Raw genomic sequence first — 144,179 nt, forward strand, 5'->3', positions numbered from 1 at the left:
ACCGCCATCACCTGAGCTTCTAGAGGCAGCTCAGGGTCAAGGAGCACTCCCAACTGCGAACCCTGTCCCTCAGAGGGAGTGCAACACCATTTAGGACAAGGCCCAAGTCCCCCCATCCCAAGGCCCAAGCCATCCACCAACAGGACCTCCGTCTTGTCTGGATTGAGCTTCAGTTTATTGGCCCTCATCCAGCCCATTACCTCGGCCAGGCACCGGTTCAGCACAGCCACTGCCTCACCTGGATTGGTGGAAAATGAGAGGTAGAGCCGGGTATCATCAGCATACTGATGATTCCGCAGCCCACACCTCCTGATGACCTCTCCCAGCGGTTTCATGTAGATGTTAAACAGCAAAGGGGACAAAATGGACCCCTGCGGAACTCCATGGCATAACTGCCATGGCGCAGAGCCATAGTCCCCCAGCACCACCTTCTGAAATTGGCCATTGAGATAGGAGCGGAACCACTGCCACACAGTGCCTCCAACTCTCAATCCCGCTAGCCTATTCAGAAGGATACCATGGTCGATGGTATTGAAAGCCGCTGAGAGGTCCAGGAGAACTAACAGGGACGCACTCCCCCTGTCTCTCTCCCTGCACAGGTCATTGTGCTGGGCGACCAAGGCAGATTCAGTGCCATACCCGGGTCTGAAGCCGGACTGAAATGGGTCTAGATAATCAGTTTCATCCAAGAGTGCTTGGAATTGTCCCGCCACCACCCGCTCTAGCACCTTGCCCAGGAATGGGATGTTGGCCGCCAGTCTATAATTGGCGACCACCTCTGGATCCAGGGATGCCTTCTTTAGGACTGGCCAGACTACCACCTCCTTTAAAGGGGCAGGTACCCGGCCGTCTCTTAAAGAGGCGTTGACCACCTCCCGTCCTTGGCTTTCTTAAGTAGCCAAGATGGGCATGGGTCTAGTAAGCAAGTGGTAGGACATACTTGTCCAAGCACCTTGTCCACATCATCAGGCCGCAACAACTGAAATTCATCCATTAATTGTGGACTCAATGGCTTCGATGGCGTCTACCCAGTAGAATCTGATTCAATAGCAGAGTCAAGCTCGTGGTGAATCTGAGCGATTTTCTCCCTGAAATGCTTGGCAAAGTTGTCACAGCGGGCCTTCGAGGGTGGCACAAGATCTTTCTTCAGGCCTGGATGTATCAGCCCCTGAACCACCCGAAAAAGCTCCGCTGGACGGCATTGTGAGGAGGCAATGGAAACGGAGAAGAATTTCTTCTTCGCCATCCTCACTGCCACAGCATAGGCCTGATAATGGGCTCTTAAGTGTGTTCAGTCAGAATCACCCCGTGATCTCCTCCACCTACGCTCTAGACGTCTCCCAACCTGCTTCATCACCCGTAATTCAGGTGTATACCAAGGAGATGAATGGGCTCTGCCAGGTGGGAGAGGACGCTTGGGAGCGATCGTGTGAATAGCCCTGGTCATCTCCTCATTCCACAGTTCAACCAGGGCATCGACAGGATCACCAGCCTTGTCAACCGGAAAAGCCCCCTGAGCTTCCAGGAATCCATCAGGATCCATCCGGCTCCGGGGGCAGACCAATACAATTGGGTCCGCACCCTTGCAGAAGGAAAGGCCGCTCTCAAGCTCAAACCTTATGAGGAAGTGATCTGACCATGACAAGGGCTTCAAACTTAAATTACTCACCCTCAGATCACCCTCTTCCTGCCCTGTCGAGAAAACCAGGTCCAGAGTGTGTCCACATTCATGGGTCAGGCCAATGATGTGTTGAGACAGCCCCATGGCCGCCATGGAGGCCATGAAGTCCTGAGCCGCCCTGGTTAGAACCGTCTCAGCATGGAGATTGACGTCCCCCAGGACCAACATCCTGGGAGTCTTCAGCACCAGGTCTGAGACCATCTCTGTCAGCTCAGGCAGGGAGTCTGTTGGGCAGAAGGGTGCACGGTACACCAAGAGAATCCCCGATCTGTCTCGGTCGCCCAACACCAAGTGGAGGCACTCCAGCCCCGGCCTCGAGAGAACAGGAAGCCCCACAAGGGAAATAGAAGCTCGATAAACCAGAGCAACCCCCCCTCCCCTCCAGGCGTGGTCGGTGCTGGACCAGGTACCCAGGCGGGCACAATTGTGAGAGGGAAACATCCCCCCCTCACCCGCCCAGGTCTCTGTGATGCAAGCCAGGTCGGCCCTCTCATCCATTATCAAATCATGGAGGAGTATTGCCTTATTTTGGACCGACCTGGCATTAAGCAGCAGCACCGAAAGGCCCAGAGGGCAGTTGACAAGTCTACCTGGAACCTGCCGGCTGGGGGAATAACCAGAAAGAGGGACAGGTGTTAACCATCTGTCCCTCCTTCTGTGCTGACCCATTAGACCCCCAATGCCATAACGCCCATTACCCATCACCACCCCGATGGCGGCGGCTCCACGTTCCCCAAGCAACATCATAATAAAGCACGAGATGCACCAATTAAAAACAATCTAAAACCAACAATTAAAACCATTAAAACATCCTACCGTCCTCCACCGTAGTCCACCACTAGCCCACAAATAAAACCAAACCTATCTTAAGGACTCAAGCTGCAGAAGACCCTCAAAGGGCCCATATGCTCTGAGCCAGCTCTAGCTACAAGCATTGTTCACAATAAAGGACCTCAAGCAGGCAAGTATATCCAGAACAGCGAGCATGCCATTGACTTCATTTGGTCCACAGGAAAATTGGGATGAAGGTATTAGGATGAGCTGATACACATCAGGTGTGTATGGGGGCCAGCCTTGTCAGATCTGGGTAAGAGTGTCCAGGACATAAGATCCATAAAGAAAACTGGAAGGGACTGGGCATCTATAAGTGGACTGAGGAAGGGAAGGGAAAACCATGGCACTGCCTGGTAACTAAAATGTAGAAGATTGCAGCTTATCAAAATCACTAAGGAAGAACCATTTTTTTTTTTTTTTTGGTATTGTTAAAAAGATGGCAGTGTGGCTGTATCATTTCACAGAGTTTTTCTGGTCAAATATAGATGCGTGCTATGTAACTGAAAAATACTTCACACATGACAGATTTTCTAGGCCGATAATACTTCTGCGCAGAGAACTAGGCGTACCACTACAGGTACACCATGCACCAGCATGTGATGAATGTCTGTCAGATGAATTCTGGTGAACGTGAGGGGTATGTGGGGAGACAAGCAGCTTTCTATTGGACAATGATATCTATGTGAAAAATTAGCCATACACAGTTTCTCTAGTTGATGCAGTTGACATTGCAAAATGATATCACTGCACTTGGTATTTCCAGTAGGTGGAGCTGTAGTTTTAGAAACACACCACTTGCTCTAACTCCTCCAGTTTTGCAAGTCCAGCTTTTATAAAACAATTCAAATAGACATTTTTCTGCATGTTATACAGGCTGAGAAGGGTGCCACACACGCACAAAGCATATGAACTGCCCAAAGAGTTTCAGCTATTGGACAATATAGAAATTAAATAAGCAAATGCAAAACACAAGGGATGCCTGAGTAATTTGCACATTTTTGCTGCACAGTTCACTCAAGATTAGAAACTGTGATGTTTGATGTAACCCTTAGTTTTAGATTTAAACATGCTTTTATTTTTACCATATAGCTGTACTTTCATTAAAGGGTTCTTATTTAAAAGCTCTTGCTTTTTAAATTATTTTATCATATTTATAATGCAAACAATTTATTAAATTATTGCATTAGAGAATTTACATTGTTTAAATCAACAGGCAGCCCTGACTATTTACTTTTTTGATGGAGATGATTGAGCACTGCAAACAGGGTGAACCCTAGTGGCTGGTATTCTGCAGCCAGTGGGCGGTAGATCCACTCTTCTTCTTCTTGTTAGTCACAAAGTCGTGTCCAACCCATCGCGACTCCATGGACAACTTTCCTCCAGGCCTTCCTGTCCTCCACCATCCCCCAGAGTCCACTTAAGCTCACACCAACTGCTTCAGTGACTCCTTCTAGCCACCTCATTCTCTGCCGTCCCCTTCTTCTTTTGCCATCTATTGATCCCAGCATTAGGCTCTTCTCCAGGGAGTCCTTCCTTCTCATTAGGTGGCCAAAGTATTTGAGTTTCATCTTCAGGATCTGGCCTTCTAAAGAGCAGTCAGGGTTGATCTCCTCTAGGTCTGACCGGTTTGATCGCCTTGCGGTCCAAGGGACTTGCAGGAGTCTCTGCCAGCACCACAATTCAAAGGCCTCAATTCTTCAGTGCTCAGCCTTCCTTATGGTCCAACTCTCACAGCCATACATTGCAACTGGGAAAACCATAGCCTTGACTATACGCACTTTTGTTGGCAAGGTGATGTCTCTGCTTTTTAGTATGCTGTCTAGATTTGCCATAGCTTTCCTCCCCAGGAGCAAGCATCTTTTAATTTCTTGGCTGCAGTCCCCATTTGCAGTGATCTTGGAGTCCAGGAAAATAAAATCTGTCACTAACTCCATTTCTTCCCCCATCTATTTGCCAGGAAGTGGAAGGACTGGATGCCATGATCTTAGTTTTCTTAATGTTGCGTTTCAAGCCAACTTTTGCGCTCTCCTCCTTCACCCGCAACAAGAGGCTCTTTAGTTCCTCTTCACTTTCTGTCATGAGAGTGGTATCATCTGCGTACCTGAGGTTGTTGATTTTTCTCCCAGCAATCTTAATTCCAACTGGTGATTCATCTAGCCCCACCTTTCTCATGATGTGCTCTGCATATAAGTTAAAGAGGCAGGGAGACAGTATTCAGCCTTGCCAAACGCCTTTCTCAATTTTGAACCAATCATTGGTTCTGTGCCCAGTTCTAACTGTTGCTTTTTGACCCACATATAGGTTTCTCAAGAGACAAATAAGATGGTCGGGTACTCCCATCTCTTTAAGAAGTTGTGATCCACACAATGAAAGGCTTTAGCATAGTCAATGAAGCAGAAGTAGATGTTTTTCTGGAATTCCTTAGCTTTCTCCATGATCCAGCATATGTTGGCAATTTGATCTCTAGTTCCTCTCACTCTTCGAAATCCTGCCTGTCCTTCTGGTAGTTCTCGGTCCACATACTGCTGGCGCCTAGCTTGTAGGATTTTGAGCATAACTTTGTTATCTTGTGAAATAAGTGCAATGGTACGGTAGTTTGAACATTCTTTGGCATTGCCCTTCCTTGGGATCGGAATGTACACTGACCTTTTCCAATCCTGCGGCCACTGTTGAGTTTCCCAAACTGCAAAGCAGTGATGTGCTTCACTGTACAGCACTGGAGCTCCTGCAGCACAGAGTCTGTCTGTGGGGGTTAAAACTACCATGGAGGCCAGATATATTGCCCCACTGCCCCCAGTCTCCACTGTTTCTGAGCAAGTTCAGACACCTTGTGAAGAGGGGAAAACAGGCCCACCACTTCTCCTCTGCTGTTCTTGCACAGTGTAACACTGTGTGTGCGGGGGGCGGGGGGGGGGACAGGTGGAACTGGATGATTAAAGGAAAGGGTTTGGAAAAGGTATTGATCTGAATGAGAAACCTTTTAGTGAAGAGTTGGTCTGCAAATAAGGTAAGCCGAATCAAGTTAAACCTCAGCTACCAGTGATCTGCCACAAACTCTTTCATTGTTCTTGTTGCGTCAAAAAGTGAATTAGCAAAGGGAAATGGAAAACAGCAGGGAAGTTCTGGTGCTGTGCTTCAGCCTCTCTCACCAAAACACTATGGCTGGAGAGAGACAGCAGCATTCCCTGGTTGAACATTAGAGCCAGAACCTCCTTCAAAACTCCCCAGTTCCTCCTACCAAGCTTTCTACCTTTGTGGGGCACAGGGTGGGTAGGGGAGTGTCCTTATTTTAAAATGGCAGTCTCTTTTGTCTTTCTGAATCTGCAAGCCAAATCTAAACCTCTGGGAGAAGCCCTACTCACCTTGGACTTCTTCAGAGAAGACCCAATTAGTTTCAGGCGAGGGCTGGATCTATCCAAAGCAGGCCAGTGTCTTTTGGATCTTGGTTTATCCAATTTCACCTAATTCTAACTCCCATGAACCACAGCAAAAACTCCAAGGCTCACTACAGACCTCTCACAATGCCCTGGCCCATTTAAAAAAAATTGATATTATAAAATACAGTCACTGTGATTCAAAAATCTTACTAAGGAGTATTCTGAAATTGGGAGTGGGGGCTTAATTGTGATCTAATTGCCCAGGTTTGCATCACATGCCCTGCATTAATACCGGCAAAGATCTGTCCATAAGATTCCATTATTTCTAGCTTGAGAGAGGAAACCCATGTATGTTTAGATAAACCCTGTTTGTTTTCTGGAATATCCATCTTGGACATGAGATTTTTAAGCAATGACTCCTCAGAAAGAGGAAGCCACTCCTCTCCCTCTCTTGTGGTTCATCAGTTCATGCAAGAGTTCCTTTAAATTACTCCAAGAGTGGTGAAATTAAACATTTGCTCTGATGTCAAGCTGGAGTTCTGAAACAATGAGGGTGCTTCCCTGTAGAGTCAGAGAAGCACTGACCTTCCCCATTTTGCCTCACAGTGAGATCACACACACCCACACACCCTGTTCTGGGATTTTACAGTTCTTTCCCCATTTGTGCTGAGACATATCAACAGAAAGGGATAGAGGAAAAACATCAGTGTCTTTGGAACCTTAAAGGAGCAACCAACAGGTTAAAGCAGACCCCTTCATGCACTCAAATCCACTTCATCAGATGCATGAGGTGTTAGTCTTAATGGGCAAGTGTACACACCTGGATGTACAGCAGAAAACTAGACGACTGTTGCCAGATGGAAATGTGATGTAGCTCTCCTACACACAGGGCAATATCCAACGTCGCTGCCCACAGATCAGGACTTCCTCTCCCTCTCCTTTCTCTGGTGCAGCCCTATAATCTGCTTTGGGGGAATCCCAAGCCTTTAGAGCAGGGGGGTGGGCTTAGTGGGACTGGATTTCACCCAGAGCTTATATGCGAGAGCTTAAATGTGCACAAAACAGGTGGAGTAACGCTTTGCCACAGCGAGAATTGGTGATAAGGCCCTCTGGTGATACCTCCATTGCTGGAGTACAGATGTCCTTCATAAGGTTGCCATAGGTCGCACGGGAGGGGAGTGTGGTAGTGCCCCTACCACTGATATGCAGAAACCATCAGATGGAGCTTCAGATTCAGAAGAACAGTAGTCTTGTACTTAAAGCATCCATATATTATACGTTTTTTGCATTAAACTTCCACACACATTCCTTTTTAAACATTAACCATGGGACTTAAGTCCTGTGTGCATTTATACAGGCTTACAGCCAAATATATATATAACATTTTAAAATGGTATAAACTAAGGGCTGCACAGAATATTAAAGTTGTATTTTTCCCCCACATATGCTAAATGTTCAGAATGCCTTTTTAAAGTTACCTTTGACAGAGAATGGTTAGGCGACTTCTTTATGTTAGGTACAACAGCAGACACTGGGGGGAGGGCTTTTATGAATAGTATCGTTCATTTCCTTCAGTACCTCTGTCTTTTTCTGAATATTCAAGTTGGCAACCAAGACGTAATTATCAGAAGATGGGTAGACGTAAATTTTCAAAGAAGTCTTTTCAGACAATGCAATCAACACACGTTCCCTGATGGTTAGTTTGTGGCCAGTTATTTTGTTCCTACAAATACGCAGCAGAGCAGCCACCACAGAGTAGTGCAGGGAGCAACAGGGAGCATCCAGGGTAATCCTGGCAGAGCGTTACACTGAGGACCCATAGCCTGGAGGGGCCCAAGAGCTGCCTGGAGTGCCTCCTCTTCTCCCCCACTGCACTCTGCCTGCTCAGCTGACTCTCGCCCAAGCCCCGCAGGGGGTGCCTCTGCTGAGGTCTCCTGGCATCTCTGCCTGCCAAGCAAACCAGTGGCATCCGTGAGGAGGAGCGGCGCAGGCACCTGGTGCGCATGGCAGCAAGAGGTGTGACTCCCTAAGAAAGGGAAGGGGGCTAAGGAAGGCGCCTGGCCAAGGACATCCCACAGGGCCAGCACTAAGGACAGCTACATGTGGCAGGGTGAGCAGGGATCCTGTGCGCAGAGAATAGCAGCGGCACTGCACTGCAGGCACTGAGACGCTGGCGGACCCCAAATGCCACCTTCTCACAGCATGCTCAAAAGTCCCTCTTCTCCAAGGCACTCACTGCAGGCTGGTGCATTTCTGCCCAGAAGTGAGTCCCAGGGAGGTCTGTGAGACTCTTTCACAGCTCAGTGTGTGCAGGGCTGCAACCCAAGCAGTGTGAAGAGTGCACCTGTCCCAGTAAACGGATGAAAGCATATAATTACTGCAATGGAATCACAATACCTAAGAAAATAGTTATGTAAGTAAATAATCTGAAAGAAACCTACAGATCAATAAAGGTTAAGCAGGGAAGGGCTTTTGATTCAAAAACAAAACAAGCAATGTTTACTGTTAAATTTTAAAAGCTGCAAACCTATTGGCCAGTTGCTGTTGTTGGCCAGTGATGATTATGATGGAAAAGAAGTCTAAGTAGATTAAGAGATACAAAATTGCTTAAATAATGCCTCTGATTCAAGGCTACTTTTAAAAATAGAGTTGGAATAGAGTTGGAATCAATACAATGGAATTTATAGCATTTCTTGTAAGTCAGAATGGTTATATATTTGTGTAGCAGGAAAGTTTGTTTCTAGCAACTATTTTTACCAGGCATATTGTACTGATATAATGCATCAGTTACAAAGAGTATGTGTGGGGGATAGGCAGGTTGCAGAAGGTGTGTGTGTGTGTGTGTGTGTGTGCAGTTTCCCCATTAAAATATTTGCTAGCAATGGCTGGAATTGATTGGGCCACAATTCACATTTGCTTGGAGGAGAAAAGCCACCCTTCATATCTATGTGAGAATATTATTCATAAGTGTCCACATTTTGTACTGAGTCTGAATTTCCCTGAGTTTCCCATCAATCTTCATATAATTTTTAAAGGCAAACTTGGGCAGGGGGTGGGAGGAGAAAAATCTGCCTAAAGTGTAAATATTATTTATGTAAACTTATATTTATTTGAGCTGTGAAATGTGTAAGATTCAGCACTAGAAAACAGGGGCCCCATGTGCAAAGATAGGAAGTACAAATGTTTCTACAACCAATGATGTATGTTTTGATTGTGAATATACAGACATGATTTTTTTATTGGTTCCTCAGTGATTTGAACTCTTACATTAAGTCACAGAAGAGTGCAAAGCTAAAATAATTTCCCTGTTTTCCAAAGCAAGATGGTTCCAGCAGGATGGGGGTGGTAGAGGGAATTTGTTATGGCAGAAGACAACATTCCTTTATTATCCTGCCTGTTCCAGTGTGAGGAATGCTTTCAGCATTGTCTTGTACTTCAATTGGTCCTATTTCACAGAGACAGTTTCCCTTGTTTGGAGACGATGCTTAGTATGAACTTCCTACATTTTGTCTTCTTCTTTCTTTCCTTTTTGAGAATGCCTTGTTTGACTGATGTTAGTGCATATTGCTAGCTTTGTCATTATACAAGATTTAACTACTGCCTCAGCTAGCAATGGGAGGTAAATCTCTTTGTGGCTGAATGGTACCACTATGAGTTGTGTTTTCCAGGTTCAGACATCACAAGCCGTCATGGAACCAGAGACCAGTCCATTGTTTCTCTTCATGGTTTCTAAAACCCAAGTGTACCATGCTGATATATCATGACAGGGTTCAGATGACACAGCAGACCAATGATTTACCTGCCCTTCTATGGATGGTTGTGTCATGTGAACCCGCCCAATCAATGGAAGTGCAGTGATAACATTGGTCACTTGCATTTCCTTCTTTTTTTACTCAGCCTTGCCATAGTTTCTGGTCATTGTTTTGTCTCCTGATAAGAACTGAGGCACTGATCAGCATCTGTTCTATTGCTGGCAATGCAGTAGCAGTTGCTGCTGCCAAGGCCGCAAGGCTGTTGATGTTGGGTTGAAGATATTCGTACGAACAAATGCAAGTGGGAGGGTACCTCAGGTTGATAAAGACAAATAAAGGCATAAATTATAGTAATGGATATGTTTTAGAAATCAGATACATCACTTAACCTTAAAAAAGAGTGGGAAGTGTTGAGGTTCCCCAAGATTTTATGTGAAAGTGAAATATTTGCACATTTCAACTTTCATGCAGTTCCCTCACCTAATCTTTGGTGTAAAGAATTTGCTGGAAGTGTCCAGGCAGTCTAGGGAGTAATTTGCAAATGTTGTACTCAGATGTAAAGTTCACTATTGTGCAAACCTTCATTTCAACAGAATTTAGCCAGTTTCACAGATTCACATTATGTAAATTGAGAGAAGGGGGTTCTGTGAAAGTAAATTACCACTGGCATTTTATTTGCAAATACGCTTTGCTTAAAAACTGTAAGTTGCATTTTTCACACACGCCTTCCCCCACAGTGACATCTGGGTTGTGCAGTACTGGCTGATGAGTCAGCAGAGATATTAAAGGGTCATTTCCCTCTTTTTCTAGGTCACTCTGCACCTTCTGAGATCTAAACCAGATGGCCACAGATGTTAGTCTGCTTCAGTATAGCTTTTATCTTTATGGAGGCTATCTGGTTCTAGTGGGTTGGTAAGGGCCTATGTATGTTGCTCTGCTATTGATAAGCATGCCAAGTCTGAAATATGGGAGAGAATGCTGACTCAGAGATTTAGCACACCAGTTTCCCACAGTGATCCATAGAAACAGAACAAGTCAGAAGGGGTCTCCCAGGCCATCTAGTCTGACCCCCGGCTCCAGCTGGCTCAGCTCACAACATGCCCACCATGTGCATGTCTAGCCTATCCTTGAACACCCTCACCGATGGGGCTTCAACCACCTCCCCTGGAAGCCCATTCCATACCCTCAGTGTCCTAACTGTCAAGAAGTGCTTCCTGGCATCCACCTTGAATCTTGTTTCCCTGACCTTTGCTCCATTGGAACTCATCCTGCCTTCCACTGCAGGGAAAAAACGGCCACAGCCCTCCTCTGCATGACACCCCCTCACATATCTGGATGTTGCTAACAGGTCCCCTCTGAGTTTCCTCTTCTGAAGGCTGAAAAGACCCAGCTCCCCCAGAATCTCCTCCTAGGGCTTACCCTGCAACCCAGGCACTATCCTTGTGGCCTTACACACCAATTCCAACCTTGCTATATCCCTCTTGTAACGAGGGGCACACAGTCCTTACTGATGCACTGCCGTTGAAAACCTCGTTGGTTTTTTACTCTTTCTTCCAATGTAATCAGTTTTAACCACAGAGATAACGTAGAAAGGCATCTTTTGGTCAGTGTTTCTACTTCTATCAGATATTTAGGCTGTGAGCAGTTGGAAGACCAATGGCGGGGGTCATACCAAATAAAGATGAAAGCAATGGATCCATTCATTCTGGGAATTAAAAAAAAACATATTAGGTACAACAGTAAGGGTAGCTCAGGGTGTACCTCGGAATTAAAAGTTCCAAGTGAACTTTGGGTTCTTTCTGAGGTCACAAGCAGGGTAGTGCAGGATGTTGCTGAGCAGCCAGGTGGCACCAAATAACGTTGCCTTTTGCATGGCTCTATCTTCTATAAAAAGATGTAGCATCTTCAGTTGTCTTGTTTTTCATTTTGTGAGAAGTCTGACCTGATTTGTTCAGCTGTTTTATATTGGTGGCTGTTTAGAAGCAGACGAACTATACATTATTTGATAAAGTTTGCCAACCTCTTCAATCCTTGGATTCAGCTATTTCTCCAAAACAACTCTACATTTCCAACAACACTACAATTCAGCTCTACATTTTTTGTCTCAGAGGAGCACTGTCTTCTTTGCCAAGATATATGCCATTCCTCATGTCCTTCTATTACTGAAGAATGCCAGAAATGTTTTTATCTCCTGAGGAATGCTGTGGGTGGATAGGAAGCAATAGGGGTGTATAATCTCTTTTTTGACATATGTACAGAAATATCTTCAATGCGCCTGAGGTTATTCTTGCAAAGCCAAAGTTGTATCTGCTTTACTGTTTGTACCAAATGCTTTCCATATTCTCAATCTATTCCTTTCATGAATATAGTGTGTTCTAGAGATGGCTGGGTCTTTATTACAGTGTTTCTTTTTCTTGCATGAGTTGAGAAACCCCGTATCTCTTGTGCTCTGTTGTGCAAAGATATATGGTAGCCCAAAAGACTTTGTAGCCCATTTGAGGCTCACAATAATATATACACTAGGCACTTCCAGGAAAAAATGCCTTGCATCTGCTGATACATATAATCCAATATTACAAATGGTAAATCAGGCAAGATATCCAGAGCATAGTCTGGTCTCTTGGATGAGTTTGAGTTGGTGCAGCTGGAGGCTGAGGACAGCTTCATACAAGCAGTTCCATAATGGATCCTTTCCTGTCTGGCTTATAAATTCTACCAGGGAGGGAATAGCTGGGCAGGCCAGGGAGGTAATGAATACCTCCTTCCAAGAAGGAGGGTCCCATGTCATCTGAAAGAGGCGGTGGTCAGGTCACTCCTGAAGAAAACTTCCCTGAACTCAGTTCTCAATGACTTTAAAATGCTGGCAAATGTTCCTTTCCTGGGCAAGGTCCTTGAGAGGGTGGTGATCAACCAGATCTAGGTATTCTTGGATGAGACTGATTTTCTAGATACATTTCAGGTGGGGTTCAGGCAGGCTTTTGCATGGAAACAATTTGGTTGTCCTCTTTGCTGTCCCATGTAGGCAAGAGACAAGAGCATTATGACCCAGTTGATATTCCTGAATCTCTTGGTGGATTTGTTACCATCAATCATGGTATCTTTGTGAGGTGACTGTCTGAAATGCAGGGAGGGCATCATACTTCTGTGGTTCCAGTCCTACCTGGATTGAAGACTCCAGAAAGAGGTGCCTGGGCAACACTGCCCAGCCTCATAGATCCTCCAATACAGTTGTACCTTGGCTCCCAAACTTAATCCATTCCAGGACTCCAGTCATGACCCAAATTGGTTGTGAGCCAAGTTAAATTTCCCCATAAGGTTCAATGTAAATAAGGTTAATCCGTTCTGTAACTATTTTTTTTAATCAGAAAAATGTAAAGCAAAGTAAGGAAGAACAACAAAGATTGCGGCCATCCTCCCCCCACCCCCCAGCACGACCGCGATCTTGCCCATCATCCCTGCACATGCCTGTCCTCCCAGTGCACTGGGGGGGGGGGGGGAGATGGGCACAAATGCAGGCATGCTTGGGGGGGCAACACAGGCGCGATTGTGCTGGGGTGTGTGGCCGAGATCGCGCTTGTGCTCGTGCAGGAAAGACGGGTGCAATCACGGGTGCTCTTGTGCAGGAAAGACAGGAGCGATCTCGGCCATCTCCCCCACCCCCTGCCCCCAGCACAATCGCTGCCATCTCCCCGCTCCCCATCCCCAGTGGGGAAATGGCCACAATCGTGGTCGCCACCCGATGTGGAGTTCATGAACTGAGTCAAAATTTTTATGAAATTTTTGTTCACAATCCGATTTGCTTGTGAACTGAGGCATTCGTGAGTCAAGGTACCACTGCATCTGCATTACCAAAACCTGTCTCAGTAACGAAGTCCCATTTGAGTCCAGCTTCAGTTCTGTTCATTTCAGTGAGAAGTCTACCTCACCTCAGGAAGCACCAAAAGGGTCTGAAAAGGACTGGTTTTACTTGAGGCTCTGTCAAGTGCAGTGCACATGCCTAATTTGAATAGATGCATGTGAAATAAAGCCTTCTCTTTCCTGGAAGGCGAACAGAAGGAAGGCAGAGCCCAGGAAGAAGGGCTGGAACGGCCCACTGCACAAGCCCCCCAGGGGTTCCCTCTCACAGTCACTCACTGTCAGACACCAAGTGGAGGAAACCTGCTGACACACACTCTGGCTCTGTTGCCTAGCAACCTTCTGTGCTTCATTGCATCCAGCAGAGACGCAGTTAGTGTACTGGGACTGCAGAACAAAATTACAGGAAATGGATAATTAACTATCAGCAAAGTGGAATTGAATACAGGTACAATTTCTAGATTAATTAAATCCTAAAGACTGCTGATTGTAAGAGATGTGCCTGTAATCATCTAAGCAAGTCTGTACTGTAACCATCCGCCACCAACCACTCTGGAGCGATGAGGATAGGGAGGAAAGCCAGTCCTCGCTGAACACTGCCAGAAAGCAGCCCATCAATGCTGGGCACACGCTTGGCTGTTCGCTCCTGGCTGCAGACACCAGTGGAGGCTGCCAGAAACACAGCCGGAAAGCACATGCTTGCGTGATGCTGACCTGACCTGATGCTGACTGCATCACCCCCTGGTAGGTCCCAGCAAGAGCGGACTTTCGTTCTTGTTTGCCCCACAGTGGCAATCTGTGGCTGCTGCTGCTGCAGAGCACCTGCCTTGCCAGTTGGCAGTCCATGTTGCGGGCACAACCAGGGAAAAACAGCCAGAAGGGCCATGGTCTGTTGAAAGATTTGATGGGAATTGGAGTTCAGGCAGTGAAGACAAAGCAGTTTTGGAATGTCAGCAAATGACAGCAGCAGATCCAGGCCAGGGAATGTCTGCAGCTCAAGTGCTGTTGTCCCAGCTAGGTAGGGGTGGCAGCCAACCATCTTGTGGGAATGGAGAGATAGCCCAAAAAGAGACCTGGGTGTGGAAGATGACGAGAGCTCTGATCTATCAATTGGAGAACAGGAGGCAGGCTCAGGGCCTGCTCAGAGGGGGCACTAAAGTTGAATAGTCTTTTGAATGTGGAGGCCCCTTGCCCAACGAGGTGGTGCTGGTTGCTAGGAGGCAACACAGGCAGGAGATTCAGTTGGTGGAGCTGTGGGAGGGGCGGAAACAGGCAGGGAATGCCAGTGCCCCCCCCCCCCACCGCCAGCAACGGAGATGGAGAAAGTCTCCTAAGTGGGCTGAAGATTAAGGGAGGGTTCAGAAAGGGTTCAACACTTTACTCTGGGTGAACTCAGAGATGTTTGACAAAGAGGACTGTAACAATAAAGCACTGAGGAAAGGAACACTGAAGCAGTGCGTTGCCTCAGGAGAACAGCCACCCATCACAACAGCCTGCAGCATTTGTCCTGAGCACAGTAGCCCAGGCACACCATGTCTTGCCTGATCTTGGAAGCTAAGCAAGGTTGGGCCTGGTTGGTAATTGGATGGGAGGGCAGATAGAAATACTGGATGCTGTAGGCTTTTCCTCCTGGGGTCGAGTTGTGGGCCAGTGGTAGAGCACCTGCTCTGCATGCAGAGCTCCGATGCTGAGCATCTCCAGCTAGGACTGCAGGAAAGAGGCCTGCTTGTCATGCAGGAGAGCCAGTGCCAGCCTGTGTCAACACTACTGGGCTAGACAGGCGAATGTTCTGGCCCAGTATGATGCAGTTTCTTCTCTTGACCCTGCCTGACATTTTTTGGAGACAGTTGCAACTTGTGCTTCAAAAAGGAAAATAATCTCTCAGCAAATGATGCTACATTTCTGTGTGGTTGGTGGGGGTCCTGTTATAGCCCACACCTAGCTACTTTTGTCATACATCGTGGGCATGTTCACGTGTCACAACAAGCAAGCTGCTTTGGCCAGGAGTAACTGGTCATGTTTTTCCTGGCAATCACAAACTCTTGCTGGTTTCATCATTTCTGCCTCCTTCTCTTGCCGTTCTCACCATGCATCCCAGCAACACCCAAGAGCAAGCTCCCACTCATTACTATATTGTTCTCTGTCCACCCCAGCTGCCTTTTCCTGATAGGTCCACCAAGGCTTTGAGACAGGACACCGAGGGAATAAAGACTGGATGCATGTAGTGGCCTTTCTGTAGCTGTTTGACAGAACTCTTTTCACCATGAATGGAAAAATATGACTCCCATGTCCAGAGGTCAAGACAGATAATTGTGATCAGCAAAAACCATATGATACCCCATTGCTTTTTGTTATGGTTTCCAGGCCTGGTGATATAACATGACCCGGTACAGACAATATGACAAGCCAGGAATGGTATAAAACCACAACTGTTTGTTGCAATACGTGAACCAGTCCTCGATTTTCTTTTTATCAATAAACAATAAAATATAGACATTAAATAAGCAAAGATACAGAACATTTTCTTGATAATTTTGTTTTGGTTGAATTTTGGTCCAGGATTGTACTATTTTTTTTCTCCAGAGTAAAAAAATGAATAGTCTATTTTAGTTGTGGTATTTCTATTACTTCTGTTTTTCCCCTCAGTTAACTTTGTCCATCATGAGGTGAACACACTTTTATTGGATGAATCTACGTGTGTGTTTCCTCTCATTCTGATTGGGCTAATTAATATGGTCAGTCGTGTGAAAAGAATAGATGTATTGTTATCAGGCTGTGGAAATTAGGCTGAGGTATGAGCCCAATGTGCTTGAGGTTCTGCAAAAGTTTCAGTGAAATAACTGAGAAAACTCAAGGGGACACACAAGACAAACACAGAGCACCCAGTTCTTGATGAAATCAGTTGCTTAAAACAAGCCATTAGAGACTGTGTACTGTCCATTGCAGGGCCAGTATATCCCATGTTGGGCTTCAGTAAGATGGGCTCAAATCAAGGCAATCCATGCATCTCTTTGATGTCCTTACAGAGCAATTCTGTCCTCAGGTGTATAGCTCTGGAAAGATATAGCCACCACGCAGTCTCATGAGGCAGCAAAGGAAAGCCACATGCTAGCATAGTGGGTCTATCACAGCATAACAGCACCATTGTGCTGGAGGTAACAATTACTGTAAGGGTTATGCTGGTAGCACTTCACCAGCCATGGAAAATAGCAGTAGAACAAGCAGCGCCCGCAGTCAGAGGTTCTGTACTGCTTCCCCATGGAAAGTTGATAGGACAACACAATCAGGGAAGGAAAAGGAGCACGTTGATCCGTTTTCCCCACCCTCAGCTTGTTGGCCATTATTATTTCCGGTGCCAAGTGAAGGCTACCATGCCATCCAAACTTGGAGGAGTGGGCAGTGGGGGTGGCATCTAACCCCCCCCCCCAGCCCATTGCATATAATAGGACTCTGCTGTGCTTTGGAAACCACCTCTATAGCCTACCCTTCCTGGGTTCAAATGACAGGGCAACATTTGCCAGGCACAAATAATTTTGGAAATGAGGCCATGGAAAAGCATCGTGGCTTCTTTTCCTTCCCAGTCATGCAAGCCCAGTTAATGCATTTCATGCACAATACTCCTAGCCAATAACGTGTAAAGACCTGACCTAGGGAAGGTTGCCATGGCAGCAATACAGTAGCAGCCTGATGAAATATAAATTACAACAGGTATGATCCAGCCAGTTACACACTTCACATATCACACTTCCAGATTTCAGTGCAGAGAATTGCCAGGAGCTTCTGCCTTGTTCTCCCATTGAGATCAGTGGGCTCAGCTTGTTGAATTGTACTGAACTTCTCATTCCCAAAATTCATAAATACAGCAAGAATAAAACCGTTGCTGAGAGCCAGTGTGGTGTGGTGGTTAAGAGCATGGGACTGGGACTCAGACGATCTGGGTTCTAGTCCCCGCTCAGCCATGGAGCCGACTGGGTGACTTTGGGCCAGTCACAGACTCTCAGCCCAACCTACCTCACAGGGTTGTTGTTGTGGAGATAAGGAGGAGAATGATGTTAGCTGCCTTGAGCCCTTTGCAGGAAAAAGGCAGGATATAAATCGAAAAATAAATATTTCAATAATAAAATAAATAATAAAATAAATATATTACTCCTGTATACAATGTTCAGCTCCCTGATTTCCCTTCCCTTCCCTCTTTTTTTCTTCAGTGCCAGATTTTCATGGCTAGTATAGGGAAAAGGACTGGCACACCATTACTTCAGAAACTGAACACAGATGTTCACTAAGAAGAGCTTGCTGTAGAAGTAATGCATTTATTGCCATTCAGAAGTGAAAGGAGGTTTACTGAAATTATTTGGGTCAATAGCAAGTCCTTCTGAAAATGCCTGTCATCTAATTAAGTCCACTAGGAAGGCCAGGGAATGTCTCATTAATTACCTGCCATCTGTGCTTTCTGTAATCAGAAATTGACAGTAAGTAAGTAGGCCCAAGATGTATCCACATGTATCAGTGCCAGTGCCAGGGAATTCAAGCAGGGGAGCTGGTGAGGCCGTTCATGCCCTGCCCCTGTGTGGCAGGTAGGGGACAGGGAGAGTGCGCCCTCACCAGAGGCAGCCAAAGGTGGCAGCAGGCAGGGGCAGCTCCCTCAGCGCTGGGCCCACGCAACTCCTCAGCAGGCAGCAGGCCCCGCTGGGCCTCTCCCCCACCCAGCCCCAGCCCCCAGCACTTGAGCTGCACAGAGGACTTCTGCCCCCATTGTGCTGCCTGGGTCAGGTGGTTGTGCCTGGTTGTGCTGGCAGCTGCACGGTCTAGAGAACCAGTCGCTCAGGAACTGGTGGGGCGGCATTCCCACAGCACAAGCAGATGTACCACCCCGCCAGTGGGCTGGGGCCTGCATGTGTCCATCTGCTGGTACTCGGGCATCTCTTTTCCTCACATCTGCTGTTTGGAAGAGCAGGTGCTGAGCATTATGATTGTTTAGATTCACACTTGGGCAACCAACCTTTGCGGGCTGTGGACACATTTGACAATTTGAAAACTGTCCTGGACAGAATCACAACATGGGAGATGAGGCAGAAGACTGGTAATCTGCCCCAAAGCCTGAGGGCAAACCATTAGTGGGGCTTGAGTCCCAACGTGCTAAACAACTCTTTGAACCCACAGTTTTGGCACCAGCAGAAGCCTCTTTCACAGCAATCCCAGCTTCAGGTTAAAGAAAAGTGTTAATTTAAAAGAACAATGAGAGGAGGGGAAGGGGACCCTGGCAGTGCACACTTAACTTTAGCCTTTTCCCCAGGTGCCTTACGTAAGAATGTGAGTATGAACAAATGCATACAGAGAACTCATTCTGATGGTGCAAAATAGGCATTCTGTTTGCTTTTTGGCCAAAACTGGTAGAACACCTACTACCAGTCACTCTTTCCACCAAAATGTTCTAGTGGAGAGAATGCCATATTGGGAATTAGATGACCTGAATTCAGATCCTTGTTTAACTATGAAGCTTACCTGTCCTCTTCACTCAGTCATGATTTCTTAGCCTTAAGTACCATGAAAGAATTGATGTATATTCCTGATAGAGGATCTGTCTCTCCAGCCTGAGCTAGAAAGTATTTTGGCTGTGCTACCAGCACCATGTGCAGCTTCCCTACAGGGAAGGATTTTTGTCCCTATGGAGGAGCTGGAGGGCCTGAACAGACTGAAAGAAGTTCCTGTCATTTTGGAAGTACTAAGAAGTGAAATGAGCAAAGAAGATGAAAGCAGCAATGCCAATGACAAGGAAATTCTGTTGCATCTGAAGTCTGTACTTGTTTTCCAAGCAGACCACAGCATGTTACATCAACAAGCAAAGGCAGCTATCAAATTAGTAAGAAAGTATGATTGGACAAAATGCATAAGAGGGAGAGCTGAAATAAGGCAGGATAAGGAATGTTAGTGGGGATGCTTGCTGTCACTTGGGACAAATGCTACTGAAATATGCTCTAAACAAAACATTGGATGCGGTATGTGAAAGATAGTTGTGGGGCATCACAGGTTATGGGGTGATGGCACAGAAGTAAAATAAATAAAGGTTGCGAAGAGAGAGTTTGGAATCTGTAACTAGTGAGGAAACCTTCAGCACAGCCACATCAACCACATGTTCTTCTTCTAGAATCAATGATCTGCCATGTATTGTGCATAATGAAATTAGCACAACCAAGGGTGGAAGTAGGGTGAGACTAAGTTTGGAATTTGTGAAAAGCAGCCAGGAAATAAAGTGTTAGTTCCTTCCCAGATGACGCATTTAACCTCATTACAAATCTTGATGGCGAACATAGAACTTTTGCTTGCAGATCTGCTTTCCTATAGAAAATGCATGAAGGATTACCATTTGCAATATCGGTGTATTGCAGTCAAGCCTATAGACAGTATCCATAGAAAAACTGCCGATCTCAGAAATTTTCGGTTGTTTCAACAAGTAAATAATGCAACAACCGTCTTCATGTAGCAGTCTATGGTTTCCCACTTACCAAGATGAGACAGCTGATGAACCACATAGAAGAGATCTAATATTTTCTTTTTAATGAAAACATATCAAGCAAAATTTGGCTCTGTTTGCCCAGCAGAACCAATTAATTATTGCTTGTATTTGCAGCTGCTAAGGGGTTTGCTACTTCAGGAGCACTTTAAAATGAGCACTGCAGAAAGATGCAGGATAAATTCTGTGATGTGTCACTCTTATGATGCAAAAAATAATAACCTTCATCTTTCTTCAGTATCAGCAGTTCATGTTGGCTGCAGGTACAGCATAGAGGTGAGCATGGTGAAAAACTGATCCATGTGATGAGACTGGCCATGACACAGGCAGGAGATTGAAATCTCAAGCTGTACAGCTATCATGTCTTTCTCAAATAATACTGCATGAACCAGAAGAAACGTCTGCTGAAAATGATGAATGTTCACAGCATGTGTCACAAATGTAAAAGAAGGCGCTCATAATATCCCTGAATCAGAGCCGTTTATCCATGAGCTAGTAAGAAGTCAGAGCCTGCCAGCTAATTTTATAGTTCACAGGCTGGTCCACAGAGGAATCTGGCTGCTCTGTTGGGCTGTGAACTTGAGAACTTCAGGGTGTGAAGGGATGGGAGGCTGCTTCCTTCCAGACAGCCTGGAAAAGTGCTTCTGCTCCTGTATCAGCAGCCTACCTATCTGACAACATGGTCTGTTTCTTTCAAAGTTGTGAAAACTGGAATGGATAAATATTCAACGCGGGACAAACTTTCTCCCATGTCTTCTCTTTTTTTTTAAGTGTAAGCTGTCACAAGGCCATGTGTTTCAGTGTGGGGGGGGAGGGGGGAAGAACAAAACCCTTAGTCCTCCCCCTTCTGACCATTTGTTTCCTCAAAGTCATCCCAAGATGCTTTTTGCCTGGCAGAGGAATAACCCAGATGCAGACTGGAGAGAGGCTGCACTGCTGGCTTTTGCATGGAGAGGAATGGACATGCTAGTCCCATTGGCTTCACCCCAAGCGAGCTGGGAAGGACAGGAGCAAGCAGCATTCTCTCTCCTCCTGCGCTAAGGTTTTTTGTGAGCGAGCAGGAATTTTCCTTTTAAAAATATGTATTTATTATAGTTATACCTCACCCTTTTTTCCTTTCAAGGAATTCAAGGCAATGCACATCCCCCCCCATCTCACCCCACAACAACGCTGTGAGGACGTTTGTGCTGAGAGTCTCACTGGCCCAAAGCCACCCAGCTGGCTGCATGGCTGAGTGGGGACTAGAGCCCAGATCCCCTGAGTCCCAGCCCCCCACTCTTAGCCGCTACAGCACACTTTGCACGTTGACACCTTTACACTAGATCTTAGCTAACCGAGTTAATACACATAAGCACAAAACCCGAGGAAACGTAAAAAGTCCATTCCTCAGTGCATATCCCCCTTCCAGCCCCTTCCATTTCTCCCGCAATTGCTTTTGTCTGCAGCACAAGATCGCTTTCTCAACATGCACTGTTTTCAGTAGCAAACGCCACAACTGCGATAGATGCATTTCACATAAATGCTGCAACTGCACTCCCTCATAAACGGCTTCAGAGCTTTAGTGTGGCTCTCGACCCAAATGTCTCCAAAGTTTGTGCGTGTTGAACTTTTCTGGTCCTTCCTTGCCTCTTCTGAGTTTCCCAGAATTTGTAATCACACGAGGTGGCATGAAATGCAGGAAGCAACAGGAATGTGCTTGTGGCTGTGAGGTCTTCAGCATAGGCTCTCTTTCAAAATGGAGACTGCGGGCTGAATGAATGAATTAATCATCGATAGATGTTTCAGAGTCCACCTCGCGCCCTTGGATGAAGGGCTTTTCTGCTTGAGATGCATTGTTTGCTTAGGACCCCTCACTCATGGAAGCATGCAGAGTCTTTCATCACATTGATTTTTTTATTTTTTATTTTCTTCTTTTCTATAAATAAAAAAGAACCAGAAAGAAAAACATAGAAAAAGAAAAATAGTTACCAAGGGACCTTATACAAAAATTGCTTATGAAACTAGATGTGGGAAACTTCACAAAGAATGAAATCATCATTACATCATTTAAACTTATAATGACATTTTTCATGATAATACATAATTATAAATAATGCTTGTTAAACTGGTAAATAGCCAAGTACAATGAAGGAAATTAAAAAAGAGAAATCACTACATCCACCATGGCAAGAAGCTCATATAACGATGATATATGAAGAAGACAATGATCCTACTTCGCCAAATCTTATATACCTATTTCACTATTAAAGATGGATTACAGACATTTTACATCGCTAATGTCAGACAGATTAAAGCAATGCATTGCAAAGCAGATTGTACCAAGGGATTTGTGAAAGATCATGTTTGTTTTGTGATTAATGCAATTGAATTTGTTAAGAAGCAGCAGCAACAGTATTTGATCATGTCTCTTGGTCCTTTTTATAAAAAACAAAACTTCACTATTTAAATTGCAGTCCAAGATTCATGAACTGGATTCAGGCAATTTACACAAAACAGCATGCCAAAAATTTAATGAAAAGAGCTTTAATGGTTTTCAAATAAAGGAACACTTTGGGGTTGTCCATTATCACCACTTCTGCTTATTTCATTTTGAATGTCTCAGCCACAAAAGTAAGACAAGATCCAAAAATGAAAGGGTTGAAAGTAGATGGAGAAGGATACAAAATGAAGTCATACAGATGATATAGAATTGATGATCCTAAATCCACATCTATCAATACAATATATAATAGCATATAAAAAATCAAATTGGAAAGTTTGGATCTTTGGTTAGAAAATTAAGGAAAAAATTAAAAAACTTAAAATTTTTAAAGAAACAAGAAGAGGTGAATATTAAAAACTTCTCAGGATATAAAATAACTTCTAATCCAATTAAGTATCTGAGAATACATGTGAATGGATTGAATACAGTGGTGCCTTGTACTTAGAATTTAATTAGTTTCAGGAGGCCATTTGAACTCTGAGTTGTTAGAAGTCTGAATCAACTTTCCCTATATCTGTTCCCAGACCCTAAACAATACCAATTTTAATAAACATAAACAATACATATATATAATTTAAGGTAAAGTAACACAATTGCATGACAAAATTATTAATAAAAACTTGAAAACAATTAATAAAATACATAAACATGTACTCTATAACTAAATGAAAATTGCATTTACTGTACTACACAAGCATTACACAAGAGATGTTTCCCAGAGAGAGACAACTTGGGTGCAGAAGAGATGACTATGCAGCAACTGCAGTTCAAATGTAGAAGCATCATTCAGACTTCTGGACTTTAGCATTCAAACTCAGGGTGTTTCGAAGTTAGAGTCATTTGAAATATGAGGCACCACTGTGCTACATTATTCCAAGACAATTATAAAATAATGTGGATGAAGATCCAAAGAGATCTGCAGAAATGGTCCAAATTAAAATGTCATGACTAGAAAGAATTTCTATTATGAAAATGAATGTCCTACCAAAACTGAGTTTTTTATTTCAGTCAATACCAATTTTAATTTAAGGAAAAATTTTACAAGAATGGCAAAGACAACTGAATCCATTCATTTGGAATGGGAAAAAAACAAGGATTAGATTTAACGTATTACAGGATGAAAAAGAAAGAGGAGGCCTACCATTATCTAATATTAAATTATATTATTGTGCAGCTAGATTGGTTTGGATTAAAGACTGGATTAAAACCTTGATGAAAGACTAATAAAGTTAGAAATAGCAGATCTATTTAAGTATTTGTGGGACAAGGAATCAATTAAAAAAGATGGAACACAAAATAAAAGTCATAACTGGAGGTGGCCTTAAAAAATCTGGAATTCTTTAAGTATTAGCCCTTCAATATCGCCTTCGATGTCTCTGATAGAAGCATAGCATGACAAAAAGTCTAGGAAAAATAATAGTTTTGTAACATATAGAAATATGATGGATCAACAAGGAAAAGCAAGTCTTGGCAAATATTAAAAATGAAGAAAAAAAGATAAAATGGCTTCTTTATTTTCATCTGGTCTCAAGACTGAGAAGAGAAGTTCAAAAGGAAAATGTACCATAAGAGATCTAACAGAAATTGAGAAGCTGATTTCACAGCAAAACCACCATTTACTAAGATGGATTTGCTAGTGTTGCAATATGACACATAGAAAAATAGAAAAATTGAAACAGAGTGAGTCAGAAGGGACCTCCTGGACCATCTAGTCTGACCACCAACTCCAGCTGGCTCTGCTCATGACATGCTTACCATGTGCATGTCCAGCCTGTCCTTGAACACCCTCACTGATTGGGCCTCAACCATCTCCTGTGGAAGCCCATTCCATACCCTGGGTTCCTTGAGCTTGGCTCTGTTGGAGTGTGTCATGCCTTCCTCGGCAGGGGAGAACAGGTCTCTACCCACCTCTGTGTGACACCCCCTCATGTACCTATATGTCACCAGCAGATCCCCTTGGAGTCTCCTCCAGGGTGAAAAGACCCAGTTCCCTCAGGAACCAACAGGGAGGAGCTGATAGATGGAGTACAGATTAGGGGAGCTCTGGATGTGAGTGATCACTCCATCCTTTGCTTTGAGATCAGGGGAATGGGGATGAGCAGCCAGGTGAGCACTAGAAGTGGGGACTTCAAGAGGGCCAACGTTGGCCAATTGAAGGCCAGACTGGGGAAAGTCTCCTGGGATAGGTTACTGGAAGGCAAGAGAGTTGAGGAGGGGTGGATGGTACTCAAAAGGGAGGGTTTGGAAGTGCAAGCCTTGACGATATCTCTAATTAGTAAGGTGGGGAGGCGCAGGAGAGTGCTGCCATGGATGCGAAAGTGGATGGTAGGGAGGATTAGACACGAGAGGAACCTCCGTAGGAAATGGGCACTGGGACAAATAAACAAAAAAGTATACCGGGAGGAGGAGACCTGTTGCGGAAGGATTCTTTGCAAGGCTAAGCCTGATTATGAGCTGACTTACTAGACTTGCAAAGAATATCAAGAGAAACAAAAAGGGCTTCTGTCAGCATATAAATAGCAAAAGGAAGGGGAGACAGGTAGTGGGACCACTTAATTAGGAGAAAGAGGGTCCAGTGAATGATGTGAGGGAACAGGCACAGATGCTGAATGACTATTTTGCCTCTGTGTTCTCCGCAAAGCAGGACAAGGGAGATCTGTATGGGAGATTAGATGAGGCCGGGGACTTAGGGGTACAGATTAGAGTCACCCCCTGGAAGTCGAGGGGCTCCTCAGGGCACTGGACATTACAAAGGCACCGGGCCCTGACATGTTACACTCAAGACTACTTTGAGAATTGGCAGGGGTTCTCTCACGCCCTCTGGCCTCCATTTTTGAGGCCTCGTGGAGAACGGGTGAAGTTCCAGAGGACTGGAGGGTGGCATCAGTGGTCCCAATTTTCAAAAAGGGTAGTAGAAGGGACATGGGGAATTATAGACCTGTTAGCCTTACATGCATTGTAGGAAAAACAATGGAAAGGCTCATAATAGAGAGAGATCCAGTGATGCAAGGGAGGCTGGCAGCCACACAACACGGCTTCCGTGAAAACAGGTCCTGCCAGACAAACCTTGTGGAATTCCATGACAAGGTTTCAAGGTGGCTAGACGGAGGGGACATGGTGGATGTGGCTTCCCTGGATTTGAGCAAGGCCTTTGACACAGTGCCGCATGATATCCTGGATGAGAAATTGAGGAGTTTTGGGATACATTGATGCACTGCCTGATGGACTGAAAGCAGAGGGTAAATATTAGTGAGGAATCATCAGGATAGTGACCAGTGATGAGTGGGGTCCCCCAGGGCTCTGTCCTGGGGCCAATCCTGTTCAATCTTTTAATCAATGACCTGGAAGAAGGGGTGACCAATACGCTGATCAAATTCACAGACAATACTAAAATGGGGGCAGTGGCCACAACTAAGCAGCAGGTACTCCAGATTCAGAAGGATCTGGACAGACTATGAAAGTGGGCAGGGGACAACAGGATGGCGTTCAATGTGGATAAATGCAAAATCTTACACTTGGGACATAGAAATAGGTGTCTTAAGGACAGGTTAGGGGACAAGTGGCTGGAGAGCAGCACTTGTGAAAGGGACCTCGGGGTGCTGGTTGACTGCAGGCTAAAATGAGTCAGCAGTGTGATGTGGCTGTCAAGAGGGCGAACGCCACCCTTGGTTGCATAGCCAGAAGTGTGGCTTCTAGAGTGAGAGAGGTATTACTGACACTCTATATGACTCTGGTGAGCCTGCAATTGGAGTACTGTGTTCAGTTCTGGGCTCCACGTTACAGGAAGGATATAGCCAGGTTAGAGTCAGTGCAGCGTAGGGCCACAAGGTTGGTCGCCGGATTGCAGGGAAAGCTATAAGAGGCAAGACTGAGGGAACTGGGTCTTTTCAGCTTGGATAAGCGGAGACTTTGAGGGGATCTGTTGGCGACATATAGGTATGTGAGGGGGGTGCCACATGGAGGTGGGTAGAGACATGTTTTCCCCTTTGGAAGAGGGCAGGACACATTCCAATGGAGCAAAGCTTAGGGAACCAAGGTTCAGTTTGGTTGCCAGAAAGTACTTCCTGATGGTTAGGACTGCAAGGGTATGGAATGGGCTTCCACAGGAGGTGGTTAAGGCTCCATCGGTGAGGGTGTTCAAGGAAAGGCTAGACATGCACATGGTGAACATGTCATGAGCAGAGCCATCTGGAGCTGGGAGTCAGACTAGATGGTCCAGGAGGCCCCTTCTGACTCGCTCTGTTTCAATTTTTCTATTTTTCTGTGCATCATATTGCAACAATAGTGTATCCATCCTTAGAAGGGACCCATTCCTTCGACAGAGAGGGTGTATCCTCTTGCTCAAGATACCCATTGGGGGGTGAGGGGCTTCTGGTAGTAGGAAATTCAATCGCTACCCTCTACCAGAGATTCAGTCACCGGCAATGGGAGATTTGATCATTAGGAACACAGAAAGCCCAGTTCGCAATGAATGTGTGGACTGCTTGGAGAATTGCCTGCCTGATGTGCGGATTGTGTATTTTCACTTGCCATCTAGATAGCCTCGTTGATAGTGTGGGAGTGCAGCCTGTTGTTGTGGTCCATGTTGGTACAAGTGATGGGGGAAAGGTAGTCATGAGGTCATGGAAGCCAGTTTTAGGTTGCTAGGTAGGAGGTGAAAATCCAGGGCCTTCAAGCTGACTTCCTCCAAAATGCTACTGGTTCCCCTTGCTAGTCAGGTGCAGCTGAGGAGTCTTCATGCATGCAGGAGATGGTGATCTAGAGGGAAGGGTTTTAGATGGGTTAGGCAGTGAGGAACATTTTGGGACAAGCTGGACCTGTATGGGAGGGACAGGATCCACTTGAACCAGAAGGGAACCAGATTGCTGGCACGTAACATAAAAACCGTAGCAGAGCAGCTTTTAAACTGAACCCTGGGGGAAAGCTGACAGGAGCTGGGAGGCATCTCGTTTGGGTCAATAATCCCTAGTGGATGAAGGGGGTGGATGTTTCAGCTTGCCAAATGCAGGAGGGGAGGAATTGGTGAACGAGGGTTTGGCAAGCCACGAAAACCAGATGGAGGGGACACAGTGACAGAGCAGCAGGTGCCTGTGGGTGGGGAGGGACATTGTGCTCAGGTGTCTCTATGCAAATGCCTAAGTGGGGTCCCTGGTGATAAAGGGGAAGCTAGATATAGTGGGCCTTACGGAAACCTGGTGGAGCAGAGATAACCAATGGGATAAGATCATCTCTGGATGAAAACTGTATAGTAAAGCCAAGGAAGGTGGTGCTGCCCTCCATGCTAAAGTGTTGTATCAGAGGAGGTGTTGCCCTCCATGCTATTGTGGGCATGTGGCCCAGCAAAGTTGATAATCTAAAGGATGGAGACTTTTCCACAGAAACAACGTGTGTGCAAGTTCCTGGCTCCAAAACTGGCTTACTCAAGGGAGCATCCCACCGTCCTCCAAACCAGAATGCTCAGGGTGATCTTGAGACGTGGAACAAAATCACAAAGGCGGCACTGTAATGGGGGGCGGGGGTGGGGCTTCAATTACCCACACACTGATGGGATAAGTGCGTGTTCCACTTCTGGCAGAGAGGTTAATTTTTTCGATGGCCTAAATGACTGTGCTCTAGAGCAGGTGGCCATGGAACCAACAAGAAGGAGGGCAATCTTGGACTTCGTCCCAGGCAGGGCTGCCCAGGGCCTAGTACAGAATATAAACGTTATATGATGACAGTGACCACACTGGTATCATATTTAATATACAGTTAGGGGACAAGGACAAGGGCAGGTACATTTGACTTCAACAGCGAGAAGAAGAAGCTGAAGAGAGAGATCAGGAAGTTTAAATTGCTTCAAAGTGCTTGGAGCCTACTCAAAAATCTCCTCCCGCCCAAGCTTCTCGGAACTGATGCTTGCAGGCAGCCCGCCTCTGGTTAAAGGCGGAAGCACACAGCCTGCAAGGATAGTAGCCACTGATGGCCTCCTCCCCCATGAATCTGCCCAATCCTGTTTTAAAGCCATCCAGATTGGCAGCCATCACCACTTAGAAACATCATAGAAACAGAGCGAGTCAGAAGGGGCCTCCTGGGCCATCTAGTCTGACCTCCGGCACCAGCCGGCTCCGCTCGCGACATGCCCACCATGTACATGTGGCAGTGAATTCCCTAGCTTAACTATGCACCCGCACTGCTTGAGGGATCCTGTGGGCAGCTGGTTTGCCACCATGTGCACGGACTGCTGGACTAAATGTACCTTTGGTCTGATCTAGCATGGCTTTTCTTATGTTCTAGGATGTGAGGGGTGTGTTCTGTCACTGAAGTAAAACCCTTTCTGGGAGGAAAGGGATGGTTTATTGGAGAATACAGGCATCAGTCTGTCTATTTCTGCCTTTCCCAACCTGATGCTCTCCAAACCTGTGGACTCCAACTCCCATCTTTCCTAGCCAATGTAAGCCAATGCTGGGAATCTGGAATCTGAAATCCAAGACATCTAGGACTTGACATTGAAAAAGACATCTGTGACATTAAAAAATAAGCATTGCACAATGCTTTTTTGTTTATTGAGGATGTGCACTTAAAATATGGCCATTGCAATCACAGGGCCCCTCAAATTCCATAGCCATTCTTAATACCACGGTGAGGGTTTTTGGGAAGAGAGGAAGGCAGATGTAGGATCTGCCCTGCCCATAGAAATAATCTCCATACTGCCTTGTTTTGACTACTCATAGCAGTTCTCAGTGTCCCCCTTTTAAATAAAGATTGGCATCCCCGAAAGCACACTAGGTTTAAAGCCACCCCTCTGGGGGGTTCTGGTAATTAAGTTCCGGTATCCTAGATCAAAGTTCTGGACTCTAACTACCCATACATTGTGTGGGCTTTGCTCACAAATTCCATGATCTAATCAGGAAGTCAAGAAATGAGGACACTGGAAAGGAATGCAGGCAGAATTGAGAACAGGAGGAGAAGAATCCTTAAGCCTGTTTATCTCCCTTTGAAATCTGTCTCCTTATCAAGCTATCAAACAGCCTTGAAAAGGTTTTAAAGTTGGTATGCAAAAAGAATGACTTCCATTTCCTTCTTTGCCCTGGATTCTTGTTAGCCTCAGAAACTCAGGTCAAATATCTGTTCCCTTTATTGCAAACTCACATTGACCTTAGTCCACTCACTCCTTAAACCTCTTAGAATTTTAGAAGCTTGCTCCAAATATTCATTCCATTTCTAAGCCAAAATCAGGTAGTATTTTTATCAGGATTAACTACCGTGAGCAGATGTCTAAGTATCAGTTGATTCCTTTGTGCCACCAAGCTGCAAGGCAAGAGTTCTAAAGCAGGAACTTTTATGCAAAGCCTAGGCCAGTGGTGGCAAACCTATGGCACACGTGCCACAGAGGCGACGCAGAGCCCTCTCTGTTGGCACGTGAGCCAAGTCGCCCCAGCATCGCCCCAGCAGCCGAGCATCAGATAACAGTGTACATAGGGGCCATGCGCACGCTTGGAGTGGTGGTGCCAGGCAATGACGTCATGAGCCACGACTCATTAGCCACGACTTGTCCAAGCTTTCACATATATTTTCAAATATATTTATTTGCTTGGACTGGCTGTGAGTTGTTTTTTCTAAACTAAAACCTCAGTATTCAGGTTTTATTGCAGTGTTGGCACTTTGTGATAAATAAGTGGGTTTTGGGTTGCAGTTTGGGCACTTGGTCTCTAAAAGGTTCGCCATCACTGGCCTCGTGGATGCTGACCACGAAAAGGAGTAATAGAATGTAGCCCCAATGAGGGATGAGCAAAGCATGGTTGTAATGGTTGCGGGTGAGCTGCTTGGGTGAAGGAGCAGGAGTTCTGGGCAGTCAGTGAGGATGCCGGTTCACCAGCAGGGCTGCACAGAAAAGACAGCTGTCCAAACAGACTGAGCAGAATGCAGCTTATCCCTTGCATTGCTGGCTGCAGTGGCTGCTCAGTGGCGGCCAGAGTGAGCAACAGGGGGCCATTCTCCTGAGCCTGCTCCAGACCTTGAAGCCATGATGGGCTGGGGTGTCATTCTAAGCCAGTCTGTCCTAACTTAAATCAGTATTAGGTCTCTGTGTGATTTTTCCTGCTTTACAAGGTTGGAAGGGCCCAATGGTCTTCCAGGATGAGAGCCTGTACATTTAGAAGGCCATATTAAGGTCGATAATCAAAGTATATTCAGATTGCGTGTGAGTAAAGCATCTTGAGCTTCCTCCCCTGCCCCCGTCACAAGAGTCATGAGTGAATCCATCACAAATACTAGGAAATTCAAAGCAGTGTAGCTGTAAATGGCGCGTGTCTTGGCTCAGTCATCAAAGGGAGACTGAAGCTAAGAAGTCTGAAGAAGGCTGAGATTTGGCAGGGAAGCAATGAAGGAACTGGAGGAGATCGTCAAGCACAAGGGCACTGGGCAAGATCATCCATACTGTTGCATTCCCTATCACAGTGTATGCATGTGGAAACTGCACAGTGAAGAAGGATGAGAGGGAGAAAATGGATGCATTCAAAATGTGGTGCTGGAGGAGAGCCTTGTTAATACTCTGGACTGAGAGAAAGGCAAAGAAGTGGGTCCTGGAGCAAAGCAAGCCAGAGCTCTCCCTAGAAGAAAAAAATGACAGAACTGAGGCTGCCATATTTTGAACATACCACGAGAAGGCAAGATTCCCTGAAGAAAACAGTCATATAAGGGATGGTCGAAGGCAGAAGATGAAAAGGAAGAGCAAATATGATGGACTGAATCCATATAGGAAGCCACAGCCTTGAACTTGGAGGAGCTGAATGGAGCTGTCATGAACAGGACATTTTGGAAGGCCTTTATGCATAGGGTGACCATAAGTTGGAGACCATTTGATGACATGTAAAAACCGCAGGTACTGCACAGTCATGACCAGTCTGTCTAGTGCTGCCTGCAGTTATGCAGTGCAGGAAGGGACCATCTCCAAGCTGCATTGCTCATGGGCCTTCAAACTATAGGTTGAGGAGTGGCCAGATACCACTAGGGATTTCAGAATCAAGAAAATATTAGAAGGGTGGCCTAGGATGTCCCCAATTTCTCCTGAAAAGTAGTGACATATGTTCTTCCTAGTTTGAAGGAGGTTTGTTCAAGGCTGCAATACTACTAGCATTCTCTGCTGTCTTTTTCTCCAGAGGGGATTGCAACCCACAGTCCTATGTCTGCGACTGGTTCGCAGACTATGGCAACTGCATGCCTTGGAAAGTTTTGCCCATGCCCTGTCCTCACATTAGGGTGCTAAAGGGATTTTGCAGGTGCCATAACTGTGTCCGAAGAGCCTTCTTTTTCACCAAGAGCATCTTCCTTTGACCAGTCCCAGTTCTGGGCAGTGATATAGGAGGCACTGGCCTTTCAGTTGCATTCCTTCCACCCTTCCGTGTTGGTGCAGGTTGGGCCCTGGGGGGCAGGTGAGGCTGCGCCACATTTAAGTGCTATGCTAATGCATGATGGGTTGTTGGTTGCAAGAGTTGATCAGTGTTGCCCAGATTCAATTGTCTGAGCTGATTTGCTCTTTGAGTTCATGACTCTCCTTTTTCCTGAGGATGGGACTGTTGACCTGAGCTGGCTAAAGTGCTCATTGTGGCCTAGTTCAGACCATGGGTTTAGCCTTCAGCCATCAGTTGTAGGGTCTTTTAGAAACAAGGGTTCTTGGTTAGATCATTAACTGGTCTGAGGTGCTGGAAACAATTTGGAGGGGGACTCTCTCCTGTAAGACATAGCTAGGCAGAGGACTGACTGGGATCTTAAGAACTGGTGGCTGTCCCTGGGAGCTGTCTATCTTCCACACCCAAGCCTTGGGTTGGATCAGCCACATCTTCATAGAGTTAACAGGCACACTTTTTAAATTGTGGGTTTCAACTTGTTCCTAAGGGATGCGGCCCCCATTTTATGCTAGGCAGTTGGTGGTGGTGAGCCAAGCTGGGAGCGGATGGCAAGGGCACCTAGAGAGAGATGGCAGGTGGCAAGGGCACCTAGAGAAAGCAACCAGGTGAGCACATGGAGGCACTCTGAGAGAGAAAGGATGCTAACTCCACCTGTCTCTCAAGACTGGTCAGCTCAGGAGCCTTGTTGGTAGAGGGGGGACCCTAACAGTTGCAGGATCTCGTTCACTGACTGCTGCCCAGGAATGACAGGCAAGGGCAAACACAGATATGGAGCAACTCTTGTGCTTATCAGTGATAAGAACCGGAGCAATTAATCTGAATTGTGATGTTGACAGTGGCAGCGGCAGAATCTTGTAAAGCCGCCCAAAGCAAAATGAATCTGTTGTAAACCCTTGTATTTTAATATGACTTGCTCCATCTCAAGTCAGTGTACAAAGGGTTGAAGCTTTAGTTTCAGCCTGAGCACAACAACCATTATCTATTTTTCCTGGAGAAATCGCCTCATATTAAGACCTCACAAGAGCCAGGTTCTTATAGTGCAAAGACAATGGAACTGTGATATTACAACAAAGATCTTTTACTTGCCTGCTCAAAAACCAGGAGACAACCGATAATATGTGCTTCCAAGGTGCTTTTAACTACATTTTCCCTTCAGGTATTTTTCTGGACAGAAAGGGATGTAATTAACTGGCTCCATTACCTGTACCTGAAAAACCCATGGTGATTTAGTCTGAATAGAGAACTTTGTTAAGGAGGTCTGTGCTGCCGCAGGGCTGAAATAAATCATCTGCAAGATGGTGTAACACAGAGAAAAGGTTTTCATAGTCCTCCCCATTCCATAAAGAGAGCAGTGGCTTGTCTTGGCACAAAGAGGATTTATTTCACTTTCTCTTGCTAGTTTGTTTCTTTCTCTTGATAAAATCCATGAACAAAGCTTCTATTTTATATCCTCTTCCAGGTTCTTGGTGCATTAGGCTTCAGAGAGATGCACAGCCATGGCTCTGGTGATCGCCACAGGCAAGAGGATGAGTTGCAGGAGAGTAAGGAGAATCCTCCATGATATGCTGAAGAGCCGTATATCAAGTCCTCCAGCATAGTACGGATTAAAATGTGGATGCTCCCATGCACTACAGAACACTGCTACACATGAAAGACTGAACTTCCCTCAGCCTGGTTTTAGACACTGCTGTCAGCTCTTCTCCACTTCTTCCAGGTGTGCTCCTTTTACTTGGTGATTACCTGTGTTGCACTAATTTAAAAGGAAATAGAGCATGTGCTTTTCTGGTAAAAGGTATTCTAAAACATGTACCGTAATAAACTCATGATTTGTTCTCCGCAGGGTTGAACTCCCACTTGTGCAATCCTGCTTGCAGTCAGCTGAAAACAGAGGCCAAGAGGTCCATACCCCCTAGAGAAGGTGACAGCAGCTAGAATGGCAGCTGCAGCAGAATTAGCTAGGTAGGTGTGACATGAGTGCTATAATTGCAGATTATGATAGATTACGTGTCACTGTGATGCCATCCTCTTCTTAGTCCAATCCCTGATTGGTGGGATCATGCAAGGAACAAGTAGTGCAGATGAAGAAACAGAAACTGAACAAGTCAGAAGGGGTCTCCAGGGCCATCTCGTCTGACCCCTGGATCTAGCTGGCTCCATTCATCACGGGTCTACCATGTGCATGTCAAGAACAATCAAGGGTCCTGAGGCCACTGCCAAGGTGAGCCATGGAGAGGCAAAAAATGCAAAAGAGGTGGAATCTTTTGAGGAACACATCAGACCAGATTAGATAGAAATTAGCATGGGGTTGGGGTTGGGGGAGCAGTTAGTTGAAGCCTGAAAAAATGAAATCAGTTTTTTAAATTAAAACTAATGTTTAATTAAGTTCTCTCAAACAACAACTTGGTTAATATTAAATAATCCAAACAGAAGCCTGTTAGCCCTACAATTAATTCTCTAAACTGAATCAGTGCCTTATACTGGATATTTTGAGTTGAGGAAGGTTTTTCTATATAATGGAAGGATCAAGTTGATCAAAAATATTTTACCTACCAGCTAGAGAGACGGATCCAGATACAGTCCTGCTTAGAATAAATTCACTGACATAATTGGGGTAAATTAGTCATGACTAACCAGAGTCGCATGCAGATCCGATCCAACAACATTTCCCTCTGCGGGTAAGGATGCAACAGTGGGGCAGGGAACCCGTTTGAGGTGACCGGAGCTGAGCTGCTCCCCATGGGGCTCCTTGCAAAGCAGCTGGCATCTGTGGGGAAAGCCACTCCCATGGACGCTCTCGCCCCTCCCCATCTCCCTTTGCTGAGAGAGGCCTGTTGTTCTCCCAGCGCCGTTCCCTTAGGGGCAGGCACATTGCAGGGACTTCTCTGCGGTTACCTCCCATCTCCAAATGGAGAGGACAGCAGAGGCAGAAGGCCCCCTGCAGGCCTCCACTAGTCAGACTGGATCCCAGCCCTGAGGGTCCCCACCCAGGGTGCGCGGCACACCAAAGAGAGGCAAGGCCCGATTGGTAGGATGAAACAATGCAAATAATGCACTGCTTTATTCATCAGATTTGCACCGTTGTTTAGGAAATACAAAGAGGAGTAGAAAAGGGAAATTGGATTTGTGTAAAAGGACCCTTTTCTTGCTGATACATATTCACAATGCTTCGATCCCTCTAAAAGGCCCCCATTTCAATTGAAAATGTTTGTCCAGAAAACACAAATGCAGTTCAGACTCCACCACTGAATTCTTGAACGAAGTGAAACTGTTAAAAGACCAGAATCTACACCAGAAAAATGAGACAGGCTAATTACATAATTCCCCAAGAGCATTTTGATTTCTTGTTTAGTCCATCATATTCAGTATTTTAATGGATTAAGGGACGGTACTGCATAACAGCATCATACCATATGATACAAAAGTTGAGAGATTTATAGTTTTTTGTAATCCAGGATTCAGTTCTTAACCTGAATGAATCAATCGACAGGTACAAACTATCCAGATGAAGAAACCAAGCCACCAGACCCTGATAGGATTAACACTTACCTCCAGCACCAACACCCCTATTAGCAAAAAATTCAGAATGATAAAGTCCTACACCTGCACATTATAATGATGAGCACTTGATATTCCCATAACTGAGTCCTCAAGATCTCAAAAAGTAGCCTGGAAGGGAGAGCATTCTTCTAACCATAACATGTGCTGTACTTTTATATGACAAGTAGGGATGCTTGAGGTAGCGGTGGGGAAAATCCTTCCGTTAGTTTCCTTTGCATCTTAAAGTTAGCACAACATGAAATAGAAACATAGTCAGAAGGGACCTCCCAGACCATCTAGTCTGACCCCCCGGCTCCAGCTGGCTGTGCTCATGACATGATTACCATGTGCATGTCCAGCCTGTCCTTGAACACCCTCACCAATGGGGTCTCAACCACCTCCTGAGGAAGCCCATTCCATACCCTCAGGGTCCTAACTATCAAGAAGTACTTCCTGGCATCCAAATTGAACCTTGGTTCCCTGAGCTTGGCTCTTTTGGAGCGTGTCCTGCCCTCCTCTGCAGGGGAGAACAGGTCTCTACCCACCTCCATGTGACACCCCCTCATCTACCTATATGTCACCAACTGATCCCCTCTGAGTCTCCTCTTCTCCAGGCTGAAAAGACCCCGTTCCCTCAAGTCTCTCCTCATATGGCTTTCCTTGCAAACTGGCCACCATCCTTGCTGCACTGACTCTAACCTGGCTATATCCTTTCTGTAATTTATTTATTTATTTATTTATTTAAAACATTTCTATGCTGCCCCCATCACAACAAAGCCTTGGGGCAGCTCACAACAAATGCGGGGCCCAGAACTGAGCACAATACTGCAGTTGCAGGCGCACCAGAGTCTTATAGAGTGGTAGTAATACCTCTCTCGATCTAGAAGCATGCTTCTTGCTATTCAACCAGGGGTGGCGTTCGCCTTTTGACCACCGCATCACACTGCTGACTCATGTTTAGCCTGCAGTCTACCAGCACCCTGAGATCCCTTTCACATGTGCTGCTCTCCAGCCACTTGTCCCCTAACCTGTACTTATGACACCCATTCCTATGCCCCAAGTGCAAGACCTTGCACTTATCCACATTGAATGCCATCCTGTTGTCTCCTGTTCACTTCCATAGTCTGTCCAGATGCTTTTGGGTCTGGAGTACCTGCTGCTCAGTTGTGGCCACTGCTCCAGTTTTAGTATCGTCTGCAAATTCAATCAGCAGACTGTTCACCCTTTCTTCCATGGCTTGAATGAAAAGATTGAACAGGATCAGCCCCAGAACAGAGCCCTGGGGGACCCTGCTTGTCCCTGGCCGCCATCCTGATGATTCCCCACCAACGGTTTCCCTCTGCTTTCAGTCAGTCAACCGTACCCTAATCCATCAGACAGTGCAGTGATCTATTCCAAAACACTCAGTTTCTCAACCAGGATATCATGGGGCACTTTGTCAAAGGGCAAAATCCAGATAAACCACATCCCCTGCATCCCCTCCATCCAGCCACCTTGAAACCTTGTCATGGAATTCCACAAGGTTTGTCTGGCAACACCAGTTGGGGCAACTGGCACATGCTTACCTCCCTCCCTAAAATCAACCATTTTGGCCTGCCTGGGCTTTTTAAAAAACCTTTTTGGAGAGGATGATGAAACCTGCAGAAGCCAGCTTTTGCAATCTACTTGGGCAGTCCCTCAAAATGCTGCGGGGGGGGGGGGGGGGGGAGACGCAAGCGGGCAAAGTCTGGCGGGCAGCAACCATAGCGTTGCCCCTCATAAGCAGCAGGCAAGGTGCTGCCAGTTTGGTTACAACTGACAGCTCTCAAAGTGAGAGTGATTTTTACATGTGAAAGATGTTCTTGGAGATTTCTGCCTCCTTTGCAACAAGTTTCTCATTTCCCTGCCCCTCTAGTTCCTCCCAGGGTGCACACCTTACATTTTATCCCAAATTTCTGGAGCTCACAAATGTGCACACCACTGTTTCTAGGGAAAAAGGAGTTCTGGCAGCTTTAAGAGACAGCTGCCAAAACTCTCGGTCCTTTTAAAAAGCAGCCTTTGAATGGAAAATGGGTTATTTGGGGCTGGGACATAGGTCTGCATTTGCCTCTCTCCGTTTCTTCTTCAAAACAAGCCTGTGCAGTGCACTGGGCTGAAAATTAGCAAAAGACCCAAAATCACCAAACCGCCTTCCCGACGGTGAGGAGAGCAAGTCACTCGGTCATTGCCTGGCACTTCAGCCACCAGAACACACGTGCCTTTGTGGCTTTGGATGTGTCAAATCAGGCAACTCGGTGCCTACATGATCAGCTGGCTGCCCTCGCGGTAACCTCACGGTGCTCCGAACAGAGTGGACACGTTCAGCTAATGCAGCTCTTCAGAAATGAGACAAAGCTTGTAGATTTTACAAAAGAACCAATCATGTTAATCGTGCTTTTGAACTCCTAGGTTTCACCCATAGATAGCTGCCAGTTTACTAAAACGTTAAATGCAATAGTGACATTCATTGATTTAATCCATACTTTAAATGAAGAGGGTTGTTGGTGTGCTTTGGTCAGGACAGTCTGATCTTGTTTGGTCTTGATAGGACCCTGATGCCACCTTGAAATAATTTGCTCACCATAGTCTTCATTTGAGCCTTCATAAGAAAAAATGCCTATGTGACCTGTTTCCACAAAACAAAACAGACTGAAACAATGTGGTCAAATATCTGCTTTAATTGTATAGTTCTGACAAGTCCTTCTTTTTAAAGAGAAGTACAACAAACTACTTGTACACTGCATTAAATTTAAAATCCAAAGCAAGCTTACCTTGTAAGAACATACTGAGTGAAAGGCATATTTGGCTGAACAAACAGTCACTCCAAATATGTGCAAGGAGCTTTTAGTCAAAACAGAGGTGGTGGAATTGATCATGCTGCATTTGCATTGGCTAAGCTAGAAAAGCTGTGGTTGTGATTGAACATTTCTTGGTGGCGGCATAGTAATCACCTAAGGACAACTTTTAGTGCTAAGTTCAAGCATGAAAAGGTGTGCAATATCTGAGGTAGTTTGACAAAAACGGCGGAAGCACGAGGCAATCCAACCCCCTCCCCAAAACTCTTATGGAATTCCTAGACTAATTTCAGAAGATGAAACCTTCTTCAGCATCCCGTTCTAATGCCATGGATTTGGCTCAAGTTCTGGTCCTTCCAATTCAGAACTGCCTAGTGCTGTGGCTGAACCCAGAGCCCATGATCCCTGTAGTGAGTTCTAGAGTTACCTACAGGTGGCACAATGCCAGCACAGATCCAGAAGCACAATAAGGCTACCTTGTAGAAGAGGAGTTGCTGCTGTGGGGTCCATCACATGAGTCTTTGCCCACAACCCAGTGAGAACATTCAGACACATACACATGCCAGAGTTCTCGCTCACAGGTCACTTCTGGCACAAATGACCAGGTTTAATATACTTCTGGTTGCATTTTTGTGCGTGTGCGTGTGTGCAGAGTGAGAGAGGCCAACTTTCAATTCTGAGCAACACCCTAGCAAAAGACATTCCTAACTAAAACTAAAACCTTTCATTATTCCAGGGATGGGCAGCTTGTGGCCCTCCAGAGAGTGCTAGAGGGCCACAAGTCATCCACCCGCTTTTTACTGGGACAGTTCTGGCTATGCAACCCGCTTTATCTTCATCCACTGGGCACAAAACACACAAGGTAGTTTCTCCTCTACTCTCAAACACATTCACTATCTTGTGTAGATTCTTTCTGTGAGAGAAGGAGATAGACACATTTGGGGGTGAGGAGAGAGGAGCATTCCATGAGAATATTGTTAACATAATACACTTCAAATATGTGCTCTGAGAACTTGCATAGGAATCTGTTTCATTCTCTTGTGAGAGCCAAAATGTGAGATGCTTTTCATTGGAAATAGCCAATGAAGTGGGTAGAAAGACCATTTAATTTCTAGTTAAAAAAGGAAATGACCAATAGGCACTCCTCCCATTAATTAAACTTGTATGGAACAATAGGAATGCTCTTCCAACAAACTAGATTTAGCTTTCATGAAACTCTGGAACTGCTGATAGGAAAATTGTGTTGCATAATCCAAGATACTTGAAAGGTCAGCTTGTTCCAAAGAACAAAGCTCTAACATGTTTTTACTGTGAGAAAACAGGTTTAAGAAGTTACTTTTAGTGGCCACAGTACAAGATGATTTTGTCTCTCTCCACAAATCATGACTGAAAAAGAAAACCTTTCATATACAGTATTTGAACAGCACCTAATTATCTGGGAGATTTAAAGCATGTGTCTGAAAATGAAAAAAGCAAAAAGCAGATGTGCTTGCACACTCTCATCAGAAAAAAATGCAAAATAGATTTCTTCCACCCTAAGTATTACTGACCAGAGAGGAAGACTGAAAGCATTTTGTGAAACATTCATGTGAAAGTAGAACAACTTTTTTATAGCTTTCTATGGTATATGAAGCCACACGGGTGATGCCATTTCAACTCTCAGTTGCCCAGGGCAGCATATCTTGGTAAACAACACATACCATGAATACCAGCAGTCTAGAACTAGCTTATGAACAAATATGGTGTACTCTCAGAGCTCCATCAAAGGAAGAATTTTCAACTGGCCAACCAAGTTCCTAACCAGTAGTAGACCAAGTTCATATGGAGGTGGTAAACTGTTCTACACCACAACTACCTTAGACTTCAGCTGGGGCTTCACATGACCAAAGACTTCTCCACAGTCTTCTCCATAGTGCAGCCTGGAGAAGCGTCCCGTCATACTCCTCCTCACAATCTGAAGCAGCCCAGTCCACACGCAGCACGATCACTTGGTAAGGAGCATGCTTGAAATTTCAGCTCAGTGATGGCACAATTAAGAACCTTGATGAAATGTCCACCTTTCATACATTAAGCAAATCCATACAATGTAAACTTCTAAAAAGAGGCACCAATAGATAAGCCAGACACTGGTACAAGTTGAAATGTTCAGTGAAGTGAAATATTATGTTTCACCATAAATAGTATCCATTAAAGTTTATTTCTTTTAATTGTGAAAGGGGATGGGGCTGTCTCATAGCCTGAAAATGTTTCTGGTTCTTTTTGATCATGGATCTGCCACAGACAGAAGTGAAACACACATTTTGCATTGACACTAATATGTAGTGCTAAATTTTGGGTTACAAAAATAAGCTACATTGAAAAAACTGTGCATTTTCTTCCTTACAAAAGGGTGTACATAAAAGCAAATGGCAGGATAACACTGACAGGATCACAGGAAGTGACAGAGTTAACATAATAGTCATGTATTAGAATTCAAATGCTTGCAAGGAGATGTTAAGCTGTGCTTCATTTTAACATGAGTCAGTGGGTCACGGGACAAAAATGCTTTCCATGTTAGATAAAAATGGTAATGCCTTCTCAAAATTATTTGAATGTTCCAGTCTGATATTTGCAAATGCCTAAAAAAGTTCCATTTTACAAATTAAGAAAAACTGTCACCCACAGAGGATAAAAAATAATATTGTCTTAGGTGTCTTCTGCAAAGAGGAGATGAGCATAAGAAAATTGCAGTCAGAGCCCAGAAATCTCTGCTCGAAACTTTGGCTTTTCAGAACTGTTTCCCCTTTCTCTCACCACTAGGTAAAAACAAAAACAAGGAGCAACTGGATTTGCTGAGGCCGCACTTTCCCATCAGATGGCGCAATCATCATGTTCTTGCGGGCTAAAGGCAGCGGCCCGTAGAATATCCAGAGCATTGACTAAAATTAGGGTTCCTGTGAGATGTTTCCAGCGTTTCGTGATTGGGTTCTTCATCTTATCAAGTCCAATATGAAGCTCCTGGGTAACATCACGGTAACTGTCTCCCATCTGGTTGCTCCATGTTAGCATGAAGTCATACGCTGGTTTCCACATTGCCTGTCGAAAGCAAGAAACAGACACAAACACCAAGGAGGAGGGTTAGGGAAGTTAAGGGAGTCCGGTGTCTGGAGTACAGCATACCCACTTGCAGGATAACAGGTACGGCCATACCTGCCTATGAAGAATTATCATTATCAATGAGAGACACGTAGTCTGATTTCTCCTAGTACACAGTTTAACTGGGCCAGGGGACAGTAGCAAACCAACCCCCAACAACGCAAAACACGAGCAGTACAAAATGCCACCCGTGTGATGTCAGTGCTTGGGACAATGGAACATATTTCTGAGCATGTGTTCCCTCACCAGCTTTCCTCCTGGGGGCCTGGAGCTCACTGCATTCCCACAGAGCCCCTAACCCAGGGCTGGGCCACCACATGCAGGCAGGGTCCCCCGCACAGACTGGATGGCAGCAATGGATATGGCCATCTGGGAGCTCGTGCCCTATCCATTCTGCCTTTCTTGGTGCGGAGAGAGGCATGGCGTTTCTCCCCCTGCCGAGCAAGCTGGGTCGCCTTTCCGTGGCTCTTGTCATCCTCCTTGTGGGTGGCATGCACTACGCAATGGACCCCTGGCAAGTCCCTGCTGCAACAGCAAACATCAGAGCATATTACATATGGCCACTCTGTGCGTGATTAGCATATGCTCCCCTATTAAGATTACAGCTGTTAAAATTTCATGTTGCAAATTACACACCTGTAAGACCAGGGGGACAGGATAACCTTAAGGGTGAATGCCTTTCTTTTAGTATCGCTGTCTTTGGACACAGTGGGTGACCACACAATGACGATTGCTATGCACCTCAGATGAGGCTTTGCCATTGTCCGAGATCAAAACGGCAGCCGAACATAACACCGAGCTATTTTTCCAACTTATTATTCAGAGTCAGTCACCCGGCAAACCCGCCATGAACGCTTTCTTACCTCGCTATCTACAGCTCCATTCTTGTCCCGATGTGGGGCTTCGTAGGCATCCATCTGCTGCTTGGACACCTTGGCCAGCTTCTCAGCAAGCTCCCTCCAGCGCTGGGCCACTTCTACAGCCGTAGTCAGAAGCACAAAATCCTGAATAAGTCGAACAACCAAGCCCTGGCAGTCCATTTTCAGTAAGGCCTGAGAGAAGGCAAAGCAAGCCAAGTTAGACATGACCCCCCACGTTCCCTGGAGCATCTGCATTTTTCTGATGCAGAGGATACTTGGAGACGAGATGTATATATAAACAGCACTCCTATTTTCTTTATATTCCTCACCATGCTCTTTTCTAATATTTACAGTCAACAAACATTGTCAACTTTCCATGTAAACACATTGTTATCCATTAGGTTGATAAGCAGTAGACTTCAATGATACAGAAGAGACAGATCTATTGCCACCAAAAAGGAATTCTTCTCTGATGGGATCATTAAGCTGAACAGTCAAATTCTCTCTCAAAGCATGCTTAGTTTTTCAACCAAAGAATATAATGGAATGAATAATTTGGTTGGCTCCATGTGCAGGAAAACAAAAAAATTAATGAAGTTTGGCTCAAGTTTGGACTTTTCCAAATTCCAGAGAAATATGTCTGTCTTGTGCATTCTGAGAGTTTGGGAGCTTTAAATCAGCACAAGGCCTACATTGTGGTGCACAGGATGATGACAATGCCTAAGGTAACTCCTGAACACACATTATTGAGAACTGAATGTTATAATAGAGAAAAAGTACAACTATTAAGATAGCCGAACATGAATCAAAGCAGCACAGGATTGGAAGCCTCACTCTCAACTCGTAATATAACATGAGGACATGCAACAGATGAAGCAATGCAGTCTCCTCAGCCTGAGGGGCCCCCCTTCTTTGCTCCCACACAAACAGGCACAGAGGAAAAAGAACCGATTAACTGCAGTGGAGGATGGCCAGAAGTCTTCCCTTGTGGTCCCATCATGATTTATGCCCTAGTGAACAGATGCAGTGACTACGTGGGTACAGAACAAGCTTCTACCTTGTTGAGTCCAGTGGTGGGGGGGGGGCATATGGCCATTCTTAAGTGTGGCTTTTAAATCTTTGGGGCAATTAAAATACATTCCCTGTTTAAAACTGGCCGCTGATTAGGGAGAGGTTGTTTTTCTGAGAGCAGTCCTTTCTTTTTATTTGGGAGCTCAGTGCAAGATATTCAGTAAAGGTGTTGCGGAAAACATGCTGATTAAATGTGGCACTGCATGTTGGTCATCCTGGTGGCAGGAGCCTGGACTGCCTTGCATACCGTTTAAATGGCAAGGACCATATTCTAATGTGGGCAGGTGGGATTGTTCAAAGCTGGCTTCTACACCTGATCAGGATAGGTGTCATGGAGTGGAGAAGCCTTGAAAAACTCACATTTATGACATTATAGCTCACGTGCACTTAAAGTTATTGTCACACTTCTTGGGATTAGCGAATTCAACAATGCACATTTTAATTCCCTATCATGCTCCAGTAGCTGTACTGCTTGTACTTCTGGGAAAACAGAAACAAAACCAAGAACAGAACATGGTAACATGCAGACAGAACTCTTCAAAGTAGTTCTCCTGTCGCCAGGCGGCCCCAGCCTGCCAATGTGCTATTCTTTTTCCATTCCTCAAAACTCAGCATGACTCATGCCCTTCCCAAGTGTTCATTAACCAAAGTGTTTGCATTACAGAAGACCAGGAGGCAGAGTCTAAAGAAGGCATTCACTCAAATTCGAAAACATGTCGGAAGAATCTAATTTTAATGCATACTTTCTCTTTGGGTGACTTCTTGAAAAGGGCAAAAGTTTCGTTTCTAAATATCTGATTAACAGAATTTGGTAACTTGGAGAAATTAAGCATATTTCCATATTTTTCTTTGCACAGCTTATTCTACTTCTGCAAGTAATAGCAAGGGAGTTGCAGAGGGCACTAAAGCTCTGTCTCTGAAGCACACAGCAGCCCTTCTAAGGTTTCAGTAGGTGTCCTTGTCTGCCCTCTCCCAAGCATATCGTCACAACCTGAAGGCTATGATTGTGGACACACTCTGTGGTTAAACACAACCCCTTTCATGAACTCTTCGAAGAGCCATAAGCAAGGGTCTTTCTCCCCATCTCACCCCCGCATCTGGAATATGCAGATAATCATAAATATCCACTGGTGCGTCTTATTACAGCATAGTTGCAAGAATCAAAAGCAAACTAATGAACATGAAGAGCTTAGAACACTCTAGAAGTACTATATGAATACAAAGTGTTATTTATTATTAGAAAGTTGCTTTTCTAAGCCGAGCTCAGAAATTCTCTAGATGTTTGGTTCCCTACCCATACAACACAAAATTCTGCTTAGAGGCAGAGCTGGGTAAGAGAAAGCCTGAGCACAGAATCGGTGAATCCCTAATTCAAAGAAAAAAATCAGGTTCATGTAGGGTCATTAAAGACTGGGCTACTGCAAGAAAACTCCATATGACATTGTGTCAAATATTTGTAGCACTCTGAAAGAACTGCAGGATTCTGCCTAAGGGGGTGGTCTTCTTGGGAGGAACCAGGAAATTTTTTATTTTTATTTATTTAGATTTATATCCTGCCTTTTTCCTACAAAGGGCTCAAGGCAGCTTACATTATCTCTCCTCCTCCATCTTATCCCCACAACAACAACCCTGTGAGGTAGGTTGGGCTGAGAGTCTGTGACTGGCCCAAAGTCACCCAGTTGGCTCCATGGCCGAGCGGGGACTCGAACCCAGATCCTCTGAGTCCCAGTCCCATGCTCTTAACCACTACACCACACTGGCTCTCACACTTCTGGCCTGACGAGAGTGAGGCCCCAACCTAAGAGATTTCAGTGGGATGCTCTTTTGTACTCTTCCTGAATTAACAAAACAAAAAACCCCCTAGCATTGGATGTATCTGGGGCTATTTTTGACCCCAGACAAAAGAACTTCAGGCAAGAAAAATGCTACATCTGAGAAGCCTTTGCTCTGGCTAGGATTTTCCCTCAGGATGTTTCAATCAACATAAGAATGGCTTCAAGTGCTCAGCCAGTACAGGAAATTTCCAGTTTAATCTTTCCTGAATGTAAGCAAAAGCAAAAACAAAACCGCATAACAATGCAAACTTTTGGCCTTTTGGGGGGATCATAATGATTCTTGTATATTTGTGTGCCTTAGGCATGTTTTGTTTTACAGGGAGAAAAAACCATTAAAAGTAGCTGAAAGATTTAAACTAGCTTCTTTGTGACAATGTCCTAGAAGACTGAGTTGGTTGGACCAGTTCTGTAAACACTGCAGCACAAAACATGAGCTCTGTGGTGCCTGTTGCCCCATGACGCAGGACGAGACTATGGAAATCGTGCACTTGCTTGGAAGCAGAGTCTCCAGGATACAGCATACCAACAATGAAGCAATATTCTGCTGCTTCTTATAGATGCCTGTTCCTTCACTGGGTGTCTACAGGGCATATGAACGTCAGTCCTTTCTACTGACTGGGCTAGTAATCCATAACAGAAGTGAGCATAAAGATCACAGCTGTATTACAAACCAAGCCCGAATCCGACAGAGCTACGAAATGACGACCTTGCCCAGTGCCAGGCCTCTCCTGGCTGTTTCTAACACTTCCATCCCATTACCTGCTGAACTAGCTTGGTGGCAAGGCCTTGATTAGGCTCTCGTGGTGGCATCCCAGCTGCAGAGAACCATGGAAAATGTAGTTCCTCCCAATAACTCATCCCCACTGGGGAACAGCGTGCCTGTGGCAGCATCTCTGACTGATGCCATGGAAATACATTTCCCGCTTTTCTCTACACCCAGGATGCTGGAGCGGCAGCCCTGTTACAGGACCAAGCTATTCTCAGTAAATTTTGGAGTAGGTGGCACACTGGCAGGGATGTTTTATACTGGTTCCCTCTCCCAGTGATATTACTGGGAACACGGAGCAGCTGATTTCCTCTCTCCCACAAAACAAGGAAAGATCTCTTACCCAAGTAATTCCAAACTGAGTGGAGAGCAGGCAGCTGCTGAACACTACAGCTTCCTATTTCTTGGCATGAAAGAGAAGGTGTTGAATATCGATCCTATTCATCTAGATTACCTGCCTCCTAAAGTGTTTTCCCAAATTGCAAAAAAGCAGCAACAATGATGCCAACAACAACAAGTTTTTGAATTTCTAACATTCTCAAGACTGTCATTTTTGTCTCTTCCACTGGCAACCTTGTCATTTTCTGATTCAGCAGAGAATTTTCTCCCATTAACCTCAACCCCAGCAGATCCTCTACTTCCCATAGATAGCAACAGATCTTCAAGAATACACTCATATCTGTACCATTGATGAGAATATCCAGTTCATCTTATACCTTGGCAGTTTCATTTATGGTGATAGGGTCAACATATTTCTTGTCTCTGCCAAATGTTTAATTGCTCCTATTTACAGTGTCAAAACAGAGCAGGTTTAATTCTATCCATTATGTGCCACTTCTTACCAAGATGTTATGACTTTTGATTCCCCTTGCAAAACCTTCACTTGCACAGGGCACAGGAGTGGGAGACTGCCCACAAGAAACAGCAATAGGATTTGGACAACATAACCCACAGGCTAAGCCTAGCTGAGATAACAAACTATGGTGAATGACGCAGCCACAAACTAGGGGTTCTCTTCATGTGTTGTTTGTGAACAAGCCATGGTGAACAAGCCATGGCTTGTAAACACAGCTGGGTTCTGAAAACACAATAAACCACAGTTCAACAGGAATCCACAGTTCAACAACAAATCACACTCAACTCTGAGTATGGGATTTTGTGTTGGTTGAACCTGGGCATTCTGTTTCTAGCATCTTCTACAAGAGCAGGCATCTCCCAGGAACTGCAATGCCCACACTGCCCCCAGAACCCCCTGGGGCCCACCCCTGCTGAAGCTGCCACAGCTGAACTGTTTTTGAATTTGCAACATCAATAGCAGCACCAAAAATGCAGTGATTCTGCAAGGAAACTACCTTTTTGCTTGCAAAATTGCTGTGATTTTTCCCCACTGCATTAGCAGCAAATTTAGCAAGGGGAGGGGGCTGTAAAAATAGCCATGAACGGCCATAAATGACCTGCAGGCTGTGTTCTCACTCTGGATGTAAAAGAATCATTCAGTGTGTTCAGGCAGAATTCTTTTCAAAGTCTGGTTCAAAATAAAATAAAAATAAATAAAACATGCATTCATCAACCTTGAAAGAACAAAGGAAAAACACTCTTGTATTATTATTCTGAACACTAGACGCACAACTCGGCACTGTCTACCAATTTTAGCTTCTCAGAAGGAGATGTTGGTTTTTCAGAAGAGTTTGATTGCAGTTAGAGCTGTAGTTAATGGCAGTGCTGCCCTGGCCACGTACCATTTTGTATGCTCTTACGGGAGAGGTTGGAACCATTATCCAGCTGTTCCACAACACAGATGTCCGGAAGGTCATTTCTGCTTAATGAGGAAGGTAGCATTGCCTTATTCAGAGAGTCATAGTCTCAACTGACATGCCTTTCAGTCTGTCAGTTGCAGTCTAGTTCCTTGCCCATTGAAGCAAAGGTTTTATGAGCAATTTCTGAGGCAAGTATAATCCCTACATGACATGCACCTGAGATTGCTTCTTCCTAAAACTTTACCTCCAAGCAGGGGAACAACAACGCAGCCACAGACAAATCCGTATTTGCTGGGGGAAGTTTTTAGATTTCACCATGTGGAGTGCACTTATAAAAGAATGGAGGGAAATGTCCCTGGTGATTTTATTTCCTTGTCAAAAGAATAATTTTGGATGATCTCACTAGGCGCACCGAGTGCAAAGTTTCAAGTTGCATTTCGACCACTGAAAACCACGGCACTAATATTCAAATCCCAATCATGTTCACCCCTTGGTAAGCGCTTGCTTTCTGTGGTAATTACATCTAATTCTGGATTTGCAGCCTAAAACTGCTTAAGAGGCTTGCAGATCATAATGTAACTCAGAATATGCATCAGGGAATAAACACTGAGCGATGTAAAGCACTGAGAAACAGTGAAGAAGAACTGGTTTCTGAGCTACAGCATTTTGGAAATAAGTAGTAGTTTTCAATTTAGTTATTCTTTCCACCATCTATTGAGCTGAACCCTTAACCCAACAAAAAGTGAGTATCAGGCAAATTATCCTGAATTAATACCTGAAATAAATGGAATACTTACTGACATCAGTTCCTTCTGGAAAGACTTCCTATCTTTATTGTCCGAATTATTACAGTCTTCTTTCAATTTTTCCAACACAGAAGCCACGCATTCTGGCTCACTGTCCAACTCTGCTCGACAGAAGAAAGCAAGGGGCAAATTGCCATATCCCAGAGCATCTGCAAATGCACGCCAGCTGCTAATGTTCTCCATGAGCAAAGTCCTCACTGAAGCATAGATGTAGGTGAGGAATTTGCAAGGCCTCAGGATTTGCTCCAGCAACATGCCAGTAGTAAGCTCAGGTCCAGAGAAATAATTCGGCTTGGCTTTCCCAACAACTAAAACGTTCTTGGTGTGAACAAGGCCAATTTTACCCTGATAGTAACCAATGTACCATTCCTTTGTCCAGAGCTGACCTTTTAGCTTGATCTTCTCCTCACTGAGCAAAGCTATGGCGTCCCCTTTCTTGTATTCCAAGAGGTAATGGTTCTTGTTTTGCCTCACCACTGTTTTTAACAGTTTGCCATATTTCAGGCTTCCAACAATCCGATCCTGAAAGACTGGGTATTTGATGGTGGTTGCAAGAGGGGACAAGATGATTTTTCCAACCTCGTTTTTCTTGAGAAACCTCCGCTGTCCAGTGGCCCTGACGGCACTCTTGGGAGGGGGCTGTGGTGTCTGGACACAGAACTGAGTCAGGATGGCGTCCTTGTCATCCTTGACCTGTATTCTTAACGTGAAGTCGGACAGCTCATTTGGATCATGTGACATGATGGGGAAGATGAGGCGGCTGATTTTGCCCAGCTTCATTTGGAAGCCTCTCACGATTTTTGCCTGCTCGTTGGCTCTCACCTCGTAATTAGTCATGTTTGAAAACATGCAAAGCTTTAGATCCTGTGGCCTCCCTAAGGCAAACTGGTGCTTGCCCCACAGCTGCAGTGCCACGGGTGCCGTGCCGTGTACTTGCCGAGTCACTTCATTTACTAGCAAAGTCTTGGGGGCACAGTCATGCCCAAAGATGGCAACCACTGTTTTAAAAGAAGGGTGTATGTGCTTTGGACCGTAGACACCGACCGTGACTTTCTTGCTGATGTAATCCCAAACAGTGTAGGGATACAGAATATTCCGTCCTTGGGCTACAACGGCTATATACATGCAGGGCTCCAGGTTCTCCAGCTGAACCTGGATCGTGTCTCCATAGCAATACTGTTGCTGCAACGGTGCATAGGGGCCTTCCTTCATGTCACTCCGCAGACACTGCACTTCCACTAAACTCTTGCTCACAATGTCACTCTTGACTTCTGCAGAAATCTTCATCTCCAGAATGATGGAGGTTCTGATTTCCATGTTGCTCAGCTTAATCTCCAACACAGGGCTAATCGTGCTGCATTTGTCACTGTTGAGTTCCAGAGGGGGATCCAGCAGGGCTTTCATAGAGATCTGCTGTGTATCGCCAGCAATTACATGTCCTTCTGGAATACGGATATTAATATTTGTATCTGGAAGCTGAACTGCTCCCCCAGAACTATCCAGCTTGCAAACGATGTTAGTCTCCACGGGTTGTGTCTGACCCCAACCAGGGTTCTGGCCCAGGAGGTCCAAGTCATGGCACGATCTTGCTAATTTCCGATGGTTCAGCCATGCAGCTCTGAAATCTTCCCTGCTTTGGAATTGTTCTGGAGTAGGAGATTTTAACCCAGCGAAGAAGCCTGAGGATGCTGGATTTTCTGACTTGGCTTGCAGTACTGAGAGCTCTGATAAACTGTATGAGCGTTTGCTTCTGAAAAACGGGTTGTCCCATCTACTTGGCTGATCAAACTCAAATCCATTCATTGACGGAATCTCATCAAGATGGTTACCCACACTGCTATTTGTCGCAGAACTCGAGCCGGTAAAGTTTGGCACTCCCGTGTCAAAGAGCAACAAATCCATATGGGTTGGAAGGGAATGCTCCTTTTTCCTGTCAGGCATTATCTGCACATTCCTATTCAGAAAAGGATTACTCTGCATGTTAATCAAGAAAGGGTTGTTTTTGGTTACGTTCCAGTTCACATCCGACCAGTCTCCAAGCAGATCGAGCTCTTTGGCGCCCTCATCAGAGCTTTCAAGCAGATTGTCTATCATTCCACTGTCGGTTAAGGAAGAGTTTCGGTGGTTGACAGGCTGGACATAGGAGGAGGGGATGTAACCCATCTCCGTGGTATTGTGGGCATACCACCACTCGCCTCCTGAGGTATCTAAGACATAAAGGTGGTCGCCCTTGGAGAACTTCAGGGTGGTGAAGTTGTTTGGACAGTAGTCCTTAATAGCTACAACCTCCTTTGCATTTCCAAATGATGTAAGATTGTCTACCATCAAGGCACTAGGAGAAGGCACTGCAAAGCAAAAGGAGGATACAAATGAGCAACCGCAACATGCACAAGTTACGCAGACCACTGAAGCCCTTTGGCTCATACCCAGAAACATGCAGGGGGCTCTTTAACAGCCACCAATCTAAAATCGACAGACCCCAACTTTCTTCACCAAATGGCTCTGCAGAACTATAAAAGGATAGCATGCAGGATTGTTCGTGTGTGAACAATTGTTACTGTTCAAGGGATCCTCAAAAAATCAATTCTACTCTGCTCTGCATCGTGTGCAGCCAAAGCTACACCCTCTTACCAAAGGTTAAGCCCACTTAATTTGGTGTGGCTTGCTCTTAAGTAGGCGTGCAAGGCTGCACTGGCTATCCCTCGCATGCTTGTGGTGGTGGGGGCCGCATGCTGTGCTCGACTTCCTGCTGAGTCAAATTGCTCACAAGGCCAGGGAGATGCTGTGCCCGGGCGGCTCCGGCAAGTAGCAAACGCAGAATGGGAAACACACGGCAACTGGGAATAACCTTGCTCGTTATTGGGTGCATCATTATCCTGTTGGCAAAACAGTTGCAATGCTGCCTGAAACAGCACTTGCTGTGCCTGCATGTGCAAACCCCAAGTCACTCTTCTATCTCATGTTTTCACAAATGCCTTATTGACTGGAGAAGCTGACTCCAAGCTAGCAAGAAACAAATCTAAAGAAATATGTGGGCCTGCAAAAGCCACACTGGCCTCTCCCTTTTGGATTCTTTCATATGCTCCTGTAGTGAAATACAGATTGAATGTAACTGCTCGCAGATTTAAAAAAAAAAAAAAGAGTCTTACAGTACTGGAGGTCTTACACGAATGGGAAGATAATTGGTATCACAAAAAGCCAGGTGTGTGGCACTTATATTTACACTTCTGTTCCTCGTTTCAGTGGACAAATCCAAGGGTGGGTTTGTGTGATACAACCAGCCACACCACAGAGGACGCCAAGCAGCGTGGTGGTTTGCCCTGGGACCCACGATGTGTCCTGCGGGCACACCACGGAAGCACTGAGGGTGGCCCTGTTGGCACAGTACAAGGAGGGCTGCCTTCGCTCCAGCCCGGACACAGTCCTCTTGTCAGACAGGGCAGGGACACCCTTCTGTTGCCTGTGCCACCAAGCAGGAGTGCCCACCCCACAGCTGGCAGGAGCTCAGCAGTGCTGCTGGCGTTCCCTGCCCAGTGCCCCTAAAGCCCGCCCCGTTCAGGCTGGGGAGGGGGCACACAGCCGGCGCTGGCAGCATCACCACACGGCGCTGCCGCAAGCCCTGGATGTGGCCGGGGTGCGGGCGGGGGAGGCACAGAGCACAGCGGCACCGCCGGCAGCTGCTGGCCCTGGCAGCGGACTGGGGGGGAAGGGCTACGTGATTAGCGCACGGCTTCCTCTGCACCGCAGAAGGCTGCCAACCCTTTTGGCCGGTCGTGCGCTGGCATGGGGGGCCTCTGACCGCCATGCCAAGGGTCACTCGGCCACTCTGCTGCAGCTGTCAGAAGCACCCACTGGGAGCCACTGAGCCAGTGTGGCAAGGCTTTCTGCCACTCTCGGCAAGCGGCTCTCTTGGCTCGGGGGCGATCTATGCCTAGGCTGCCACATTTGTGCTCAGACGATGCATCAAACCCAGGAGCGGCCACAAGACCTACAGCAAGTCATGTGTCGCTGGGTGGCTTTGTAGTCACAGAAAAGTCATCCTGTGGGACGTGCGCTAGGGCTTGGATAACATGCGATGCCATATAGTTTCCAAGCCACTGTGGCTTAGCATGAAGCTCACCAAAAGCTCCAGATGAGTCAAATATTCAATGGGGAACTCAAAAGGATGAAGTGTTACAAAATGTTACGTGGAGTTTACTCTTGCGCCAAATATGCAAAGGAAGAATTTTATATTTACAGAAGAATGCATGAAAAATGGGATGAAGGTGCTGCATGATAAGAATGTAAGTGCTTCAAGGTAACTTAGACAAGGAGGTAAAAAAATGGGAATAAAGGAATGCTCTCCATCGATTCTTAAGAAAGAGAACACTGAGCAGGGAAGCCAAAGCAGAGCTGATGTAAATGAGTGAGGAGAAACTAATAGACTGAGCAGCTTAGCGCTCTTAAAGCACACAAATCTAGGTTACTAGGTAATCACCATCTGAGCATATTACAGACGACAGGATATTAGTCTTGGGCCCATAAAGAATAATAGGGCCTTTCTAGTTCAATCTTCTTCTTCAAGGCAATGATCTTAGAGCTTCCTAGCACTTAGCCATCATCATTAATATGATGTACAAATCAACTACCCCCTCTCTGGCCAGGGAAGAAAACTAACCACAAACATGATGAATTTAGCTTCTCGGCAAAGGGCAGACATAAGCTCACATTCAAAGGGTGTTTTCATGGCACATACCAATTTTGCTGAAAGAAGGGACTGGATGATGTGGATTTTAAGACAGATGTCCAAGGGACTGGAAGGCAGAGGGCTATGAAAATGGAGCTAGTGCTGTACATCCTGGCAAGTGGCTGATGGGGGGCCTTGCAAGAGTCTCCCGGAGCTTTCCAGTATATACATGAAGCCTCTTGAGGAAGTCACACAGGGGCCGGGGATAAGCACCCCTGATGCTCAGGTGGCATTCAGCTCTACGCTTCATTTCTGTCTCCTCCTATCAGGGAAGCGGTGGGGCTCTTGGACCAATGCCTGGAGGTGAGTTTGGGAAATATGAAAGCCAACAAGCTGAAACTTGATCCAGACAAGGCTGAGATGTTGTCGGTAAGAAAAGTGGTCCTAGGTGGGAATGAACTCCCTCAGCTTACCAAGGATGTAGTTTTGGAGATCTCCTCTGCTCACAGGTAGCTAATGAAGCTCAGGTGGCACTGGCAGGCCAGCTCTGCTTTTACCAGCATACGCTGCTTTGTCAGTTGTGACCCTATATGTGTGGGTGGATGTTTGGTGCATTTCTATACCACCAACAGCTGAAGCTCTCTGGGCAGTTTGCACAATCCATAAAAACAGATGAAAAAGTACAATAAAATATCATAAAATTAAAAAAGGATAGCTGGGAGGGAGCTGAGATGCATGCACACTAATGCTAGAAGCATGAGAAACAAGCAGGAAGAGCTTGAGGCTTTCCTGTGAGGGTATGATCTGGTGGGGATCACGGAAACATGATGGGATGAAAGGCAGGATTGGAATGTAAACATAGAGGGCATGTCCTATTCAGAAAGGACAGGAAGGGAAAGAGAGGAGGGGGCAAAGTGTTATATGCCAGGGAAGGGATAGGATGTAATGAGATAGCGGGTGGTGCATATGGGGATCTGGTAGAGGGGGACTGGGGAAAACTAAAAGGTCTTGATGGGGGGTGGGACCTGACAGTTGGGGCATGCTATTGCCCACCAAGCCAACTTGAGACCCTGGATGATGCCCTGACAGACTAGATTCAAAGGATATATTGCGGGAGGGACACGGTAATTATGGGAGATTTCAGCCTCCCAGATATCAGTTGGGAGACTCACTCAGTGGCGACAGCCGGGTAACATTGCTTTCTAGATGCTATAGAGGAAAGATTTTTCATGCAGAGGGTCCAGTAGGTGATAAGGGGAGGAAATATCCTTTGTTTTGACCAACAGGAAAGACCTGGTAGATTAGGTGTAGGTTATGAGAGCTCTGGGTGCAAGTGATCACTCCATCCTTTGCTTTGAGATCAGGGGAATGGGGGTGAGTGGAAGGTTGAGCACTAGAAGCTGGGACTTCAAGAGGGCCAACGTTGGCCAACTGAAGGCCAGACTGGGGAAAGTCTCCTGGGATAGGTTACTGGAAGGCAAGGGAGTTGAGGAGGGGTGGATGGCAGTCAAAAGGGAGGTCTTGGAGGTGCAAGCCTTGACGATACCTCTAGTTTGCAAGGCAGGGAGGCAAAGGAAAGCACCGCCATGGATATGAAAAGAGGTGGTAGGAGGGACTGGACGCAAGAGGAACCTCCGTAGGAAATGGGCACTGGGGCAAGCCAAGAGGAACCGATCCAAAACACGACATGCTGCATCTGCCATTTCCCAAAGGAACTCACGTTTCTGCCAGGCACGGAATGCTTTGGGCTAAAATGTCTCCTCACTCTAAAGCCACATCTCACGGGGCATCCTTGCACACAAGGCACCCCATGAGCTGGGTAGCTTCTCACATGCTTCAGCCCTGCCTTATCAGTTAGGGAAACGACAATACCAGCCTAACTTAAACAGCTGCTTTAAAAGCATGAGCCCCAGCAGATGGTGTAGCCCTTCTTGGACTTCCTTCAGATTATACGTAAGTGGCAGCATGTCTTAATGCTCCCATACATATGGCCATGCAGTGAATTCATGAACCTTATCACTAACACTTAGAGCTCATCACCTGCATCTCTCATGAACTTGCAAGACTGCAGTGACCTAGCTGCAATCAGTTTGTTTTTCACTAAAGAGGAACAGGGAATGAATGTGCATGCTATACATGGCCCATAGCGCGTGTTGCTTTGCTTTGAACTGAGGAAGGCAGGCCTAGAGAGCGCTGAGGTCTGAACCAGCACCTGTGGTCTGATGTACTCTAAAATGGGCTTTTTTTAAAAAAAAAATTTTTTTTAAAGATTTTGCAAAGAAAAACAGCTCTCTGTTCCAAATGGTGAAAGGCCACACTTCAGCAGCCTGCGAGCATCTTTGCCAACTGCCCATGACTCTACAGGGCTTCTGACGGGAGTCTTTCCCAGCCTTGAGTGGAGATGTCAGGGAGTCAACCTGGGGCATCCTGTGTGCAAAGCAGGTGCTTGATCATTGAGCTGTGGCCTGTCCCTTCAGTTTAATCAGGAGTAGCCTTCCCATCATCTGCTACTTAGGCAACACACTCCCCAGGCCTCAAACATACTGAATTTGGTAATTGGATGAAGAGGGCATTGTAGGAGCATCTTTCTGCAAGTGTCCATGCTGCAACCTGGAGAGCTCCTTCCTCATTGCCAGACTGCAGCCTCTGAAGGGCCCTGATGCTATTAACACACCATTCTAACCACGGTTAAATGATCTTGAGCACATTGTGGAGTTGAATTAATGAAAAGATCTGGTAAACTAGGGACTTTTCCCTGCCTTGTGACACCAGTCATATTGTGTTTACAGTGCTGCACAGTAAATATTGAATGCTTCTGGCCCTAATTTAAAAGTTGATACTCTTAGATCTTTCCTTAGAAGAGCATTTTCATCGTGCAATCCCTTCTGTAACAATATTCTCAAATGGTCTGTGCTCCTAACACTGAAAATGAGACCTGTGACATGAAGGCTCAGTTCAGGTCTTGCTGCAAGGCACCGCCCAGGGTTGTGAGTATGGGTTGGTCCAATGTTACAACAGGCAGCCACCAGCAGCAGCACCACTAATGCAGTCCACTAATGCAGTCCACTAACGCAGTGGACTAGGACAGGGCCGTTCTAACTATCACACTTGGTTTAAATAGATGCTTTCCCAAAGAGTTTTATTTAGTACAATTTTATTTTAATTATTTTAAGTATTTACCAAGGCCATTTAATGTATGCTGAAGTTTTAAAAACCTTTTAGACCTTAGTTTTAATGCTGCTTTGCGACTTGATTAACTGCTTTGCTTTTAAGGTTTCAGACACTGCTAAAGCCAATAATTTACACTGCTTTATTCAAGGTGCTCTGAGAGTCTTATCCACTGCAGAATGGAACAAAATATATTCCATATTTCAATCACTCAGTCATCACAAACATATGAACAAACTGAAGTTCCAGCTCTTACTCTGCTACAATGCATATATTTTAGAGTGCTCAATAGACAGGAGAAATGCAAACTAGCAATTCTAAACTTTGGCTTACCAGTTACTCAAAGGGAGGTCAAGGTCAAATTTTGAGCTTGAAACCATAGTGCAAACCATAGTTTAGTAAGACTTCTCTGCTGTGATATGCACACTGAACCCACTTCTCTTGTAGGCACTGGTTTTGGTTGCATGCTGTTGGTGCTCCAGCTTTAAAAGAAGACACTTACCTTTCACAGAACTCAAGCTGGTTTCTGAAAATTCTTCACTCAAATCAATCAATGTCCCCTCAGACTTGCACCGTGGGAGCCCACTGGCATTAGCAGCACGAATCCTCTGGGCTGCCATCTTGAGATCAGTGCCCTTCCCTGAAAACCTAATAGGCCATCTTCTCTAGAGAATTTGCTGCAAATGTTCGACCATTGATCTGCTGACGGTCTCAATACCAACGTGATTACAGTGTCATCTAAATTGTTGGAACTCAACAAAGCTCTAAAAAGAAAAAAAAAGTTAATTAGAATATATATTTTCCTTGAAATATGTTCAACTCAAAGACCTCTTCTTGCTGATGCCAGAGTGTAGGACATGGAATAATCAATTCAAGTTGCAACAACCCAGATTCAAGCTGGACATCAGGAAAAGCTTCCTCACCATCAGAGCGATACAACAGTGCAATCATCTACCCAGAGAGGCGGTGGGCTCTCCCACACTAAAGACCATGGGTCCTCAAGCTACGGCCCACAGGCCGGATCCGGCCCGCTATGCCCATTATCTGGCCCACCTCAGAGGTTTCGGACTTGCCGCGCCCACATCTGCCGCTGCCTGCCTCGCCACGTGTGCACATGTGTGGCGAGACAGGGGCTTGCTTGCACAGAGATCATTTTGGACTCGCTCGGAGAAAACGATCTCCGAGCAAGCCCGCCCCCACCTTGCCAGGCATGCACCGTGTGCCCCTGCCCCCTCACGGCCCATGCCCACGGCCAGCCCCACCTTGCCGGCCTGCGCCAGCTGCCAGCACCTTTCAACCGGCCCTCTGCTGAAAAAGTTTGAGGACCCCTGCTAAAGACATTCAGAAAGAAACTGGACAGCCATCCAAGTGGGATGGTGTAACGGGGTGTCCTGAAACAGCAGGGGGTTGGACTTGATGGCCTTCATGGCCCCCTCCAACTCTACTATTCTATGAACTTTATTTTGTAATTAAATTGTACAAACCTTTCCAACTAAAAACATGTTACTCTGAACAAAGAAACCTAGGTCTGTTTTATTACCATCACAAATCATCTTGACAACTTTTGAGTAATGGGAGGATTCAGATTATTATTATTATTATTATTATTATTATTATTATTAATTGTGAGTGGAGCTGGTTGGTGCCGGGGGTCAGACTAGATGGCCCGGGAGACCCCTTCTGACTCGCGCTGTTTCTGTGTTACCACCCAATAGCCAAACTCTGGGCACAATAACCCATAAAATACAATATAAAGTACAGACTACAGTAAAGGCATCATAAAAGGTACCATTCAAAATGTTAAAACAAAATTTAAAATAAATATAAAAAGCTACAATAGCTTATACAAACTGAATCATAAGACCTGTTTAAGCAGTTAACATAAGCCCTAATAAATAATGGACTAATTAAATGTCTCATGATAGAGGACAGCCTTAACCTGACAGTAAAAAAATATTAAAGTTGGTACCAGGCAGTCCTCCATACAGAGCTTTTTCCAGACCTGGGAGGCCACCACTGAAAAGGCCATCAGCCAAACCTCCTTACTGGAGGTAGGCTGGCTCCAGTTTTTGATCACAGTGTCCAGGTTGTGGTTGGGAGAAACGTTCCATCAGGTATTTTGGTCCCAAGTTATGTAAGGCTTTTAAAGTTAAAACCTTGAATTGAGTTCAGAAGCATATAGGCAACCAGAATTGGGCTGTGTATACGCTTCTGAGTGAGCTGGAATTGGTGTTACAAGTTCAGACCATATGGTCCCTCTTATCATTCTGGCTGATGCATTTTACACAAGCTGTGGCTTTTGAACAATCTTCAAGGGCAGACCCACACTGAGTATCTTGCAGTAATCTATTTTGACGATTACTAGAGCATGGATTGCTAAAACCAGGCTACCTCTGAACATACAGGGGTGTAGGTTGGCCACCAGCTGAAGATGGTTAGAAGGCACTCCATGTCACTGTAGCTACCTGGGCCTCAAGTGACAAAGATAGCTCAAGAGCACCCACAAGCTATGAATCTACTCCTCCAAGGAAAGTGTAACCCCATCTAGAACATGTTATTTTCCTTCCACCCATGCAGAACCATCCACCAACAGCAAATCAGCCTTGTTTGGACCGAGCTTCAATTTCTTAATCCTCATCCAGCCCACTGTGGCAGCCAGGCACAAATTTAGCACATCCACACTGTCACCTCCTGGAGATGAAAAGGAGAAATAGTACTATATGATATCAGCATACTAATGGCAATGCACTCCAAAACGCCAGATGATCCCACTCAAGTGGTTTCATGTAGATCTTAAACAGCATAGAAACCAGAGCAACCCCTTAGAGAAACCACACTGGAGCATCCAAGGGGCAGGGTGGTGTCCCCCAAGCATCACCTTCTGGAGCTGGCTGTCCATGCAGGAGCAGAACCTCTGCAAAGCAGTGCCCCCTACTCTCAACTCAACTAGCCACCCCAGAGGGATACCATGGTGGATGCCACTGAAAGGTCCAGGAATATCTACAAGGTCAGACTCTCCCTGCCCCTCTCCTGACACAGACCATCATACAGGGCAACCAAAGCGGTTTCCATGGCAAAACCAGGCCTGAACCCCGACTGAGAGGGTCCAGAAAATCAGGCCCATCCAAAAGTGCCTGAAGTTGGTTGCCCACCACCTGCTCAACATTTGTGGAATAGCTACTTTGCTAGTCTCTGCCTGCATTACTTAACAGGAGTCCAGTTCCTGGCTTACTGTGATAATGAAATGCTGGCAAATGTAACCATCCTATATTTCCTGGCATTTTCACCTGCTGAATTACATTAATCACTTTCCCTTTCTGAGTCAGTATCATGGAATGTGCGTTTATTCATTGGTATCTTGCAGCACACCTGAAAGTCTCTCCTGTTCTAGGAGGAGGAGGGCTTATTTTGTACAAGTATTTCTCCAAAGTGGCCTTCCAAGCTTGCAAGCCTTAAATTATGTTGAAAGTGCTTTTAGTGCAATGTCTGAATTGACAGACTGGGGTGCTGAGCAGATGTAGTGGGAAGCACAGATACAGCTCTAAGCCAGAAGCAGGCTGTTGTATAACTAGAACCACAAAGTATGACTTGGGTTGTGAATCACTCGATGCATGTGCACGAGCAGGGTGCTTGTGAACAGGGAGCCAGTTTATCAGCACAAATGAACTGGTTAAGACATAACGCTAAACCATGGTCCGGTGTCATAACAATGATTTTGCATGCGGCTTCCTCCCATCTCTTCCTCAAGCATGTTGGCAGAACTGCAGAAACTTCTTCTTTTAGATTAACAGCAGTCTCATGTGTCATCAGAACCATAAACTGTGGTTAATTTTTGCTATGGTTAGTGAGGGAGAATGCCAGCTTCATAAATTAGCATCTAAACCTGGCTCATTTGTAGTAAGCACACTTAAAATTACAGTTTGTTTGGAGTCAGGTGAAATGACAAGCTGTCGTTAATATAAAATGGAAGTAAACGTTTCCTGGTTGCTCCTTATGGCATTGCCAGACAAGGAGAGAAAGAGTGTAAGCTAGGCTCCTGCTTGCAACTCCATGCTGCCTCATTACCAACCCCAGAACCTTGAAGCTGGCATGGCCAAGTTCCCTCCTGCAGCCCCCTGCCCCCAGCAGGACTTGGCATCTGACAGTTATTTTGCCATACATTCTCTGTCCCCCGTCCCCCCCCCCCTTTGGACTGTACTGTTACTTTAGGAACTCACATCAGCTTTCTGTCCCTCTGGATTGTCTACCTAAACAGCCTGCCCATTCTAGCCATTTCTGGTTTTCTACTTCCAAATGGTTGATGAATAAAACCTATAAAACTAATGTTGCTCTTTACTATGATGCTTTTCAAGAATTTTGACTGTATTTCCCCATTTCACCGAGTAAAAATAAGCATTTATATCACTTTTAAAAGCCTTCCAAGTATTCTGTATATGTTCTCTCAGTAATCCTTGCAGAGGCCAAATACAGGTCAATTTTAGCCCATTTTACTAATCAAGGACTGTGGCTAAATAATGAGCAATGGTTTCTCTAAGGCTACATACTAAGTGTATGGCTTGAGCCAAGATCTGAGCAGGGACTTTCTGGTTCACAGCATATAAGCCATTAAACCACAGCAGATTATCTGTAGTGCTGAATGGTCAGGGACCACAGTAATCTGAAAATAGTTCCCATCTTCAATTCAGTGGCTCAACTTTGGAACAATTTTCTGTATGAGAAAGAGGAAGAGAGATGGATTAATATGCAATATCGGGAAAGGAAAACACACACTGCAATAGGCTTCCTGGCCCCAAACAACCCTGTCTTGTTGAGATGACTGACAGCCACATTAGAACCCTTTTTATCCATTTTGATAAAGGATCAAGTAAAGGTATCCAATGACAGATTTTAAGTACAGTCTTAAGCCCAATGAGCCATACTAATGTGGCACACAAAAAGGGAGGGACCTGTGTTGGCCCATTAAAAAAGTACCCAAATCTACAGTCAGAGCTGTTTTTGGGGTTTTTTTTTTTAAAGATTTTATTAAGATTTTAAACTAATACTAAAGACATCAATCATCAAATACATCAGACGTACTGGGTCAGCCCCCTACTACATATCTTTTAACATTCTATAGTCATATTCAAATCCATTCTTAATAACTTAAAAACATCTTTAAATCTAAGCCAAGTCCCGTTTCTCCAGCCAATAATAAAAAAATTCCAAGTTTGACAGAAGTCAGTATCTTCTTTCCCCTTCAGTGATAAGGTCAATCTATCCATTTCTGCACAGTCCAGAATCTTTTTTAGAATCAGTTCATCAGTGGGTAATTCCTCACTTTTCCAGAGTTGAGCAAGTGCAATCCTTGCTGCTGTGATTACATGTAATGTCAAATACATTTCTTGTTTGCTAATATCTTCCAGTATAATGCCTAATAAGAAAACTTCCGGTTTAAAAGCTAAGGGTTTTTGTAGCATTTCCCCAAGTCATTTATATATTTTAATCCAATACTTTTTCACATTGTCACAGGTCCACCACATATGGTAAAAAGTACCCACTTTATGTTTACATTTCCAACATCCATTTGCCATATTTGGAAACATCTTAGCTAATCGATTTGGTGACAGATACCATCTATAAAACATTTTATATAAGTTTTCTTTATACGAAGTTGCTAATGTTACCTTAATATTTCTCTCCCACAGCTTTTGCCACTTTTCTAATTCAATATTATACCCAAAATTTTGCGCCCATGTTATCAGTTTCCTTAACCTGTTCCTCTTCCATTTTCCTGTCAAGTAGGAAATCATAATTTTTTTAAATCATTTTCTCATCTGATTTGAGCATCGCTTGATCAAACTCTGTTAAGTCCTTATAAAACCCCCATGCTTTACAATCTTTAGCATATCTCGATTGCATCTGCACCTTATGCCACCAAGAGATATTAAATCCCTGTTCTTGTGTTTCTTGATCTAGTTTCAGGCCTCCTTATCCAAAATATCATCATATCTTATAATCCCTTCAAAGTTCAATGCATTTGGATACCCAAAAGCTTCCATAGGTGAAAGCCATCTTGGTAGTTTGTTATACAATTTTAGCTTTAACTTTTCCCACACCGACATTAATGATCTTCTAATAAAGTGACTTAAAGTGACCATGCTACAGTCAGAGCTGTTGTTGCTATTATGAGCCATCAAGTCATCTCCAACTTATGGCTCCCCCATGAATGAGAATCCTCCAAAATGTACTGTCTATGACAGTCCGGCATAGCGCTTCTAAATTCAGAGCTAAGGTTTCATGGTAGGCATGTCATGAGCAGAGCCAGCTGGAGCCGGGGGTCAGACTAGATGTTCGGAAGGCCCCTTCTGCCTCGCTCTGTTTCTGGATTTCTATGTTTCCTTTAAGGAGTCAATCCATCTCATAACTGGTCTTACTTTTCTTCTTCTGCATCTGACCTTCCCTAGACTCTCCTGGAAGTCTTGTCATTTCATGATGTGTCTGGAGTATGACAGCCTCAGTTTTGTCATTTCTGTTTCTACGGAAAGTGCTGGTTTGATTTGACCTGGGACCCACTGGTGTATCTTTCTGCCGGTCCACAGCATTCTCAAAGCTCTCCTCCAGCACCTTGTTACAAATGCATCAATTTTCTTCATGTCAGCTTTCTTCACTGTCAAGCATTCACCTCCATACATTGCAATTGGGAATACAGCAGTGTGGATGATCTTGGCCTTGGTCTCCAGTGAAACGATCTTACACTTGAGGAACTTTTCTCATCCCTTCATTGCTGCCCTTCCAAGTCTCAACCCTCTTCAAATTTCTTGGCTGCAGTCTTGCTCTGAGCCAGTGTGAACTCTTGCACAATTTCAATTTCTTCAACAGTAAAGTCTGGTAATTCTTCTGTGCACATGACATTCGTTTTCTTAATATTAAGCTGCAGACCTGCTTTTGTGCTTTCTTCACTTTCATCAGGAGTTATTTCAAGGCACTGCTTCTTTCTGCCAGCAGTATTTTATTTTATTTATTTATTTATTTAAAACATTTCTATGCCGCCCCATTCGCCGAAGCCTCGGGGCAGCTCACAACATAAAATTAAAATATAATACATCCAAATACAAGTAAAATAAGTCACCATATGGTGTCATCTGCACAAATTATTGATGTATCTTCCACCAATTTTCACTCTTTCTTCTGATTCTAGTCCAGAACGTTCTGCATACCAACTGAAGTCTTTTTCTTTCTTTTTGCGACAATAATTTTCTTTTAGCATTCTTCTCTAAAAATGTCTCTGTTTTCAGTCAGACCCAGTTATTCTGGGCCATGCTCAGTTAAGTCGAGGAATGTAAATATGTGCTTTATGTGGACTTTACATCCCTCAGGGATGTTACTGAAGCTGTATTTTGGCTCTATATTTCTGTCAGCTGTCTTTTTCAGCTTTACTCTGATTTCTGAAATTAAGATCTGATGGTCATTACTGCCATCTGCTCCTGGTCTTCTTTAGCAGCAAGAACACATCTTCTCCACCTTCTGTTTCCAATTACATAAGCTGTTTGATTTCTGGTGAAGTCCATGTATACACTCATCTGAGAGGTTGTTTGAAGTGCCTGTTTGCAAATGAACAGGCTTCACGAAATTCTGTGCCACATTCTCCCGCTGGCTTCTCACCTCTAGGGCAAATGGTCCTACAACATTGGGTTCTGCTTTGTTTCCTACTTTTGCATTTCATCTTAGCTGGTGTCTCTGCTTTGACCGTTCTGCCTGGGTAACCCTGCTAGGAAACCAGCCAGTGAGACTGTCTGGTCTCCTGGTGGCATTGCTCTCAGATTTTTTGACGTTCTCAAACCCCCTCACCATGTTAAGGTGTGCATCGCAGAGGGCTCAGGTCCATTAGGCCCAGCCAAGATATCACCAAATCATGAACAAGCTTTTGCATTCTCTGGAACTTGTCATCAGGGTCAACTTAGGCAAAGGGAGGGGTACGTGAGAGAGACCACCTTGGTGTCAGAGCCATGAGATCTGCTTTTAAAAGAGACTGTAGGAGGAAATAGATTGCAATTGGTTAAGCTATAGCAGGTGTTGTGTAGGTTAAGGGTTGTGCCTACCATCTGCTGGGATGAAACAGAAATATATAAAGGCTAGTGCTGGTCCTGCAGCCACAGCAAACCAGCAAATAGAACCTCTGACGATTTTCTGAAGAGATGTATCACTTGACCACATTTCTGTATTATGTTGCTCCTGCTGATCCATTTAAGCCAGCAGATTTTCTTTAAGAAAATAGGTTATTCAGACAAGTGTCTAAAGAAGTGGACTTTCTTTGCAAGTGTCAATGGTGAAGAATTTGGCAGGAAAAAATTATTTACTCTCAGGCACTGTTGGCAAAATATGACAAGTGTGCCATCACAAGACAAGGGAGTGACTCCCTCTTAATTTTAGAATCCCCAACTACATAACTCAAAAAAGTACAGGCATGGGCTACAGCAACCCTTCTTTTGAAAACTGTACCATGTCAGAACAGAAAATAAAATGTAGGCATTAAATCCATAGAATGGTAACAAATGAATGACTACCCTGCACTAACGCAATACATTTCATAGCCTTGAAGCAGATTTTTAATGCCTCTTTCACCAGAAAGTAATATGAACAAGCAGAAGTTCCATTTTCCTGGAAATAAACCAATTCTACTTGATCAAATTGTTACAAGCTGAAATATCAGAATAAGAATTAAAGCAACTAAATTAGAGCAGTGTGATTTAGAAGGTGCTACCACATCCAAAAAACAGCAATTCACAGGCTGAAACCAAACTGCAGTCTTGTATACATGAGTTTAACCTTGCTCTGAATATTCCTGCTGCTGATCTTGATGAAGAGGTTCAGCTAGAAAAAGGCAATGCCGTCCTGACAGACATGCACAAGCCTTAGAAAGCCAATGTTTGAGAGATTAAGTATTCAGGAGCTTTCAAACTATGATTGAAGATTTGGGATATGGAATCATTTCCAGAGGGGTAACCATGCTCATTTTTAACTGATTCTGGGTTGTTACCACTGAGTATTTTGACTGTTTTGTATATAAATAATATATTTCATTTGTAAAGACTTTACTCTTTTGTCAATTGTCCAGAGAGCTTTGCCTACAGAGTGGTACAGAGGAGGAGGAGAAGGATAGTTGGGTCTCTCCAAAAGACCTGACAAAGATGTGTCACCTTAAAGATAAAAGGTTCTATCCAATCTTGCCTATGTGCTAGTGAGACCCACTGCTGCCACAACGGAAGGGAGCACTGCCAGGAACCCCCAGGAACTTGCTGAAATACATTTCCAGAGCAAAACAGGCTGGCAGAGTTCACTGACCTGTCCTGTTCTGGGAAGGAGTGCGTCAGTTCATTCCTGGAGTTGCCTGAGGAAGCAGGAGCCTTCCCAGGCCCTGCCGGTGGGACCTGCCGACACAGCGCAAGCAGCGGAGGCACAGGGTGACACTGGCCCCTGGGCCAAATCCCACGCTGCACCTGCAGGCCTCCATTCACAAGCACGAGCTTCCTTCCCTTTCCCCAGGAGCAGATCTGGGGTGGGCTGAGGATGCACAGGGAGGCACCCCTGATCCACTGGCAGTGAGTGCCATTGGCAGAAGGACAGCTTTACACAGAGCTGTTTTAATACATTTTGCATCTCAGAGCTGAAGGGGGAATTCAAGCAGTTATCTTCCAGAAACAGCCTAACTGTAGAATGCAAGGAAGTTGCCAGGGATAGACTGGATGAATCTCAATACCATCAACATGTGAATTCAAACACAGGAAAACTGGACTCCACTCATTTTCTCTCTACTATGCTGAAGGCTTCCATAAGTGGACTTGAGAGGTACAAAGCTTTCCATGATTTCCCCTGCAGTCCACAAATCTGTTCCGGGGCTTCCTGACTCCCTCAAGCAGGCAATCGGGATTTGCAAGCAAAGAAGAAATAATTGAAAAATCACACTTCTTCCCATTCTTTCAGTGTGCGCTCTCCATCTGCTCAGTGGATCTCACTGGATTCCACCTTGGCTTTCTTTCACTAACACAAGGAGAGCTGGGGAAACCTGGGGGAGGGGCTCATCCTTTATAGCCCCACCTTTTGCCTGAATAATAGCATTCTCCATTTGAACTAGCAGCAGAAAAAAGCAGATGGCAGTCTTCTCAATGTAAAGGCAACTTTTTATTTTGCTTTTTGTTAAGGCCTCTACAAGCAGAATATGAGCAAATCTGGCTTTTTGATGCCCAACAGGTCATCCCCAAAATACAGCAAATCTGAGGTCCGGCTGGGTTCACATCTTAGACCTCGGCTGAGTGCTCACTGACATGGCAGGAATATGAGTCACACTACAATGGACCACATGTGGCTGGGTATGAGCACGTGCACGATATTGGTCCAGTATTAAAACAAACGCACTAAAAGAAACCTCTGCAAACAAAACAGATGCTTCGACAAAAAGTTGAAGCTTGAATCTTAACCCTAACGTGCTAGGTCACTATATGAAGAACCTGTTTGTTTTTAATGAAACAAAACGGGCAGTTTGGATACAAACAATGGAGAAGCACACCTCCCCCCCCCCCCCCCCCCCCCCCCCACCCCACACCCCCCCCCCCCCCCCCCCGCCCCAACACACACACAGTAATGGCCGACTGCTACCTTGCAATAAAATCAATGGACTAACTTTACATACATGTCCATGGCTATCACATATGCTTATCCTGCATTATCCACATCATACTAGCAGTGTAGGGCTCTCATTAAATTCAGTTTTCTAGGTAATGGTTAATATGTTGCTAGTTAAAGGGAAACAAGGGCTTTTGGTTGGAATCTGAGATTAAAAACAATGGGTTGTTTGCCCTGCATTCTGGAAGGCTTGGAATCTGGAGCAAAATTTTTAGCTTCTCTGGGCAGAGTCATAGGAACCTTGTCTGGACCACCTCTCTTGTTCATGAATTGTCCAAAAGACCCACATATTACTCTGTAAGTTTACAGTGTCTGCGACACCCTACAGATTTTAAAGCCTTCCACTTTGAAACAAATGGATTCAATGAGAGGACTGGAGAAACCACTCAAATAAATTGTTACCTTAAGTAAGATTATTTTTACATAAGACAATCAAGCAATAACATATCAGAACAAAAATCTAAGTACCAAACCTTTACATCAATGCACATAAACTTAAAACATGGTAAGTGTTGGTGAACTGCTATTTATGTTTGCATTCATAAAGCATCAAGGTCACTTGACCACTTACTTTCTTCTTATATTTCTCCCCCTTCCATCAAAAATAACGCTGAACTCTTCAGAGTTGACCCTCCTGCAGCTCTAACTGAGGCCACCACAAACTAGATGCACACAACTGCAACCCATCGAGAGTATCCACACTCCCCTGTTTCACTGAGGATGGAAAGCACAATGACCGCGCCAGAGTATCACAACCTGGATCACCAGGAGAGTCACGAACAATTGCCCTACCCCAGGCAAAGCTTTGCATGCACAAGGTTCCCCGTTCAAAGCTTTCCATCCTGTGAGGGAAGAATCTAAGGTGACCTTAGAAAGACTTCTGCCAGAAAGCTACTGTCAAAGCACTTGTTTATTAGATGGACCAGTGACCTGGCCACAAGGCAGTCCAACACCAGCATCTGCTAATTGCCATTCATTTATTATCTGCCCTGCATTTCTGGAAAAAAACCACTACCCACTTTTCCCCAAGAAAAGGTTCTCACGTGGCAGCTGGAACGGTAATTGGCCTGGTTCGTATGCTGTGGATTATTTCACTGTGGGTTTTTCAATCCATAATGAATGGCAGTATTCCTTTTGCATATCGGGGGCCCCACTCTGGGGCTGTCACGTCAGCTGAGCCCAGCTTGTTGTAGGGTCAAATGAGAGTTGCTTAATGCACACACAAACTCTGATGCCCGGGTTCAAAAGATATGAAGGGCCCACTGATATGAGGCTCGCATAACCAGAAGGGAAGCCAGCACAACATGATGGGCTGTCATGTCATGTGAACCAGCCCAAGGAATGCACTTGTACTAGATATCACAATACTTTTTTATGATTCGGTTCTTGGACACTGGCATGATCTTCCATTTGATGGTGATTGGGTAGGGGCCCTGCATTAAAAAGTATGCAATTTCAAGGTTGGGGTTAACGAGAGCTGACTTTTACCCATGTGCCCCTTCACTTTATGTGTCCCTTCCACCCAGGCACCCCTCCCCCTCCCCACATGCTTTGTGCTCCTTCTGGTTCCTGAACCATACCATACCATTTCCCCCTTCAGTTGCACCATTTGCCTCTGTTCTGATCACTTCTCTTTCCTCCTCCCTCTGCCTTCCCCCCCTCCTCCTTCCAGTATCCTCACAGAAGTGGATGATGGCACTTCTGCATGGGAGCCACTCGGCATCCTGAGGCGGTGGTCGTTTTAGAATCACCAAGGTGCACTGCCCAGGCACCAGGGCATCATAACAGTCTCCTGGATGCTCTTTCACTCGCTTTGCTGAGCCAGTGATCTGATAATATTGACTATTATGCAATCAAACTCTGCTCAGCTTTACAGCTGGTTCCACGGACAAAGAGCTATTGTAAGGTTGCTAAGAGCACTGCTTGATGAATGACAGTCATGCGCGGAGCAACGCTCCAGTGCAAATGTCCTGAGGAGCAAAGCACACAATAGAGTTAACTGGGTATAAGGAACCAACTGGCAGAAACAAAAACTCGATACACTGAAAAGTCGCTAGCCAAAACAAGATGCTGGGTGGGTTTGATGGTGTGCTAAGCCAGACTGCTGTCACCCAGGTGGCTTAAAGGCGACTCTGCCCGTGATGCCCCCAAGCGATGTTCAGGCACACGGTGGGTAGGCAGCAAAGCAGCGTGTGGCTCCACTGCTCCTGCTCTGCGGCCGCAGCTGCTACGTGGCCCCAGAGCCAGATGAGCCGGGGCAAAGGCCGTGCCAACAGCATCGCTTCCAAGTCAGGTGGGGGGGGAGCAGTTTGCCACAGGGAGGCCAAGTGGAAGGCGCAAGCTCGACCCCTGGGCAGGACTCTGGCTGTGTGACGGGCACAGCACCACAGGGGGCAGCCACACTCCATAGAGTCTTATCAGGGCTTCACAGTGGTGGCCCCAGCAGGGCAGAAAGCAACTAACAGCTGCCCCCAAGTGCTGCCTGGGTACTTATAAGCATGTTCTGTTATCGAAGCATTTCATGTTATAAAATAAGCATACAGAATTGAGAAAAAGACCTTAATCCCATAGTTCCTTTGCAAATCTATGTACGTAGAATCAACCCTTTACTTTCTTAAGTGCTAAGTTTCAAAAAATTCACTGAGTAGAAGATTGTTGGGAGTGGAACAGATCTCCACAAGAAGCTAAGTGTGAGGAGGAAGGGACAAACAGTAAAAATGAACATGAGGCCGTTTGAGCAGAATACCCAAATCTTTGCATCTTTTTGTGTATAGCCTGAGGTTTATCATATTATTCTTTCCCTGGAGGAGAATACCTGTACTGGCAGCAGGCTATAAAACAGACCTTTGGGAACACAGTTTGGGAACACTGTATTTAAATGAAGTTCCTCTACCTACAGGTAAGGCAGGCAGGCAGGCAAATTATGTAGAAAACCATGATTTAAATCTAGTGTTAATGCCTAGTGATTTTAATTGTGATTTAAATTGATTGATTTAAATGGCTGTCAGACATGAGCGTGCAGCAGCTGCTTGGCTAGAGGGAAAAGGATTTCTTGCCCCTCTTACCAAGTGGCACTGTAGTTATTTGGGTTACCCCAGAGTTTTTTTGGGGTGGCTGCTAAACTTGCAACATTTATTACGAGGGGCATTCAATGTATTCTCGGTATCAGCATGAAGAAAAAGGAATAATAAATTGAAATAATTTTTATTTTTCAATGTAATCCCCCATAACTTCAATACACTTATTACATCTAGAAATTAACTTTTCAATTCCCTGTAAAAAATACCCTTCCTCCTTGTCTAAAAAATGTGCGTTAATTGCCACCTTAAGCTCTTCATCGTCGGAAAATCACTTTCCACAAAGATCTTTTTTTTAAATGCAGGAATAGGTAGTAGTCACTGGGGGCCAGGTCCGGGCTACAGGGTGGGTGGTATATTTCTTCGAAACCACAGTCTCGCACAGCAGCCTTTGAAACACGCGCCGTGTGAATGGGCACGTTGTCGTGAAGAAGCAACACACCTGTGGTCAGTTTTCCCTGCCTTTCTTTTTTAATTGCTTCTCTTAAATTACGCAGAGTGGTTGCATAGGATGCTGTGTTTATGGTTTCACCTTTTTTCGTGTACTCGATCAATAAAATTCCCTTTGAGTCCCAAAACACTGTGGCCATGATTTTTCTGGCCAATGGAGTGACTCTGAATTTCTTCGGAGGGTCAGCACCTTTTTTATGCCACTGCATGGACTCCTGCTTACTTTCAGGGTCATAGTGATGAACCCAAGTTTCACCTCCAGTAACAATCCGGTTGAAAATACGCGATGGATCTTCACCACAGAGCTCTAAAAACTCCCTACAGCACTTGACTCGTACTTGTTTCTGAGGCGCCATGAGCATTTGCAGCACCCATCTTGCACAGACCTTTGAAAGGTTAAGATGGTCATGAAAAATAGTAAATATGGTACCAATGGATAGGTTTGTCATCTCTGCTAACATTTCGATTTTTATTCAGGCATCTTCCAATACAAGTTTCTCTATTTTTTTCACATTTTCTTTCGTACTGGCAGTAACCAGCCCACCTGAGCGAGGGTCATCTTCAATGCTTTCTCTGCCCCTTTTAAATTCACTTGACCACTTTTGAACAGTAGAGAATGAAGGTGCAGAGTCCTGGTAAACAGCCACCATCTCTTCGCAAATGATTTTTTGACTTTTTCCTTGTTTTGTAAGGAACTTAATCACAGCGCAGTGCTCCATTTTCTTCAACATTGTCAAGTCATCTTGGTCATCTTTCACTGAGGATTACTAGGGAACTAATGATCACACTTATTTGAAATTTTGCATGTATACCCTGATAGTGTAATTAGCTAATGAAATAATTAAATTACCCACATGAATAGCAAATCAACCCGATACCGAGAATACATTGAATGCCCCTCGTATGTCTATATTCATATTTTATTTTGCTATCACCTAGTAGCTGAAGTTATTTGGGTGGCTTACAACAATTCATAAAATACAGAAGTTGGGCTTATAAACCACCCCAAAAATGCCATGGTGGGTTCACACAACTCACGACTGCCTCTCCCCCGCAGCGCGCCTGCGTTCGCACCTGTCTCTCCCTCAGCAGGCCTGCATTCGTGCCCATCTCCCCCCCCCGGCACGCCCGCAATCGCCCCCCCCCCAGCACGCTGGGATGACGGGCACATGCAGGGATGACGGGTGCGATTGCGGTCGTGCTGGGGGGGAGCTGGGAGATGGCCATGATCTTTGTTGTTGTCACTTTGCGTCAAATTTTTGTGGTTAAAAAAAAAATAGTTACAGAACGGATTAACCTTATTTACATTGAACCTTATGGGGAAATTTAGCTTGGCTCACGACCCATTTGGGTCATGACCAGAGTCCTGGAATGGATTAAGTTCATGAGCCAAGGTACAACTGTAGTATGTTTACATTCAACATATCACTGTCATGCAGGCTAAACTGAGGGCTTAAATTCATAGGAGAACCTGCCTGAATGTTCATCTATTCCTTGCTTTAATGAGGTGCTGCTTTAATAAGGTACTATGAGCTGATTCTGCACAAGATGATCAGGTGGCTCCTTAGGAGTTGTGCTTACCCCATTTGGGAGCAAAAACAAGATTGGGGGGTGGAGGGGGAATAATAAGATGCTCTCCATTTGTGAAACTGCTCAATCCAGCCAGACTACCACAGGGACTAGTGGCGCATGATGCAGAGGCTGGATGTTTCTTTACAGCTCTGGATTCTTCAAGAGAAAACCCTGGACCAGGGATGGCATAGCTTCATTAAAGCTATTATGCCATTTTCAATTTGTGGCTTTTTGCTCATGAATTTGAATTCATCCAAGACTCTGCAAGATGGAAGGATGTTTTAAACCTCCACCGCATTGTTTCCAGACTAGTGGTTTTTGGAATAACTGCTACATAAACACTAACTGTGTGAGAAGATCATTATCATAGGTAGTTTCTGAGAAAAATATTAAAGCAGATGGTCTGTGCATTAATGTTTGAGAATGTTATTTTTGATGGCCTTTCAGGTTTTTTCACCTAGGAGAATTAATGTGTCAGTCTCTGGATTCTTTGGGCAATTCTGGGAGTGTGTGCTTGTTAAACCACAACTATACCACACCATACCACAACTCTTCACTGACTGATTCTTTGTGATTAAACAATGCAAAATTGAAAAGTGCCTAAAATGTTCCCAGTCCCAGGTGTATCCAGTCTCTTGTGCCCTCAAGTTGGAAGTCAGTGGCAAATAAAGAATAAAGATTAGACTTAGAAACTACAGGTTGGGATGCACCACAGTCACCCCCTCTGGTGGGTGTCCAGTACTATCAACCAGACCGTATCATCTAGCCTTACTGAACCCTTTCAGTACGAAGTCCTGCCCACTGAATAGCTGTGGTGTAAGAGGCCGCATCTGGAGCAAGGCTGCTACATGATGCCTACAGCTTTAGTTTCTACCATACTCTCCCCTTTTCAGCTCTTTCCCCACAACTCACAACTAGGAAGATCTAATGTGGCCAGAAGTAGCAAAGTTTGTAGCTTTTGTAAAGTCCTGTGGATCTTCCTTGCTTTGTTTTATATTGTTCACAGACCTGGGTTCTTTGCACCATCTCTCTGAGAGAGTGAAGAGATGTAGCGTACTACCTAAGAAGAAGACCTGTGAGCCACTGGTTCAAACTACACCATAGCCACACACTTCCAAGCCTTCATACCACACTCTCGCAACACCAGCCACAGCCCCAGTGTGCAACAGGTGAGAATGCTGATCTATTGAAAACAGACTCAGACAATGTACATTTGAACACTTGCAATGTGCACTATACATTCTAAGGCTGTGCTCCTGTCGAAACTGAACATTTTTAACACTGAAGGCAATGCTTGGCTTTCCCATTTCAATCAGTGGAGTTCAAAAGTGCTTAATACTTGACCTTGCCCAAGGATTAACATACATGGTAGTGTTCATTATCTCCATATGCAGTCATCAACATTATATGTATTTGTTGAGATCAAATAGGCATTGTAGTTATAAATGCAAACTCGCTACAGTAATGGCCAAGGGTTGTTCATCACTTTCCCAAACTGAATTTAAGGAGTTTGGCAGGATTTACAGGCCTGTACCAACAAGCACTCTCAGAACAGTTTGGTGACAGAGTGGATAAGAAAGAGCCCCGAACCAAAACGAAGAGAGGGCTGCTGTGCTTTGCGGTGGGAAGTCACTGCCTTGGCTAAGACCTATTTGCCTAAAAGGCCCTCTCCAATCATTCAGCAAAACTGCACGTGGTGCCCACTGTTTCGATCACTGTGGTTTTAAAGACGATCGGAGGGAGCTACATGAATTCCAAGTCCTGCTTGGGGAGGGGTAGCCTGCATGAGGCCTGATGGCACCAATGTACCTCCAGGCACCTCTCTTGGTTTCTTTCAATTCATATATTGACATGGTTGTAAAATAGGCTCCTGCTGGTGCTGGAAGCTGAAGCTTCGGAGGAAGAGTTTAATGTGCTGGGCTCAGATTCCACCCGCTGCCTTGAACTCAGGCTTCTGGGCAGGCGACTTGCCTTTGGCCATGCCCCTCATGGCAGCCATTTTGTGGTGGTGTCAGGATGGTTTTTCTTATTGCCAGATGAGCCCACAGCCTAAAAAGACTGCCTGTGCCTGTGTTGGACAGGCACTGCATACCAGCATGCATATGAATTAGGGACGAGTCTAAGAGAAGTCACCAGGGATAGCATAGCTAATGTAATGCTCCGTAAGAGTGGCAACACTCCCCAGATGAAACCTACATTGGAAGGTACAAGGCAAACAGAGATGAAAGAGGCTAAAAAAAAGAAGTATCAATCCAAATTCTCATCATTCTAGACCATATTTGATGAAAAGGCCTTGGTCACATACCTGGGACTATCACTGCAGGGTCTCATTCCCCACCAGGAAACTTGACAAATCACCTTTAAAATCAGCAAGCTTGCCAAAACTAAGTTGCTTTTTGTTTTTTTTGCAAAATCCTGCAAAGTTCTTTACTTCTGTAGAATCCTGCTTTATATGAACTATTTTTCTTTAAGTCACTAAAAAATGGCATGGGAAATGGTGTTACATAACCAAAATGCTAAGAATAGTCCCCCAGAGGCTTGTGACAAAACATGAAAAGAATGACCTGGTGTTTTGCCAAGCCAGCTTTCCTTTATACTATGAAGGGACAAGCACATTTTTTTTAAAAAATGAGCAGCCTGCTTGGCTCAGTGGCCATTCAGCCCATGCCCCACTCATGACAGGTGGGGCCACATGGCTGCCTGATTCCTGTTAGAACATTTGGGTAATGTTATGTCCCCACTGCAGCTCTGTGCCTTTCACACACCCACAGTCAAGGAGCACTTGCTGAGGGGACTAGAAACATCTCTGCCTTCCCAAAACCATTTCTAAGAAATTCTGATACTAACATGGCAGCTCGCTCTGATGTTTAGCAAGAAGTTGTAGTTGTCTCCCAAACTAGCTAGCCATGGGACACATGCAGGCTTCATGTGCTGGGCATGGACACACAGACTGCATTCAAATGTCACTCTAACCCATAGTTCTTTTAATTGTCATTTGTTCAACAGACCAAGATCAAGATCACAGGTGATCCAAGAAACCACAGTTTCATCCAATGCTGGCTTTTCTTCTTGTCTCCTCTGGGAATGCCCAGTTACCCTGAATATCTTCTGCAGCACTTAGTGTGGCAAAACGTCCAAGCAACTCCTGTTTCCTCTCCTACTTACAGAAGAAGTGATAGGATAACAAGATAGGGCAGCTCTGCTAACTGAATTATGCAGGATTAAGGGACTAATTCCTGTCTATGAGATTTTACCTAAGAAATGGTCTTAGGTGCCCCGAACATGAAAGAATACTTGGGCACCTTCCTCAGCCAGCAGTGTATTGCATTAGATATGGGAAGCAACCTAAGACAGGCAGGGGCAGATCCAGTTATTCTAGTACACCCATCTGGATAAAGATGCCACTAACTGTGCTGGAATTAAGTTGATTCTTCCAACACTGCAGTGTGGCTACATGAGCCGGCATTGGTGGCATTCGCCCATAATAATCACCATTCCAGAAACTGAGGGAAGCGACAGCAAATGCTGGGTTTCTGGCATTTCCTTAATCACTTTCCTTGGCAAGGAGCCTGAGATCTGATGCACAGATGTTATCCCCCTGCCTTTTTCCCCCCTCGCTTTTACACTGCATTGCATCTGTCTCATGCCTACTTGCCTGGGAGTCAACCCCACTCAAGGGGGCTTCCTTCTAAGTAGGCAAGTTCATAGGATTACACAGTAAATAAGTAGAGGCAGAAATATTATTTAAATATCCATATCATTAATTAATTTAAAAATACCAGTTGTTTAGACTTAACTTAGAAAAATAATTTTGTATTTAAATATTAATTACCTGCTTCTGCATTTCCATTGTAGTGCTATGGTTATGGTTATTATTGGCTGCTCTAAGAAGCAAGCAAGTTCCAACTCCTCCACCACAGTTCTGATGCAGGCAGCTATACTGAAATCTCTGCACCCCAGCATGGATGTATTGCCAAAAGATTTAGGCACCAAAGCAGGAAAAGTACTTCGAAAGAGCAGAATGATGGAAGCAGAGATCTTGCTTACTGGTGAAACTTGATAACCCTGTACAAGATAATCTCCATGCTATAGGAAATAAAAATCCCGAAGAAGGCTGCAATGTTTGAGAATGCAGCCACCAAAGTTTATCCAGTAGTGGGAATTTCAGGTACAACCAAACTAGGTAGACTCACATTGCATCTGTCAGAGGACAGTGACCATCATTCTCTTCCCACTTTCTTCTAGAGCAACAGTTTGAGTCTGTCCACTGTTGAGGACTTTATATATCTTGTCGTCCAGCAGCCCACAGGCACATTGCACATTGCCCCAGCCTTAAGTGTCCCACCGATTCCCAATTTTGCCACAGAAGCATGAAAACTACAATGGTGGCCTAAAAGGGCCAAATATAACTTTAAAAGAAGACACACACTTTATTCTAAAATTCTCTGAAAAGCCACTTAGTTGCTGCTCCTGCTGCTGAAACACTGCAGCACAGAGCAGCAGTGCAATCTGGCGGGGCGTGGGGGGGAAGTTGCCTGCTTCTCTTCCAGGAGGAAGAACATGGAAAGCTGCTCAAAGGGGAGTACCTGGGCAGAGGGTAAAGCAGCCCACATTTTTCTCTCCAGACTCTAAGCCTACTGCCCTCCCCTCCACACAACCCTACTAGTCTCCCCATTTGACCCCAGAAGCACTCTGGAGAAGCTGGTAAAAGTTTCACTTTTGTTCTGAAGTTACACCTTCAAGCAGCTCGATGGTTAGGGGGCTGTTAACATGACAGAGGCTATTAACTTCATGTCACCATTAATTTATTTGATTGCTGGTTTCATGCCTGGATGCCTTCCAGATGCGTCTCAAAGTGATGGAGCATATGATTATAGGCTACCTGCCACATAAAGCACTGCATAGATGTATAGCACCAACATGGCCTTATATCAAGTCCTTCCTATACTGAAGCAGCAAAGGGGGGAAAGATATCCGCATCTTCTACATACTCACTTTCGACTACAATATGTTGGGCAAATTCACACATCACACTGCAGATAAGCCATCCTGGGTGGGTGGGTGGGTTGGCTGTTGAATAACCCACGGTGTGCCCAAAAGGCAATTCAGCTCCCCGTGGGTTATTCTCCTCCTCCGCCTCTTCAGCCTGCCAGCTGGCTCCAGCGCGAGTGCAGTGACCTTCATGGCAGAACTCATTTCGTATCTTCCTCCCTGCACCAATCTCCACCCCTTTTCATTCACTGCTGGGGAGGGGAAGGTTCCTGCAGCCTCAGAGCAATACAGTTGAGGCAATATGTTTATGTTGCGAGCCGCCCCGAGGCTTCGGCGAATGGGGCGGCATAGAAACGGTTTAAATAAATAAATAAATAAATATTTTTATTATTATGTCGGACCCTGGAGATTGCACATTTTTTATTTTTGGCAATCTTTCTCAGGCGTGCAAGCATGCACTTACAGCTGTCCGATAGGTGTAGCCTTGCCTTGCACGCTTCCTGGTGTGAGCCATTAGGGCAAGGCTGCATATAGGCTAAATGGTGCACAGTTGCCAGGGCCCAAGTACCGGGTGTTCAGTGAAAAACACCATGCTAAAGGATGGGGAAAACAGGTGCACCAGAAGATGGGAACATCATAGCACACCCGGCATATAGTCCTCTTTCTTTTAAGAGACGAACCGTCACTTCTCAGTGCCCTCCACATTTTCAGCATTTGCTCGCTTTGACAGCTACTCCAGAAGAGCGAGAGAACTCTACCCACCTTTTCGCAGCAGTTACCACAGGTGTGCACATTTACTTCCCAGACATTATTGTTGCTATTATGTGCTGTCAAGCAGTCTCTGACTTATGGCAACCCTAAGTATGAAACCCCTCTAAAATGTCCTATGCGTAACCACCCTGCTTGGCTCTGGTCAATACAAGGCTGTGGCTTCCTTGAGGGAGTCCATCCATCTCTTATTTGGTCTTCCTTTTCTTCTTCTGCCTTCCACTTTCCCCAGCATGATTGACTTCTCCAGGGAGTCATGCCTTCTCATGATGTGTCTGAAGTATGACAGCCTCAGTTTTATCATTTTTGCTTCTAAGGAAAGCTCTGATTTATGGGGGACCCACTTTCTGCTGGCCCAGAATATTAACAGAACTCTCCTCCGGCACCTTGGTTTCAAACACATTGATTTTCTTCCTGTCAGCTTTCTTCACTGGCCAGCTTTCACGCCCAGACATAGTGATTGGGAATACAATGATATTGCCCTTGGCCTTCTGTGAAATGTCCTTATATTTCATGACCTTCTCTAGTTCCTTCTTTGCTGGCTTTCCACGTCTCAGTCTTCAGATTTCTTGGCTGCAGTCTCCCTTTGAATTGATGACTGAGCCAAGGTATACAAAATCTTTCACAATTTTGATTTCTTCATTGTTGACAGTAAAGTTCTATAATTCTTCTGTGGACAAGACTTTTGCTTTATTACAGCAACAATCCTGCTTTTACAGGATCTTCTTTCACTTTCATCAGGCATTTATTTCCCTGTCCAAAAAATGTGGTTTTATTATTAGAACTGGTGGGGAACTGAAGCATTAAGTGCTCCAAAAAGAAGACCCAGGAAGGGGAAAAATTACGATCTCTGCTTTCTGGAGCAATGGAAGAAGTACTGAAATGGTGTAAAGGCACTGAAAAGAGTTAGTTCAGCACTTGAAGTCAAGAGATTAGTTTGCATAGTAGGTGATATTTCCCTCATGCCCTTTTAGTGCTTCTGCCATTTTGCCCTTTAGTGGTGCTTTTCCACAGACAGCAAGGCCCTTGGACCCTGACAACTGAACGCATTATTAGCTTATGTATTCTTGTCTTGTATTGGATGGCTTTCTCAAGTTCCAATTAAAAAAAAAAAAAGAGGCCAAGGAACAAATGGCCATCCTTCCAAAGTGCCATTGCTGCATTAGTGAAAGGACCATCACAGGTGAGTTCATGAAAGCAAATGGCAAGAGTGCTTCCTGCTCTTGCAGAATGGCTCCACAGCCATTCCCGGCAACCCATGATGAAATCATCTATGGCTGAAACAACCCCTAAAACATGCCATGGGTTGTCATGTCTGTTTGTCAGGAAAATGTAAGCCTCCCTGCAGAGACTGCACTGAGTTTGTATCGCACAGCAACACACCATGGATGGTTATGTTGTGTGAACCAGGTCACTGTGTACTCCTTTGACTCTGTACAGGGCATTCTACATTGGATTATGATGTTTCTGTTCTGTAACTCCAATGCAACTCTCCGAAAGATGCAGTAAATGTGGAAACGGCACTTGGACCTTAAGTTCTGTTTATGATTCCTCACTTTTGATCAGATGCTATTTGTGAAAGAATGATCAAGAAGCACAAGTGTTTTCATCACGTGTTTCAACAGTGTTTTCATCATCAATCCTCAGGTTGTTAGAGCATGAAATATAAACTGGTAGTTACATCAACTGCAGAAGCTCATGAGTCTCAGGCTGGAACCTAAGCATGACCTGCATTATGTCAGAAGGATTCAATTTATGCAGACAAGGCTACTCTGCAGCTGTTTTGTCCATGCCAAATCTGAAGTCCACTCACTCAAACCTGCATGAATACTTTGGAGTAAAACTCGGAGTAGCCTGTGGCAATCTAGGGATGTTTAATTTGTAACAAGACACACACAATGTGCTGCTAAGCTCCTTTTAGATGCAGCAGGGGTCTGTAAAGCAAGGGCTTTTCCATAGGAACAGGCAAGACCCATACACAGGCTACTGTTTACGCAATATTTCTGCAAGCCAGTTTTTAATACCAATAATGCTATATGTAATATATGGAGAAGGAAATAAAGGTTTTGCTGCAGAAGATGCTGTCCTCTGCTAACCATCTTTAGCAATGTGCATTAGCGTGATGGAGAGGTTCGTACTGTACTGTATTCCATTTTGCAGAGATAAATTCTTGGAGAAGGCATTTCAAACACTTACACAATCTAAGCATGTAGCAGGAAGGGAATTATGTGTGATATGAGGAATTTTAAATTATAGCATTGCTAGTAGTCATGGCTCATATTGGCACAATAGCCAACAGATGGCTGTGATACTTGCACAACCACACCCCATACACCAGTCACAATAGTAATTGTGTTTATAAGGCGCTGGACAGGAAGAAATTGAATTTCCACAGGTCCAAACCTACTGAGCGCTGGGAAAATGCCGCAGATTACAAAGAGAGGCCTCCACATGCCCACCTGCCGGTTCATCGGGGGCTCCATGCCTCCTTGAGAGCTCCCCTGCTCGGCACGAGGGAAGCATGGGGCAGCAGGCAGGGCTGGGGCTCTGGCGGCTGAGGCGCACCGTGGAGGCTCTGTGTGATGCGAGAGCCGCCCCGCTTCCAAGCGTTCTGGCACGCTTGTGCACCAATCCCAACTCACGGACGCGAGGCGAGGCGAGCAAGCCGGAAGATTGCCTTTAACGAGCACAAAAGTAGGCCACAACAGTTTCTGAGAGCTGTCAGAACGAAATGGGAGCAATCCAGTACTTCAGAGAAGGGGGCATGGTTCTTTCACATGCCCATCTTTATAGACAGTCTCCTTGAAATTCGCTCCCTGGAAATCTCTTGCCTCCTCTCATACTTCCACACTCACCACCTCAAAGTACACAACAGCATTTGCCTTCCAGTCATCGTTCAATCAGAAGCACAGCTATCCACTTATGCCCACTAGACTTTCCACTGTCAGAAGAAATATGAAAACAATAAATCAAGCAGGTCTGTTAACATCTTCCCAGGACAGTGCTCTTTATTGTTATCCTGTGCAGACCCAACCCCAGATTAATTGGGAAAATAAAGCCCAAATTATAGCTCACCAGTCTCTTTTTCTTCCTCACAAGTTATGGTGATTCGCACCAATAGCATGTATGAATGGCATAATTAATACATTCAAAGGAAGAACTACCTTGCTTCTAAGACATTCTCCTACCATTTGTTTGAAACTTTGCTCTATTATTCACTCATGTATAATGCCCAGAAAAATAAATTAATCTCGTAAAAAACATTATTAGCTCAGTGAAGGGAAAATAATTACTGAATAGTATTTGACATTACTAGAACACAGGATAGATCCTTACATTTAACTGTTTCTGTACTTTAACCCTCCCCCAAAGTTATCAATTACCTCAGAGATGCAAAAGCATAGCAGTTCTGGAGGTGTTGTATAAATTCCAATGAGACCAGTGTTTGCTGCAAGGTCCAAGGTCTCATGTTCCCTATTTGCACAGGAGCCTCTGCTGAGATCCCCTGGAGGAGAGCATCTTATCCAAGCAGTCATGTTCTATGCCTCTATTAAAAGGCAAGAAAAAAAGCTGCCCCAATAGTGAAATTAGGAGACTGCTGAGCACATGTAGGGACCTTCAGAAGTAAGACCCACCTCTTACTCTCCTCTAAATGTGTAGAGGATTGCAGGTCTAGTTCCAAGTGTTCCACCAACAACAGTGCAGCTCTAATCCAACCAGACACATTAAGTGGGAAATTCTCAAAATCTCTTAATAGAGTTCATTTGATCCTTTGCACATAAATCCACAAGTTGACATAGTTGGAGTAGCCTAAGTTAGTAAAGGGGGTATTCCTGCCACATGATCCACACACACCCTTGTGCAATGAAGTGTTCAGTTACTCTGCCCAAATGCCATCCTTTACAGGAAGGGGGCTGACACAGGCCGTAATACCATTGCTAGTAGTCATTGCTCCTCTTGGCACAAGAGAGCACACGGGTCAAGAACTGTGCCTCAGCATCTCCCAAGATGGGAACGTGCATTAGTGCTACTGAACCATCCCACCCAATCTTCTCCAATGTTCAAGGTGTCCTGGAATTGTATGTGCTACACATTCTCCCTGACACCGTCTAGAATTCAAAATTACCACTCAGTTGAAATGTCTCTCTGACACCTTCTGGAAATAGATATAGCACAGGCTCATCTGATCAGGTTCTCTGCCTTCCCAGACAATGCCAAGGGAATGCTCTTTTATCCAGTATTTGTGGGAGCAAGCAGGAGACGAAGCAGCACAAGAGCAGGCATCACAGGTCTCCCAGACTGCCAGTGCAATGTCTTGGAAGATGCTGAGGCTTGGCTCCTGCCCTGCATGCTGCATACACTAACCCGAGCAAGGCATTTTACTCTCCCATGGTTCTATCCCATTCTGGAAATGTTACAGTGATCTCTCTTCCATTTGTAACCCTTCAATATTCACCACTACCTCTTCAGTCTTTTCTCGCATATACTGGTAAACACTGAAATCTAGGAAAGGAGAAAAGATGGAAAGGCTGTCCAGTGCCTTTTGCTGGAAACCTTCGGCATGGAAGTACCTTCTGGCCCCTCACCAAGCAGCCCACCCAGGAGCACACAGGGACTGTGGCTTCATACAGGAAAACAGAGGGGAAGTTTGTCAAACTGTGCTGCTACTCATATCATGAAGCACTGTTTTCCTAATGTGAACTGGATTTCTAGTTTTCTAATGCATTATGCATTTGTTGTTCTGTGCTGTCAAGTCATCTTCAACCTAGTGTGACCTCCAGAATGCAGGCAACTGAAGAACTCATTTTTCTTTTTGAGCTCTTATCACACTTTCAGGAATGTGTTTTAGAATTCTTGACAACCTTTTTTGGCAAGGGGCTTACAGAAGATCGTCCCAAAAAGTTCTACCAAGAAATATGGCAATATTTTTCACTTGCCTTGAATTATTAGATTTTGGGGCAATTTGCAATCTGTTGGTGTGCATACTGCTAAAAGAAACGAGTAGAGAATCCTATTTTGCGTTTAGGATTCCCTGTCCTCCCTGGTGATTTAAATAAATGTAGGGAAAACAAGTTCAAGCTTCCTTTCCAAGGCTCACAGACCCTCCTTATCCCTCTATACAGGGAAGGAGTTCACATCAGCATCAAAAGAAGAAAGTTCTTCTTAATTCGCAGGTCAACAACACTGTGAGGCGCGCTGCAGCCTAAATTCAGCCTAGCGATGACGAATGCACAGCTCCTAGAAGTGTTGCCATTATTCCACTTGAAATCGAGCAAAGTCTAAGCAACCGCACACCTCCCGCGCCGGAGAGGTGTCCTGTGCAAGCAGGGTTCCCGCACCGCTTTTCTTCCCAGGAAAAGAACCGCGACAGTCACGCGCCTTTCGGTCACCGCAGCGCGTGGAAAAAGTAACCGCTGTGCTTCCATCCGAAAGCAGGAACCGATGCAGTGCAAGCCAAGGCACGACCAACAGAAACCAACACCAAAACTCGCAAAGCCAGCGAGTTGCCTGGAGAAAGCCGAGGAGAGCTTTTCTGGCAAAGTACGAAGGGAAACCAGCGTCGCCTCTGGAGTTTGGTTTCCCTCCTTCCACGGTTGCACTTTGCAGTTAGCATGATTCCCTAAATCAGAGATCTACGTAGTCTTCGGTCTCAAAGATGCAGATCCTAAAGGAAACTCTGCTCTTCCTTGGTCATGTGCAGCCAACCCAGTCTCACTGCCTCGCCTCGTCTCCACTCCATATTAATCTAAAGTAAATTTCAATCCGCACCTTCCCTCAAGAGGATTAAAACTTCCAGACGCCAGCACGGCAAGAGCGTGGGGAGGCGCCCCCCCGCCCCCCAGCGCTCCTTAGCAACCCCAACTTCCCTTCCCCGGATGACAAGTTTGGCCGGGGCAAGTAAGGCTCATCCAAGCACAGCCTCAGCCCCAAGGACGGCTAAACACCCGCTTGCTGCCCGGAAAAAACAATGCCTCGGAATACAGCACAGGGGCGCTCGAAGTTACTTCCACCGCCCGCCAGCCGACTTCCACGGTTACGTCTGGCTGCCCGCAAACCACAGAGTTTCCCAGACGCAGGGCTGAGAGTTCCAGGCATTCCTGCCCGCGAAAGCGGCACAAGGTCCCGCGGAGAGGAGCCTTTCTTACCTTACCTCTCCCCTCGGAGCGCTCTCCCCGCCTTCGACTCCCGCCAGCGAAAACCGAACGGCAAATCCAGCACCGGGACGCCGGAGCAGCCGCTGGCCGCCCCTTCGTCCGCCGAGCGCGGGTTCCACGAGGCGGCGCCGCCACCGCCGCCGCCAGCGGGAGCCGTCGGGAAGCGAGGCGAGCGAGGGGCGTCCACTCGGCGTCCGCGCAGAGACCTCTCGCTGATGTCACTGGAGGGGAAACGGCGGAGGGGAGGGGCATGGAGAGGCCTCACCCCGACGGAGGAAGGGGCGGGGGCGCGATCCAAGGGGCTGCCCGCCGGGAGCGGCGGAGGGGCCGGCGCGCCCGCCCCGGCTGCTCGTGGCGGCAGCGCGGGAAGCGCGGCTCGTGTCGCTGGACCGGGAAGAGGCAGCCGGCGGAAGCGAAGCGGGGTTGCGCGGCCATCATCGTCGCTCCTCCTTGCGAGAAGGGAAACGCCTTTCGGGTGGCCCCCACTCGCCGGCGGCAACAACTTTCTGCTCTGACGGACGGGGGGAGCGCGGTGCAAAGGCTGAAAGGGCTGTTCCCAGGCTTCGACAAAAGATGCTGTAAAGGGGTATAAAGCGGCTGCGTGTGCTCCGAGTGATTAACTTCAGGATCTGAAAAATGGCTGGACCTAATTGCAAACCTCCGAGCTAGCCTTGCGAGACGCCTTGAAGGGTCAGTTTTCAATGGGGGATTGGCACGGATGCGTGGGGGGAGGCTGTTGCGTGGGGCTCGCTGGGCTGGGGAAGAGCTTTTCACCCTCGGCGCTGGAAGCTCTGCCTGCAGCTCCTTCAGCCCCCAGCTGGGATAGCCCGCTGCCCCCGGAGAGCAGGCAGCTCGCGGATGGCCGAATCCTCGGGCCGTGGGGAGCTTCCAGCCACGTGCTGCAGTCCACTTACCTGGGACGTCCCTAAATCTGGAGAGATCTGTTTTTCAGAGGCAGGTAACGGCTGCACGATCAGTGTATACAAATGAATCACAGGCTGGGCTTCTTCACACCAGCCTTCCATAGGTTCAGAACCCTTCCATAGGTTCAGAATGCCATCTGCAAAGGAGCTTGTTTGCAGTGGCTTCCTGGCCAGAATTCATGCCTAGTATAAGTCATGATCCTGCATCCTGAGCCTACCTATGCAGGGCTCCTGTTATCACCGAATTCTCACAAATTGTTCACATCAGTGGAATAGAGAATAGGTATCCTATGAACCAAAATCGTCATCCCTTGGTACAAGCATCCATGGATGTGGAGCAAAGTCAGAAACTTCCTCTGAATTAAGACCTGAAGTTGCTCCCAGGTCAGACTAACAGCTAAGATACCAAAACTTTCCCATCCACAAAGTGTCTTGGGTGTCATGCTGGACTCCTTGTTAAAAGCATGCAGAAGTTAAACAACATTATGAGTTAACATTATGACTTAACCAGTTTGCATTAGTCCTAGCCAGCATAACTAATGGTAAAGGATGATGGGAATTGTAGGTGAAAACTTTCAGGAGGATCACAGGTTGCCCAGCCCTGGATTAATATTTGAGCCTCCGTGTGTGTGCAGTTGTGTGTGTGCTTGTACAATGTGGAATAGTGAGACTGAAACTTGCAAAAATGAAAGGTACAGACTGTGTGTGCTTTTGGGTAGTATTTTGACAACTGACTTTCATTTATGTCTGTATATAATGAGCAAATGGCTTATGAGGAAGAGAGGGTCCCTTAGTGCTCTCACATTCTGTGCCCTGTACAAGTTGGGCAGTTTTATGTATTGCGCTGTTGCTTGCAGTGAAAAGCAGCACAGGGCCGCCCCAAGGCTGCAGAGACAGAAGCACAGCGGCCTCCACCCTGGGCCAGGTAATTAAGGGCTCCTGGACTCTGAGTCCGTCTGTGTGCATTTTTAAAGTCACCTTAAGGATTATTAAATCAAAAGACCATCCAGTCATCTTCAAAATATATAAATAGTAACACAGAACATTAGCTGCTCCTGAGCCCTCTGGCTCTGGAATTGTACAAGCATAACCAGCACATTTTCAGAGACAACCTTCACAGCCTTAATGACTAAAACTGATTCAGAAGCAAAGAAAGGAAAACCCTGCCCTTAACATTTAAAAATGCTGTCATTCCGTCCTAAATTATACTATGTTTCCTTCTCTTCCTCACACTGGCAGAAGTACACAAAGCCCTGGTCATCATATGCGCAGTCTTGCAAGCAGAGGAATGGCATGACCAGTTGTACTTGCAGCAAAGTTTGGGAGAGGCATCATCCCTGAGCACCGTCTTGTCATTGTGAAGCCATTCTTGTGCCTCAGTGTCACAGGATTCCTGTGCCCTGTGAGTCATGTGGATAAAAAAACCTTCCCAAAAATAATCTACATTGCACAGTTTACATTCTGTGATCTTTTGTTCTTTTGTTCTTTCACAAAAGATATTTTGATACTTCTTCCCAGTTAGCTAACCAGGCAGTTGGCTGTGATAGTCATGGATGTGTTAATAGGGAAGGGAGCAGGAAGCAAAAATAAGGGCCAACAAATCAGTTACAATCGGAAGCACTGAAGCTGTTATTCTGGTCTGCTTTGTTTTCTCTGCAAACAGGGCAAGCACAATGTTTTCAGTTTTATTTCTACCCGCAATGTTTGCAGTAGAGTTACCATTTAGAGAAGAGACTTTATGAACTCATACTAGTAATCATACATTGACATCGGTCTGATAGAATCTAGCCTTCGCAGCATAACAGCTTTGAATACACCAAACTTCCAGAATTCCCACTTCCTCCAGTCTGAAGGAACACCTCTCCTGACTGCAACATACCCAGAACCTACAATAGAATATACATTTATTATGTAAATAGATACATACTCTGAGGCCTTCCCCCAACTGCTACCTCCAATGAAGTCCAGAAAGAGGCAACAAGGAGGGGGGCCTTCCTCATGGTCCCCCCCCCCCCCCGGATTGTGGAACAGTCTCCCTACTGAGGCCTGCCTGGCACCAACATTGTCATTTTTTCAGCATCAGGTTAAAACTGCCCTATATTTCCAGGCATTTAATGATACATGATGGGTTATGTCTGCTGTTTCATTAAGTCTGTTTTTAATGAAAATATTTTAGATGTTAAACTGTTTTAGAGAGAAACATAGAGAGAAACATAGAAACAGAGTAAGTCAGAAGGGGTCTCCTGGATCATCTAGTCTGACCCACGGCTCCAGCCAGCTCTGCTCACCACATGCCCACCATGTGTATGTCTAGCCTACCCTTGAACACCCTCACCGATGGGGCCTCAACCACCTCCTGTGGAAGCCCATGTTAGTACCTAGGGGTACTAACCATCAGGAAGTATAAATATATGTATTTATATTGGAATGTTTAGCTGTTTAAAAATGTCATACTGGAATTTTATATTGTGTTTTATAGTATTCATGTTTTGTCTGTATCTTTTGTATTTGAATAATTGTTATGCAGCAGTCACAGAGCTTCGACTGTTGGGCATAATAGAAAGTTAGTTAGTTAGTTAGTTAGTTAGTTGATGCTGTCTAGCTGCAGAACAAGACGGGCCAGGCAGCACAAGATCCATTCTGTGGTCTTGCCCAGCTCCCCTGCGCCCTGCTGCTTGCTGCCACCAGAGCTTGTACAGGGACGGTGTGGAGGATGTGCCATCTTTTCGGAGCAGTTTCTCTTTCCTCTTTGCCTTGCATTGTCCACTACTCCTTTGAGCAACATGAGGACTGCAAGACTCATAGTGAGGGGAGAGCAGTCAGAGCAGTTTCCACTGTGGGCAACAGGGGCACTGAGGCATAATCTCCAAGTTCCTGCGTTTCATTTTTGTTTTAAAACTAGCACCCAGCTCTTCTGGAATCCAAGGGAGGAGGCAGAATGTGCAGCTGCTATTCCTCACATCTTGTTGCAAGCAGAAATGACCAGCTCCCTCTTTTCAGTAATTTCAGTCAATGAATGAAGTCATAGCACTGAGCAATTCACCCACTGCCTGGAGAAGGAGCTTCCTAGTTCATTTGAGCCCTTTGGAGTGAAGCAGGGTTTCCCCAGCAGAAGGACTGCTGTGTCAAGATCTCTTCTTGTTGATGCCAGAATGTAGGGCACAGAATAATCAATTCACTTGTGACAACCCAGATTCAGGCTGGACATCAGGAAAAGCTTCCTCACTGTCAGAGCAATATGACAGGGGAAATAGCTGCCTAGAGAGGTGGCGGGCTCCCCCACACTGGAGACATTCAGAAAGGAACTGGACAGCCACCTGCGTGGGATGGTGTAAACTGGTGTCCTGCAACAGCAGGGGGGTGGACCCAGTGGCTTTCACGGCCCCTTCCGACTCTACGATTCTATGGTTCTATACGCTGGGGTCCTCCTGAGCAGGCTGATGCCTTTTGTGAGTGACTGGGGTTTTTTTGGCTAGATAAAGGTTCACACTTGGACTGATAAGAGCATTTTTAGCAAATAGAATCAAGACAAAATGTTGCAGTGTTTGTTACCTGAGTCCAAAGTGAAAACATCTTTTATTTTGCTGCTCTAACTTGGGTAGTTATGTGTAAAATTTGCCTATCCATCCATTCAATTTTTAAATATTTTAAAGCCTGCATGCCAACCAATGGAGCGCAAGGTTTCCGCGTGCAACTGGATGCCTGATTTGATCTGAGAAAAGGTTTGAGGGAACAGTTGATGTAGAATGTAGCCCGAGGTGTGGAGGGCGTTTTGTCCTGTGGCCTGCAGGATTAACAACTTTAGGTGTATAACAGTGAATTGCACCACAGGGTTGCTTTAACATACCCTCTCAGCCCAATTTGCAGTGCAGAGGTAAAAGCAAACCCTTGCAGATTGAGCTCAACTACAACCTGCTGACAGGGTCTAATACTGCTGGACATCACTGCAGGGTTGTAAACAAGTTAGAGTCTGGCAGGAACAGTGTTCGTCACCTAAAAATCTAGTGCTCTGTACCAAAGGGCAAAACGATTGAACAAATTTCCATATGCTGACTCGCATATGCAAGTAAGTACATAATTAGAAATAATTAGTATAATCTAAATTCTTATAGAAGGCAAGCTAATTAGCTTCTTGCTTGCTTCCAGGAGAGAACTGGGCAATGCCTCAAATTGTTCTTGCTTGATGTTCTTGCTTGATTACTTTATTATGTTCTTGCTTATTTACTACATCCTTGGGATGGAATGTAATAAAACTCATCAAGGGCTCATGCCTCTTCATGACAGCAAGTTCCAGAGTCCACCAGTGCCACGAAGAACAACATATTTCAAAATCGCTTTCTCTACACTGGCCTCCAGTACATGAGAGTTTATTAAGCCACAGTGAATGTGCGGGTCAGTTACCTGTGCTGCAATCATTGTGGCCTCTGCACACAACAGAGTAGGACCCCTCCATCCTCCTCACACATCTCCTCACCTTCTGCTAGCCAAGTGCAAACCCCTGGAGTCAGGGCAGACCATGCACCCGCCAGTGTCTGGCCCCTGGATCATGCAGGAGCCAGGAGCACCCCAGAAAAGTGGCTGCAGAGCCAAGGAGCTCTGGACACGCTCAAGCAGGTGAGGGCAAACTGGCACCCACACATGACCTTGCCCCAAAGCCAGACATTGCCACTCCTTCAAACCCCTTTTCACAAGCAACCCCACTTGTTTTCCCCCAAGATAAGGGGCCTGGGGCATCTGGAAGGAAACAAAAGGGGTGGATGGCCTCAGGTACGCCCTATACGAGTAGCCACAACCTGCAGCTGGCCTTCCTCCTCTCAGGATCAATGCCCACAGTGGCCCATTGCACAAGCACAGTTGCCCAGGAGCAATTGGTTGTTGGGTCTTTGCAAAGCCAGGCCCCCACCAAGGGAGCCAGGCGACGGTGCTGTTGGGCCATTTTGGACTCTGGACTTAATGAAAAGAATGAGCAGGCTGGGAAGAAAATGTGGTCAGCTCCCATCTTGTCTAAAAAGCTGGTGCCTTCATGCCACAGTCCCTTTTAGGCTGTTAAAGGAGCAGGTAGTAACATCTAGTAACTGTGAGGCTACTGGGGTCAGGAGGAAGAGAGAAAATAGAGGGGTGGTGGGGAAAGGCTGATCTGTAGAAGTATAAAAGAAAGATGCACGTTTCCCAGATTCCCTGAAACACTGTGGCCTTTGTGTAAAGAGCTGCTATCCCTTGGAGAAGAAGTGTGGGTTCTCTGTAGTGCTGGACATACACTTGTCTTTTATCCTGCTCCTTTCCACGGCTCCACTAAGGCTGTTTCTCCTGTATTGTATTTGTACATGAATCGTGACTTTTGCAAGTAGAACTGTGCACAAATGGCCACACTGTGGGCAGAGGAATCGTGGGGACGGCTTCATTGGATCTCTCCAGGCGAAAGAAATTCTCCAACAATTAACCCAGGCTGGGACAAACCATGGTAGTGGCATTGCTGAGGTGTCTTTCTTTTTTCCTAACCTGTTTTTGTTCGCTTGCTTTGCTGCTGTTGCAAGCATCCAAAGAAGGAACTCTGTTAACTCTGACCTCTGCGTTTCGTCCTTTGCAACACCTTGGATATAGTATCATGCCAGTACATCGAGTGAGCAGGAAGAGGCAGCCACCACAAAGAGATGAAGAGAAATGTTCAGAGAAATTCTGCAGTGGACTTTTTCTGACTGTAAGGAAAAAGAAAGCTCCAGCTGCAATCCAGTACCAAGTGGAGAAGCTGCTTCCATTGCTGAGAAAGAAGCAGTCAGTGAGCATCACACAGTTGTGGTGAAAGCAAAGGTAAGAACGTGAGGCACTCTGTGCATTAGGGTTTGTACAAAAATAGGTAAGTACAATTGTACAGTGTTGCAAAAACACTTTTCATAGCCTCACTGGATCAAGGAGAGCTTTCACATCACAGGACGTGGCTGTTCCCACCCTCCTTATAGACAACGTGCGCACCCTCAGAGACACACACGTGCCATTTTGAGGAGGAAGCGTCGTGTTGTTTAGGCACCCAGGTAGAACACCAGTGCCACATTATCTGCGTGTTGAGTGGAAGTGACCGTGCCTGTGCTGGCAGCCACATGAGAACTCGCTCACCTTCTGGAACTTAATCCTGAGAAGCATCCTATGGTTTGGGCGATAGGCATTGCCGCTTCTTCACGTAGGAAAGACTGGTAATGGCTTGGGAGAAGCCCAGCAGTGTTATCTACCCCCTAGCGTTTGTGGGCTTCCGCTCGTGCTCGGCCCCGCCTGAGAAAGTGAGCCAGGCAAGAGGAGGCCCACAACTGCTTGCAGCGCGAGGGCGACACAGCCAGCCGCCGCCTTTCATGTGCCGTGCGGGAGTGCGCAGAAGCCGGTGCTGCTCGGAGGGCGGCACACGGGCTCGGTCCCTGGCGAGCGCCAGCAAACTCTCACAAGGAGCCTAGCCTCTGGGCTGCAACAGAGAGGACTGGCGTCCGGGCAGCCGAGCCCAGGGAGCCTGACAGATCCCGCCCCAACATGGGTTCTTCACACATCCCTAATAACCCAGTGCGGACAGGACTGCGCTGCCGCCATTCCACTGTCCTGTCCCGGCAGCTCACCTCCTCCACTCACAGTGTGCCTTCCTCGGCGCCGCTGCGGTGTCCCGGATGCTTCGCCGCACGGGCACATCACCCCCAGCGACACCGCACTCACACAGGTGCAGTTGCACTGGACTGCACTGGCTCCTTGCCTCACACAGCAGATCATGTGGCCAAGCTGTGGCCCGGGCGCCAACTTCAAATGGCGTAGGAGCCGTGTCACTTCTGTAACCGCCCACACGTCGCCCCTGCATATTCCTGATTTATATCTGCTATTTGATGTGATGAAAGAAAGAAATCTTCATTGTCAAACCATCCAGTGCATGTTCAGACATTTCTTTATTTAACCCAGCGTTTGAGAAAGTACGCAAGATAATTAGTCTGTTAAACTAGATTAAGATACGTGGCATTTATCAGATAATTGGGAAGTGCTGGCATGATTGAGGGAAAATTTGCATCCTAGACTTATAAAGTATTCGTGTGTGCAAGTTTTCCCATTCCCCTCCTGATTTAGACTAATCATTTTATGTAAGCTATCCTATTGTAAAACATACAGAGAAACAATGCATACGCTGAACAACACCAAGGATAGCACCGGATGGAGTACACTTTGGGGCACTTTGTCTGACAACTGTAGTGCAAGATTCTTTTTCACACTTCAGTTTATGGCTTAACAAAGCATCACTATATTTGGATGTGGGAAACAGGCAGCTGCTTGGAATAGCAGCTTACTGTATTGCAAATACTGAGGCCAGACAACACATCCTTATTTTAGAACTCTTCACACGCACCAGAATCAAGTCCATGTTTAATAACTTGTGCCTGTGAATCATGCCATCTCTACGCAGACGGCGACCTCACTTTCAACTGAAACACTGAATTGCTAAAGCTGAAGGTCTGAAGTTCTGTGCTATCTTAATTCACCTTCCCACTCAATTTCCCCCCTAATAAATTGCCCTCCCAGGTGCTGCTGGTGGCAATCTAAGGCCCCAGACCTGGTGTTGGAATGGGACACTTAATGCGGTCCATCTGCAGGGTACACTGCAAGGGTTCCAGCACACCTGGGCGACTTGCTTCGATATCTGGACCTCACTGCAGACTTTGAACCCACACTGTGTTATGGACACTGTGTGACCAGTCCTACCTCTCCAGGCCATGCAAGTGCCACCTTTACATGCCTCCCGACACACGCATGCTCACACACCACTTGCTTTGACTTTAATCAGAGTGGGAAAGTTGTTTAAAACTCCACAAATCACACTAGAAAAGCAGCAGCTGTTACATTCAAAGCAGAGGGCCAAGTCAACATGAGTTACCTAATTGACTCTAAGTGACAGGAAGTAGTTTTATGTGTCATCTCACTACTAACTCATTTTAAAGGCCACAGAAAACCATTCTTTGGTCCAGCTAAATAAAGATATTTCCCAGTTAGGACAGCAACCCAAGTGCCTGTGAAGATGTAAAATTCTGGACAGTGCCTGGACACCACCACTGTGCCATCTAGCCTGATGAAGAGTTCTGGAGAATGCAAAAGCTCGCACAATCTCCTGTGGCATTGGGTTGGTTCTCACCAAGAGTCTGCCCAGCTTCAGATGTTGACTGTCCCATCAGCACCAAGGGATTTCTGAGTGATCCTATGCTGCATGGTAGTCATCGAGCAGAACCAGAATCCAAAAGTTCTGTCCATTCCTGTGACCATCTTTCATGAGCACTGAAGCACCATCTAATGCTGGATTCGTAATTTATTTTAATGTATATATTTTAAAATGTTATTTAACTTGTTTGTTGTAAGCCGCCCCGAGGCTTCGGCGAATGGGGCGGCATAAAAATGTTTTAATAAATAAATAAATAAATAAATAAATAAATAAAATGCTGATGGCTAATAAAATGCTGATGGTGAAAGCTAGATAGTTACCAATAACTCCAATAGAATATATGGAATTATTTGTAATTAATTTTTGCTGATACACTTGGTGTGTAGATATATAATTTCTCTTATGTCATATTCCTGAAAATTAGGCAGCCATTTATGCATGACTTCTTAATATTGCTGAAATTAAAATTCAGCCTTACATTTTCTTGGTAATGATCTGTTGAGAATGTTGATTTCAAATATTCTCAGAATAGTTAACACCCAATGAAATCTAGTATCAGGATCTAATATCCAGTATTTTTGTTGCTGTTGTCAGTTGTTGTGCAATGATTTTTATTTAACTGATACCTAGCCTTTCCAGTAAGAATTTGTTCTCAAGGTGACTAACAATAAAATACAAACTGAACAAAAAAAAAAAAAAAATCAAACATTTGAACACATCCAGTATAGACACATCCCACTGAAAACATGACTAAAACACATCCACGGGGACAAAATAGCAGCCCCTACCACATCGTAGCTGTTACGGCAGCACATCAATTTAGGGCCTAGAGGATGCCCAGAAATGTCAGAACTCAAAGGGTTGTGGGCACCCTATTCAGGGCACAGGGACATGAAAACAATCTTCAGTGCCCCCCACCCCGGAAGATGTAGTTAATCGAGACATGCCTGACCAGCTCCATTTTCCCCCAGAAGGTTAAGAAACACCTGGGACTTAGTCAACACTTGGGACTTGGCTTTCTAGATTGGGGCAAAAGTCCATCTCCAAAAGTGAGATGAATGTGGCCCTTAGGGTTTTATTTGGTTGACCAGAATCGGTTGGCAACCGGCAAAGGCTAATCCTGGATTTTGTATGAGTAGGGGAAAGTGACCTCCCTGGGTCATTGGTTCCATTGTTGTGCTGTTCTAACAGTCCTGATCTCTAGCCAGAATCTGGCTTTCTGTAACTTGAGCCTGTTATTCCGTGTCCTGCACTCTGGGATGATCGCAAAGAGATCTTGTCCTTCTTTGTGACAACCTTTCAAGTACATGTAGAGTGCTATCATATCTCCCCTCAGACTAAGCATGCCCAGTTCTTTCCATCTTTCCTCATCTGGATTTGTTTCCAGTCTCTGCAGCATCATCCTTGCTGCCCTCTTCTAAACCCTTTCCAGCTTGTTGAGATCTTTCTTAAACGGTGGCGCCCAGAACTGGACACAGGACTCCAGGTGAGGCCTGGCCAGTGCAGAGTATAGGGGAACTAGCACTTCACGTGATTTGGAGGTGATACTTCTATCCAGTGCAGCCTAAAAAATAGCATCTGCAGCCACATCCCATTGTTGATTCATATTCTGCTTGCGATCTACAACAATTCCAAGATCCTTCTCACTCGCAGTATTGTTGAATCAAATATTCTCCATCTTGTAACAATACATTTAATTTCATTTTGATGGGAGAAGAACTTGGCATTTGTCCCTGTTCAAACTCATTCTATTATTTTCAGCCCAGCGCTTGAACCTACCAAGATCACCTTGAATCATCTTTCTGTCTTTAAGGGTATTACCTATCTGACCCAATTTTGTGTCATCTGCAAATCTATTAATCGTTCCTTCTACTTCCTCATACAAATTATTAATAAAAATGTTGAAGAGCACTGGGCCTGTGGTAGCGGAACTTGTTACCTCTTCCAGTTTGAGAAAGTCCCATTGGTAAGCACCCTTTGAGTTTGATTTGGTAGCCAACTGTGGATCTACCTGATGGTTTTCCATCTAGCCCACTCTTTGCTAGCTTGCAGATCAGGATATCATGGGACACTGAGGAAGCAGAGGGTCTCACCCATTTTCCTGGGGCATTCAACAGAGCAGGGCCAAAGACACGGCTGGGAATCTGCTTGGGCAGAACTGGAATGCAACAGCTCGGAGACGTGGAATTGCCGGCCGGGGAAGGAGCAGCTGGGTTGGGTGGCGTGGTGGGCAAGAGGAGGGCATAAAGAGGAAGCATAGGGAGGGAGGGGAGGAGAATGAGAGAGAGAGAGAGAAAGAAGGCGGAGAGGGACCAAGGAAGAGACGCATGTGGAGATTGTGATGGGCTGGCATTGCCACCACTCGCAGACAGGCGGACGCAAGCCATGAGGGCAAACCCTGTGACCAAAACAAACGGCTCCCCTGTTGCTGCAGGGGCGATGCCGCTTGTTACCATAGACAAGGAAGGAGCAAGGGCCGGTGCAGGCGAGGGCTTTGGTGCTTTGGGCTGCACAGCCACGAAAGTTGTGCACAGCAGTAGGGAGGCCCGGTGAGTGAACTGGCTTCCTCGTGTGTTTCCCCATGGAAGTAAGGGGACAAGGCGCCTCTGGCGTGCCCCTCCCTCCCAGGACTGTCACAGGCACTTTGTCAAAAGTCCTGCTGAAGTCAAGATATATTATGTCCACATCATTCCCTCAGTCAACCAGGGGGGTTACCCAATGCAAAATGAAATCAGATTATCCTGGCAGGAATTGTTATTGAGGAAGCCTTTTCTCTGTCATCTGTTGTTATTTTGCCATCCACACTGAGTAGCAGAACCCCCATTTCTTCCCTCTGTCTTTTACTTCAGACATATCTGAAGAAGGCTTTGTTGTTGTTGCTGTTGTTGTTGTTCCTTTTAGCCTCCCTTGCTAACCTCAGTTCATTCCTAGCTTTAGACTTCCTGACGCCATCCCTGCAATTCCATGCTACCTGCCTGTATTCTTCCTTTGTGGCCTGGCCATCCTTCCATTTCCTATACATGTTCTTTTTGCTTTCATATAATCTCTAAGCTGTTTTTGAGGCCACATGGGATTCTTCTCTTCTGAAGATTTTTCAGTGCTTATGCACCCGGGCAGTTACTGTTCGATAGGCTTGTGAAGTGGAGCCAGCATCCAGATGAGCGGACCTTTTGCTTTAGCAGAGACCTGCAAATGATTGCAGGAGGAAGATTTCCTTCCTTCCTTGGTCCAGCAGGCCACTGTAGGCCAATGATAACCATGAATGGTGGTGGTGGGGAGGCTCTTAGGGACTTGGTTTAATACCTGACACAGGTGGTCCACGTGGATGAAGTGGCAGAGAGAAAGAGGCTGAAAGAGAATGATCAATGTAATAGTGCCACAAATTCTTCTCCCTTTCCCCCGTCTCTGCCTGCCTTCAGCTGCAACTCCTGACTGACTGACTGACAGAATCAATGACTGACAGGATCAATGGCCCTTCAAAAGACAAAGGTTTCCTATCCTTCACCAGAGTGAGAGATGCAGGGTGACTTTGGGCCATTCCAAAAAGACCGAGGTATGTCAAGGGTAGAGTTTTCCCAAGATACCCTTGAGAGGTCCTGTTCAAGGTGCTATCAGAACAATCCAGACTTTTCCCCTCCTAATATGATGACGAACTCCCAACTGCCTCAGGGATAGACACGTAAACATTTAATAGCTCAGTAAGGAAACATAAAATATTCAAAAGTCGTTCCACAACTGAGCAGCCCATAATGTGGCAGCAATTTTTTTAAAGGCTGTTCAGAGGCAATAAATTTTCAGGATGTGAAAATCAATCAGCACTTCATCATGTCACCCTTCAACATTATGGCAACTTTCCCTTCCAGACCAGCACTAAATCTAAATGAATTACAGAGGGAATTTCACACTGGCACAGTATAATTACCTGAGCGGGCCTCTTGCCAAGAAAGGAGGCCCATCATTCAGGGGAAAGTGCCATCATCCCTGTTGGGCTTCCAGATCTGTTTTGTGTGCAGCCCCCACCCCAAAGTCTCAGCAGCCCACTGACACCCAAGTATCAGTGACCCAGGCCTTGCTTCGGGGCATCCAGAGCTGCCCCTTGTGAGAGGCAGGGCAGGATCTGTCCCCTCTCTTGGGTGGTGTGCGTGTGGTGGGTGGGAGAGGAAGTCACAATCGCCATGTGCAAAGCAAACTTTGTGTGATACAAACAGACTGGAGACATCTTTCATCAGAAGGAAGACATGCTGTATTCCATTCAGATTTATTTCCAAGTAACTGTGTATACAACTACAGCCTTTCTCTGCTTCGGCCATTCTTTGCTGCTCTCTATCTTTCTTGTCAGTCTCTACATTCTCTTTGCAAAGGGACAAGAGATTATAAAGGCAGTGCCCCCTGACACCCAGCTGTGTATTCCTTCTTCTGCTGAAGTCAGTGGCATAGCTCCTGGTGATACTAACGCAGAATTATTTGTGAATCAACGTTAGAGGCTATGTAAGACACTGCAAACACCAGTCAACTAACTGATCCATTCATTTGGAATGCATAATTATTTTGGCTCATTTAAAATCGGCTTTATTTAAAAGCCTGCTTGGAAATTCCCTTGTTAAAAGTTTCTGATCCGTAAGGGCAGTAAGGCAAGCTTGAAAGTGTTTATTAAAAACCTGGAAGCTAAAAGGACTTTATGGTGCTTCCAAATTTAGATTATGCTAGCGGTCAACCTCTGCAGAGGCACCCTTTGACCATGTGTGCTATGTCCTCCCTTGGACCAGGGTCAGGAGAAACCCATCCTTCCTGTTGGAAATAAAAAGTGCTGTGCGTAGCACTGATTGGTCAGGAACTGATATGGTCCCGGACTCAAGTCCCGCCTTCTCTCCTCTGAACAAAGCGAGGACGGATTTCAGCAGAGGTCCAGGGCATGCAGAAGAAGGGGTCTTAGAGAACAGTGGGATTCTTCTACTTGCTCTCTGCCCCTGCCCCGTGTCCTTCCCACTGGAGACAGGCATGGAAGCCATCCTGAGACCTGATATAATAGGATGGCATACAAAAGCTTTTAATAAATAAGATAAATAAGCAAGCATCATTATCTGAACCAAGGCACAGGAGGGAGAAATGCGTCTCCACCTGGGCCATGCTTGGGCCAGCCACTCTCCCCGCCCAAACACCGGGGGAAAGAGCTCCAGCTGGCACTCAGGTTGAGGGCTGAACAGCATCACAGGAAGGGCCCCAGCCACCTGTGTCCAGGATGGACATCACCTTCGCATCAGTCAGCCCACATTGGCCTGGTGGAGGGTCCAACCCCAAATAGGGCATCCCCTCTCTAACACTGCTGTTTTTTTTAAGAGAGGAAAACTATACATGAAAGCCCTTTAAAAAAATGAAAAAATAGAGTGTGTATTCGAAGCATGCTGAGGTCTAGTAAGACTACTAAACTGGTGCAGAATCCATTGCCTGATGGGTTGTGAAGAGGGCAGGGAAATTGGCTCAAGCAGCAGAAGAATAATGCAGTGGTTTTTGATTTACTCATCTATCTACATGCAGCCTTAGTCTCTGCTGGTGTCTCTTGCAGATTTTTCAAGAAAAAGTTGTCTCCTGTGCTGTTGTTACTGTTTTCTCGGATCAAAAAATCACTGATGTTTTTGCTAACACCCTGAACATTCATGCTTAGTTCCTTCCTGTGTTCAGTTTGTGCTTGCTTCCAAACTTTTGCAAAATGATTCTGTGTTTTGTTTTGTTTGCAAATCTGGCAATTCTGTCAAAGGCAGGACATTGTCTGAATCTTTATCTGCTTCCATAGCACAAATGACCATTTATGTAGCCTTTTGCAGAATTATTCTAACAGTTCTGGGTACAGTTCAAATTAGAATATTCCATTCTGCTTTGCTTTGCAACTAGCTTGATCCGGACCCCGGTTTGTGTGCCAACAGGCTTTTCTTTTTCTCAATCCGCTTAGTTTCATGGGTGGGGCTGGGTCTGAGCCCACTTACAGCTAGGGAAGAAGGAATAAAGCTTCCCTCCTTACATACTGTGATCAAAGAGCAATTCCTCATCCGATATCCTACTTCCTATATATTTCTTTATACTTATGATAAGATAATTTTAAAACTGCGAAGAAAGATGGAAAGCTGCCAAAGAGCTTGTGTGAGAAATCTTAGAAAACAAAGCCTCTGCATGCTGCCCATTTGCAAGAACAAAGCCAATAACTATCTATGGGGAGAAGTATATGCATATGCATGGTCTTCCAAATATCAGATTGATTTTCTCTTCCTGTTTGCCATGCTTCTCTGCCTGCTTCATTATTCCTGTTTCCCATTTCCCTCAAGCTAGAGAGCTCAGCATGTTCCTGAGACAGACTGACTGCCCTTCCCATCAGTGGAAGAGGACCAAGGGGAACAGAATTGCTGAAGGAAGTGGCCAGCAAGGCAGCCGTCATGCGAGGGATTTCCACGAAGAAGCGGCGGCAAGGAGCAGCAGCACCTGATTTTTGGCATGTGGGGGGAGCACTGCCTCCTCATCCTCTTTCTCTACTTTTAAAGCTTACTTCTGTCTACACTAGGATGCAAACTCAATGTACATGGTTATTTTTATGTATTCCTCCACTTTTATAGTATGCCTGGCTTTCAGGTGATTTGTAGGTAATAGAGATCTGTTCTTAGGAGGCCTTGGGAAGCACAGTGCTTGTTTATCCATTTTAATAGAGGCTACTTTGCATTTATTTTCTGCCTAAACTATGTACTGTTTTCATTAGTAGCACTGAGCTATAGGAGAGCAGAAAGAGACTTCCCGTGTTGTCTTGGTAAGGTTTGCTAGCAAGAGGCAGGCCTTTTTTAGACAGCGTGATGACGCCTTTGGGGCAGAGGTGATGACGCCTTTGGGGCAGAGGTGATGACGCCTTTGGGCTCACCCGGAAGCAAGACCTGCTGCTTCGCTTGGAGAAAGGAAGCAACAAAGCACACACCTGGGTGACACACCAGCCTCACCTTGGTGCCACATCAGAGGGAATGTCCTGGTTCTCTTGTTCTCCATTTCGAAAGGCGCGCTACAGTGGTTGTTGATGGCGCTGCCATCTGGCGGGAACTCAGTGAAGGTATCCTCGGAAGGCAGAGGCAGGTGCCGGACTCTGGAGCATGTCCTAGAAGCCCCAGGGGAAACAGGATGCACCAGGAACAGGCAAGGGCGCCCATGACTGGACTCCAGATTTAGCATAGAACACGGATGGAATGCCAGCAGCTTCTGAAGGTATAGTCATAGCTTCTAGAAAGTCGAGGCAACATGAAGCCACAAATCCATGATCTGAAAAATACAAACGCAGCTGACAGGTAAACCACTGCAAAGCCATGGCAGAAGCTCAGGAGAGGAAGCCAAGAGTTCTGAGAAGTCACTGTACATTCTAAGCATTTGACATGTGTTTTCAAATTATGTAAATTATGTGAGTGTGTTTGAAACATTTGCATAATGAAGGAATGGCACATTTCTTTCTGAAGAGGGAAGGGTGAAAGCCATCATCATATGCTACTTCCTTTTCTTTTTTAATTCCTAGAATAGTTTTCCTGCATAATTATAGCAGTAGTCAGTATAGTCCATTTGTAGGCCAAAACATCAGCAGGGCAACTAGTCATCCAGCCATGATTTAAACAAATTAGTCATGCAAGCAAATATAAGCCGTGCTTCATATGCTGCCTAAATTTATGCCAAACAATTGTCAAGGAAGCTCGAAACAATGGTTTGAGAGATGCCTGAACTGACAAAGCATGACTTGTGATCAGCCAGCAGATAAGCGGATTTGTAACCCGTGCTTGTTTGACGTTGGGGCTCTAAACAACTCTTTTCTGGGGAAGGAATATGGACACGTGCACGGGTCTTTTTCCCAATTTCCCAGAAAACAAACCTGGTCACAGTTGGGAATCTTGCCATGACAGGGTCCCTGCAAGCAAGGAGCTCAGTAAGCACATTCAGCTGACTCTCTTTCCACTGTTTGTGTTCTCTCCAAAGCAGGATGGGGGAGACCTACATGGGGGACCGGATGATGCCAGGGATTTAGCGGCACAGACACTCGGGACACTGGGTATTACACAGGCACCGGGCCCTGATGGGTTACACCTGAGGGTACTTTGGAAGTCAGTGAGGTACTCTCGTGTCCACTGGCCTCCATTTTTGAGGCCTTGTGGAGAATGGGTGAGGTTCCAGAGAATTGGAAAGTGGCACCAGTGATCCCCATTTTCAAAAAGTTTAGTAGAAGGGACACGGGGAGTTACAGACCAGTTAGCCTTATGTCAATTCTAGGAAAGACAATGGAAAGGCTCATACTAGCAAGAGATCAAATAAACCTAGATAGGGAAGGGAGGCTGGCAGCTACACAACATGACTTCTGCAACAGGTCCTGCCAGATGAATCTTGGGGAATTCTATGACAAGGTTTCAAGGTGGCTAGATGGAGGGGACACGGTCGATGTGGTTTACCTGGATTTCAGCAAGGCTTTCAACGAAGTGCTGCATGAACTCTTGGATGAGAAATTAAGGAGATTTGGGATAGACCAGTTCACTGTCTGATGGATTAGGGCATGGTTGAAAGACCAAAAGCAGAGGGTAACTATTAGTGGGGAATCATTGGAATGGCAGCCAGTGATGAGCTGGGTCCACCAGGGCTCAGTCCTGGGACTGATCCTATTCAAGCTTTTCATCAACAACATAGAAGAGGGGGTGAACAGTCTGCTGATTGAATTCACAGACCATACTAAAATGGTCTGTGAAATACACCACAACTGAGGAGCAGCTGCTCGGATCCAGAAGGCTCTGGACAGGCTATGGAAGTGGGCAGGAGACAACAGGATGGCATTCAATGTGGATAAGTGCAAGGTCTTGCACTTGGGCCATAGGAATGGGTGTCATAAGGACAGGTTAGGGGACAAGTGGCTGGAGAGCAGCACTTGTGAAAGGGATCTCGGGGTGCTGGTTGACTGCAGGCTAAACATGAGTCAGCAGTGTGATGCGGTGGTCAAGAGGGCGAATGCCACACATTGTTGCATAGCTAGAAGCCTGGCTTCTAGATCGAGAGAGGTATTACTACCACTCTATACAACTCTGGTGGGCCTGCAACTGGAGTATTGTGTTCAGTTCTGGACTCCACATTCATGGAAGGATATAGGCAGGTTAGAGTCAGTGCAGCGCAGGGCCACAAGGATGGTGGCTAGTCATATGAGGCAAGACTGAGGGAACTGGGTCTTTTCAGTCTGGAGGAGACTCCGAGGGGATCTGTTGGCGAAATATAGGTACATGAGGGGATGCCACATGGAGGTGGGTAGAGACCTGTTCTCCCCTGTAGAGGAGGGCAGGATGTGCTCCAACAGAGCTAAGCTCAGGAAACCAAGGTTCAATTTGGATGCCAGGAAGTACTTCCTGACAGTTAGGACCCCGAGGGTGTGGAATGGGCTTCCACGGGAGGTGGTTAAGGCCCCATCGGTGAGGGGGTTCAACGATAGGCTAGACATGCACATGGTGGGCATGTTGTGAGCAGAGCTGGCTGGAGTTGGGGTTCAGACTAGATGGCCTGGGAGCCCCCTTCTGACTCTGCTCCTCTGTGCCTATGTTTCTTTTTTTAGGGCCTCTGGGATATAAGCAGCCAAGCTTCCAGGGTGTGAGCGACCAGGAGTTTGGCAGAGGAGGAGTGTGGAAGAAATTCTTGTCCAAGAATTATAGGGATGAAAGGATGATTGGAAACAAACAGGAAGAGTGAAAATGTAATAGAGAAAATTCCTTAGCCATAGGGGGAGGGGGCCAGGATGAGATAGCTGGAGGGAACTGGCATGTAGACAAAGTAGCAGCACCCTTGCTCAATGACCTCATGAATATTAACACACCCCGCATAGAAAATAATATCATTATAATTCACCTGGGAGGGCAACGTGGGAGGGAAGAACAAGTATTGGAGCGGCACAGAATAGGTGGATGGAAAAGATTGTAACCTCCCAGGAGAGCAGGAGGGAAGAAGCGGATGGGGAAAGGGCATAAATATGGGATGTGAACATGTGCTTGGCGAGTTGGAAAGGGGAAGGAAACCCTCCGACTCCCTTTATTGCAATAAAGTTTCAAAATAAAAGAACTCTCTGCTGCCTGGTGCATTTGCTCTTCTGAGGGAAAGGAAAGAGTGTTACTAACAAGAATAATCCTAAACTGCATTTAATACATTTCAGATGTATTCCTGTTCTCCTTTGCTGCGGAAGTCTCAGTTCAGCAATCTCAAGCACAAAAGAATTAGTCCAAACAATGGGATAACAGCCTGGCTATTTCTCCTGTATCGGAGATGTACAACTGACATTTGAAATCTCCTGACTTTATCTTCCAGAAGGCAGGAGATTTGCTACTTCATCATCTAATTCTTAATGGAATGCAGCATTTTCTCACCTCGATCCCAGGATTTGTATGGGCCGCTGGGTAATGGAATATTAATCTTTCCTTCAGCTAACTGAACCCAAGCCAGCTGGATTAGCTATATATATCAGCAGGTACAAAAGAAAGGAGAATAACACTGTCCCTTTGACAGGAAAAATGCTGCACACTGAGCTTCTTATGAGAAGAATGTGTACAAATAATCACCTTCCTGTTTTTGTTTGTTTGTATTTTGGTTGTTAAAAATACACACATTTATATAGGAGTATGATCATACTTTGTCAGCTGAAGGAGGGCACAGAGATAAAAATTGGTTCCACTGTTGTATTGTTCTAACAGCCCAGATACCTAGTCAGAATCTGGCTTTCTGTTCCTTGAGCCCATTATTCCGTGTCCTGCACTCTGGGATGATCACGAAGGGATCCTGTCTTTCCTCTTTGTGGCAACCTTTCAAGTACATGTAGAGTGTTATTTCTCTCCTCAATGTTCTCTTCTTGAGGCTAAACATGCCTGGTTCTTTCAACCTCTCCTCACAGGGCTTGTTTCCAGTCCCCAGATCATCCTTGTTGCCCTCCTCTGAACCCTTTCCAGCTTGTCTGCATCTTTCTTAAACTGTGCTGCACAGTACTCCAGATGAGGCCTAACCAGTGCTGAGTAAAGAGGAAGTAATACTTTACATGATTTGAAAGTGAAACTGCTATTAAGGAGGTTCCTGAGGACTAGAGGGTGGCGTCAGTGGTCCCAAGTTTTTATGTGAGGGGGTGTCACATGGAGATGGGTAGAGACCTGTTTTCCCCTGTGGAGGAGGGCAGGACATGTTCCAATGGAGCAAAGCTAGGACCCCAAGGGTATGAAACAGGCTTCCACGGGGGTTGGTTGAGGCCCCATCGGAGAGGGTGTTTAAGGATAAGCTGGACATGCACATGGTGGGCATGTCATGAGCAGAGCTGGCTGGAGCCAGCAAGACTAGATGGCCCGGGAGGCCCCTTCTGACTCGCTCTGCTTCTATGTTTATATTGATGCAGCCTAAAATAGTTCTTGCCCTTTCTTCAGCCACATCACATTTTTGACTCCTTGTAATCTACAATTCCAAGATCCTTCTTGCTTGCAGTATTGCTAACTATTCCCCATCTTGTTCTGATGCATTTGGTTTCTTTTTCCTAGGTGTAGAACTTGTCCTTTCTCCTTACTGAATTTTGTTCTCTTGTTTTCAGCCCAGCACTCCAACCTATCAAGATCACCTTGAATCTTCTTTCCGTCTTCCAGGGTATTAGCTCTCCCACCCAGTTTCGTGTCATCTGCAGATTTGATAACCATTCCCTGCACTTCTTCATCCAAGTCATTAATAAAAATGTTGAAGAGCACTGGGCCCAGAACTGAGCCTAGTGGCACCCGACTTGTTACCTCTCCTAATTTGGGAAGGTGCCACTAGTGAGCTCTCTGGGTCCGATTCTGTAGACAACTGGGGATCCACCTGATCCTTGTTCCATCCAGCCCACTTTTAGCTAGTTTGCTAATCAGGATGTCATGGAGCAGTTTGTCAAAAGCTTTGCTGGAGTCAAGATGGATATATCCACAGTCCATCAGGCATGTAGCGGAATTAAAATACAAAATCAGATTAGTCTGGCAGGATTTGTTCTTGAGGAATCTGTGTTGCCTTCTAGTAATCACAATCTTGGTGGTCTTGGCAGCACAATCCATCTTACTGCATTGTCGTGAGGACAGCAATGGGACTATGCACACTTGTTATGCTTCTCGTGAGAAGGGGTGGTAAACATGGCATTAAGACATACATATGATGCCAGCATACTGCCCCGCTCCCAGCAGTTGCCTTCCTAACTGAAGTAGTTATTTGGACAAAGCAGCAACAGAAATGGTAAGACTAGGGGACTGAAAAAGGAAACAAAGCAGCGTGTTTCTATTCCACTATTACATACTTCCACTAGCCATTTCTGGCAGAGTCCATTTCTGCTCTGCCCAGAACGCTTTTCCTGTCACTTCCACCAATCTTGGAAGTGCCAAGATTAAAGAATGCAGCAGTAAGATAATGCAAAAGCTGATTCTGACAAACTTTCAAAACATACTCAAGTAGCTGATGAAAAAACAAGAAAATTAGAGAAGAAACCCCTGCCCTGGAGCAAACAAGCAAACACAATTTCTTTCTTTCTCCTTTGCAAAGTATGCACCAGCCTCAACTGAAGGCTGGAGTCCTTCACTATTTGTGCTGAAGCATATCCATCTGGTTTGCAAGAAGACTGGGAGATGTGCAGTCTTTGGACAGATAATGGGATTAGTATTTTAAAAACCCAGCCTCTTCGAGGTATGCCCTGTGGCATATAGAGGAGGAGGAAGATCTTCAAAAGAGCTGCTTGATTTATTCATTCAGATTATGGCTTAGGGTCGCAGCAAGGAGCTTAGATCACAGGAATTAATTACTCTACAAGCACTTGGCAGCCTTTGTGCAAATGAAGGCTTAAAAAACTGAAGCAGGGTGTATATGTAAAAGGTGTGTATGCAAAGTGGCACGAAGAAAGGAGGAGAGGAAATGCGGTTCATTATGGTGGAAATGATCGTCAACTTTCTTGAAATAATAACTGCCCATGAAGCTTCCCTGTGTACAGAAAAAAAATTTTTTTTCTTGGGCCACAGAATGCCAGACTATTTCCAGCTGAAAGAAGTTCTGCAACTTGAAAAGAAACTACTAAGGGTCTAAGGGCCACTTTGTGCATTGTAGCAATAGCACTTTAATGTACAGTCAACAGAATCTTCCAACCAATCATGAATGTATCTATATGATTCATATGTTTGCAAACACATCTGATATATATGCGCTTCACATGTTGAGGTTTCTGTTTAAAATATTTACATTGAAAAATGTAAAACATGAAATGACTTACTTTGAAAGCTGGAAGACACAAGTTCAGGTCTTGCAAAAGAAATTCTAAACTTCAGTGAGGCAGATTCTCCTCACTACTGCCTCATTAAGCGCCAGCAATGCCATAATGACTTGAATTAAATCAAACCTCTCCTGTGGTCTGATCTGTGCACAGGATTGCCATCACATCATGGCCTTCATATACTTAAATGGTTCTGAGCATTTACAAAAACCAAAGAATTCTGCACATTTCTTCAGAGTAAGATTCTAGCCAAAATAAGCTACAGCAACAGCCGTGATAGAACCAGGCCTTGACATTCCTGGAACCCATTCCGGAGACTTCTATTTGTCTTCTAAACAGCACTCATGTTGACTTCAGTTGTAGCTGTGACTACTCAGCCCCTCTGCTATGATCCAAAATGACTGACCCTAAAATCCCCAGTTTGCGAATGATCGCTCAGAACAGACACAGTCCGGTGCACTCGGAGAGCGGTGAATTGCCGATGATCGCGCAGGTGCCCCAGCGCAATCCATTGCACAGGGAAGGCAGCTGCCTCAAGCAACTGACTCTGGATGCGATAAAAAGGGCAGCAAATTGTCATTGTTTAATTTACTATTGCCGCAGTGTGACTCCCATGAAAGAGGAGAGGCGCTTGTGGGATCGTTTACAGACAGCTGTCAATAACTTGGATGGCCTGGGATGCCATCCATCTAGACTTGGGTTTGGACTGGGAGAGCACCCTTGACTGCTTTTGCCTCAGACAGAAAAATGCCTTGAACACTCCTTGACAATTGGCTACTGGGCTGGTTTGCACAACACACTGACCCACACTGCAAATAAGCAACATGGTGGAGGCTGTTCACAAAACAATCCGTGGTGCTTCCAGCACTCGGTTGGGCTTACTCTGGGCTTACTTTTTATCTCCTCCTTCCTCTTTCAGTTCTCCAGCCAGTATCTAAGAGTCCTTCATGGCAGAAGCCATCTTGTCCCCCCTAACCCTACCCATATTTCAATTTGCTTCCAAAATATGCAGTGTAGAGTTGCATTTTTTTTTAAGTTTCAAAACTTCACTCTTACTCTTACTCTTCTAGTCTTGTCTCACTTTTGTGCAGTCTTGCTTGGTCAATTTGCTTGTATGTTTCAGCTGTGAAAGGAACTGTAAGATGTGGCAGGTAACAGAACTGGAAACTGATAAGGCTAATTTGTGCCCAGCTGCCAGGGACCAATTGCAGAGCTATAAATTGGAAAGCATCAAAGAGACAGAGAAAGAAGCCCAAAAGACAGGGGAACAATGACAACCCTTGCCAGTTTTAAGTCTTGAACTAACACTTCTCAATGGGTTCACATATTTAACATTCCCCCCAGAAAGGAGTAGCCTCCTCAGAAAGTTCCCTTACAATTCTGGAGGAGGAGGAGGAGGAGGAGGAGGAGGAGGAGAGGTTATCCTGTCCTCCAGGACATTGATAAAGAGGTTGAGCAGAATCAGTCCCAGAACTGACCCTTGGTAGACTCCACTTTTGTTAGAGCTTTTGTTCCAGGATCAGGCCCATCAATGAATTTCAGTGGGCAGAATTCTGAAAAAAGGTGGGGATCTACCAGGCCTTTCTGTGGGATTCCCTGTTGCTGCCCTGCACAAGCACCTGGAACTTTGGAGGCACCTTGTTGTCCCCCTTCATTCAGTATTGCTCTGTGAATCAGCTTTTGCAGTGGAGGCTACCAGAGCTACTATCATCTCCAAGAATTACTGTAGCCAGAAAAAATTATATCAGAACATTCCAAGTTAAGCTTGGTTCTTCTTTCTCCACTTGAAAAAATGTGCTGAAAGCAAGTTAAGTGATTTTCTGAAAGTATTCTTTAAGAAAACACTGCTTGTAATATGTCTGACTTCCTGATGATTTACATGAGCAGTGATGCTGCGGAAAAAAAAAATGTTGCCCTTGGCTTTACAAGCTCAATTGATGCAAGCCATCAGCAGCACAGCTGAGCAGAGCCGGGGCCTTTAATTATGCAGTAGTTGCTATGACAACTTCTTGCATCTAATGGGATGATATCATGGCTTTCCCTCCCCCACTTCCCCAAGTGCTGTCCCTTTATGCTTTGCTCTAGAATTCCAATATGAGGCCCAGGAGGAAGGATGAGGCTCTGCCAGTGTTGTCACCCAAAGGGTGGGCTCTGTATCAAGTAAATACAGTCTGCTCCTGCCTTTTATGCTTATGTCCACAGCATAACGCTGTGCCCAAGGCCTCTGTGTTCAAAGGATCCTTCAAGAAAACGTGCAGGTAAGAAGGAGCTGCCGCAGGGATGGAAGCTGCATGAAGCCAATACACCAAGGCAGTTGAATGCAGCATGAAAGCCGGTATGCTGAGCTCCACCCCCCCGTTTCTCACACGCACTTCCCTGATCCCCAGAGGAGCACCAACACACAGGGAACTTGCTGCAGCATCTGTGTTGACTCTCCAGTGCTGAACACGCGAAGCCTTCAAGTCACTGGGCGCTTCTACATGCAAGAAGATACTTCGTTAACTGCTAGGGAATCCTCGCAAAGGAGCGCTAGGCATATTCTAAGCACGTAAGGCTGTTCTGAAGGGGAACACAAAAATCCTGAAACAGGATGTTTGCTCTGTTCTGAAAGCTCACCAGAAAACACAATACAACAGGTTGCATAGATCAGTGGTTTCACTGGTCTACAAATTTTGGGAAATTATTGACCACTGAGATAAAATGTGCTAATTCTTACATAGTTTGATTAGATGAATTAGAAAACAGGTGATAAAGGTGCTGGTTGGCTAATGTTTTCAAGATATTTCACAGTGAAGATTTATACGCAGGCGAGTACATTTGCCTACAAGGGAGGGAGGGGTCTGATGATCATGATGCCTCGTAACTTCTCAACAACGTACGGTAGAACAATGAAAATGATACCACATGGACGTGTATAAATTTATCTTCACTTTGAGACTAAAGGTTATTGCTGTTAGTAACACTCTTTCCTTTCCCTCGGAAGAGAAAATGCACCAGGCAGCAGGGAGTTTTTCTTTGAAACTTTATTGCAATAAAGGGAGTCGGAGGGTTTCCTTCCCCTTTCCAACTCGCCGACCACATGTTCACACCCCGTATTTATGCCCTTTCCCCATCCGCTTCTTCCCTCCTGCTCTCCTGGGGGGTTACAATCTTTTCCATCCACCTGTTCCGTGTGTGCCGCTCCAACCTGCTCTTCCCTCCCATTTCATTCCTCCCATGTTCATTATAATGAGGTTATTTCCTATGCAGGATGCGTTAGTTAACAGCCATGAGGTCACCGAGCAAGGGTCCTGCTATTTTGTCTACCTGCCAATTCCCTCACACTCTTTGCTGTGGGGGCGGGGCGTCTTCTTATGACTGAGGAGTTTCCCTTTGCTACATTTCCCTCTCTCTGCTCCCTACTGCTATCTTGCCTGCATGCCAGTTCCCCCTTCCCCCGATCATCTCTTACTGGTCAGCAAAGCAATAGCCCTGGAAGCCTCTGTGCAAGCTATCAGTTCCCACTTCTTAAACCAGCAGCAAATGCCAAACAGCATCCTGGCCTGGGTGCCCTCCAAGAAAGGGGCACAGATCTGACCTCAACCCAAAGGCGTATAAAAATAACCCCCCTCCCCTGGCCAGGATTTTATCTGAATTTTCCAACAATCTCCCCCCTTTTGTCATTAGCCAAAAAGTGAGTCTGTTCCACACTTCCTCTTTCTCACAAAGCAGCTTCTGTCTAGGAAACCCCAATGGTACTGGCCCTCTTAGGAAGTCCCTTGGTCCTTTCACCACCCCCCCCCCCACTTGGCTGCAAGGAACTCAGTGCCAGCCAGCCTGCTCTCATCCTCACCTTCACCTCCACATCTCAGCAGTACTGCCACCCAATCTATTCCAAGGCCTGGTTTTCTCACTCCCTAGGCCTCTTCTGACCCATAGAAGCCTAAGAATTTCATCCTCGTTGGGGCTGAGACCCCTGCGAAGATGAATATCCTATCTGAGGCCACCACCCCTTTTTGTCAGCAAACTTGGGTTAGCCTGCTTTGCATGATGGGAGCAGTGTGAGATGAGGCGATTGCCTGATGTCCAGGCCAGGTATTTGGCTTGCCTTTGAGGCAATTCTTCGAGATTTCGTTGTCTAGGCTCCACTCAATTTTCTCCTTCAGTGGACTTGGCCTCTCACATTCCATCACAGCCACTGCCGTTTCCGGAGCCAGGATGTAGCATGAGGATATGGAAGGCTTTTCTCCCAGGGCTGGAGGGAAAGAGTCTTTTCTCTGGGTGTCAGTGCACCTGTTTGGTCACTCAGCTGTAATACGTGGCACAGTTCATCTGATGTCTGGAAAGTACAGCTCAAAAACAAGTGAGTTAAAGAAAAAGGTTTTTACTTTTCTTCACAGAAGCTGGTTGTAGGCAGGAGCAGAAAGATCCACGTTAGCTTGGAGAAAAGACTGAGAAAGAACGTGGAAAGTCTATGTCCTTTTTAAGCCTGGTTCCCACAAGTCTCTTTAGTGCAGTCTCAAAAAAAGGGGGGGGGGGATGTTGAAATCAATCCAGCCAATGCCAAAAATGCACACAAAAGAAACCCTTTGTTGAACTTGTGTGATTCACAAACCTACTGCTTGCCTGGGCTTTCTGATGAAGTTTGGACAATGAGAACAGAGTATCACACAATTCCTTATTTACACAGATGGTACTCCGTCACAAACATAGATACAAAAATGTCCCAAATCCATTGTGAATACATGCAAACCTGAACTAGCACACATCTCAACCAAGCAATCAATGCTTGGTCATTTAGATGAACATGAGTGCTTATGTTCATGGAAAGAAAAATTCTAGGAAAGGGTTTTGTCCTGTTGCCTTTCTAGCTGCCCACATCCTTTGGGTAGCAAATGGGCTCAGCCCACAACAAACTTTAGGCTACTGTAAGGAAAATTCTCTTTAGCACCATCAATTTTCCCCCCTTTAATGTTGGTGTAAAACACATCCTACAGATTCCTTTCCTTGTGAATTTTGGGGCCTGATCAAACATATTTGGCAACATTGCAAAAAAGGAAAAAGGGGGAACAAATTTCTTGTGGAACCCACAGGGAAAAGTAGCCTCATAGGGATTTGAAGAAGAGAAATCCCCCCTGCCGCACAGGTGTGCACATACACACACACACCCAGCCCCAGAGTTTCATCCATTCCCCGCCAATCATTCAGTTGTGGCACAGCAACAACAAGATAGTATACTCAGAATTCAGAATTTATTATTCTTATTTTTTTAGACCCAGATCCATGCCACACAGGAGAAAGGATCCCATCAGAGAGGAAAACTTCTGGGAGTCCTGGTGTAGAGCTACAGCTCAAAGTGCAGGCACAAGTTTCTAGGTTCAGTCCCTGGCTGCATCTCCAGGCATGGCTGGAAAAGCTCATGCCTGAAAACCTAGAGAGCTGCTGCCAGTCAGTGTTGCTAGTACTGGAGTAGATGCCCAAGAAAGTGTGCATGGTCTGACTCAATATAAGATAGACTTCTATCTCATCACACTAGCAAAACAGCGATCAGAGGAGAATCTAGGAATACCTAGATCAGGGGTCCTCAAACTTTTTCAACAGGAAGCCAGTTGAAAGGCGGTGGCGCCTGTGGGCACGGGTTGGCGAGGCGGTGGCAGCGGTGGTGGGCAGGGGTCCGGCCCATGACCCATAGTTTGAAGACCCATTACCTAGATGGAATAAATACATTCAAATCTCCAGGGCCCAATGAACTCCATCCCAGAGTCATCAAAGAGTTAGAGCAGGAACTCTCAGAACCATTGGCTATTATCTTCGACAAATCTTGGAAAGCAGGAGAAATGCCAGACAACTGGCATTAGAGAAGGGCTAACGTTGTCCCCATCTTCAAAAAGGGAGAAAGATGAAGCTGGGAACTATAGACCAGTTAGTCTGACATCAATCCCTGGAAAAATTCTGGAGCAAATTATTAAAAAATCAATTTGCAAGCATCTTGAAAAAAATGCAGTGATTAATAGAAGCCAGCATGGATTAATCAAAAATAAATCCTGTCAGACTAATTTAATCTCATTTTTTGACTGGGTTACCGCCCAAATGAACAAAGGGAACACTGTGGACATAATCTGCCTAGACTTAGCAAAGCTTTCAATATAGTGCCACACAACATTCTGATAAGCAAATTAGCAAAAACCAAACTAGATGAAAAAACTATTCAGTGATCCAAAATTGGCTGCTAATTCGGTCACAAAGAGTGCTCATCAATGGCACCTTCTCAAATTGGAAGGCGGTAACTAGCGGGGTGCCACAGGGTTCAGTCCTGGGCCCAGTGCTTTTCAACAACTTTATTAATGATTTGGATGAGTAAGTACAAGGAAAGATAACCATATTTGCAGATGATACAATACTGGGTGGAATAGCAAACACCCTAGAAGGCAGAATGAAGATCCAGGGTGATCTTAATAAACTTGAACATTGGGCTGAAAGCAGCAGAATGAGACTCAATAAGGACAAGTGCCAAGTCCTCCACCTAGGAAAAAGGAACCAAAGGCATCGATATGAGATGGAGAATATGTGGCTCAACTGAACTGAAAAAGAAAAAGATCTTGGAGTAATTGTGGACAGTAGGCTAAACATGAGCCATCAATGTGATGCAGCCGCCAAAAGGGCAAATACTATTTTGGGATGCATTAACAGAAGTATTACTTCCAAATCATGAGAAGTAGTAGTTCCTCTATACTCCTCACTAGTCAGACCTCACCTGGAATACTGTGTCCAGTCCTGGGCACCAAGATTTAAGAAAGATGCAGGTAAATTAAAAAGAGTTCAGAGGAGGGCAACAAAAATGATCCAGGGTTTGGAAACACTGCCCTATGAGGAGAGACTGAGAGAATGGGGCATGTTCAGCCTTGAGAAGAGAAGACTGAGGGGAGACATGATATCCCTCTATAAGTACCTCAAAGACTGTCAGAGAGAGGAAGGCCAAGATCTCTTCTTGCTGATACCAGAGTGTAGGACACGGAATAACCAATTTAAGTTGCTACAACAAAGATTCAGGCTGGACATCAGGAAAAGCTTTCTCACTGTCAGAGCAATACAACAGGGGAACCGGCTGCCTAGAGAGGTGGTGGGCTCCCCCACACTAGAGCCATTCAAAAGAAACTGGAGAGCCATCTGAGCGGGATGGTGTAAGGTGGTGTCCTGCAAGGGGGCTGGACCCAATGGCCTTCATGGCCCCTTCCAACTCTGCTATTCTATGGTTCTATGTTGGGTCAGTCTGCTGCCCAGCTGAAGGACAGTGACCTTCCAGGTCCTCCTCTCCTGCTCTCCTCCTCTTCAGCTCCAAACTAGATTTAGAGTGGGCAGTCCAGCAAGCAGAGGAAAGGCCTCTGACTGCACCTCAAGTAAGTGGCTGTGGCATAGCAGTTGGGGCACTGAACTGAGGCTCGGGAGATTTGGGCTCTAGTCCCCTTTGGCACAAAGCTCATGGGGTGACTCTGGGCCATTCCCTGATTCTTAGCTTTACCTGCCCCACAGGGTTGATGTAAGGCCACGCAACCCACCTTAGGTTCTTGCAGGGCTAAAGTAGGGCATACATGTTATAATGAATACATGAATGAACAAAATCATCTTGAACTGTTTGTTACATTGCTAGGATTAACACATAATTATTTGGATCCAAGATACTTCCAGTGTTTTGAACCGAATGGAAAGGAACTTGACAGGCGACCTTTTGCAAAGCAATGCATTTCCTACCTATAAGCACTCCCAGCAGGAAGTTCTTTGGGATGCATGCGGAGAAGGGCAGGGTGTCAGCACGGCAGAGGCAGCAAGTGTGCTGATGAGGGCACGTGCAGGCTGCTCCGGGTGCCAGTTGTTGTGGAGCTGGGAGTGATGGCGAGGTGCGGAGGGACAGAGCTCCAGATGTGGCCACTTGGCTGCCCTGCGCCCCCGAAGCCGGCGTGCCTCCCTCAGGTACGGCAGAGTGGGTTGCCTTGTTCCCAGTGTGGAGCAAAATCAAAAGTGGCTCACTCTGCCTCCAGGCGCAGCCACTGCTGCATTCCTAGGTGCACGTTCTTGGAGAGCACGGAGGAAGACAAGAAGGTCCTCTAGATCTACTGCTGCATCTCCTTTTCCCACACTGACCAGCCAGAAGTCCTCCACTGGCAAAGCCAAGAGACAAGAGCACCTCTCAGTGGCTTGCTTCTGAGCAACTAGTATTTGGGCACAAGAGATTTACTGCCTCTGGACACAGAGGTTCCACTGCACTACTGAGGGGGCTCCAGGGCACGAATTTATTTTGTTGCTCTCCGTGGGATTTGCTTCCCAATAAACTTGCCAAAGATCTGGCTGCAAAGAGCAAATGCCCAGGGATGTAAAGCTCACCACCAGCACTGAAGAAGGAAGCCACAGCACAGCGCCCCCTGGTGGATCAGGACACAGCCTGAGGAGCACAGGGGAGGTGCCGCGCCTGCAAGTCCTTCCACAGGGCATCTCCCTCCCTTTCGGCAACAGCTGCGGACTGAAGCTCTTCGCTTCACGTGCTCCTTTGCTCTCCTTGGCCTCTGCTGGCTCAACACCATCCTCGGCACTTCTGGACACCATTGTAGTGTCATGGGCTTGAAGTGAGCACCCGGAGGAGGGCCTTCTCTGCGGTGGCGCCCCATCTGTGGAATGCGCTCCCCAGAGAGGTCCGCCTGGCGCCGTCATTATCTGCTTTTCGGTGCCAGGCCAAGACCTTTTTATTTAAATGTTATTTTAATTGATTGTTAAATTATTTATTGCTTTTATCTAACTCCAGGATGTTTCCAATTCTGTATATTTTTGTATATTGTTATTTATTTGTTGGAAGCCGCCCCGAGGCTTATGCGAATGGGGCGACATACAAGAACTCCAAATAAATGAATGAATGAATGAATGAATGTATAGGTTTCTTTTAAACAACAGCATTTTATTCTGTTTAAGTCAACACATGTAGAGCATGACGTAAGAATGTTAGTTTATGATTACTCTATGGAAAATAGTTTTACTCTGACCATAACATTGTGTCATGAATTAAGACTTGCTGCTGCTATTGTGTTTCAGCATTTAGTAGTGCTCTTTCTGAAAGGAAGGACGGAAGGAAGGAAGAATGGAAGTAAGTAAGTCCTGTTTGTCATTGTATCTTAAACAATGAAACAAATCTTATTTACAGGTCCATTGTGGGATTCTTAAGCTTCAAAAGAGGAAAATGTCAAAGGCTGCATAAAAGGAATTTTCTTACTATGAATACAAAACATAACAGGTTCGCTATAGACCCTTTCCCCTTCAGGCTCTGCACACCACCACACCTCTTCCTCTTTAAGGTCCCCTGCCTCTTCCCTCTTTTAAGGCAGTGGCAGGTGTAATCAAGCATGTTATGTTCGCTGCCCCGGTAACTAAGGGCGTGATCCTATGCATGTTTACACAGAAATAAGTCCTACAGCTTCTGCCATGCTACGACATTCCGAGAGTCATAGGATTATTTCTGTTTAAATGATACAAGGTTGGGCACTAAATCAACCCAAATCTTCAAGGGCCTGTATGGAAATTCTGGCTGCCCTTCTTGTCAGCTCCAGGTAAGTCCCCCTCTTCCTTTGGCAAGTACCGAGAGCAGTCCGTGCCACTGAGGAGCCTCGAAGAATCTAGCTGCTGCACAGGGGGTCTCTCATTTCCTGCTCCCACGTTCATGTCTCTTCTGGCTTCTGCAGCCTCTTCGTTATGTGTTCTACTGAACAGCCTTTCGGGGGACCGTCTGACCCCCAGCTGACCTTAGAATGAGCAGCACTCATTGCATCCTCCTCAGAGGCTGTCATGGCTCAGTTTTTCTACCCCAAAAGAACTTAAATACGTTATTATGGCTCTGATAAGCTGCTTACATATTTCTCCAACCCTGCTTTTGTCAGTGAAATTTAAAGTATCGATTTCAACACAATCCTCTTAGGGTGCTGCAAAATGTAATAAAATTCCAGTCTGTATATGAAGCAACATGTTTTGTTTGAAGAAAGCGGATAACCCTGATCTTGCAAGGGAGGGGCTTCCTTTAGGTGTGGGGATCCGCCGAGATCCTGCTGTGTTCACAGCACTGCCTGGCTGACTGTCCCTCTGGCCCCAAAGGAGACCTTGAGGGCAGGGGTGGGAAAGCGAGGATGCCTCTGATGGCAGCGCAGGCTGGCCGGCCACTGTGCAAGGAGGGCAACCAGTGCCTCTCTGTTCCAGCCATGCCACTGCCATGCCTGCCACCTGGCTGATCACCCACCTGCCTGCTGCTAGATGATCAAGATGCCCACAGCATAGCAGCCAGGGGCAGGGCAGGTGTGCCGGGCAGGGAGGGCAGGGCGTGTGGGGGCAGCCAAGCGGTTGGTTCCCTGTCTGCTGATGGCTGAGCCATGGTTAGATGGACAGGGCAGCAGGACAGGGCAGCTGAAATGCTCATGGTTGTGCCTGCTGCTGAACCCACTGGCCAAAATGGAGAAAACATTGCATCCAGCTTCACACATAACAAGAAGCCGTGCAGAAATGTGGAACTCTCCGAACACACCATTGGTTCTCCATGGTGATTAACAGTAACCAAATGTGCCACATGACCCCATGCTGCTGGTATTCACATACAACAAGCCACTCCCACCATGGCTTGTCATTATGTGTGAATACTGGCATTATGTGAAGTTATGTAGGCTTTCGATACAGTGCCTGTGAACAGCAATTTGTATGCAGGCACTCTTCTTGGAACCTGAGAGGCTTCCTGGCTCCCCAGTTTTACTTTATTTCTTAATCCTTTAAAAATAAGCTAAAGCTAAAGCAAAAGCAAAACCACCACCACCACCACCACCACCATCACCCTGGGAGGCTAGCATGGAGCAAAACAATTGGCTGTCCTGACTGGAAATCCATTTTGTTTCTCTGTATTCAGGCCCAGCGCTCAACTGCTGTGAAGAAGGCAAACGCCTTGCTAGGCTTAATTAGGAACAGAGTAGAAAATTGAACTGCTAATATCTTACCTCCTTTATACAAATCTTTGATGCAGAGACAGAGGGCGCCCACAGGCTGTGGCGGCCAAGTCCCAGAGCGGACGAAGATGGCAGACCCTCCCACCACCAGCAAGGGCATGAGACTCAAGGGCACCACCTTATCAGGGGGCCTGCCTTGGCTCCCCTGTGACACCCCCATGCCCTGCAGAGGGGAAAGGAAGGGGGTCCAGCCTGAGACCAGTCTGTTTCACTGCGTCAAGGAGGGGCATTTCCAATGTGATTGCCCTCTGATGGAGTCTGACTTTGTGGAGGCCTGGTGGCCAGCTCCAGTGGCCAGCTCCAGTGGGTGGCTCACCTCAGCGAGCTTGGCAGGGTCAGGACAGGGTGGATGGGGAGGAGGCCTTAGTAGACATAGGCTGCGGTCGCACTCTCGTTAGGCAAGCTCGGGGGAGCCCTTTGGCTGGGGGGCTGCAGGTTAAGGGGATGTTAAGGGGACGCCAAACCCTACTCGACCCGGTGGGCCAAGGTGGAAGTAAGGGGACGGGTGCAACTGTGTCAGGTTGGAGTTGTCCCTAGTTTGACCTACGGTCTGACAATTGGATGGGACTGGCCTCATTTTGAAGATGTTGTGAAGGAGGTGAGCTCTGAATTCATCTTAGCAGGGGAGATGGAAGGCAGGCCACGAAGCTCTGCATACCTCTCACAGGCAGCTGGTCTTCCTCCAGCAGAATGATGCCTCCCTTGTCCATGCCTTGAGTCAAGGTCAAGACCTCTCAAGAGAGGAAGGGGGTGCAAGGCATGGTCTCTACTTTGACAGCTGCAACATGTTTGCCCTTCTCCCCCAGGAGAGGCAGGGTTACACTTGCCCTCGGTGCAAGCTGGTGGTCCTGCTAGAGGAGGAGTTGAGGTGTCTGAGGGCCGAGAGAGCTCTACAGGCCCCCCGGGAGCAGCCCCCCTCCAGACAGAGGGTTGAGGGAGGGGCCCCAGGAGGAACAGCCGGGGAGACATGGAGGCATGTCACACACAGGAGGAAGAGGCCAGCACAGCCTTCTCCTCCTCCTGGCACCAATCTGGAGCTGGGAAACAGGTTCTTTCCACATGGGGAGGCTGGGGCTGATGAGGCCTCGGGGGACCAGCAGGACCCCCAGCCTGGGACGACAAGTGGCAAGGGGGCCGTTGCAGGAGAGGCGAGGGCCAGGGCACGGTCGCCCACCACCACCAAGAAGAAACGGCGGCGGGTAATTGTTGTTGGGGACTCCCTGCTGAGGGGCACTGAGGCAGTTGTGTGCTGCCCCAACCTGGAGACAAGAGAGGTTTGCTGCCTGCCGGGCGCATGCATCCGGCATGTGAAGGACAGAGTGGAGTGTCTTGTTCACTACGGGGATCACCAGCCACTCCTGGTGATCCATGTGGGCACAAACGACGTGGCCAGGCAGCGTGTGGTCGGGATCACCAGGGACTTCGAGGCCTTGGGGAAGAAACTCAGGGAGCTAAAGGCCCAAGTGGCCTTCTCGTCAATCTTACTGGTCCTGGGATTTGGGCCAGGAAGGGACAGGAGGGCCTCCAAGGTGAACGACTGGCTTAGGGTGTGGAGCCAGAAGGAACGCTTCAGGTTCCTCAACCACAGCACTCGGTTTCTTGCCAATGGACTTCTGGCAAAGGACGGGTTGCACCTCACGAGGATGGGGAAAAGGTCCTTTGGAGATGCTCTAGCGAGCTTTGTCTGGAAGACTTTAAACTGAGCCGGGGGGGGGGTCAGGCCCCCCAGAAACATGTCTGCACTGGACAAGTGTGGGGGAGGATCAGGGCTCTGGGAGCAGGGTTTTAGAGGTACTGCAGGGACTGATAGGACTCCTACAGAGAGGGGCCAGGTATCAGGGAGGATGGGAGGAAGGAGGAGGCTGGAAACTCCAAGGAAAGGAAGTGGTGGGAAGGATTGAGGTGCATGTACACCAATGCTAGGAGCATGGGTAATAAGCAGGAAGAGCTTCAAGCTCTCCTGGGAATAGGAGGGTATGACCTGGTGGGAATCACAGAAACTTGGTGGGATGAAAGGCAAGTCTGGAATGTGAACATAGAGGGGTATCACCTGTTTAGAGAGGGCAGGAAGGGAAAGAGGGGTGGGGGCGTGGCTTTATACGTCAGGGAAGGGATAGGATGCAGTGAGATGGAATGCAGCACAGATGGGGTTCTGGTAGAGGCAGACTGGGTGAAACTTAGGGGTTTTGACAGGGAAAGAGACCTGACAGTGGGGGTATGTTATCGCCCTCCAGGTCAACTTGAGACCCTGGATGATGTCCTGACAGGCCAGATTCTAAAGATGTCTCCGGGGAGGGACACAGTAATTATGGGAGATTTCAATCTCCTGGATATTAGTTGGGAGACTCACTTGGTGGTGACAGCCAGGTCATGTCGCTTCCTAGAAGCTATAGAGGGAGGGTTTTTCATACAGAGGGTCCGAGAGGCGATGAGGGGGGGAAACATCCTTGACTTGGTCTTGACCAATAGAGAGGAGCTGATAGATGAAGTACAGATTAGGGGAGCTCTGGATGTGAGTGATCACTCCATCCTTTGCTTTGAGATCAGGGGACCGGGGACATGCAGCAGTTCGAGCACGAGAAGCTGGGACTTCAAGAGGGCCAACTTTGGCCAACTGAAGGCCAGACTGGGGAAAATCTCCTGGGATAGGTTACTGGAAGGTAAGCAAGTTGAGGAGGGGTGAATGGCACTCAAAAGGGAGGTTTTTGAGGCGCAAGCCTTGACGATACCTCTAGTTAGTAAGGTGGGGAGGTGAAAGAGAGCACCACCATGGATGCGAAAGGAGGTGGTTAGAGGGATTAGATGAAAGAGGAACCTCCGTAGGAAATGGGTACTGGGGCAAATAGACAAAAGGGTATACCGGGAGGAGGAGGCCCATTGCAGAAGGATTCTTCGCAAGGCTAAAGCTGATTGCGAGCTGAGACTTGCCAAGAATATCAAAAGCAACAAAAAGGGCTTCTTTCAGCACGTAAACAGGAAAAGGAAGGGGAGACAAGTGGTGGGACCACTAAATAAGGAGGAAGGAGATCCAGTGACTGATATGAGGGAACAGGCACAGATGCTAAATGACTATTTTACTCTGTGTTCTCCCCACAGCAGGATGGGGGATATCCGCATAGGAGATTAGATGAGGCCAGGGACTTAGGGGCACAGATTAGAGTCACCCCCCCCTTGAAGTCGAGGGGCTCCTCATGGCATTGGGCATTACAAAGGCATCAGGCCCTGACGGGTTACATCCAAGAGTACTTAGAGAGTTGGCAGGGGTTCATTCACGCCCGCTGGCCTCCATTTTTGAGGCCTTGTGGAGAACGGGTGAAGTTCCAGAGGACTGGAGGGTGGCATCAGTGGTCCCAATTTTCAAAAAGGGTAGTAGAAGAGACATGGGGGAATTACAGACCTGTTAGCCTTACGTCCATTGCAGGAAAAACAATGGAAAGGCTCGTAATAGAGAGAGATCTAGTGATGCTAGATAGGGTAGGGAGGCTGGTGACCACAGAGCACGGCTTCTGCAAAAACAGGTCCTGCCAGACAAACCTTGTGGAATTCTATGACAAGGTTTTGAAATGGCTAGATGGAGGGGATGTAGTATGTAGATGGAGGGGATGTAGATTTCGGCAAGGCCTTTGACAAAGTGCCCCATGATATCCTGGTGGAGAAACTGAGGAGTTTTGGGATACACCAAAGCACTGTCCGGTGGATTAGGGCATGGTTGACTGACTGAAAGCAGAAGGTAACCATTAGCGGGGAATCATCAGGATGGTGGCCAGTGGCAAGCAGGGTCCCCCAGGGCTCTGTCCTGGGGCCAAGCCTGTTTAATCTTTTCATAAATGACATGGAAGAAGGGGTGAACATTCTGCTGATCAAATTCACAGACGATATTAAAACTGGAGCAGTGGCCACAAATGAGGAGCAGGTTCTACAGATCCAAAAGGATCTGGACAGACTATGGAAGTGGGCAGGAGACAACAGGATGGCATTCAATGTGGATAAGTGCAAGGTCTTGCACTTGGGTCATAGGAATGGGTGTCATAAGTACAGGTTAGGGGACAAGTGGCTGGAGAGCTGCACTTGTGAAAGGGACTGCAGGCTAAACATGAGTCAGCAGTGTGATGCGGTGGTCAAGAGGGCGAACGCCACCCTTGGTTGCATAGCCAGAAGTGTGGCTTCTAGATCGAGAGAGGTATTACTACCACTCTATATGATTCTGGTGCGTCCGCAACTGGAGTATTGTGCTCAGTTTTGGGCCCCTCATTACAGAAAGGATATAGCCAAGTTGGAGTCAGTGCAGCGTAGGGCCACACAGTTGGTGGCCAGTTTGCAGGGGAAGGGATATGAGACAAGACTGAGGGAACTGGGTCTCTTCAGCCTGGAGAAAGGGAGACTCAGAGGGGACCTGTTGGCGACATGCAGGTATGTGAGGGGATGTCACACGGAGGTGGGTAGAGGCCTGCTCTCCCCTGCAGAGGATGGCAGGACGCGCTCCAACGGAGCAAAGCTCAGGGAGCCAAGGTTCCATTTGGATGCCAGGAAGCACTTTCTGACATTCAGGACCCCGAGGGTGTGGAATGGACTTCCACGGGAGGTCGTTGAGGCCCCATCAGTGAAGGTGGTCAAAGATAGACTGGACATACACATGGTGGGCATGTCCTGAGCGGAGCTGGCTGGTGCTGGAGGTCAGACTAGATGGCCCAGGAGACCCCTTCTGACTCACTCTGTTTCTATGTTTAAAAGGGACCGGGAGGTATGAACATATAACACCAATCCTTTTCCACCTATGCAGGCTTCCACTTGAAGCCTGGGCCCAATTTAAGGTGCTGGTGATGATGAACAAAGCCCTAAACAGCTTAGAGCCTGGTTACCTGAAGGAGCATCTTCTCCATATGTGCCTGCCCAGCCTTAAGATCTGGAGCAGATGCCCTTCTCCAGGTGCCCTCCCTGAAGGAGATTAGGAGGGTGGCTACCCAGAGAAGGGCCTCCCCTGCAGTGGCACCCCAATTGCAGAATTCACTCCCCAGAGAGGTTTGCCTGGTGCCATCACTTTATTCTTTTTGGTGCCAGGCCAACCCTTTTTTATTTTCCCAATGTTTTTATACCTGACTGTTTTAATTGGGGTTTTATTATTAGCTAAATTTTAGGATGCTGTGCTTTAAAGATGTTTTACATTTTGTATTGATAAACCATCCTGAGACTTTGGTCATGGGACAGTCTACAACAGTTTTATATAAAATAAATAAATAAATAAATAAATAGGGTTGTGCCTGCGCGGAAAGGACACGAGGAGCTGAGGCAGTTGGCAGAGAAGGGGAGCAGCAGAGGCTGGGAGAGGACGGTGGATGCGGCCCACCGTCTCAGGTTGCTCACTAAACTTATCCATGGAACTTGAAGCTGTTTCGCTCTCAGCGATTGCCTGGCATACTTGGCATACCTTCAGCTGCACAAGAACAAAAGAAAAGCCATGCTGGATCAGACCAAAGGTCCACCCGGTCCAGCACTCTGTTCACACAGTGGCAGACCAGCTGCCCATAGGATCCCTCAAGCAGGGCGAGTGCCGGACCTCCTCCTGCCCTGCTCCTCAGCAGCTGCTTTACGCAGGCATGCCATCGCTGGTAAAGGAGGCAGCACACGGTCCACGAGGCCAGTCAGTGGTCACTGGTAACCTCCTCCTTCAGGAAACTGTCCGATCCTTCTTTAAAACCATCCCGATTGGCAGCCATCAGCACTTCCCGTGACACCGAATCTCATACACTGTGTGAAGAAGTACTTCCTTTAAGCTGTCCTAAACCTCCCACCAGTCAGCTTCATGGGATGACGCTGGACTCAAGGGTTATGAGAGGGGGAGAAAAATGTCTCCCTCTCTATTTCCTCCACACTGTGAATTAATTTAAGCACCTCTATCATATCTCCCCTAACTCACCATTTTTCTAAGTCACATCGTTGTGGCTGCTCCTCACAGAGGAGTCACTCAGTCCGTTGATCATTTTAGTTGCCCTCCCTGCACAGTTTGCAATGCGGTGATGTCCTTTTTCAGGTAAGGCGACCGGAACAATACACAATATTCTACCTGTGGGTGCACCAATGATTTGTATGATCTTGGCAGTTCTCTTTTCAATTCTTTTCCTAATTATGCCTAGCACAGAGTTTGCCTTTTTCACAGCAGCTGAACACTGACTGGGCTGACATGTTCATTGCACTGTCTCCCACCACCCCAGGATCCCTTTCTTGGTCAGTCACTGCTAGATCCCACCAGTTGATACCTGAATTGGGGATTTTTAGCTCCAGCAGGCAGTGCTCTGCACTTGCTTGTCTTGAAGGGCATTCACCATTTGATGCCTATTCTATTCTCCCACCTCAGAGAGATCTTTTTGGACCTCTGCACCATCTCTTTTGGTTTTAACTACCCTAAATGGTTTGTTATCATTAGCAAGCTTGGCCACTTTGCTTCTTACTCTTATTTCCAGAATGTTTATGAATAGGTAGAAAAGCACTGGTCCTAATACAAAACCTGCGGATTCCACCAGTTGCATCCCTCCACTGAGAGAAATTGCCATTCATTCCCACTCTCTGTTTCCTCTTATTTTACTGGCTTTGGATCCCTTTCTATTTCATGACTGGTAAAGTTTGCTCAGGAGACTTCGAAGAAGCCATTTTGGAAGTCCAATAATAAATGGCTACTGGCTTGCCCCTGTCCACATGCTTACTGACACTCTCAAAGGACTCCAACAGGCTCATGAGACAAGACTTCCCTTATGGCTTGTCCGTCTATGTGATTACGGATCCTTCCATTAATAATACTTGCAAGAAGTTTACTCAAAACAGATGTTCATAGAATCAAAGAATCATGGAATCATAGAACGGTAGAGTTGGAAGGGGCCATGAAGGCCATCGGGTCTGAGATGAACTGATGAACTGATGTGAAGGTGGTCCTTTGGGTTGTTTGGGTAAAACAAATATAAAATGGTTAATTAGAAATGATGGTTGGCCCCCAATGCTAGGATTTAGGTGGAGCTTGCATGGACCAGGAGGAGAAGATTATACTAATTTTGTTTTGGAATTAAGTCTTGTAAAGGGTAAATATATTCTTTGTTATACATTCAGGGTTTAAGCTAAGTAGGATCCCTTATGTGCAATGGAATTTAGATGCACTGGAACTAAATTGAGGTTTAATATATGAGGCAAGGTAGATAGGAAAGTGTGAGTAATATAGTAATGTGCAGTAAGAAATATTGAAAATAGTGAGATCCCATAGCAAATTGGTATAAGATGTAGTGAGTTTTAATATGGAAGTTTGTCTTGAGGGACTATATATAGAATTTAAGGGCTAATCCCAATAAAGTAGGAGATTGCAAATAAAGGGGCTATATATATATTTATAATAAAGTTCACAATATTAGGTAATTATATGAGACAGGGAGGTTGTGAGTGGTCTTTTTTCCCCTGTGGAGCGGTTTATGCTCTTTTTCCCCTCCCCCTTGTGCCTAAGGGCAGAAAGGCTGCAGGGGAATGGCAGTAATTCGAGGGGGAAGAAAGTTTGTCTATGTATTGGGGTTGAGGGGAAGTTGTGGATTTGTTTGGTTTATGTTTTCTATGTTATATGTATTAGCAATGTTAAATGTGGATCACAATAGTTGGAATTGAAGCTACAGAGCTGAGAAAATTAAAATGATTAAACAGATTAATATATTAACATGGAATGTGAAAGGCCTAGGACAAATTTAAAAAGGCGTAAAATACAGAATGTATTGAATAAGAGTATGAATGACATGGTGTTTTTACAGGAAACTCATCAGAAAAGGGACAGGTTAAATTAAAGAGAATTGGATAGAAGTTTATGAAAAACATTTTGGAACTTTTAAAACCAGAGGTGTAGCTATTATAATATCTAAGAGATGTGAATTTAAAATTGAGAAGGTACTTAAAGATCAAGAAGGATGATACAGTATAGTTTAGGGGCAAATGAAAGGAGAGGATTGTACTTTAGGGAATATCTATGCTCCAAATGTTAACCAAGAACAATCTATGCAGAAGGTTTTAGTGGTAATGGAGGAAACTAGGAAAGGATTTGTGATTTTGGGATTGTAATATGGTAATTGACAAATTGAATGATAAATCCTCTTGGAAACAAAATGAGGAACAAAATAGATATACTAAACTATACAAGATGATAAATAGGACAGATTTGAAAGATGTCTGGAGAGAGCTAAAGGGGAATGAAAGAAGGTACTCTTTTTAGTCAGAAGTTCATAAATCCTATTCAAGAATAGATTACTTATTTATATCTAATGATGTAACAACTAAAGTTAAGAATGTAGAAATGGGGATAATTCAGATTTCAGATCATGCTAGAGTGCAAATGGAGTTGGACTTTAAAGTAGATTATACAGAAGCCAAAAGATGGAGATTAGATACTAATATTTTCAGATTTAAAAAAGTTATGGATAAGATGCAGAGAGACATAGAGGAGATCTGGAAAATAAATGAACAGGGAGAGAGGAAATTTAGTATGATATGGGATGGTATGAAGACAGTATCAAGGGGCCTAGCAATTAAAGCTGGATATAATAATCAAAGAGGATATAAGAATAAGAAAATAACTTAAATGAATTAGAAAAAGAATTTATTGCAACTAGAGATGATTTAATTAGAAAAGAAATCCAGGCCAAAAAGAGAGAGAGAGAGAGAGAGAGAGAGAGAGAGAGAGAGAGAGAGAGAGAGAGAGAGAATGAATTAGAAGGCATACATATGGAAAAGGTACAGAGAAACTTAATATATTTGAAAAGACTTTTTTGAGTATGGAAATAGAAATTCTAAATTATTAGAACGAGTCTCACAGATAAAGAAAAGGAAGGGTAATATTGGAGTGATAAAGAATGGAGAAGGAATAAGATGTAGTAAGATGAAGGAGAAATTAAAAGCATTTCAAGAATTGTATAAAAAATTGTATAGAGCCACAGGGGTGGATACAAATAGGGTTATAGAATATGTGAAAAATAACTTGGAAAAGAAGCTTGATATACAAGGCAAAGAAGAAATGGAAAGGGAAATTACTGATGATGAAATTGAAGTGGTAATAAATAAATGGAAAATTGGTAAAACCCCTGGGATAGATGGGCTAGGCCCTGATTTTATAAGTTTTTTTGCAAATTAATTATGCCCAAATTGAAAATTTTGATGAATAAAAATTTAGAAGGTGAGGAGATCCTCGCACCATGGAAGGAATCTCTGACTGTTTTAATATTGAAGCCTGGAAAGGATGCAGTAAATATGGGCTCTTATAGACCAATCTCCCTGATAAATCAAGATGCATTTTTTCCTGCAATCCTATCTAATAGATGGTACACCTTTATTGGAAAATATATTAATAAAGATCAAAATGGCTTCCTGAAAGATAGACAGATGGCAGATGTCTTGAGGAGAGTTCTGAATATTATACATAAAGCAAAGAAAAATAGTTTAAAAACTGGGATTTTAGCATTAGATATTTTTAAGGCATTTGATTCAGTGGAATGGGATACATTAAAATTGTGAAAGATAATATGGGATTTAGAGTTAAGTTTAAACATTGTATAAATCAATTATATAAAGATAACACCACAAGAGTCCTGGTAAATGAATCACAGATATAATATCTCTAGGCTGGAGAACATGTCAAGAATTATCTCCCATTTTATTTGTGATGGTAATGAAATTATTAGTTATTGTAATTAGGAAAGATGTGGAGTTGAAAGGAATTGGATTTAAAGAGGAAGTTAAGGTAAACGTATTTGTGAATGATACCCTATTGACCTTAGAAGACCCTATAAAAGTTATAGATAGACTTAAGCTGCATTTACTAGAATTTGAGGAGATAACTGGACTAAAAGTTAATTGGGACAAATCTGAAATTATGTTAATTAATTATAGCAAAGGAGATAAGGCCAAACTGAAAGACTTATCTGAAGGCAAAAGGAGGGAAACAATAAAATATTTAGGAATTTATATTACATGGGATATACACAGAATGGTGAAATTGAATATAGATTGTCTTAAAAAAACAAATAAAGGAATATATTAAGGAGTTTGATAAGGTCAAACTATCTTGGTTTGGTAGAATTGCATTATGCAAAATGAAGATTATTCCTAAAATTAATTTCCTTTTTTGGATGCTACCCATTAAGATTGCAGATTCTGATTTTAAAAGTTGGCAGAATATGATTAATTCCTTTTGCAATGGGAAAATGGTTGGAAGATTATTCAGTTACAACATGGGGTGGTGGAAATGAGGAAAACACTTGGTGAAATAAGAAATTAAATAAATTTGAAGAACTGGAAGAGAGCACAGAGAAGGAAGATTGTAGTAATAGGAATGGAATTACAACTCTAATATATAAAATGCTATTAGAAGGCCAGTATGGGCAATGTAGACTTTTGGAAGTTGGCAAGATAATATAAGTAAAGATATCAGTCAAATAAACTCGTTGAAGCTATGGAATAATAGAATTACAAAGAGTATCTCAATTAAAGTAAAGGAGAATTGTTTTAAAGTAATTTGGAAGTGGTAAAATACACCTTAATTCTGTAAGGTTAAACAGAATTAATACTGAAATAATGCCTCTTCGTTGGAGGTGCAAAAAAGAACAAGGGACTTATCCTTTTTTTTAATAGAAATTTTATTAGGATTTTAAAAACTAAAAACTACAAACAACAATCATTGCACACACCGAATTTACTGGATCAGCCCCCTACTACGTATCTTTTAACATTCTACAATCATACTAGAATCCATTTATAATAACTTGAAAGCATCGTTGGATCAAAACCAAGTCCCGTTTCTCCAGCGAATAAAATAATAATAATCCTAATAATCCTAATTTGATAGAAGTCACTATCTTCCTCTTCTTCATCCATGAAATCTCATTATTTCCTACCAAGTCCTGTTTCTCTTAAGCAATGTCAAAGGGAAGCATCTCCAGATTAAATGAAATTGAAATATTCTCTTTCTCCTTCAGTGGTAAGTTTGATCTAAACATTTCTGGACAGTTCAAAATCTTCAATTTTCTAATAGTAAATAACTTCCTCATTATCACATGACATGTAAACATCAAAAATATCCATTTAACATCTCTACAATTGTCTTAATTACTCTACTTGGTGATGAGTAATACTTATAATATCTTTTAAAACATTTTTCTTTAAGCTAAATTACTAATGTTTCATCTCACTTAACCACCATTGAATCAAATATGGTGAGCTCCTTATAAAAGCCAGGTGTTTACAGTCTAACATATATCATCAACAACAAAAACTTATTAGAAATACAGTCAAAAATATCCATTTAGCAATAATACCTTTTAAACAGGATTTCATTAAGCTAAATTGCTACTATTTCACCAGCAATAATAGCTTAGCCTTTCTACATCTCATGTAAGCATATCAAGCTATATAACTCACCCTTTTTTTTTTTTTGGAATAGAAAGAAAGAAATTTCCCTTGCCCTCCCTTTGCACCCCTGCCAAGTTTACTTTTTCTTTTTCTTTACCCCTCTACCAGACCTTTCTGTTTTTTTTTCCCATTAAGCCACTGTAATGTCTGTAATGGAGTCTTCGGTTGCAGCCGCATAAACATAACCTCTTTTAAGTAGTCAGCTAAATTGTCCTTCTCTAAGATGACACGCAGATCTCATGGAAGTTTGCTTCGTAATGTCTGTGTCTTGAGTTGTGGCCAAGCTGTCTTATCCTCTTCCATCATAGCACGCAGAACAGTTGCACTTATTTTCTTTCCAGTTTCAGATTTTCCTTCTGCTTGTTGGATATTTTGCATATTCTGTTCAGGTACGAGTTGCTTATCTAAAGCCTGATCAATAAAAGTGCTTAATTTATCAAAGCCACTTTTTTGTTCAGTTGAAAAACAATCTTCTGTCATATTATAATCGCCTCCTGGGATAGTTGCACAGCTGTTAAAGAAACCTGTATTTTGAAAAATGCCTTCCGAATTTCTTCCGTATTAGCAATTAGCAAGGTTTGGCAGGTGTCCAAAGATCCCAGAACAAAGAGAAAAAATAGTTGCCAATTCTTGGCAGAAGTCCAACACAGATGTATAAAAGAAAGATCCTCTATTACTCAATTCCGCAACACAATTATTCACCCTTGGAGAGATAAAAGAAGATAAATCTTTTCCTTACTTAGAAAAAGTTCTGCCTTTCTCTCCATTATGCAATTCGCCACTTTTCAACTCCGTGGGGGGGAAGGTTTCATTCCCCCTCCACATCTGAAGGGCTTTTTAATTAGCAAAAAATACAGCTTATTCCACGGGTATCACTGCAGAGAAAAGAAACAAAAATACGTTCCAATAGATCTGATGTGCTCACAGAAGCTAAAAACAAAACTAAAAAAAGGTAGTATGTCGGGAATTTGCAGAGGGCAGCATTCCCTCCGGTAATACCCAGCTGAGAAAACTTGATTTCCTCCCAGTAAATGTGGAATTGCCAGTTCCACATCATCTGGGGGATTTGCCAAGCAATCTATCTCAGCTCCCACAGAGAAGTGGGTCCAAACCCTACAGAAGGCGCTTCAGACACTGTAAATAAATATATGCTACTGTAACAGTATGCGTCTGTAACAGGAGTTATGTAATTGCCGTAACTCCTGTTACAGAAGGCTTCTTCTCGCTTTGCATGTTCAACGAAAGAAGAGGGACAGTGAATTAGGTGGAGTGTGCTTTCTTTTTTCATGCCCTTGTTTAGGTAGTTGGAGCTGTGGAAAGTTCACAATTAACCCCAAAGATATGATTACAAAAGGAGAGGAGGAATAACGCCTGCACTATCTTTGGTGTGGGAACATATACCTCCCCCCGGTTTGGGCGCATAAGTACAGCACTGGGAACTTGGAACAACCTGAGATGGAAGAGTAAGTGCAGCTTGGCTCCAGAGACACTTCTGATATTATGAAGTGTGGCAAGTGAAAGCGAGGAAGCAAAGGCATCCAGCAATTGTTTAAGTGTGAAACATGGTTTTGATCACCTTGGTGCACAGCTTTCCCTGAACTGACAGATATGGATTGCAAGTGGTGGGGGAAAGGTTATGTGATGACAGCTAAGGGTGGTCTGCATGTATCCGAAACGAGGAGGTTAGATATGTGGCTTGATCTTTTCTTATTACTCAAGCCATGCCATAAACCCACAGCACTTCAAGCGAAAACTGACCCTCACACTGCATTTTGGCAAGAGGAGCACAGACAAAGAAGCCAGGGAATCACACAGAGTCAGTCTGGCATGGGAATAAACATAGGAAACGACTATTGGTTCAGCTGCTGGGCTAATTTTAGCTGAACACTGAAAGCAAGTTCAAAGGTAGCAGAGCCAACATTGCACAAATAAATCCTCTCCATCCGATAGAGATTCTGCTGGAGGTTCTTCTACTTTGCTTCTTCTGGATAGAATGCAAGCAATTTCTTGGTATTATTAAGGATATTAATAAGACAAAAGAGGCTTGTTGGGGGTGCTTTCCAAATGCAGTAGTTAAAATGCACCAAAGGTGGCTTAGTTCATGTTAATAGCTAGAATATTCCCTTTTCTCCATTCTGTCAGAATATATTATATAATATATTATTGTTCACAGATGTGCACAGAAGTAGTGATTATTGCTTGCATCTCCAAAAATAGCGGAAAGGAATAGGAAACCTTGATTTTTGCTACAAAGAGCCCATACACATCTGGGATTAGGAGAAACCAAAGAAGCAGTTCTAGGACCAAGAATATGAATTCTAGACAGGCTTGAATCTTGACGTTAAGTGTAGCCTGTAGGACATTTTTATGTCTGAAAGCAGAAGTAAAAGCGGTGATCAGCTACCGTATCCTTTGCTTTGGAATAGCACTCTAGTTTGGGCTGGAATGACACAAAGAGATCGACCGTACAGAATGCCATGGCACTTGCTCTGGTTTTTGTCTCTCTCTCTCTCTGTTTCTCTCTTTCTGTACAACTTCTGAATCTAGTTTTGGAACTAGTGTGCAGGCCTAATTTTTGCAATAAAAGAAGAGTGCACATGTGGGTAGCTAAACTTTCCCCTTCCTGTACTTTCCACCTCAGGGCATCTCTTTTTGCACATTAAACTTGAATTTACATTAATTGGTGTTGCCTGCCATCTGGCACCTCACTGTACATTGCCCACCTGAGGTTCCCCATTCCCACACCTGTGCAGCTGTGAATGCCTGCAGCTGAGCAAGTGTGGGCATTATTTACATACTTGTGAAAAGTAAGAGGGGCAAAATGTGAATTTTTTAAAAAAGATTTTCAACCACAGGTAGCCTCCCCAAGATACAGCGGGAACACTTTAAAGGAACTGTCCCTTTTTCCAAGGCAGGGGAGGGGGGAGGATTTGCAAAGGCCATCCTGGGGAAGTTGATCCTGGGTCAAGGACACTTGCAAAACTGAGGGGTCCATTGGGACATATGATCTCCCCCCACAAAAAACACCAAGGATGTCCTGCAGAAGTGTTAGTCACAAAGAAGGGCCACTCTGGCTTTGCAAGCTTTTGACAAGACAGCTTCTGACAGCCGTCAAATGCATGCAATGGGGGCTTTACTGCCCTACATTCCTAGGGGGGGCCCTGGTCTGGATGGGCACTTGCTGGACTTTGCCACCAAGCACAACTCTGCCCATTTCCCCACTTCATTCCCCATTGCCGCTTCTGTGCAACTGTGACTGATGGCTGTAGCTCAAAGGCGGCAAGAAAAAATTAAGAAACAATCATTTTTGCAAGTATTTGCAAAAATTAGGGGTCAATTTATTTATTCATTAATTCTTGAAGAATATACTTGGAAACATGGGCACCTTGGAGGAGCTGTCAGATGGGGGATTGCAGATGCTGGCCTGACAACTTTTGCAGTCTGAGAAACAAATCATCGAAGTGACAAAAAGGTTGCAGTTAGCCGTAATGAACTTGCAGAGGTAAGGAGGGGGAACATTCTTCCTGCAGTGTCCCCTGGGAGACCCCGGGGGGACTGAGAGACTGGGAAGAGAGGAGGATGGAAATGCCTGCTACCCACAGTGCGCCCGATCTTCTCTCGGGCATATTAGGGGCAAGGCAGTTTATCATTCCACGCAAACTCACCCCAGAAAGCATAATCCTGAATGGAAAGGAGAGACAGGAGGCTAAAACCCGGCCCATTTCTACACCAAGCAAATTTGCAAATGCTCAGCATAGGGTACAGTCAGATTAGCTGCACCTTTTTTCTTCTGCACACCCCAAGATGCACCCCTTGTGCACAAGAAATGAAAGCCATGTGCACACCCCAAGGTCCTCCTGTGTCTCCAGTGATCCAGCAACTTGGATTACAGTTGGGGGAAAGTAAGGGAGCTGTGCACCAACAGGTCTCTCTCCCTCTCTCATACACACACCTGTCACAGTTCTGCCATATTCTCCCCACCCCCTGCATCAGTTTAATCAAAACAAAAAATGCAGCCCTTTCCTCTCCTCCCAGTCCTGTATACTTGGGTTTCCATCTTTAAGATGTATGGGCGGGGTAGTGGTGGTCAGTTCTGAGGAGCTGAAGAGGTGTTATGAGAGTACTTCTTTAGGGATTTAGACAAAAGCAAAGAGGGAACAACTTTCTTCTCCTGCAGCAGTGTTTTCCCTTTCTCTTTTTTAATTAAGGCTTGCTCACTCCAGCAGGGGTCTCCTCTTTTGCTAAAAGCAGGAATAGGATGGCAGGGAGTGGGAGAGGAGGAAGTCTAATGAAAGTCATTTCCCTGCCTTTAACAACATGTGGAACTGGCTGAGACCCTCCCCTCCGCTGGGGAAACAAGATCACTATCCAAGCGACCTGCAGAACATGCAAAAGAAAAAACTTAACAATATTGTCGGGGGAAATTCTTAAAAATTATGTCATGATAGACTTTGCAGAAATAGCTGTGGTTGGAAGTGTTGTTGCTTATACAACACATGCTGCAGAACCTAGTGCTAAGAGTCACTTCTGCTTAGCATCAGCTCACCACAGCTTAGGAGAGGGATCAAAAAACCAAACAAAAACAAAAAAACCCAACCACACCAGCCATGCAAAGTATTCACGCCTCTGGAAAATGACAAACTGAAAGGTTCAGGCATTTTCTTGCAATAAACCCGTGTTGTCAGAGTGTGACATTTGGAAATGTAATCAGGAGAAAGACCAGTCTTGTTAAGGAAAATGTCACTCTGGCTGCCTGGCCTTACAGAAACCGCATGTCATTATCATAATGGTAGAAGGCCCTTTAACAGAGATAACATGCCTTTTAAATGGTGGCAGACAGGCATGTGAGCTTTTAATCACAATAAAAGTTGCTCCTCACTTCCAAAATGCAAGTCTGTCATGATGCGTTATATGCTTCAATTACCACTTTTCAAGCTCAGTCACATAATGGTCTCCTTGAGCACCATCTTTATATGTACACTTGTAGGTCAGGAGCAAGCAATGGAAAAGAGCAGTTCCCCAAGGCAGGGGAGGCCAGCAGGCACAGCATGAGTCACAGCCAGCCCCAAGGCTGTTTTAGCTGGATCTGAGGAGTATTTCCCAACCTTGAGCAAAACTCTGTGTGTGCATGCGCGCCTGTCCACCACTGCAGGGAGCATTGTTTTCCAGCGCTGTAGGATCCCACATGTTAATGCTCCATTGGCATTAGCTCCATTGAAGTCAGTGGATTTAGCTGTAAGGCCACTGAGATAATGTGATTTATGTCTGAGCAGACATGCATTTCAGCTAGTTGAAATGGAAGAAGGCAAGAAGGAAGAAAACAAAGCAGATGATTGGGAAGGCATGAAAAGGCACCGCAAATTTTATTTTTTTCAAAGGGAAGGGAAGGGGTAATTTGTAAATCAGAGTGTTGTGAGCTAGGCTTCCTCTCCTTCTTTCAAAAATTAGACAATCCTTTGACAAAATCTCTCTCCCTCTCTCTAGCAAGCAGAAAGAGTGTCTGAGTGGTGAGTTGACCCCCACTAGAAACCATTGCCTTTTGAGTAACTCCAGACTCTATCCCTCTGGAGATGAGCAGGCCTCCTAGTTGTACGCAGGCCCTCAGGCTGGCTAGCCCTTCTTTCCTGCCAGCACATCATGTGGTTAAGGATTGGACCACGCTCCTCTGGCTCCTGACACTAACAGACTCTGACAGTTCTCAGGGTCTGCCTGAGCACCTGGAGATGACAGCCTAGACATAAGCTCTTCCACCACTTCCATCTCTATATCTGGAGGCCTCATTTCCCAGGGCTCATCCTCCCCATCCAAGAGTCCGTGTCCCCTTGTCCCTGAACCATGAGCCAAGAACAATGGCTTCTTTTATTCCCAGCAGAGAGAGAGCTCCTGGGGGGCAGTAAAGGAGGCAGGAAACAGCGGGTGCATCTCACAGCTGCTGCCCTGGTTTGCAGAGCCTGAGCAGGGTGGGACACTTCTCTCTCCCTGCAGGGAAGGCAAGGACAGTGCCAGGTGAGTGTACAGATAATGGCACCCATCATAACTAAAGCACGAGAAGAACAGTCAGAATACAGCTGGCTGGTGATGACCATGAGGGAGACAGAAAACGAGTGGGAACAGAAAAGTGTGATGTAGGTCTGGCTGCAGAACGGAGCAGTTCTGAAATGAAGAAACTGGGGATCTCCTAATAATATTCTATTGTCCCGCGGAAAGAAATGCCATGACTGGGAAAGCCTTGCCATTACATACTCATCTATAACTTTAAATAATAAAAATATTTCTGTGTGAATGCTCACTGGTAAAGCATACCTGTGGCATTCAGAAGGTCCCAGGTTCAGTCCCTGCCATTCCAGCTAGGATGAGAAAGAAACCCCACCCTAAGCCCCAGGGGGCCACGGCTGCCTGTCTGTGATGGCACTACAAGGCAAGATGGAAGAAGGCCTGTCTCAGTTTCCTGAGTTCCTGTTTCTTTATCCCACACCATACACATATGTGTGTTGCAGCCACCGTCTGGGTTTAGGGATTGATAGTCTAGCTAGGATCTGTTGGGAGAACAGACCCTTTCTCTAGTAGACCCTTGCAAATGTTACAAAAGACATTAAGCCTCCAATCACTTCCTTCCAAAGGAAGCCAAACCTCAGAGTGGGTTCTGGGACCCCTGAAGTTTCACCAAACAGAGAACTGTGCTGCGCAAACCTATAGATACAAAGGATAAATCAATTAAAGATGGCTCCAGATATTATAGCCCAAAGCAAAGAACTAATATGGAGTGGTATTGAATTAAAAGAATTAAGGGAAATAGGTGATCACTTAGAGACATACTGGTTTAAGAAGGATATTAAAAAGATTATTAAGAGAATTCAAAATCCCTTTTTAAAAAATATGATGGAAGTATGGGAAAAATGGAGACAGCAATTTAACGCCAGGAATTTCTCTGTTAACACCAGTGGATGAAATGGAGAAGTTCCCAAAAATAGAATCAAAGGATTTGATTAATAAACTAAAAAATAATCAAATATATGAATGGGAAGACTGGAAAAATAAGATAAAAATATAACACAATTAAGGAGTGTATTGGCAGAAGCCAAATTAAACTGGTTAAATTTAATACAATTAGAAAAATGGATAAAGATGGAGGGAAAATTTAAAGAGGAAGAAAGACAATTAACAAAATTTGAAGATTGTGAAAGAATGTGAGATTAAAGAAGAATATACAGGTAAAGGAAGAATTTCCAAAATTTATAAAATATTAATAGAATTAGGGGAACAGACAAAAAGTTTGAAATCAATTTGGGAAATGGATGTTGGTGAAATAAAGGATGAGGATTGGAAGAATATTTGGAATAGAAGAGCATACAATAATATGTTGGCAGAAGACCAGCTTTTCAAGGAGCTGCTTCCCTCTTTTGGGGGCTTGAATTCAGAGTCCCTTCTTGCTCAGCTGCTCACCCTTCAGAGGAGCAGGTAGGGACACGCACCTGAAGGCCTGTAGCTTTTCTTAGCAGGTGGCACAGCTGTCAGTGGAAGGCCACAGTTCTGCTGCATGTTTGTCCGGGCAACAATTCTACAAAGAGCAGGTGCGGTTCCCTTGGGGTTGGTTTCCCTGGAATCGGGCCACGGGAGGTTCAGGCACTGTTGCGAGCCAGGGCGTGCACCTGCTGTGCAACAACAGTTAGGCAGAGGAGGGGAGCTCACGGCATTAACCCTCCATCAGATTTTAAAATCTGTACGGGAGAAAGAATGGTTAAAACGGAAAGGGAAAAGGCTCACGGCTGTCCTCTTCCTGAAGGTATTTTTTTTTTTCACACTGAGTTTCCTTCCAAGTAACAAGATGCAACCCCAGTCCATGATCACCGCATAGCGCGAATATTTATGGAAATAAGCGTATAAGAGGATGCGCTGTAGCCACGTGATCGGGACACCGGCAGGAACAACTTTCTTTTCCCGGAGTGGCGCCTTTCCCCGAAACGGCTGCCCCCCTTCCCGCCTGCGCGGTTCCCCTCCAGAGGAACCCGCAGCCCGAGGTTCGCTCGATCCCTGGATTCGCGGCTGGAGGGCGGGCTGCCGGCTGTGGGCCAACCGCACTGCCCCCTTGCCTCCCGAGCTTGAGAAGCCCGGTCCTCCTTTTCCCTTGGTTGTTCTCTAGGTATGCACATCGGTCTGCGGGGAGACTGCGGACTGAAGACCCGGCTGCTGTGCTGTCACTAAAGCGTGGCTTGCTCGCTGCAACACTGACATCATCCTCAACGTTTTTTAAGTGCGTGTGGAGGGAATCATTCGGGTGGCTCTCCCCAGGGGCAAAACAGCGATTGAGGGCACCTGCAACTACAATCCCATCCCTTACAACCCGGAAGGGAAAGCAGCCAGAAGGACAGATTTGCAGAGATGGAGAGCATCTCTTTAACCTTAAGAGATTTTAATATTCAGTCTTAAGTTATTCTACAATATTAAGCCTATACCATGACTTAATGCACCACAGATCACTTACCAGCAATTACTCGCAATTCATACACCTCATACTCAAAGAGACTGGAAAAAGGAATAGAACTTACTAAAAAGCTGGATATGCATTGGTGCTATAATTTCTTATTGCTTGACTCCAGTTCAGTTGCTCTTTTTCTCTGATGAATAAGTGGGGCTTTGCAATACACTTAAAGATTGTCCATACAGAAAAGCTATGAGTCCATATTTTAATAGGACCAATTAAATACCACTTTGCCACTTTTTGATCTCTCATTCTTTGGTCCCATTCAGTAACAATTATTTACATGGAGGTTAAATAATATGATGGCTAGTGAAGTTAAATACTGTAAGCCGTCCTGAGATTTTGTATAATAGGATGGCATACAAAAGCTTTTAATCAAATAATTTTGTTTGTTTGTTGTTGTTAATCACGAAGTAGTGTCCGACCCATCGCGACCCCATGGACAACATTCCTCCAGGCCTTCCTGTCCTCCACCATCCCCCGGAGTCCACTTAAGCTCACACCAACTGCTTCAGTGACTCCATCCAGCCATCTCATTCTCTGCCATCCCCTTCTTCTTTTGCCATCAAGCGTTCCCAGCATCAGGCTCTTCTCCAGGGAGTCCTTCCTTCTCATTAGGTGGCCAAAGTATTTGAGTTTCCTCTTCAGTATCTGGCCTTCTACAGAGCAGTCAGGGTTGATCTCCTCTAGGACTGACTGGTTTGATCGCCTTGCAGTCCAAGGAATTCGCAGGAGTCTCCTCCAGCACCACAATTCAAAGGCCTCAGTCTTTCGGCGCTCAGCCTTCCTGATGGTCCAGCTTTCACAGCCATACATTGCAACTGGGAAAACCATACCCTTGACTATACACACTTTTGTTGGCAGGGTGATGTCTCTGCTTTTTAGTATGCTGTCTAGATTTGCCATAGCTTTCCTCCCCAGGAGCAAGCGTCTTTTAATTTATGGGCTGCAGTCCCCATCGGCGGTGATCTTGGAGCCCAGGAAAATAAAATCTGTCACTACCTCCATTTCTTCCCCATCTATTTGCCAGGAAGTGAGAGGACTGGATGCCATGATCTTAGTTTCAAGCCAACTTTTGCGCTCTCCTCCTTCACCCACATCAAGAGGCTCTTTAGTTCCTCTTCACTTTCTGCCATGAGAGTGGTATCATCTGCATATTTTTGGTTGTTGATATTTCTCCCAGCAATCTTAATTCCAACTAGTGATTCATCTAGCCCCGCCTTTCTCATGATGTGCTCTGCATATAAGTTAAATAGGGCGACAGTATACAGCCTTGCCGCACTCCTTTCTCAGTTTTGAACCAATCAGAGGTTCCATGCCCAGTTCTCACTGTTGCTTCTTGACCTGCAAACAGGTTTCTCAAGAGACAAATAAGATGGGCAGGTACTGCCATCCCTTTAAGAACTTGCCACAATTTGTTCTGATCCACACAATCAAAGGCTTTAGCATACTCAATGAAGCAGAAGTAGATGTTTTTCTGAAACTCCCTAGCTTTCTCCATGATCCAGCGTATGTTGGCAATTTGATTTCTAGTTCCTCTCCCTCTTCGAAATCCTGCCTGTACTTCTGGTAGTTCTCGGTCCACATACTGCTGGAGCCTAGCTTGTAGGATTTTGAACATCACTTTGCTAGCATGTGGAATGAGTGCAATGGTACGGTAGTTTGAACATTCTTTGGCATTGCTCTTCTTTGGAATCGGAATGTAAACTGACCTTTTCCAATTCTGTGGCCACTGTTGAGTTTTCCAAGTTTGCTGGCATATTGAGTGTAGCACTTTTACTGTATCGTCTTTTAAGATTTCGAATAGCTCAGCTGGAATATTGTCACCTCCACTAGCTTTGTTGTTGCTCAGACTTCCTAAGGCCCACTTGACGTCACATTCCAGGATGTCTGGCTCGAGGTCAGTGACCACCCCTTCGTGATTATCAGGGACGTTAATCTCTTTCTTGTATAGTTCTTCTGTGTAATCTTGCCATCTCCTCTTAATCTCTTCTGCCTCTGTTAGGTCCCTGCCATTTTGGTCCTTTGTCATGCCTATCTTTGCATGAAATGTTCCCTTCATATCTCCAATTTTCTTGAAGAGATCTCTGGTCCTCCCTATTCTATTGTTTTCTTCTATTTCTTTGCACTGTTCATTTAAGAGGGCCTTCTTATCTCCTCTAGCTATTCTCTGGAATTCTACATTCAACTGGATGTATCTTTCCCTTTCACCCTTGCCTTTTGCTTCCCTTCTTTCCTCAGCTATTTGTAAAGCTTCCTCAGACAGCCATTTTGCTTTCTTGCATTTCTTTTTCTTTGGGATGGTTTTAGTTGCTGTCTCTTGTACAATGTTGCGAACCTCCGTCCATAGTTCTTCAGGCACTCTGTCTATTAGATCTAATTCCTTAAATCTATTTGTCACCTCTACTGTATATTCATCAGGAATGTGATTTAGGTCATACCTGAGTGGCCAAGTGCTTTTCCCTACTTTTTTCAACTTAAGCCTAAATTTTGCAACGAGAAGCTCATGATCTGAGCCACAGTCAGCTCCTGGTCTAATTTTTACTGACTGTATAGAGCTTCTCCATCTTTGGCTGCAGAGCACATAGTCAATCTGATTTCTGTGTTGACCGTCTGGTGATGTCCATGTGTAGAGTCTTCTCTTGGGTTGTTGGAAAAGAGCATTTGCTATGACCATCATATTCTCTTGACAAAATTCTACCTGCCTGTGCCGTGCTTCATTTTGTACTCCAAGGCCATACTTGCCTGTTATTCCGGTTATCTTTTGGCTTCCTACTTTAGCATTCCAATCCCCCATGATGATAAGGACATCATTTTTTGGTGTTAATTCTAAATAATATCAAATAATTATCTACCAGCATAACCTCTACATCCTTTGTAATGTTGCATCACCCTAAATCTCCATTACAAGTTTATCAGATTTAAGAATTTTGTATTTCTAGATCTGCTGAATAGCCCAGTTACAGCACAAAAAAAGAGCCACAGCTAGCTTTTGAAATATGAAGTAAATTGCTTAATTTCAGAGGCAGGGACAACTAAGCCAGATAACTTCATAACAGGTGGCATGGAAATGTAATAATAATAATAATAATAATAATAATAATAATAATAATAATAATAATAGAGCTTCTATCCCTGATATAAGTTTTGATAGTCTCAAGGGGTCTGAGACCAACTAGAGTGTACTTTATGTTTTTATAGAGTCACAGAATAGTAGAGTTGGACGGGGCCAGAGGGTCATTGAGCCCAACCTTCTGCTATTGCAGGATGCCTGGTTAAACCATCCCTTTCAGGTGGCTGTCCAGCCACCTCTTGAATGGCTCCGGTGTGGGAGAGCCGCAACCTCCCTAGGTTAGTGGTACCATTGTCATACTGCTCTAACAGTCAGGATTTTCCCCTGGCATCTAGTTGGAATCTGGCTTCCTGCAACTTGAGCCCATTCTTCCATGTCCTGCATTTTGAGATGATGGAGAAGAGATCCTCTCCTTCCTGTGTGACAGCCTTTCAAGTACCATAGAAACAGGATGAGTCAGAAGAGGCCTCCTGCACCATCTAATCTGACCCTCGCAGTGCTGTACTTCTATGGCAGTGCTGCCAAACCTCTCCTTGGCCTTCTCTTCTTGGACCTGAATATGCCCAGTTCTTTCAGTCTCTCCTCATATGAATTTTAATTAACATTCTAAGTAGTTTGACTCAATTCCCTCTAGATGAGACACTTATTTTATGTATATAAAGATGGATATGCTGCTTTGGGATGAGGGGCAAAATAGTTCAGTGTATGGGCATCTGTAAAACAGCACGTTAAAACAATGTCTAATGAAAGGATGGCACAGAAATGTCTTAAAATTAATAAATGTCAGTTTGGGTTCCAATGTTAGAAAGTGAAAAATTGGTCTGTCTACCTTAGCAATTTCAAGTACTTATGTTGGGGTGGGGTAAAAAAAAACCTGGATGTGTCGCACTGCTTATAAGCTATATTTGTCTTTGGATGCTTAGATTCCTATTTATTTATTTAACATATTTATCCCCCTCCCTATACGCAAAAGCATCTATTAGTCATTTACATTCAGTTTGAACACCAAGATAGTTTTGAGATAGCAAAGCTGCATTTTAATTAGACATGATTGCTATTAATAGTGCTATACTGTTGTCTCCAGCAAGACAGCTCAAATTGATTTTAAAGGGAAAGCAGAAGCAGGAAAAGAGGAGGGGGGACCCAGGGACATGGTGGAGTATAACCTAAAGGATGCAATCATTACCCCACTGCAGACAAGATGGTTAGATAATGGAGTGCCAGACTGCACATGATGCAATGAATGCATCACTGGAAAGCTTGCCCAACTGGTTTAAACGTGTGGGTGTGGCAGCCCCTCCCTTGCACAGCAGTCAACCTGCAGAAAAAATCTCCCCACGGGGCTGAGTTTCTTTTGGGTGAAAGTCTTCTCCCCCCATGCTTACCGTTTTTAGTTCTTCTTGTGCTTCCAAGTGATGGGCTTTTGTGTACTTTGGCCTTAATGCACAGTATGGCGTAGGAAACACGCTGACCAAACCACATGGAGGGGCAAAACTCCCAAGATCCCTAGCTAGTGTATCCAATGGTGAGGAATGATGAGCGCTGCAGGCCAAGATATCCCGATGGCCACAGATTACCCAGGCCTGGGCTAAGGAATAGGGGATTGAAAAGAAACAAGACTTGCAGGCCAATTTTTGGCATATCTATTCACAAGTAAGCCAATTGAGTGGAATGGGGCTAACTCCCAGGTTAACTGCACTGCAGAGTTAAAGGAGTAATTACTGTTCATTTGCGAGCGGTGGGACACTCCTTTTTCCTGAATCCCCATTTCCTCCACCCCTCTGTCTCTCGGTTCCCAATTCCCCATCCCACTATCCCTTAGTCTTCATTCACCACCTCTTTTGTTGCACCCCACCAACCGCAGATCTCCCTGCCTGCCTTCAGGTCACTCTGGTCTATAAGGAGAAAGCCTCAGAAATGAAAGTAGCTAAATTTTACCGTAATTGGGTCACTAATAAAGGAAAATTTAGTCTGAGTATTAATTGGCTCCAGTTCCCTCCACACCACTGGCACTGCGAAAGGCATGGACTTTTTCTTCTTGCTTAGCCAATGATGCAGATAAGTTGCGCTTGTGCTGCAACAATAATGAGGGGCCCAACTCCTGTCCTGATCCCCTATTTCGCATCCAAAATATATGCCTTTTTACCACTACCATCATACTGCACTTTTGAGATGCAAATGTAGCCTCGCCACAAACGTAGCAGAAGTTATTTTCGTTGTTAAACAGTTTTGAGGCATCTTGGCTTCTGAGGGAAAATATCGAGCAACTGTTCCTTGGAAATGTTAGGCAATGACACTCTCACAGGCCACCAGATGTAACTGTATGATGCGTAGATCTGACCAAGACTAATGTACCTTGCAATAAAAGAACAATAAATTACAGTTAGATAATAATCTTTAGTCTCAAAGTGAAGATAAATTTATACACTTCCATGTGGTACCATTTTCATTGTCCTGCCGTACTTTGCCGAGAAGTTACGAGGCATCATGATCATCAGACCCCTCATTTCCTTGTAGGCAAATATTGTGAAATATCTTGAAAACTTTAGCCAACCAGCACCTTTATCACCTGTTTGCTAATTCATCGAATCAAAATATGTAAGAATTAGCACATTTTATCTTGGAGGCTGATACTTTCCCAAATTTTGTAGACCAGTGTCATCTCAGCAGCTCCAGCCATGTACAGTAGCCCCATCCAACTTTGTTACACACTTAAGTGGAACCAGAATAATACCTTCAAAATAAAACCAGCAAACTGCTCTGCTGGGAAGTGCCTTCACCATAAAATTGATAAGTGTTAAGAAAACTTTAAAAGCAGTTCTATTCTTTTTGGAATTTGACTGGTGGTTTTATGTGGAATTCTACTTTTAATTGGTGCTGTTTTAATTACATGCATTGGTCTTGTTTTAATGACTTGTTTGATATTTTTAGAATAATGTGTGGGAGGTTATTACCCTAATAGACGGGCTACAAAATAATTTCATCATAGAATTCTATCTTAGGGAGGACTATAGTCACATTGTGATAGCTGCACCGTATCTCAAACACTTGGAATTCCATAAACACAGAAGGGCTTTTTCCTTGGCCCACCTAAATGGACTCCCCTCAAGCAGTTTTGGAGGGACAGTACAAAAAGATCCGCTGGTCAGAGCGCCTCTGCCCCTGTGGGATGGAACGGATAGAAACCACAGAGCACGTCCTGTTGAGGTGCACATTCTACAGGGATATTCCCACTGCACACATTTCCCCACAGATGAATCGCTTCCCGGGCTGTACGGAACAACAATATATCTAGATATTGCTGTCTGACACTAACCCAAAAATAACATATAGTGTCGCTAAATTGTTCACGGCTGCAATGGGTGTCCGAAGACAGATCCTGGGAGAGTGTGGCTTTAGGTAGTTGGACAAGGACCAAGTCTGCGATTGTCACCAATTTAAGATGACCGATATTGTGTTGAAGTATTTATTAATCCGAGTGGGGTTTTAATATAGATAATGTTTTATGTATTTTTTAAATCAATGTATTTATTGAATGGAGCTTGTCTTTGACCGCAATAAAGTTTCTCTCTCTCTCTCTCTCTCTCTCTCTCTCTCTCTCTCTCTTCATCATAGAATAGTTGAGTTGGAAGGGGCCATGAAGGCCATTGGGTCCAACCCCCTTGCAGGACACCACATTACACCATCCTGCTCAGATGGCTGCCCAGTTTCTTTTTGAATGTCTTTTTGAATGAGGCAATGAGCGGGGAAATATCCTTGACTTGGTCTTGACTAAGAGGGAGGAGCTGATAGATGGGGTGCAGATTAGGGGAACTCTGTCTGTGAGTGATCACTCCATCCTTTGCTTTGAGATCAGGGGAATGGGGATGAGT

The 144,179-nt window shown here is 45.3% G+C and overlaps 1 protein-coding gene and 1 long non-coding RNA gene across 6 annotated transcripts; one reads left to right on the plus strand and one right to left on the minus strand.

Moving 5' to 3' along the window:
• Nucleotides 1-38,096: 38,096 nt before the first annotated feature.
• On the minus strand, nucleotides 38,097-84,106 carry SH3BP4 (SH3 domain binding protein 4). Of its 3 annotated transcripts, none has more exons than XM_044431816.1 (5): nucleotides 83,965-84,106; nucleotides 56,798-57,059; nucleotides 48,453-50,806; nucleotides 42,230-42,418; nucleotides 38,097-41,306 (listed from the first exon to the last, which is right to left on the minus strand). In XM_044431816.1, exons 2-5 carry the CDS (start codon nucleotides 56,913-56,915, stop codon nucleotides 41,082-41,084), a joined length of 2,886 nt encoding a protein of 961 aa, XP_044287751.1. In that variant the 5' UTR covers nucleotides 56,916-57,059; nucleotides 83,965-84,106; the 3' UTR covers nucleotides 38,097-41,081. The 3 variants fall into 3 exon arrangements, with proteins under 3 accessions (XP_044287751.1, XP_044287750.1, XP_044287752.1); XM_044431815.1 differs by having other exon boundaries at nucleotides 83,960-84,106; XM_044431817.1 differs by lacking the exon at nucleotides 83,965-84,106 and having other exon boundaries at nucleotides 56,798-59,373.
• Nucleotides 84,107-84,407: 301 nt separating this feature from the next.
• On the plus strand, nucleotides 84,408-101,925 carry LOC123024279. 3 transcript variants are annotated; one of them, XR_006414890.1, is made up of 3 exons: nucleotides 84,408-84,658; nucleotides 90,493-90,699; nucleotides 99,379-101,925. It is a non-coding gene; the product is annotated as an uncharacterized LOC123024279 (long non-coding RNA). The 3 variants fall into 3 exon arrangements; XR_006414889.1 differs by having other exon boundaries at nucleotides 99,383-101,925; XR_006414891.1 differs by lacking the exon at nucleotides 99,379-101,925 and adding an exon at nucleotides 96,481-99,370.
• Nucleotides 101,926-144,179: the final 42,254 nt, after the last annotated feature.

The sequence above is a fragment of the Varanus komodoensis genome, unplaced genomic scaffold (genome assembly GCF_004798865.1).
Source record: "Varanus komodoensis strain SLA01 unplaced genomic scaffold, ASM479886v1 scaffold23, whole genome shotgun sequence".
Classification (NCBI taxonomy): Eukaryota; Metazoa; Chordata; class Lepidosauria; order Squamata; family Varanidae; genus Varanus; species Varanus komodoensis.

Coding starts and splice junctions, on each gene's coding strand:
- SH3BP4 (XM_044431816.1), bottom strand. CDS start 56,915: ATGGCAGCCCAGAGGATTCGTGCTGCTAATGCCAGTGGGCTCCCACGG. Junction 42,419..48,452: donor TCCAGAAGGAACTGATGTCA/GTAAGTATTCCA, acceptor GCCTTCTCTCAG/GCCTTACTGAAAATGGACTG. Junction 41,307..42,229: donor ATGGAGCTGTAGATAGCGAG/GTAAGAAAGCGT, acceptor TGCTTTCGACAG/GCAATGTGGAAACCAGCGTA.